The sequence below is a fragment of the Chlorocebus sabaeus genome, chromosome 1 (assembly GCF_047675955.1).
Source record: "Chlorocebus sabaeus isolate Y175 chromosome 1, mChlSab1.0.hap1, whole genome shotgun sequence".
Lineage (NCBI taxonomy): Eukaryota > Metazoa > Chordata > Mammalia > Primates > Cercopithecidae > Chlorocebus > Chlorocebus sabaeus.
Window position 1 is genome coordinate 115,048,027 of NC_132904.1, and position 141,696 is coordinate 115,189,722.

The 141,696-nt window shown below is 50.7% G+C and overlaps 3 protein-coding genes across 4 annotated transcripts; 2 read left to right on the plus strand and 1 right to left on the minus strand.

Moving 5' to 3' along the window:
• The first annotated feature begins 55,299 nt into the window (after positions 1-55,299).
• Positions 55,300-66,763, plus strand: CXCR5 (C-X-C motif chemokine receptor 5). The gene is made up of 2 exons (XM_008021125.3): positions 55,300-55,911; positions 65,696-66,763. The coding sequence occupies exons 1-2, from the start codon at positions 55,861-55,863 to the stop codon at positions 66,761-66,763; spliced, it is 1,119 nt and encodes a 372-aa protein (XP_008019316.1). The 5' UTR covers positions 55,300-55,860.
• Positions 66,764-68,290: 1,527 nt separating this feature from the next.
• BCL9L (BCL9 like) lies at positions 68,291-98,297 on the minus strand. Its single transcript, XM_073021524.1, is given in 11 exon segments — positions 68,291-71,653; positions 72,059-72,340; positions 72,739-74,935; positions 74,937-75,032; positions 75,114-75,198; positions 75,359-75,575; positions 80,290-80,409; positions 81,073-81,458; positions 82,712-82,813; positions 91,905-91,958; positions 98,249-98,297. Coding segments are annotated over 9 exon segments (4,503 nt in total). The 5' UTR covers positions 82,738-82,813; positions 91,905-91,958; positions 98,249-98,297; the 3' UTR covers positions 68,291-70,559.
• Positions 98,298-137,003: 38,706 nt separating this feature from the next.
• UPK2 (uroplakin 2) lies at positions 137,004-139,262 on the plus strand. 2 transcript variants are annotated; one of them, XM_008021625.3, is made up of 5 exons: positions 137,004-137,132; positions 137,593-137,724; positions 137,897-138,035; positions 138,290-138,360; positions 138,799-139,262. In XM_008021625.3, exons 1-5 carry the CDS (start codon positions 137,057-137,059, stop codon positions 138,933-138,935), a joined length of 555 nt encoding a protein of 184 aa, XP_008019816.2. In that variant the 5' UTR covers positions 137,004-137,056; the 3' UTR covers positions 138,936-139,262. The 2 variants fall into 2 exon arrangements, with proteins under 2 accessions (XP_008019816.2, XP_072870734.1); XM_073014633.1 differs by having other exon boundaries at positions 137,057-137,132; positions 138,290-138,364; positions 138,803-139,182.
• Positions 139,263-141,696: the final 2,434 nt, after the last annotated feature.

The window sequence follows — 141,696 nt, forward strand, 5'->3', positions numbered from 1 at the left end:
AATTTACTGTATTAATGCGATAATGATTGTTTCACTGAAGTATTATTTTGTTATTGGGTTTATACTGAGAACACAGACACTTTAAATATAGGAGCTGGGATCTTACCCAAAAGATATACTTATTCACTGGATATAAATACCATAATTCTACCAGTGTTCTGGGGACTGAAAAATCCCTTAGTTGGAAGATAGATATAACTATCTTGGGCCAAGCGTGGAGGCTCACGCCTGTAATTCCAGCACTTTGGGAGGCTGAGGCGGGCGGATCACAAGGTCAGGAGAACAAGACCATCCTGGCTAACATGGTGAAACCCCATCTCTACTAAAAATACAAAAACATTAGCTGGGCATGGTGACACGCGCCGGTAGTCCCAGCTACTCAGGAGGCTGAGGTAGGACAATCGCTTGAACCCAGGAGGCGGAGGTTGCAGTGAACCGAGATCGTGCCATTGCTCTCCAGCCTGGGTGACAGAGCGAGACTCTGTCTCAAAAAAAAAAAAAAAAATCTTGACTTCAAACACCATAGATTAGTTTTGACTATTTTGGAACTTTAAATAAATAGAATTATACAGTGTATTTTCCTTTCTGACTTCTTTTGCTCAACATTATGTTGGTAAGATTCACCCATTTGTTGCATGTAGTTGTAGTTTGTTCATTCTTGTTGTGCTGTTCCATTGAGTGAAATAACCTAGTTTATCCATTCTATTGCATGTGGAGATAGAGATTGTCTCCAATGCCTGGGCGCAGTGGCTCACGCCTGTAATCCCAGCACTTTGGGAGGCCGAGGCGGGTGGATCACTTGAGGCCAGGAGTTCAAGACCAGCCTGGCCAACATGGTGAAATCCCGTCTCCACTAAAAATACAAAAATTAGCTGGGCGCGGTGGTGCATGCTTGTAATCCCAGCTACTCAGGAGCCTGAGGCAGGCGGATGGCTTGAACCCGGGAGGTGGAAGTTGCAGTGAGCCGAGATCGTGCCACTGCACTCCAGCCTGGGTGACAGAGCTAGACTCTGTCTCAAAAAATAAACAAACCAAAAAAGATTGTCTCTAATATTTGACTATTACAAATAGTACATGATTATGGTCAGTTTTAACACTGCCAAACAATTTTCTAAAGTCATACCATTGTTTCATACTGCTTGCAAAAACGTCCCTTTGTTTTCCCTTATATTTAGCCAGAAATTTTGTTGAGGACTTCAACTCATTTCATCTACAAACAAAAGTTTTAAAACCTATGCTTAGACCAAAGGGATGGAAAGAGAACAGCAAAGACAGGAAACCTGAGGGAGGAGGAAACTGGGAGAGATTCAGGACTGTTTGGCCAGCCGGTTCTTCCTGTAAGATATTCTCTTTCAAGAGCCAAGCTTTGGGGATTCTAATTCTGTTTTAATAAAATACAGTGTTCCTTTACATAGTTGAACTGAATTGTTTTCCAACAAATATGAATTAAATTGCCTCATTATTTATTTAGGTTAAACAATTAAACTGAAAACTTAAGAGGAAAGAGAGCTTGTACATTCTTCAACATTATAGCCTCAGACATAACAGATGCTCAATAAATGTTTGGATAAATGAATGAATAAATAAATGAATCAGTTTCCTAAAACTTAGCAATGATCTATCATGACCTGATGTAGCACGGTTGGTTCATTATGCAGATACTAATCCTGTGTTTCAAATTCAATGATCCAGGCCTTTCTCCTGAGTCTACCCCAAGTACCATGAGACTATATTGGAGCTCTCTGGGGATTATACATACAGAATCAATAGGCTGGACAACCTCACTCACTCAGGCAGTCAGCCTGGCACTGCCCTTAAAGAGATCCTGGTCAAAAAGTAGCCATAGGCCAAGCGCGGTGGCTCACGCCTGTAATCCCAGCACTTTGGGAGGCTGAGTTGGGAGGATCACTTGAGGCCAGGAGTTTGAGACCAGCCTGGGCAACATGGCGAGACCTCATCTCCATTAAAAATAAAAAATTTAGCCATGTGTGGTGTCATGCACCTGCACTTCCCAGCTACTCAGGAGGCTGAGGGGGGATGATTTCTTGAGCCTGAGAGGTCAAGGCTGCAGTAAGCTGTGATTAGCCTGGGCGACAGAGCGAGACTCTGTCTCAAAAAAAAAAAAAAAAAAAAAAACAGAGATAATTTATGAAAGAATACGTACACACACTCAGAATGATGCATGTGGCTTAACTGTTTACAAGTGTGAATAAGTGGCTCATTTACATAGAGTATCACATTTAATCGTCTCAAAGCCCTAAGGGGCTTGTTATCATAATCTTCATTTTATAAATGAGGCAGTTCAGAGAAATGAGGTGAGTTGCTAAAGGTCACAACCAGTAATTATTAAAGCCTCAATTTAAACTTAGGTCTGTCTAGAGCCTGAGATTTTAAGAATTATGTGTGCATAAATAATTTAAAAATTAAATTTTCTTTGGCTCTCAAGGACATGTATTTTTGCATCTGATTTCAATTAAGCTAAATACATTTGGTGCCTACTAGGTACCAAGACATTTGTATAACTTAAGATAACATTACAATGTATTTACTTTCTCTAAGCACTCCTTCAGCTTCCCTGATTAGGAGGCAACTGGGTCTTGAAAGAAAACTACTTTTCTGATGTACAGAACAGAGGACTAGGAACCTGCATGAGTAGGTCGTAGGGTGAAGGAAGCCTTTTCAGAAGGGGAGATGAGGGAGAGAGGAAAATGAATTAGCAGGAAAAGGCAAAAAAGGTATTTCAAGAGGGAAGCCTGAAAATTATTTCCATTGGAGCTTTCCGTGACTTGTTTTAATGACAGCCATCCAGGTTTTTCATTTCATTTATGTATTTATGTATTTATGTATTTATTTTGAGATACAGTCTCACTCCATTGCCCAGGCTGGAGTGGAGTGGCACGATCTCAGCTCACTGCAACCTCCGTCTCCTGGGTCAAGCAATTCTCCTGCCTCAGTCTCCTGAGTAGCTGGAACTACAGGCACCCACCACCACACCCAGCTAATGTTTGTGTTTTTTTTAGTAGAGACAGGGTTTCACTATATTGGCCAGGCTGGTCTCAAACTCCTGACCTTGTGATCTGCCCGCCTCGGCCTCCCAAAGTGCTGCAATTATAGGCGTGAGCCACCGCGCCTGGCCAGCCATCCAGTTCTTGAAGGCCAAAGAAAGCATAATAAACCTGAAGATCCTTGGCAGATCCTTGCATTGCTGGACTGCAGGGTGCATAAACACCCTGGGTGACAGATGACGTGGCCGGCCACCTCAGGCCCATCCCTGCACACTGGGTCTGGACAGTGCCAGCTCCTTGGCAACACTGCAGGCTGTTATGACCCTGTGCCGGGGCGGGGGCGGGAGGGCCGAGCACCAGGTGACGTGGCGACACCGCAGTCAAAGGAAAGCCATGCTAAGAGGCCGCTGCCCTGCAGTCCTGTGACAGGCAAGGGGACTGCAGCAATACCGGGGGAGACGGGAGGGATGGAAGGGAAGGATCATTGTTGCACGGCTCTAGCCAGAAAGAAAATCTAAAATTCTGCTTCATGGCTCAGCTCCCAGCACAGCTAATGCTTGGAATGGACCAGTTGCCTGGACAGTTACAATTATTTGTCATAAGCAGCTCAGGCCTTGGTGTTCAGTTTTCCTTTGCCCCTCAGTTTCAGATGGCCCACTGTGGCCCCTGCTCATGATTCAGACTGAAATAGCTGCCTGTTTTGCATGCCAGTTCAGGCTGCATTTCAGTTCTTGTTTCTTTGAAAGGACCTGTCAGGGAAGCAGTATGAAATGTCAGGTTCCGGTTTGGTATTCCCCCTCTAACTTCAACCTTGTAGCTTGACTTTTGCGGGATTCCCACTCATGCTCAGAGTCTCCTCATGCGAATAGGCTTATCACAAATAGCTTGGTGATGTGATGATGCCTGGCCCTGTGAAATCATACTTTTTCACCTTACATCACCTTCCATGGACTGCCTGGAATTCAGATTAGTTAGCCATCCCATTCTTGCTTGGACATGCTTATTAAAGATAGAGGATATTGGCCAGACGCAGTGGCTCATGCCTGTAATCCCAGCACTTTGGGAGGCCAAGTCAGGCAAATCATCTGAGGTCAGGAGTTCAAGACCAGCCTGGCCAACATGGTGAAACTCCGTCTCTACTAAAAATACAAAAACTTAGCTGGGCATGGTGGCACGCACCTGTATTCCCAGCTACTCGGGAGGCTGTGGCAGGAGAATCGCTTGAACCCGGGAGGCAGATGTTGCAGTGAGCGGAGATCGCGCCCCTGCACTTCAGCCTGGGTGACAGAGTGAGACTCCATCTAAAAAAAAAAAAAAAAAAGATAAGGCATTTTCAGTTATCAAGGAATTATCAATTTCTTCCTACAAAATAATCGAAGGTCCTACATAGATGTTTACAATTGTCTGTGTAGATGTTCAAACTCCTGAAAGTTGGCTAGTCCTTGTTCGTATCTACCCCATACCTGTGTTAATACTGTTTACATTTACTCTTCCAGACACAGGGGAACAAGGTCCTGAACAAAGGAGGACTTGGTATGGTGCCGCAATTGCTTCTGGCTTGGTCTCTACAACTTTGGTGGGTGGAGCTTCCAAGAGCTCCATGTGGGGACAGAGCATTAGATGGTTGACAACATCTGTGGTCTGCAGGAGCTACTATGCGGAGGGCCCAGGGAAGAATTTGCCATTTTCAGTGAAAAACACGTGTCGGTTACTAACTATGATGACTTTGTACTTAGGGTCTGGATCTGTGGCAACTTTCTTTAGAGTAAAACACCAACTGCTTAAGATATAAGAATGTTTTAGTTCATCCATTTAACAGACACGAAGAGTGTTTCAAGAGATGCAATCCCTTTGAAAAATGGATCAAACTCTTGAACTCATATAGCATACTAGATATGTTTGTCAATAAACTTATGACATGAAAACTCAATCAGTCAATCAATTTAGCCTTGGACATAAGCAGATACTGGCTTCTCATCCCCCATTTACAGTGGCTCCTCCTTCTCTTGTCTTTTCCAAATACAAGACCATGTAGATCTTTATCATCGTCCTAAGGAGCTGATGTTGAAGGTTATATGTAAGACATGGGGAACTTGAACTCAGAGGGGTGTGTGAGTGTGTGTGTCAAGGTCTCACTGCTGCCCAGACTGAGTGCTGTGGCACAATCACAGCTCACTGTAGCATCAACCTGCCGGACTCAAGCGATCCTCCTACCTCAGCCTCCCGAGTAGCTGGGACCACAGGTATATGCCACTATGCTCAGCTAATTTTTTTATATTTTGTAAAGACAGTGCTTTGCCATGTTGCCCAGGCTGGTCTTGAATTCCTGGACACAAGCAATCTTCCTGTCTTGGCCTCCCAAAGTGCTGGGATTACAGGTGTAAGCCACCATGCCCAGCCAGAATTGCAGATTTTTAAATACGGAAATTCTCAAGTGCTTTGCCCAGGAAGGGATACATTTGCCGACTTTTCTGGCTATTGGAGCAGGTCAGAGAGGGCTGTCAGAGGTGATAGTTTTACTCTGATCCCATTTGTTCATCTCTACACTTTCTGAAGAAAAGTCCCTTTTCAGATGTGTATATGTTTTTGAATATTCTCATTCTTTAGAAAGCTCCTTTCTTTATGTTCTGAGTGAATTACTCCCATGTGTTAAGAGTTGGGAAGTTATAGGAAAGGTAGGGTCCAAGGAAATTAGTCAAAAATCAATCAAGGACCCAGCTGAAAGATAAATGAAGTTGAACAGTTCACAAAAGAGGAAATATATTGGGCTAAAAGACACGTGGGAAAATGTTCAACTTCACTAATAACAAAAGAAATGCAAATTTTAAAAACCAGGTACCATTTCATCTGTAAAATTTGCAAAAGTTAAAAATGTGTGGCCGGGCGCAGTGTCTCACGCCTGTAATCTCAGCAGTTTGGGAGGCCAAGGCGGGTGGATCATGAGGTCAGGAGTTCGAGACCAGCCTGGCCAACATAGTGAAACTCCGTCTTTACTAAAAATACAAAAATTAGCTGGGCATGGTGGCAGACACCTGTAATCCCAGCTACTTGGGAGGCTGAGGCAGAGAATTGCATGAACCTGGGAGGCGGAGGTTGCAGGGAGCCAAGATTGCACCACTGCACTCCAGCCTGGGCGACAGAGCAAGACTCCATCAAAAAAAAAAAAAAAAAGTGTTGGGGGTGGTGGAAAAATACCCAGTACTGGCAAGCACGCAGTATGGTGGCTGTCTTTATGCCCTGCTGGTGGTGGGCTACATTGATACCACTTTTAGGGAAACCATCTGATGAGACACATCAATCATATTCCTGTTAAATTATCCTAAGAAAGTTATCCAAAACATATACAAAAATTTATCACAATGATGCAGTGTCATTTATTTTAAAAAATGGGAATAACTTAGGTATGAAAAAATATGAGACTGGTTAAATAAATGATAATATATTCTCACAGTAGAACACAAATGCAACCATTAGGAAAGATGCTTTGTTTTTTAGTACCATGAGAAAATGCTTTTTTACAATCCAGGCTGGGGTGCCATGGTGCAATCTTGGCCTCCCAGGTTCAAACAATTTTGGTGCCTCAGCCTCCCTACCGGGATTACAGGCGTGTACCAACACACCCAGCTAAATTTTTAATATTTTTAGTAGAGATGGATTTTTGCCATGTTAGCCAAGCTGGTCTTGAACTCCTGGCCTCATGTGATCCGCCCACCTGGGCCTCACAGAGTGTTGTGAGTCACCGGGCTTAGCCTATTACAATGTTAATTAAAAAGTGCAAAATACATAATTATATTTACAGTCATCCCTCAGTATCTGTGGAAGATTGGTTCTAGAACTCCCACTGTCCCCGCAGATACCAAAATCCACAATGCACAAGTTCCTTCTTTTGTTGTTGTTGTTGTTGTTTTGAGACGGAGTTTCACTCTTGTTGCCCAGGCTGGAGTGCAGTGGCACGGTCTCGGCTCACTGCAACCTCCGCCTCCTGGTTCAAGTGATTCTCCTGCCTTAGCCTCCCGAATAGCTGGGATTACAGGCATGTGCCACCACACTCAGTTAATTTTTGTATTTTTGGTAGAGACGGGGTTTCACCATGTTGGCCAGGTTGGTCTCAAACTGCTGACCTCAGGTGATCCGCCCACCTCGGCCTCCCAAAGTGCTGGGATTACAGGTGTGAGCCACCACACCGGGCCACAAGTTCCTAATATAAAATAATGTAGTATTTGCATGCAACCTACTCACATCCTCCCATATACTTTAAATCATCTCTATGTTACTTACAATACCTAATGCAATGTAAATGCTGTGTGAATAGTAGTTTTACTGTATTGTTTAGGAAATAGTGACTGGACAAAAACAACCTGTGCATGTTCAGTACAAATGCAGTCATCTTTTCCCTTTTCAAACATTTTCAGTCTGTAGCTAGTTGAATCCCAGAATGCAGAACTCACAGACACAAAGAGCTGACTGTACATTCTAATATCAGTTATGTTAAAGAATAAAACACAGAAACAAGAAAGGGATAAAATATATTAATTCATTAACAATGGTTGTCTTGAAATAATTTGTAATTTTTTTCTTCTTCCCTTTTCCCCTTATTTTTCTGTAATAATAACATACTGTCTTTAGAATAAAAATTGTATTTAGGCAGGGCACAGTGGCTCATGCCTATAATCTCAGCACTTTAGGAGGTCGAGGCAGGAGGATTGCTTGAGCTCAGGAGTTTGAAACGAGCCTGAGTAGCATAGTGAGACTCTGTCTCTACAAAAAATTTTATTTATGTATGTATGTATGTATGTATGTATTTATTTATGAGACAGAGTCTTGCTTTGTCACCCACGGTGGAGTACAGTGGTGCAATCTCGGCTCACTGCAAACTTTGCCTCCTGGGGCTTAAACAATTCTCCTGCCTCAGCCTCCCTAGTAGCTGCGATTACAGGTGCACACCACTGCACTCAGCTAATTTTTGTATTTTTAGTAGACAGGAGGTTTCACCATGTTGGTCAGGCTGATCTTGAACTCCTGACCTCAAATGATCTGCCCGCCTCAACCTCCCAAACTACTGGGATTATAGGCATGAGCCACCACATGCGGCAAAATTTGAAAAAATGTTTTAAATTTTATTGAAAAATCACAAACAGCTACAGTAATCAAGGCTGTATGGTACTGGCATAAGGATAGACACATAGATCAATGGCAGAAAGTTCAGAAATAAACTGTTAGCTTTATAGTCAATTGATTTTCAAAAAGGGTGCTAAGACAATTCAGTGAGGAAAGAATCATCTTTTCAATAAATTGTGCTGGGACAACTGGATATCTACATGCAAAAGAAGAAAGTTGGACCCCTTCTTTACACCACATACAAAAACTAACTGAACTGGATTATAGACCTAAATGTAAAAGCTAAAACTATAAAATTTTTAGAAAACAAGAATAAATCTTTATGGCCTCAGGTCAGAGAAAGTCTTCTTAGATATGACCAAAAGCCCAAACAACAACAAAAATAGACAAATATGACATCATCAAAATTAAATACTTTTGTACTTCAAAACACAGAATCAAGAAAGTGAAAAAACTCACAGAATGTGAGAAAATATTTGCAAATCATATATCTGATAAGGGACTTGTATCCAAAATAAATAGAGCTCCAACAACTCAACAATAAAAAGACAAATAATCCAATTGAAAAATGGGCAAAAGGCCAGTCTCAATGACTCAGGCCTATAATCCCAGCACTTTGGGAGGCCAAGGCAGGCAGATCACCTGAGGCTGGGAGTTTGAGATCAGCCTGACCAACATGGAGAAACCCCATCTCTACTAAAAATACAAAAGTAGCCGGGCATGGTGGTGCATGCCTGTAATCCCAGCCACTTGGGAGGCTGAGGTAGGAGAATCGTTTGAACCCGGGAGGTAGAGATTGCAGTGATCCGGGATTGCCATTGCACTCCAGCCTGAGCAACAAGAGCAAAACTCTGTCTCAAAAAACATAAAGAACAAAAAAAAAGAAAAAGAAAAAGAAAAGAAAAGAAATAAATAAATTTTAAAAATGGGCAATGAGTTGAATAGAAATTTCTCCAAAGAAGATATATAAATATTGCTGCCATAACAAACATAGTGGCTTAAAACAATACCACTTTATTATCTTACAGTTCTTGAAGTCAGGAGTTCAACATGGGTAGAAATGGAAAGTGACTGCTAATGAGTATAGGGGTGATGAAAATATTCTAAAATTAATTGTAGTGATTTTTTTGGTAGAGACAATGTTTCATCATGTTGCCCAGGCTGGTCTCAAACTTCTGGGCTCAAGTGATCTGCCTGCTTTGCTGGTTGCACAGCTCTGTAAATAAACCAAAAACCGTTTTGTATGTCCCCACCTTGGGTTGTTTGGGGTTTCTTGTTTTTGTTGTTGTTTTGTTTTGTTTTTGTTTTTGTTTGTTTTTTGGTTTTTTGTTTTGTTTTTGTTTTGTTTTTGTGACAGGGTCTCACTTTGTCACCCAGGCACATACAGGCTGGAGTGCAGTGGCACGATCACAACTCACTGAAGCTTCAACCTCCTGGACTCAAGGGATTCTCTCACCTCAGCCTCCCAAGTAGCAGAGACACAGGCATGCGCTGCCATACCTGGCTAATTTTGTTGAGAAATGAGGTCTCTCTGTGTTGCACAGTCTGGTCTCCAACTCCGGGGCTCAAGTGATTGTCCCACTTCTGCCTCTCAGAGTGCTGGGATTATAGGCATGAGCCACCGCACCCACCCATCTCAAAAAAAAAAAAAAAAGATTGAACCGTACACTTGAATATCTGTCTTCTCTTTTTTTTTTTTTTCTTTGAGACGTAGTCTTGCTCTGTCTCCCAGGTTGGAGTGCAATGGCATGATCTCGGCTCACTGCAAGCTCCGCCTCCCAGGTTCATGCCATTCTCCTGCCTCAGCCTTCGAAGTAGCTGGGACTACAGGTGCCCACCACCACACCCGGCTAATTTTTTGTATTTTTAGTAGAGACGGGGTTTCACAATGTTAATCAGGATGGTCTCAATCTCCTGACCTCATGATCCTCTCGCCTCCCAAAGTGCTGGGATTACAGGTGTGAGCCACCAGACCTGGCCGAATATGTGTATTCTTTAAATGATATGTGAATACCAGGCACAGTGTCTCATGCCTGTAATCCCAGCAATTGGGGAGGCTGAGATGGGAGGATCATTTGATCCTAGAAGTTTGAGACCAGCCTAGGCAAAATAGTGAGACTCCATCTCTACTGAAAAAACAAAACTAGCTGGGCATGATAGTGTTTGCAACTGCAGTTCCAGCAACTTGGAAGGAGGCAGGAGGATTGCTTGAGCTCAGGAGGTTGAGGCTTGAGGCTGCAGTGAGTTTTGATGGTACCACTGCACTCCAGCCAGGGAGACGGAATGAGATTCTGTCTCAGGAAAAAAAAAAAAAACACTTAAATAATATGTGAATTATATTTCAATGAAGCTGGATTTCATTGTTTAGAGCAGGTAGATAAGATATTAATCTAGTGCTTGGGCATATGGAGCCAAGAGAAGGGAGTTAAATGTAAATTAAAGCCCAAAATATGGGAAAGATAGTAAGTGAGCCTCTGTGTATTTCAAGGAGTTCAAGACTCTTGGGCCCAGATAAATTACCTCCTAGGGCACTGAAAGAACTTGTAGGTGTAGTAATTATTTAAACTAATTTGTGAGAAATTATGGAGAACTGGGTGAGGGAAGAGAAGTTTTGGACACAAGCACACGTGGATTTTTTTTTCTTTCTTTTCTTTTCGTTTTGAAATGGAGTCTCGCTGTGTCACCAGGCTGGAGTGCAGTGGCATGATCTCGGCTCACTGCAACCTCCGCCTCCTAGCTTCAAGTGATTCTCCTGCCTCAGCCTTCTGAGTAGCTGGGATTACATGCCTGGTCCACCACGCCCAGCTAATTTTTGTATTTTTAGTAGAGACAAGGTTTCACCATGTTGGCCAGGCTGGTCTCAAGCTCCTGGCCTCATGTGATCTACCTGCCTCGGCCTCCCAAAGTGCTGGCCTGAAAGATATTCTGAGCATAGTAAACAGCATGGGCAAAGACCTTGAGTCAGTAAAGTAATGAGTTTGAGGAACTGAGAGCAGGCTGATGTCACTGGAAAGTAGTAGGAGAGTGAGAGTTGGAGCTGGAGGGTGAACAGGTCAAAATTATGCAAGCTTTAAAGGGCACAAAAAGGTTGGCTTTTATCCTGAGGGTGCTAGAAAGTCATCAAAGTAGGCCGGGCGCGGTGGCTCAAGCCTGTAATCCTAGCACTTTGGGAGGCCGAGACGGGCGGATCACGAGGTCAGGAGATCGAGACCATCCTGGCTAACATGGTGAAACCCCGTCTCTACTAAAAAAATACAAAAAACTAGCCGGGTGCGGTGGCGGGCGCCTGTAGTCCCAGCTACTCGGGAGGCTGAGGCAGGAGAATGGCGTGAAACCGGGAGGCGGAGCTTGCAGTGAGCTGAGATCGGCCACTGCACTCCAGCCTGGGCGACAGAGCGAGACTCCGTCTCAAAAAAAAAAAAAAAAAAAAGAAAGTCATCAAAGTAGTTTGTGCAGGAATGTAGCCCAAATGATCCAGTTTTGGTTTGGAAAAATTTAAACATAGGCCAGGCACGGTGGCTCATGCCTGTAATCCCAGCACTTCAGGAGGCCAAGGCGGGCAAATCACTTGAGGTCAGGAGTTCAAAACCAGCTGGCCAACATGGTGAAATCCTGTCTCTACTAAAAACACAAAAATTAGCCGATGTGTCAGCGGGCACCTGTAATCCCAGCTACTCAGGAGGCTGAGGCACGAGAATCACTTGAAGCAGGGAGGCAGAGGTTGCAGTGAGCCGAGATCAAGCCACTGCACTCCAGCCTGGGCAACAGTGAGACTTCGACTCAAAAAAAAAAAACAACTTTTAAACATATACGAGAATAGACACAATTATATTATAGCACCCAAAATTCCCATCAATAGCTTCAAAATTATCATTTTATGGTCAATTTTTAGGATTTGGGAATAAAATAGAAATTCCCAGGAATTCTCAGAAATTCTTGATATTAAAAACTATTCTGTATTTTCATAACACTTGATTTAATGTTTTAAATGTTAGTATGCAAGATCTTCAAAGAAAAAGACTTTTTTTTAATTTTTAAATTTTTTTGAGATATGGTGTCTCTCTCTGTCATCCAGGCTGGAGTGCAGTGGTGCGATCTCAGTTCACTGCAACCTCTGTCTCCTGGGTTCAAGCGATTCTCCCGCCTCAACCTCCCTCCCAGAGTGCTGGGATTACAGGCATAAGTCACTGCGCCCAGCCAAAAAAAGTTAACCTTCTTAAAATATAAAACAAACATGCAGGCCGGGCGCGGTGGTTTACGCCTGTAATCCCAGCACTTTGGGAGGCTGAGGCAGATGGATCACCGGAGGTCGGGAGTTCAAGACCAGCCTGACCAACATGGACAAACCCCATCTCTACCAAAAATACAAAATTAGCCAGGGGTGGTGGTGCATGCCTGTATTCCCAGCTACTCGGGAAGATGAGGTGGGAGAATCGCTTGAACCCGGGAGGCAGAGGTTGCGGTAAGCCGAGATTGTGCCATTGCATCAGCCTGGCAACAAGACTGAAAGTCCATCTCAAAAAAAAAAAAAAGAAAGAAAGAAAGAAAAGAAAAAGAAAAAGAAAAACATAAACACACAAAGCATTAGTTGCCCTGTCTAATAGTCTTGATATTTGTTTCCTGACATAGTCCAGATGTAAGAGAAATCCCTTTCATTTGAATTGACGTCAGTTGAATTGCTAAAAATACATCCAGAAGCGTCTTTAAATTAGGGATTAGAGTACATGATGCTTCATATAAGCTCATTTACTTTTATAATGCTTGCCCTGATTTTAGTTTTACTGTTGAAGTTGATAATATTTTTGCAAATTCAGATTATAGATTAGTTCTGATTTCACTGGTATTTTATAACAGCATTATCTCTTCTTTTGCATTTCTTCTGCTAAAGTATTTACAGATGACTATAACCCACAGCGAATATTCAAACACTAAAAACTGCCAATGAACATTATTGAATAGCATTCAAATAATCAACATTGAGCTTTCCTAACACGATACAGAATCCCAGATTGAAATCTCCAGTTTTAGTATTTACCAAAATTTGTTACTTCTTGGATCACCACTCATTGGATTTATGTAAAGCAAACTGTGCATATAAACTCATTACTATTTATTTTACTTGCAGAAATGCTTATGCTTAGCAGCAGACAGGGCCATGAGCACATACTTGTGACATGGCAGTGAAGACGAATTGACAGGGATGGGTTCATGCTGTGTTTTGGAGTGAGCAACACCATCAGGATATTACAACTCTTTTTTAAAAAAAAGTTTTAATTGTTTAAATAAATTTTTAATCTTAATTTTTGTGGGTACTTAGTGGGTGTATATATTTATAGGATACATGAGATGTTTTGATACAGGCAGGCAATGATTATACAACCCATTTTAATAGTCTCATTGCGCTCCATCATCATTTTGTTGACACAGTACCAGTCTGAGTTAACAGGATGGGTATTAGAAACTAACAAGAAGCCGGACGCAGTGGCTCACGCCTGTAATCCCAGCACTTTGGGAGGCCAAGGCGGGTGGATCGCCTGAGGTCGGGAGTTCAAGACCAGCCTGACTAACATGGAGAAACCCCGTCTCTATTAAAAATACAAAATTAGCCGGGGTGGTAGCTCATGCCTGTAATCCCAGCTACTCAGGAGGCTGAGGCAGGAGAATCGCTTGAACCCGGGAGGCAGAGGTTGCAGTCAGCTGAGATCACGCCATTGCGCTCCAGCCTGGGCAAAAAGAGCGAAACTCCGTGTCGAAAAAGAAAAAGAAACTAAGATAGAAATAAGGCTGGGCGTGGTGGCTCATGCTTGTAATCTCAGCACTTTCAGAGGCCAAGGAGGGTGGATCACTTGAGGCCAGGAATTTGAGACCAGCCTGGCTAACATGGTGAAACTGCATCTCTACCAAAAATACAAAAGTTAGCCAGGTTTGGTGGGACGCGCCTGTAATCCTAACTACTTGGGAGGCTGAGGCAGGAGAACGGCTTCAAACTGGGAGGTGGAGGTTACAGAGACATGAGATCACGCCACTGCATCCCAGCCTGGGTGACAGAGACTCTGTCTGGAAAAAAAAAAAAAAAAGAAGAAGAAAGAAAGAAAAGAAACTAAGAGGGAAATGAGTCTGGATAGTTGGGGTGGGTGAGGACGGTCAGAAAGCAGGGAGGGCTTGCCAGCAGAAGGGCCATGTTTTCGTGTGTAAGAGATGGCTGGGGAAAGCGAAAGCGGTGGGAGCACCCGTGTTGAGACTGGCTAACTCTAGAAACATTACCAGGATTTCGTCCACACTTGCTTGGGTAACTTTCTGTTGTCACTGGGAAGCCAGTGGGACTTTCTCGTCCCAGGTGAACCAGGGCCCATACACTTATCACTTTCACTTGTTCCTGGAGGCTGTGCAGTGTCTTGGCTGCCTGAGGGTGCAGGGACTATGCTCATACAGTGGGACGGTAACTCGGCATACACAAATTAGGTGTTCACAGGTCTCACACTTGTCACTTGGCTCCATTCAGTTTCATACTTGGTTCTTTCTCTTCCATGATCTCTATTTTGTTCCTTGAATAGACCAGGGCTCTGTAAGTTGAGACATTGATAAATTCTTTTCCTTGCCAGTTTACTCGGACTTTGTACCCACAGTTCAAGGCTATATCCCTTTTTGTCCGGGCTACTGGTTGCCAAATCCCTTTTTGTCTGGGGTAGTCGTTTCATGTAGAGACTGCTTCTGTACCTATATGCTTATTCAAATGCGGTAGTGAAATAAAATCAATGCACAGCCATACCATTACTACATAGCCTGTGTAAAGAATGATGCATATCTGTTTATACACAAATATGGTAAGCTCCATAATATATTATTAGACTTTTAAAAAGTCAGTTTCCAGATGACATTTATAGTAGTACACGTGTATGTGTGTGTGTGTGTGTGTTTATAATTGCATAGAAATTGTTTTGGAAGGATACTTGCTAAACTCAACTCTAACAAGTATGTAAATGACAGGAATGAAATTACTTTATTTTTTAGTTTGTTTTTAAATTATTTTAATTTGCAAGCATCACTTCTATAATGTGAAACAAAAATTTAAAACCCCAAACCATTGCTCTTCTTAGAGTCACTTGAATTGGTAGCCCTGAAGAAAATTCCTAAATTAGACTTTCTTCTGTTCTTGACTGAACAAGGATGAATGGATCACCTAATCCTGTGCCAGGTATAGGAATAAATGCTGGACAGTTACAGATGAAAAAGAGCATGTTGCCCTTTAAGGACTTCAAAGTTTACAGAGAGAAGAGGCCAGAAAACAAGAAAATAAAGTACAGTATGATATACGCCTCAGAGCTATACGTTGGAAAGAAAAAGGATGGACAGCACAGACTTTAACGCAGTAACAGGAGGTGGGTGGGAAAGCCTTCCAGCAAAGGTAAGAATCAAGAGAAGTCTTTTATTTTCCCTGTTTCTTTATTATTAAAAAATGTCAAACATAACTGAAAAGTTGAAACATCTGCAGATCTACCACCTAGATTCAATGATTGAACATTTTGTTATATTCACTTAATATGTAATACAAATAAATAAATGCAAAACCATTTGAAGATTCACCCCTAAATGTTTAAACTCCAACTCCTAAGAATGACATTATCTTACATAACTACAATGCCATTATCAAACAAAAATAACTTTAATCCCCCCCACCACCTTTTTTTCTTGAGACTGAGTCTTGCTCTGTCACCCAGGCTGGAGTGCAGTGGCGTGATCTTGGCTCACTGCAACCTCCGCCTCCAAGGTTCAAGTGATTCTCCTGCCTCAGTGTCCCAAGTAGCTGGGATTACAGGCATGCACCACTACGCCTGGCTAATTTTTGTATTTTTAGGAGATACAGGGTTTCACCACATTAGCCAGGCTGGTTCTGAACTCCCTACCTTAAGTGATCTGCCCGCCTCAGCCTCCCAAAGTGCTAGGATTATGGGTGTGAGCCCCTGCACTCAGCCTCCCTTTTAATTATCTAATAGCTGATTCGTAATTTAAAAATCATCCCATTTTCCTCAAAACCTCTTTGATACGTGGTTTTTTTTCTCACAATCCAGGATCCAGCCTAGGTTCAAATATTGCATATTATTGTGTTTTGTATTATGTCAACTTGGTTAAGTTGGAACTGTTTCCCAGAATCCTTTTCCCTGAATGGTTTCAGGTTAGAGCTGGCCAAAAGAGGAATTTGCATGACCTTTAAAAAGCAGAGGCTGGGCACGGTGGCTCACGCCTATAATCCCAGCACTTTGGGAGGCCAAGGCAGTGGATCACGAGGTCAGGAGTTCAAGACCAGCCTGGCCAACATGGTGAAACTCTGTCTCTATTAAAAATACAAAAAAAATTAACCAGGCGTGGTGGCAGGCGCTTATAATCTCAGCTCCTTGGGAGGCTGAAGCAGGAGAATCACTTGAACCTGGGAGGTGGAGGTCGCAGTGAGCCGAGACCATGCCACTGCACTCCAGCCTCGGAGACAGAGTGAGACTTCATCTCAAAAAAAAAAAAAAAAAGGCAGAAATGAAGCCTTCTGAATAGCTGGGACTACAGGCATGCACCACCATACCCGGCTAATTTTTGTGTTTTTAGTAGAGACGAGGTTTCACCATATTGTCCAGGCTGGTCTCAAACTTCTGACCTCGTGATCTGCCCGCCTTGGCCTCCCGAAGTGCTGGGATTACAGGCATGAGCCACTGCGCCCAGCCGCAAGTATTATTCTCTAAATGTCATTGTGGTTAGATATGGTGACAGAAGTGTTAGTGAGCTCTAGCTTGTCCTTGCTTTGCTCTGATCAGTGTCCAGAAATGCTTGCCGATTCCTGACCCTGTTGACCACCAGTGACCACCAGACACTTGGTGATGGATCCACAGAGGTGGCAGCTGCCCAGATGGCTCTCCATGAGCCTTCTCAGCACAGCCCAATGTCAGTGGCCAGATGCACTTCCCTCCCCACATTGGTGACTCCTCTTTTGATTCTCTGACTAACCTCTTGGTCTTTCACTTCCCCAGCTTCTTCTACAATTGTGTAAAGCATAATTCTCATAATAAATTCCTTATCTCATCATTCATAAAGGTTCTGCCTCCCTGACTGATGCACTTACTGGTACTGGCCATGGTTTCAGGGGACAGATAACACTAAGGATAGGAATTGGAAATTGGTTTTCTGATCTGATTAAACTTAAGTGCATTCATGATTGTTGCCAGCAGTAAACTTAAATTCTTAAACTCTACCTGTAATCACTTGTGATAAATGCTTATAGAAGGCAAAGCTTTGGGTAGCCAAATATTTGCTGCTGTAGAAGATTTCAATAGAAATAGGAATGTAATGAGGAATGTTGGTTGCTTCTACATATGGGGGAAGTTTGGAGAAAGAAAACGATGAGCTAAAGGCTTTAAATTTCCATCCCAAGATCTGGAAAATGGACCAAAAAACTTGAAGACTGCCTTTAAAAAAAAAACCTCTTATCTCTGGTAGCCTCAAGATCAAGATTTCTGATCACCAAACCCTAAGTGTCCACTTGCAGCAGACTGAATTTCAATACAAAGTGAATTCATAACCTACCAGGGTGTCTTATGTTCAAAATAAGACATAGATTGGGAAGGAGTCAGACCCTGAATCTTAGGATACAGACATGTGGATGGATTCCTATGAGGCCAAAGACCTTCAACCAACCTGTGACCCTGCAGGCTGCATGTGGCCCAGGATGACTTTGAATGCGGCCCAACACAAATTCATAGACTTCCTTATTTTTGAGACAGAGTCTCCCTCTGTCACCCAGGCTGTAGTGCAGTGTCACCATCTCGGCTCACTGCAACCTCTGCCTCTCAGGTGTGAGTGATTCTCCTGCCTCAGCCTCCTAAGTAGCTGGGGTTGCAGGCACGCACCACCACACCCAGCTAATTTTTTTGTATTTTTAGTAGATATGGGGTTTCACCATGTTGGCCAGGCTGATCTCAAACTCCTGACCTCAGGTGATCCACCCGCCTCAGCCTCCCAAAGTCCTGGGATTACAAGCTTGAGCCACCGTGCCCGATCATAAACTTTCTTAAAACATGAGCTTTGGCCAGGCGTGGTGGCTCACACCTGTAATCATGCACTTTGGGAGGCCGAGGCAGGTGGATCACCTATGGTCAGGAGTTTGAGACCAACCTGGCCAACGTGGCGAAACCTCGTCTCCACTAAAAATACAAAAATTAGCCAGGTGTGGTAGCAGGCACCTGTGATCCCAGCTACTTGGGAGGCTGAGGCAGGAGAATCTCTTGAACCTGAGGTTGCAGTGAGCCGAGACAGCACCACTGCCTTCCAGCCTGGGCAACAAGAGAAAACTGCGTCTCAAAAAAACAAAAACAAAAACAAAACAAAACCAACCAAAAAAACACAACAACAACAATAAAATCATTATGAGATTTTTTGTGACTTTTTTCTTTTTCTTTTTCTTTTTCCTAGCTCATCAGCTATTGTTAGTGTATTTTAAGTGTGGCCCAAGACAATTCTTTCAATGTGGCCCAGGGAAGCCCAAAGATTGGACACCCCTGCCTTAAACCCTAAATTCAGCTGACCCTCCTCAGCCAAAGAAAGTGACCTTCCTCTATATCTGCAGTTAATCTTCCCTTACCTGAAGAACCTGGGATGACCTCCCCAGAGCTAGTGGCCTTTCAGGTGACTGTGATCCTCCTAGGAACCTAACCCTTCCACCTCTTTTAGATCTGTAAGTGCAGAGATTCAAGTCACAGCAGGCCCCAGGGTGACTCATGAGGAAATACCATACAAACCAAAAGAATATTGAGAGTTTGTCAATGTATACATTGCTTCATGTTTTCTTTTGACATAGTTTCATATTTACAGCAAAATTATAAGAATAGTACAAACAATTCCCTTTACCTTTTACCAAGATCCTTAAATGCTGATTTATTTACTGACTGAAACTCAGGGAATATGTAGGGAAACAGATCTTGAAAGAGTTGGGTCAGGATGCAAGAAATATAATTTTGGATTTGGATGAATTTATTTATTTATGTATTATTATTTTTTTAAGACAGAGTTTCTCTCTGTTGCCCAGGTGGAGTGCAGTGGCACAGTCTCGGCTCACTGTAACCTCCGCTTCCTGGGTTCAAGTGATTCTCCTGCCTCAGCCTCCTGAGCAGATGGGATTACAGGCGCCTGCCACTACGCCCGGCTAAATTTTGTATTTTCAGTAGAGATGGGGTTTCACCATTTGGCCTGGCTGCTCTCGAATTCCTGACCTTAGGTGATCCACCCACCTCGGCCTCCCAAAGTGTTGGGATTACAGGGTGAGCCACCATGCCTGGCCTGGATGAATTTATTAGTAAGAATGCACACCCTAAAAAACCTTTATCAGCCAGGTGCAGTGGCTCACGCTTGTGATCCCAACACGTTGGGAGGCTAAGGCAAGAGGATTGCTTGAGGCCAGGAGTTTGAGACCAGCCTGAGCAACATAGCAAGACCCCATCTCTACAAGAAAACAAAATAAAATAAAATAAAATAAACCTTTCTGGCTTCTGGCTGAGGAGAGCCTGCCCCTCCCTGGGCTAGCCAGTTCTTAGAGATAGAGATAGCAAAGGGCTCAGCCAGAAGCATGTATTTGATATGCAAATGAACCAGTCTCAGAGCCACACCCCCTCTATCTGTCCTATACATCCCTAAAGGCAAAATTCCTTTCCTGAGGGCCAGGTCCCAGTCAACTAGGGACAACCTATACCCCAAAGCCACTGAAATTATTCAAACTAGTCAATACTAAAGGTTCATCCCACCCTACCTTGCCTTTCCCACAAAATCCCCCACCCCAAAGAGCAGTAGCCTAAACCTTCCCCATAATTCTGTCTTCTGCCCTTTGACCACCCAGTGTCTTTTCTTCAGGGCCCTGCATGCTTCCTGTCCCCAGGACCCAGGAGTACAATAAACTCTGTTTTCTTGAACCTCTCCTGTCTCCTCTTGCAGCCATACCTGACTGGCCATCTCATAAAAGAATGCAAAGCAGCCAGGCGCACGCCTGGAATCCCAGCACTTTGGGAGGCCAAAGCAGGAGGAACACTTGAGGCCAAGAGTTTAATACCAGCAACATAGTGACACCCTCATCTCTACAACACTATATTGTGGCACACACCTGTAGTCCCAGCTACTCAGGAGGCTGAGGTGGGAGGACTGCCTGAGCCCAGGAGGTCAAGGCTGCAGTGAGGGTTAGGATTATGCCATTCATTGCACTCCAGCCTGAGAAACAGAGAAAAACCCCGTCTCTAAAAATATATATATAAATAAATATAAAAAACAATTTTTAAAGAAGAGCACTAAGCAGAGAGATTCTGAATTTAAGGTATCTGTTCAAGTTGTTTGGGAATGGCTTTAGAAGTTCGCTCTTTTTTTTTTGTTTTTCCTTGGGACAGAGTCTCACTCTGTTGCCCAGGCTGGAAGGCAGTGGCAAGACCCTGGCTCACTGCAACCTCCGTCTCCCAGGTTCAGGCGATTCTCCTGCCTCAGCCTCCCAAGTAGCTGGGATCACAGGCACCTGCCACCACGCCCAGCTAATTTTTGCATTTTTAGTAGAGACAGGGTTTTGCCATATTGACCAGGCTGGTCTTGAACTCCTGACCTCAGGTGATCCACCCGCCTCAGCCTCCCAAAGTGCTGGGATTACAGACACGAGCCACCGCACCCGGCTTTAGTAGTTTGCTCTTAAACCCAAAGATGGCTTGCATGGATGAAGTTAAAATATCAGAACTCCCAATACTTAAGAGGAAGGTATCCAGGGCGCTAGAGTGGATTTATAATGTAAAATCAGCTAATTATATTCCTTGGTAGGATCTCCCAAGGTTTTGTGGACTCCCCTCACCAAGGTTTTGAGAAATGCATTGATGAGAACACTGGCATTCTTGAAGTACTCTGTAGTGGTTACTCTTTGAAGACAAGGCTTGAGAATGGGAAATGCAATTATCAAAATGGGATCCCTGAATTAATGCAATGAGAATGATGGGACATTAGGGTGTCCACAGCCAAGTGGAGGCATTTAGTAACCAAGACAAAGTTAGTGTAGTTACTGTTATGGGCAGCAGAGCCAAGGCAGGCATCAAAGCAGTTTGGCCTGCAGAGCGTTGGCATTGGCTAATGGATCATAGTGTTCCAAGGACAGGAATGGATAGGCAGCCTACTAGGGTCTTACTTGATTTGTGTAAGTGGAAAAGCTCTAGTTGTACTGAAAAAAAAAAAAAAAAAAAAGCCTGACTTTTTTTTTTTTTAGACAGAGTCTTGCTCTGTCACCCAGGCTGGAGTGCAGTGACATGATCTTGGCTCACTGCAACCTCCACTTTCTGAGTTCACACCATTCTCCTGCCTCAGCCTCCCCAGTAGCTGGGATTACATGCATGCACCACCAGGCCCAGCTAACTTTTGTCTTTTTAGTAGAGACTGGGTTTCACCATGTGGGCCAGGCTGGTCTCCAACTCCTGATCTCGTGATCCGCCCCCCTCGGCCTCCCAAAGTGCTCGGATTACAGGCGTGAGCCACCGACTTCTGACAATAAAGAGTAAGAGCCCTTCAATCAATTATTAGATTAGAGACAGTCCCCAAGCCCAGTCCCCTTGAATGAAGGAAAGATCCTTTGAGGAAGGATTTGCTACATTGTCAAAAAGTTACACTGTAAATCTTCTTCTTAGCATTTCCTCAAAGAGATCTGCAGCCATAATGCGGGGTGACTGTGCTTTGAGAAGGAAATGACTAGATACTTAGGAGTTAGTATACCTTGGCTCTGAACTGGTGCTAATCCCTGGAGAAGCAAAATGGCACTGTGTCCCATTGTCAGAGTAGGGGCTCATGGAAGTCAGATGATCTGTGAAGTTTTGGCTTGGCTCCATCTCACAGCAAGCCCAGTGGTTCCCAGAACTCACCCCATCATTATTTCCCCAGTTCCAGAATGCACAGATGGGTATACATTGCAGTTTGGATATATTCAGTAGGTGTCTGAGTAGACATACTCAACAACTGGTAGACTTGTTATATTGGTTCTCTGACCCATGGAATGAAGGCTATCATGATAGAAAAGGCCAGGTGGAATCCACTAGAACTGTGTCTACATACTAAAATAGTAAACAAAAAACAGTATCACATTTCTGGAAGGCTTGATGAGATTAGTGCCACCAACAAGGTCTTGAAAGACACAGAAGTGGTAATTTCTACCATATCCCTGCTCAAATCACCTGTTTGCCTGTCAGCAGACTGAAGGACATAGGAGAATGAAAATGGGTTATCCAAAGCCTGGTGACTCCAATTGCAGCTGCTGTTCCAGGTATAATTTCGATGCTAAAGCAAATCAACACATCCCATGGCACTTAGTTGCTTTTCCTGTTGTGTTTTGTTTTTTGAAATAGCACCTTTCTCTCTCACCCAGACTGGAGTGCGTTAGCACAATAGCTCACTGCAGCCTCCACCTCCCGGGCTCAAGTGATCTTCCCACCTCAGTCTCCCAAGTAGCTGGGACTCCAGGCGCACACTACAAGTTGTTGTTGCTTGTTGGCAGGATGCCTCAGTTCCTCACCACATGTTCCTCTCCTCAGACTACATTATGACAGAGGTTAGAGAGTGAATGGAGCCCTGAGGTAGCGACATGAAGGTGTACTGCAGCCCTGCCAACTACAAGAAAACTATATCTGGTGGTCTTTTCTAAAAGGCATAGAGTAGAAAGCATTTCACAGATCAATTGCAAACCAAGTACCATGCCTATAATCCAGCCTTTTGGAAGGCCAAGCAAGGCAGGAGGATTTCTTGAGCTCAGGACTTCAAGACCAGACTGAGCAACATGGCAAGATCCTGTCTGTACAAACAATTTTTTTTTTTTTTTAAAGACAGAGTTTCACTCTTGTTGCCCAGGCTGGAGTACAGTGACGCGATCTCAGCTCACTGCAACCTCCGCCTCCTGGGTATAAATGATTCTCCTGCCTCAGCCTCCCAAATAGTTGGGATAACAGGTGCCTGCCACCATGCCCAGCTAATTTTTGTATTTTTAGTAAAGACAGGGTTTCACCGTGTTGGTCAGGCTGGTCTGAAACTCCTGACCTCATGATCAGCTCACCTCAGCCTCCCAAAGTGCTGGGATTACAGGTGTGAGCCACTGCACCTGGCCAAAAAAATATACATATATTTTTTAATTAGACAGGTGTGGTGTTACATGACTGTAGTCCCAGCTGCTTGGGAGGCTGAGGTGGGAGAATCACTTGAGCCCAGGAGTTCAAGGTTTTGGTGAGCTGTGATTGCACCACTGTACTCCAACCCATCTCAAAAAAAAAAAGTTTTCACTTAAATGTTTTTAGGAAATAAAAAAATGAGCCAGGCATGGCGGCGGGCACCCGTAGTCCCAGCTACTTGGGAGGCTGAGGCAGGAGAATTGCTTGAAACTGGGAGGTGGAGGTTGCAGTGAGCCGGGATCGTGCCACTGCACTCCAGCCTGGGCAACAGAGTGAGACTCCATCTCAAAAAATAGAATAAAATAATAATAAACTCATTGTGTGTTAACATAAATAACTTACATAAATACCTTTTGCTAGGATCTGAATGTTGGCATACTCCCCAAAATTCATATGTTGAAACCTAATTTCCAAGGTGATGATATTAAGAGTCGGGGCCTTTGGGAGGTGATTAGGTCACGAAGGCTCCACCCTCATCAAGGGATTAGTGCCTTTATTAAAGAGGCTTGAAGGAGCTTCCTTGCTCCCCACACCTTGTGAGGACACAAAGAAGGAGCCATCTATGAGGAACAGGCTTTCACCAGACACCAAAATTGCTGACACCTTGATTGTGGACTTCCCAGCCTCCAGAATTGTGAAAAATAAATTTCCGTTGTTTATATATTTCTCAGTCTATGGTATTTTGTTGTAGTAGCCCAAACATACTCAAACACTTTTATGAAACACAACTATGTTTTCCAAAAGGAAAAAGAAGTTGGTGAGAAAAGAGTGGCTTTGTTTTATATTTTTACAAATCTTGTTCATCTCTGGCTTCATAAAAGACAGCTGGATTCTCATAACTGGTGCTGCATGTACTCTAGTGCGATATCAGTCATCCTATAGCGTCTGGAATACTCCACAGTTTTGTGCGTGTGTGATAGAACAAGAGTGAAAAGGGCATTTAAGCACTATAACAGTTCACAGATAATTTTTAAAAAATTATTTTATTAAGATGGAGTCTCCCTCTGTCACCCAGGCTGGCGGGCAATGGTACGATCTCGGCTCATTGCAGCCTCCACTTCCTGGGTTTAAGCAATTCTCCTGCCTCAGCCTCCCAAGAAGCTGGGATTACAGGTACAAGCCACTGCACCTGGCCTAATTTTTATATTTTTAGTAGAGACGGGGTTTTGCCATGTTGGCCAGGCTGGTCTTGGACTCCTGGCCTCAAGGGATCTGCCTGCCTTGGCCTCCCAAAGTGCTGGGATTACAGGCACGAGCCACTGTGCTCGGTCCAGATTTTTTTTTTTTTTTTTGAGACAGAGTTTCACTATTTTTGCCCAGGCTTGAGCCACAGTGCCCAACCCCTATTTTCTTTTTAAAAAAAAATTTTGGGGCTGGGCGCAGTGGTTCACACCTGTAATCCCAACACTTTGGGAGGCCAAGGCGGGCGGATCACCTCAGGTCGGTAGTTCAAGACCAGCCTGATCCACATGGAGAAACCCCGTCTTTACCGAAAATACAAAAATTAGCCAGGCATGGTGGCAGGCGCCTGTAATCCCAGCTACTCGGTACTCGGGAGGCTGAGGCAGGAGAATCTCTTGAACCTGGGAGGTGGAGGTTGTGTTAAGAGCCGAAATCATGCGATTGCACTCCACTCTGGGCAACAGAACAAAGCTCTGTCCCAATCAATCAATCAACCAACCAATCAACAAATAAAAATAGTTTAGATTTCACAGACCCCCTGAAAGGGTCTCTGGGACCTCTGAGATTCCCAGACCACACTCTGGGGACCCCTGTTGTAGCGTTATGCCAAAGGACTCTGCTTTGTCCTGTTCAGCATTCTCACTGCCTGCTAGGACAGAATAATCAATGTTTACCAGTTTGGTAGATGATACAAACTGGGAAGGGAATTATTACAAAAGAAGACAGAATTAAAACTTTTAATTATTTCAACTGACCAGAATCAAACGGAATTAAATTGTACGTGGAATATCCTGCATTTACGTTTTGCTTTACTTTATTTTATTTTATTTATTTATTTATTTTTTTTTTGAGACGGAGTCTCGCTCAGTCGCCCAGGCTGGAGTGCAGTGGCGCGATCTTGGCTCACTGCAAGCTCCGCCTCCCAGGTTCACGCCATTCTCCTGCCTCAGTCTCCCACATAGCTGGGACTACAGGCGCCCGCCACCACGCCCGGCTAATTTTTTTGCATTTTTAGTAGCAACGGGGTTTCACCGTGTTAGCCAGGATGGTCTCCATCTGCTGATCTCGTGATCCGCCCGCCTCGGCCTCCCAAAGTGCTGGGATTACAGGCGGGAGCAAAAATCAGTTGCACGTGTACTAGAAGCATGGGATGGAAGGAACTCGCCAGATAGCAGTTTGTATGAAAAAGATCTGGCGGTTTAGGTCAACCACAAGCTAAATATGAACCAACAGCTTGTAACATAATGTCAAGAAGTGTAACCATTGAGCTGGGACAGACGGGTTAAGGGTTACTTGGAGGAGGGGCGGGTAGAAGAGGGAGTAGTTACATTTTCTTTGTTCCAGCCATTCTCACATTTGCTCTGACTCTCTGAACATTGCTTGCCCCCAGCAGTTTGCTCTGTCAAGAGACCTGTCCAGGGGTCTGCTTGCTTCTGTAAAACACTTGGGCTTAATCTCAGCATCACCTGCAGTCTTCCTCAACATCACCCTTTGGAACTTGGCACGGCCACCTGGGGCTCAACTCTTCCTGGCCTGGCCCACAGGGAGAAAGGGTCATGGCTTCTCCCTGCTTGTCGCCAAGACAGTGTCTTCGTGCCTTGTTGTGAAATGATTCCATCCCTTCCCTCTTGGGTCAAGAGAGAAGTTCCTCCAAAGATCAGCAGGGATAAGGCCGGGCGCGGCGGCTCAAGCCTGTAATCCCAGCACTTTGGGAGGCCGAGACGGGCGGATCACGAGGTCAGAAGATGGAGACCATCCTGGCGAACACGGTGAAACCCCATCTCTACTAAAAAAAAAAAAACCACACACACACAAAAAACTAACCAGGCGAGGTGGCAGGTGCCTGTAGGCCCAGCTACTCGGGAGGCTGAGGCAGGAGAATGGCGTGAACCCAGGAGGCAGAGCTTGCAGTGAGCCGAGATCGAACCACTGCTGTCCAGGCTGGGCAACAGAGCGAGACTCTGTCTCAAAAAAAAAAAAAAAAAAGGTCAGCAGGGATGGCCCCGACTGGCACACACTTCAAGAAGGTGATGATTTCTCTACTCTGCTCCAGTCTCAGTCAGTCAAGAATGGCATTCTAATCTTGTTACCAGAAAGGGGTCCTGATCCAGACCCCAAGAGAGGGTTCTTGGACCACGTGCAAGAAAGAATTTGAGGCAAGTCCACAAAGCGAAAGCAAGTTTATTAAGAAAGCAAAGGAAGGCCGGGCGCGGTGGCTCAAGCCTGTAATCCCAGCACTTTGGGAGGCCGAGACGGGCGGATCACGAGGTCAGGAGATTGAGACCATCCTGGCGAACACGGTGAAACCCCGTCTCTACTAAAAAATACAAAAAACGGCCGGGCGCGGTGGCTCAAGCCTGTAATCCCAGCACTTTGGGAGGCCGAGGCGGGCAGATCACAAGGTCAGGAGATCGAGACCATCCTGGCTAACACGGTGAAACCCCGTCTCTACTAAAAAATACAAAAAACTAGCTGGGCGAGGTGGCGGGCGCCTGTAGTCCCAGCTACTCGGGAGGCTGAGGCAGGAGAATGACGGGAACCCGGGAGGCGGAGCTTGCAGTGAGCTGAGATCCGGCCACTGCACTCCAGCCTGGGCGACAGAGCGAGACTCCGTCTCAAAAAAAAAAAAAAAAAAAAAAAAAAAAAGAAAGCAAAGGAATAAAAGAATGTCTACTCCATAGGCAGAGCAGTGGCTGGAGCTGCTCGACCAAGGATACTTACTGTTACTTCTTGATTTATGCTAAACAAGGGGTGGATTATTCATGAGTTTGCTGGGAAAGGGGTGGGCAATTCCCAGAACTGAGGGTTCCTCCCCTTTTTAGAGGGTAACTCCCTGACCCTGCCATGGCATTTGTAAACTGTCATGACGCTAATGGGTGTGTCTTTTAGCATGCTAATGTTTTATAATTAGCATATAATGAGCAGTGAGGACAGCCAGAGGTCACTCTTGTCACTATCCTGGTTTTGGTGGGGTTGGCTGGCTTCTTTACTGCAACATGTTTTTTTTGGTTTTAGTTTTTTTTGAGACGGAGTCTCTCCCTGTTGCCCAGGCTGGAGTGCAATGGCATGATCTCAGCTCACTGCAACCTCCGTCTCGGGTTCAAGTGATTCTCCTGCCTCAGCCTCCCAAGTAGCTGCGATTACAGGGGTACGCCACCACGCCCAACTAATTTTTTGTATCTTTAGTAGAGATTTCACCATGTTGGCTAGGTCGAACTCCTGACCTCGTGATCCGCCCGCCTCAGCTTCCCAAAGTCCTGGGATTACAGGGTGAGCCACCGCACCCGGCCAACTGCAACATGTTTTATCAGCAAGGCCTTTATGACCTGTATCTTGTGCTGACCTCCCATCTATTCCTATGACTAGAATGCCTAGCCTCCTAGGAATGTAGTTCAGTAGATCTGAGTCTCATTTTACCCAGTCTCATTTACTCCATTCAAGATGGAGTTGCTCTGGTTCAAACCCTTTTGACAGTCTGGGAAAATCACTCACTCCATTAATGACCTGAAAAAATTCCAGAGGATGACAGAGGCAGAGAATAGGCTCTGGAGTCAGATGTAGGTACAAACCCCTTCTCTGTCACTTGCCAAATGCATGCCCACGGCACAAGTTACTTAAATTCTACGAACCTCAGTTTGCTCATTTCATTTATATAATGAAAGTAATATTGGGTATTATGAAGGCTGGGTGAGATAATTCACATCAAGTGCTTATCATAGTATCTGGCACATAATAATCACTTATTAAATATTAATTGTATAAATTATATTTCATATCTTTTTTTTTTTTTTAAACAGAGTCTCACTGTTTCACCAGGCTGGAGGGCATTGGCATGATCTCAGCTCACTGCAACTTCTGCCTCCCGGGTTCAAGCCATTCTCCTGCCTCAGCCTCCCGAGTAGCTGGGACCACAGGAGTGCGCTACCACGCCCAGCTAATTTTTATATTTTTAGTAGAGACAGGGTTTCACCATGTAGGCCAGGATGATCTTGATCTCTTGACCTCGTGATCCACCTGCCTCGGCCTCCCAAAGTGCAGGGATTACAGGCGTGAGCCACCTCGCCTGGCCAATTTTTTTTTTTTTTTTTTTTAAGACTGAATCTCACTCTTGCCCAGGCTGGAGTGCAATGGCGTGATCTTGGCTCACTGCAACGTCTGCCTCCAAGGTTCAAGCAATTATCCTGCCTCGGCCTCCCAGGTAGCTGGGATTACAGGCACGCACCACCACGCCTGGCTGATTTTTTCTTTTTTTTTTTTTTTTTAGTAGAGACAGGGTTTTGCAATGTTGGCCAGGCTGGTCTCGAACTCCTGACCTCAGGTGATCCACCCACCTCAGCCACCCAAAGTGCTGGGATTACAAGCGTGGGCCACCATTCCTGGACTGTATCAAAATTTTTAAAGGGAAACCTGATCTGAAGAGGCGCCTTTCTGCCTACAACACAGGCCCTTTCATCAGCTGACCAGAGGAGGGAGTGCTCCATGGAGCCTCAGGGCCACAGGCATCTGCATTTCAGAAGAGGAGTTCTGCTCCACATTGACATAACTAAAAGTCCCTTCCAGAGGGTTTTCCTAGAATGAAAAGGGATTAACTTCAGCTTTGAAATGACAGGTTTCATTTCCCCTCCATTCCTATAAAAGCTTCAAAGACTTCAGGGTCAGTTTTCAGTTGGGGCTCAAGATCTCCAAGGGTCTGTGTGTGTGTGTATCCCCTGGATCCCCCAAGAAGGAGAACCTGGCCCAAGACCTCCATCCATTCAGCCAAGCCTGTCTCTACCAAAAGCCAAAGCTTGGGCAAGAATACAGATGGAGGCTCATAGATCATATACCCAATAGTTACAAGTTATAAAGAGACTATTAGACCAAATATGGTTTATCCTCCTGTGATATTCTGAAATACATATTTAGTCTTTATCACCATTTCCCAGCATACAACTCCTAAAATCCTGGAAATCTCCAAAGTGCTGTCTTTTGTTTTTTGTTTTTTTGTTTTGGTTTTTTGTTTTTTGTGAGAAGGAGTCTCCCTCTGTCATCCAGGCTGGAGTGCAGTGGCACAATCTCACTCAAAGTCCACCTCCCGGGTTCAGATGATTCTCCTGCCTCAGCCTCCCGAGTAGCTGAGATTACAGGTGCCCACTTGTCACCAACATGGTGAAACCCCGTCTCTACTAAAAATACAAAAATTAGCTGGGCGTGGTGGCGGGTGACTGTAATCCCAACTACTCGGGAGGCTGAGGCCAGAGAATCCCTTGAACCTGGGAAGCGGAGGTTGCAGTGAGCCGAGATCACGCCACTGCATTCCAGCCTGGGCGACAAGAGCAAAACTCCATCTTGGAAAATAAAAAATAAAAAAAGAACCGGGAAGCCAGCTGGAACTTAGAATTCTTGGACTCCTCAGTTTCTCCTTGGAATGTGGAAGTGCAGAGAGGTCTGGCCTGTCACATTCAAGTCCCGCTGTTCGATTCTGTAACCCCTCAAGGGGTTCACCTTCCCTGCTGCCAATTTATCAGAGCTCTTTTATGTATAAACATCACACACACACACAACACATATAAATACAGACAGACAGAAGATTCAGCACTTGTAAGATTTTTCATTTGCCAGTTTCTTAATTGGATTACTCAGAGTGATGTAATTTATACTTCAAAAAGATTACTCTTGGCTGGGCATGGTAACTCATGGCTGCCATCTCAGCACTCTGGGAGGCCGAGGCAGGAGCATCACTTGAGACCAGGAGTTTGAGACTAGCCTGGCCAACATAGTGAGACCCTGTCTCAAAAAAAAAAAAAAAAAAAGATGACTCTGGCTGCTGTGAGGAGAAAGGATTGTGGGGTGCACAGTGGAAGCAGGGAGACTAGCTGGGAGGCGGGGGCAGCAGTCCCGGAGTGAGAGAACGATGGTCTGGACTAAGATCAGGGCTGTGGCCAGGGAGAAAGTGCACAAATGGAGGCAGCATCTGCAAGACTTGCTGTTGGGTTCCATGTGAGCGAATATGAGGAAGAAAGAGATGTCAAGAATAACTGGCCTCTTCTCTCCAGTGATGACCACATCCTGTCTGTCATAGCTGCCTTTGCCATATGCGGTCCCCGACATATTTAAAATGTTGATGTTCTCAAATTTGTTGATGTTTGCCTCTGTTATTTTTTTTCATTATTTTAAAAATCTCAAGTCATTTCTCATTTCAAAATCTCATATTATTTGGCCAGTGGGTCACGCATGTAATCCCAGCACTTTGGGAGGCCAAGGCGGGCAGATCACTTGAGGTCAGGAGTTCGACACCAGCCTGGCCAACATGGTGACACCACATCTCTACTAAAAATACAAAAATTAGCCAGGTGTGGTGGCACATGCGTGTAATCCAAGCGACTCAGGAGGCTGAGGCAGGAGAATCATTTGAACCTGGGAGGCGGAGGTTGCAGTGAGCCAATGGCGCCACTGCACTCCAGCCTGGGTGACAGAGCAAGACTCTGTCTCAAAAAAAAAAAAATCTCATATTATTTACATATAATTTTTTCTTTTTTTAAATTAAAAACTAATTTTGGTATAAGAAATATTCTTCAAACTGCTGGTAGCTATTCACTAGTGAGTTATTAGATCAATTTACTGGATAGACACTGGAATTTTCTTTTTCTTTTTCTTTTTCTTTTTTTTGAGGCGGAGTCTCACTCTGTCGCCCAGGTTGGAGTGCAGTGGCGCGATCTCGGCTCACTGCAAGCTCTGCCTCCCGGGTTCACACCATTCTCCTACCTCAGCCTCCCGAATAGCTGGGACTACAGGCTCCCACCACCGCACCCGGCTAATTTTTTTTTTGTATTTTTAGTAGAGATGGGGTTTCACCATGTTGGCCAGGATGGTCTCGATCTCCTGACCTCGTGATCCACCCACCTCAGCCTCCCAAAGTGCAGGGATTACAGGCGTGAGCCACCGAACCCGGCCTGGAATTTTCTTTTTAATAATATAGGAATGGAATAGAACAGAATAGAATAGATCAGAGTCCATCTGACATAATAAGGATAAATATTGCTTTATAAACTTTTGTTTTGATTATTAATTTATATTCAGCTGAGATGTTCCACATATTTCTTACTGTGGGTCATGGTCCAAAAAAGTTTAAAAGCCTCTTTATAAAATGAAATAATAAAATCTGGTTATTTTAGTCCAAAACTATAAGCAATTTTCCCAATATTATTAAAAGACTAGTCCTCTCTTTCACCACTGATTTATGAGTCCTTCTTTATCATGTGTTACATTTTGGGGTTTTTTTTTGAGACAGAGTCTCACTTTATAGCCCAAGCTAGAGTGCAGTGGCACAATCTCAGCCCACCGCAGCCTCAACCTCCCAGGCTTAAGCTGGGGCTACAGGCACGTGCCACCATGCCTGGCTAAGTTTTGTATTTTTAGTACAGATGGGGTTTCACGATGTTGCCCAGGTTCGTCTCGGACTTCTGAGCTCACGTCATTCTCCCACCTGGGCCTTCTAAAGTGCTGGGATTACAGGTATAAGCCACCATGCCCAGCCATGTGTATTAAATTCTAATACAATATATACTTTTTAAGCACTTCCTGTATGCCCTACATATGTTAGGCATGGGGAAAATGACACAATGGCAAATACAAACATAGACTTTCTCTGCACTCCTGGAGCTTATGGAAATGCTGAGGTCTGTTTCTGGGTTATCTGTTCTGTTCCATTGGTCTTTCTACAGATTTTTGCCCAGTGCTGCAGTTGTTACCACTGTAATTGCCATTTGTTGAACAAATGTTATGGGCTAGGCATTCTGCTGAGTGTTTGACATATGCTATTTCTTTTGATACTCATAAAGATGCTGTAAATGATACTCTTACTCCCACTCTACAGGAGGAAGAAACAGAGGCCATAAGATGTTAGGAAGCTTTCCCAAGATGGCAGCCTTAGTCTGTTCAGGCTGCCATAACAAAATATTACAGACCGAGTGGTTTGTACAATAGAAATATATTAATATCTTCTCACAGTTCTGGAGGCTGGAATGTCCAAGATCCAGGTTCTGGCAGGGTTCAGCTTTGGGCAAGGCCTTTCTCCCTGGTTTGTAGATGGCCACCTTCTCACTGTGTCTTCAGGAAGTGCCCCTTCCTTTGTGCTGGGCAGGGGCTGGGGAAAGGAGACGGGGAGAAGAAGAGGAGGGCCTCAATATGTGAATCTGAGGGGACACCAAGAAGTCCATAGCAGTGACACGTTCAGGAAGTGGCAAAGTCCGATTCAAACCCAGATTTTCTTTCTCCAGAACCTGAATTCCTCTTAACATCATTTCTTTTCTTTTCTTTTCTTTTCTTTTCTTTTTTTTTTTTTTTTTTGAGATGGAGTCTTGCTCTGTTGCCCAGGCTGGAGTTCAGTGGTGCAATCTCAGCTCACTGCAACCTCCGTCTCCTGGGTTCAAGCAATTCTCCTGCCTCAGCCTCCCGAGTAGTTGGAATTACAGGCATGCGCCACCATGCCTGGCTATTTTTATTTATTTATTTATTTATTTATTTTTTAGTAGAGACGGGGGTTTTATCATATTGTCCAGTCTAGTCTTGAACTCCTGATTTCAGGTGATCTGCCCATCTCGGCCTCCCAAAGTGCTGGGATTATAGGTGTGAGCCACTATACACAGCTTAACATAATTTCTGATAGAGAAAATCCTTCCTTGCTATATTTATTTTCCAAAAGAAAAATAATCCTATTCTTGTCTGTTTATTTTATATATTTTTTTAGAGACAGGGTCTTGCTCTGTCACCTAGGCTGGAGTGCAGTGGCGCTATCATAGCTCACTGCAGCCTCAAACTCCTGGGCTTAAGCAATCCCCCTCACTCAGCCTCCTGAGAAGCTAGGACTATAGGTGTGCACCCATCAAGCCCAGCAAATTTTTAACAATTTTTTGTAGAAATGGAGTCTTGCTATGTTGCCTAGGCTGGTCTTGAACTCCTGGCCTCAAGGGATCCTCTTATCTTGGCTTTCCAAAGTGCTGAGATTATAGATGTGAGCCACCATGCCCAAATTAACTTCAAAAATCACTTTGACCCATACACACCCCACAATATGTACCAATATGTACAACTATGATATATCAATTTCGAAAAATGTAGAGAAAAAGAAAACTGACAGTAGGAAAAAAAATCACTTTGATCCATTCCATGTGAGTGAGAACTGTCGTCTTCCCCCCACTGTGTATTCCTATCCAGAAACACGCTAGCTATGTGCTGTCTCTTGGGGAAATGGTGTGGATTTCCTCTTATAGGTTTCACACACATTTCTTGCCATGGATTTTCTGAGCTCACATTTTTTTAGTTTAGTGTTTTTCAGACCATAATGTGCATACAATCACCTGGGGATCATCTTTAAATGCAGGTTCTGATTCAATAGGACCAGGGTGGAGCCGAGGATTCCCCAGTTTTAACAAGCTCTCATTGACAGATCCAATGCTGATCTATGGGCCACACTGTGAACCACGAGGTTCTAGTTGTGCCATTCTGTGTGGGATAGTTTAGTCTCAGATCTCAGAACTGGCTAGTGGGATTATCTAGAAAAGCTAATAACTTTTATTTGGCCAGTTTTACATACATTTCCCTTTCTGAATCCAGGAAGTTTGTTTGTTGCTGTGGAGACCAGCTGTGGTTAACAAGGGTTGGGGGAGAGTTTGGGGACAGGAGACCATCATGGTGGTACTAAAGGAGGACCAGTGGTGGGTCAGGCATGGAGGCTCATGCCTGTAATCCCAGCACTTTGGGAGACCAAAGTGGGTGGATCACAAGGTCAGGAGTTCAAGACCAGCCTGGCCAACATGGTGAAACCTCGTCACTACTAAAAATACAAAAATTATCCGGGCATGGTGGCAGGCACCTGTAATCCCAGATACTCGGGAGACTGAGGCAGGAGAATCACTTGAACTGGAGGAGGAGGTTGCAGTGAGCCGAGATTGCACCATTGCACTCCAGCCTGGGCAACAAGTGTGAAACTCTGTCTCAAAAATAAAGAAAATAAAAAATAAATGTTGCACAGGTCACACAGCAGAGTAATTAAAAACTCAGAGACCTGGCTGGGCTTGGTGGCTCACGCTTGTAATCCCAGCACTTTGGGAGGCCAAGATGGCGCCATTGCACTCCAGCCTGGGCAACAAGAGTGAAACTCCGTCTCGAAAAAAACAAAATAAAACAAAACAAAAACACAGAGATCTCTCAAAACAAAGAAGCAGTGAGAGAGTTTATATCCCGGCTCTGCCACCAACCACCAATATTAACAAATTATTTAACCTAAGACTCAATTTCTCTACTTGCAAAGTGTGCCATTTAACAGAACCAACCCATTATAGCCTAGAGGTGAAATATACGATGGTTTGAGCCAGACTGGCTGGTTCAGATCCCAGTTCTGCTACTTGTTGGCTGCATGTCTTTGGGCAATTTATTTAACCGCTTTTTGCCTCAACTTCATCACTTTTCTTTTTGAGACAGAGTCTTGCTCTGTTGCTATGCTGGATTGCAGTGGTGCGATCTTGGCTCACAGAAACCTCCACCTCCTGGGTTCAAGCAATTCTCCCGCCTCAGTGGAGTAGCTGGGACTACAGGCCTGCGCCACCATGCCCAGCTAATTTTTATATTTTTAGTAGAGACAGGGTTTCTCCATGTTGGCCAGGCTGGTCTTGAACTCCTGACCTCAGGCGATCTGCCCACCTCGGCCTCCCAAAGTGCTGGGATTACAGCTGTGAGCCACCGCGCCTGGTCCATCACTAATTAAATGATGACACTACAGTAATAGCAATTTCCTCAGAGGATTATTGTGAGGATTAAATGAATTCATATAGTTCCCTAACCTCTGAACCTTGGTGTGCCCAGGGCCACAATCCTTAATCCCTTCTCTGCCTACACTCACTTCCTTGGCTTTAAATGACATTTAGGGCCAAGCACGGTGGCTCACACCTGTAATCCCAGCACTTTGGAAGGCCAAGGCAGGTGGATCACGAGGTCAGGAGTTTAAGACCAGCCTGGCCAAGATGATGAAACCCCATCTCTACTAAAAATACAAAAATTAGCTGGGTGTGGTAGCCTGTAATCCCAGCTACAGGCTGAGGCAGAGAATTGCTTGAACATGGGAGGTGGAGGTTGCAGTGAGCCGAGACTGCGCTACTGCACTCCAGCCTAGGCGACAGAGCGAGACTCCATCTCAAAAATACAATACAACACAACACAATACAACACAATACAATACAATACAATACAATTTGCTTTAAAAAATACTATTTATAATTCAGTCATTTCCAAATTTATATCTTAAGTTCATTCCTCTGCTCTGAACTCTTTATTGGAATATAGCAGCCTGCCTGATGGACAGGTCCACACAGATACCTAGTAGATATCTTTAGACTAACACTCCCAAAACTGAACTTTTCTTGTATTTCTTTTTTTGATACAAGGTCTCTGTCACCCAGGCTGGAGTGCAGTGGCGCAATCATGGCTCTCTGCAGACTCCACTTCCGAGACTCAAGTGATCCTCCCACCTCGGCCTCCCAAGTGACTCGGACTACGGGTGTGTAACACCACTCCAGACTAATTTTTTTATATTTCATAGAGATGGGGGTCTCCCTATGTCCTCCAGGCTGGTCTTGAACGCCTGGGCTCAAGCAATCCTCCCGCCTCGGCCTCTCAAAGTGCTGGGATTACAGGTGTCAGCCACCATGCCCAGCCCAAAACTGAACTCCCTATCCCTGGTGGTCTAGTGGTCAGGAAAAAATTAATTAAAATAAAAAGGTCTCCACCCTTAAAACTGCTCTTTCCAAGGTCTTCCTTATCTCATTAACTATCTCAGTTAATGGCAACTCCCTCCTTTAGTTGCTCAGGCCAAAGTCCTCAGAGTCATCCATCCATCCAAAGGTCTTGGCTTTACCTTCAAAAGATACCTGGAATACCCTTTCTCACCACTGCACTGTAACTGCACTGGTCCAAGTCACCATCACCTCTTAGTTGGCTTAATGAAACAGGTTCTTGGTTTCCCTGCTTCCAAGTATGCTCTCCTATGGTCTCTTCTCAACATAGCATTCATGCAGAGTGAGCCTATTTATACAGAAGTTGCATTATGTTACTCCTGCGTCGAACCCTTCAATACTTCTCAATTTAGAGTAAAAGTCAAAGTCTCTGCCAGAGCCTATAAGGTCTTCCATACTCTGGCCTTAACTTCTCTGCTGTCATCTTTACACAACCCTTTGCCTACTTGCCTCCTTGCAAGTTCCCACCCCTGAGAATCTTTATATTTGCTCATTATTCTGCCTGAAACACTTTTACACTAAGATATCCTCATGTCTCATGTTCTTAACACCTTCAGGTCTTCACTTAAAAGTCCTCCTGGGCCGGGTGCAGTGGTTCATGCTTGTAATCCCAGCATTTTGGGAGGCCAAAGTGGAAGGATCACTTGAGCCCAAGGGTTCGAGACCAGCCTGGACAACATGGTGAAACCCCGTCTCTACAAAAACTACAAAAAGTAACTGGGCATGGTGGTGCATGGCTGTAGTCTCAGCTACTCAGGAGTATGAGGCGGGAGGATCACTTGAGCCTGGTAAGTTGAGGCTGCAGCAAGTTGAGACCGTGCCACTGCACTCCAGCCTGGGCAATGGAGCGAGACCCTGTCTCAAAAAAACCCAAAAAGTCCCCTTGGAAATGTTAGGTCTTTCCTGACAGTTCCAGCCCTCTCTATCCTCTGTTTCTGGGTCACCTTTAAAAAAAAAAAAAAACACACACACATGTGCCCTATCTGTATACTATTTAACCAATGTTTGTTTTCTTTCCTTCATTTCTTCCTTCCTTCCTTCCTTTTCCTTCCTTCCTTCCTTCCCCTTCCTTCCTTCCTTTCTTTCTTTCTCTTTCTCTCTTTCTCTCTCTCTCTTTCTCTTTCTTTCTTTCTCTCTCTCTCTCCTTTCCTTCCTTCCTTCCTTCCTTCTTCCTCCTTCCTTCCTTCTTTCCTTCCTTCCTTCCTTCCTTCCTTCCTTCCTTCCTTCCTTCCTTCCTTTCCTTCCTTCCTTCCTTCCTTCCTTCCTTCCTTCCTTCCTTCCTTCCTTCCTTCCTTCCTTCCTTCCTTCCTTCTGTCTTTCTGTCTTTCTTTCTTTCTTGACAGGGTATCACTCTGTTGCCCAGGCTGCAGTGGAGTGGAGTGACTTTGGCTCACTGCAACCTCCACCTTCTGGGCTCAAGACATCCTCCCACTTCAGCCTCCTGAGTAGCTGGGACTACAGGTGCACGCCACCATGCCTGGCTAAATTTTGTAATTGTTTTTAGTGTTAGGGTCTTGCCATGTTGTCCAGGCTGGTCTTGAATCCTGAGCCCAAGTGATCTGCCCACCTCAGCCTCCCAAAGTGCTGTGATTATAGGCATAAGCCATGGCATCCAGCCAATTTAACTAATATATTATTTAATTTACTTATTTATTTTGTTTATAGTCTGTTTTTCCCCACTAGTAAGTCAGCTCCATGAAGACTTGAAGATAGGAATCCTTTCTGTTTTTTTCACTGCTACGTCCTCAGAGCCTAGACCACAACCTGGCACATAGTAGGTTCTTCATAATAATTGTTGATTAAATATAATAAATACATGTTAACTCTAATTATTATCTTGACATTTTGGAAACAGTAACAGGCAGAAATTTTAAACATTGACATTTCATGCTGAAAACCTCCAAACAATATTTTTAAGAACATGCTAAATGAAAATGTAGCTGTTCTGCCTACTCTGCCTATGAAGTAGCCATTCTTTTATTCCTCACTTTCTTTTGAGACAGAGTCTTGCTCTGTCACCCAGGCTGGATTGCAGTGCTGCAATCTTGGCTCACTGCAACCTCCACCTCCTGCCTCAGCCTCCTAAGTAGCTGGAATTACAGGTCCCTGCCACAATGCCTGGCTAATTTTTGTATTTTTGGTAGAGACAGGGTTTCACCGTGTTGGCCAGGCTGGTCTCAAAATCCTGACCTCAAATGACCCACCAGCCTCAGCCTCCCAAAGTGCTGGGATTACAGGTGTGAGCCTCTGCACTCAGCCTATCCCTTTACTTTCTTAATAAACTTCTTTCACTTTACTCTATGGACTTGCTGTAAATTATTTCTTGTGTGAGGTCCAAGAACCCTCTCTTGAGGTCTGGATTGGGGCCCCTTTCCAGTAACATCTTCTTGGCGAACCATGAAGGGATTATACTGGGGAGACCCCCAACTCAAAGGAAATAGACTTCAGCACAAATTGGCCAACTTTGGAGTCAAGAAAACTTTTTTTTTGAGCTATTGACAGCTTCTAACAATTGAGTAAACTCCTGTGAACAAAATTTGGAGCATATTTGTTTTTCTTTTCCTGATTTTGTCAGAATTTGGACACTATTTGTGAGTATTCTTAACTTATGGCAATATGGTTATTTGCATAAGTGCGATAAGAATGTTTTCTTTTGCAACAGCACACAATTGGAGAAACTGGTTATTTTACCAAGGCTTTGAATGGAATGATGTACTTTCCTTTAAGGAATCAAACTTGACTTATAGAGGCAATAAAAGCCCCTTGGGAAAACTGGCCGTGTGCCTTGTCTGCACAGTCCTTATAGAGGGTTTCTCACCTGTGATAAATAAAAAATGTCACTTTCTGACAAGCCCAGGAGCCCCAAGTTATCTCGGGACCTCAAGAGGAAAGGAATTTACACAACTCCTATAGGTATTTGATTGTACAAACCCATAGCTGGGCTTGGCTTTTAAAAAGGTATTATCTGAGATTCTTTTTATGGAAGAAAGTTCCATCAAAGTCAATTATAAAAACCTATGTGAAAAATAATTATTCTTGCTGCACTTTATACAAATGATCAGACAGAATATAATAAAGCAAGTTGGTCTTACCATGACCAGTCTCCATGGGAGACTGGAGATAGAGGAAAAAAAATATGTTTCGGAAACTATGGCACATCTGTTATTAGATTCTAGTGTTATCAGTTGTTTTTGAGCTTTTTTTCTGCAATTTAAACTCACCTGCTTATTCCTGTGAACCAATCAGTGATCTCTGACTGCAGCTCAGATGAAACAAGAGGAATGGGTAATGTAAAAATCTGGATCAGTATTCTCATTCTAGGCACATATTGGAATCAGCTAGCAACCCCACATCCACTTGGTTTCCAACAATTGTCCAGTTCATGGAAAGCCCAGGCTGGAGGGCAATGGCACGATCTTGGCTCACCACAACCTCTGCCTCCCAGGTTTAAGTGATTCTCCTCCCTCAGCCTCATGCGCCACCATGCCCAGCTAATTTTGTATTTTTAGTAGAGATGGGGTTTCTCCATGTTGGTCAGGCTGGTCTCAAACTCCCGACCTCAGGTGATCCGCCCACCTTGGCCTCCCAAAGTGCTGGGATTACAGGCATGAGCCACCACGCCCGGCCAGAAAGCCTTCTTATTTAGTTTACTTGGGATAATTTTGTAGGAGGATCACTTGGGCTCAGGAGTACAAGGCTACAGTGAGCTATGATCACACCACTTCTCTCCAGCCTGGGTGACAGAGTGAGACCCTGTCTCAAGAGAAAAAAAAAATCTATGTATCTACATATATATATAAAATAAAGAAAAAAGATGATGGACAAAGTTATATTACTTCCCATCACAATATTATGACTGATTTTTCCCACTATTTTCCAATTATATGTAATGTTGATTCTACAATAAAATAAAATATTAACTTACCAAAATATGAATAATGTATCCTTCATATAAGAAGAAAGCAGGCTGGGCACAGTAACTCATGCCTGTAATCCTAGCACTTTGGGAGTTCAAGGTGGGTGGATCACTTGAGGTCAGGAGTTCAAGAATAGCCTGGTTGGCCGGGTGCGGTGGCTCACGCCTGTAATCCCAGCACTTTGGGAGGCCGAGGCAGGTGGATCACAAGGTCAGGAGATGGAGACCATCCTGGCTAACACGGTGAAACCCCGTCTCTACTAAAAAAAAAAAAAAAACACAAAAATTAGCTGGGCGTGGTGACGTGCGCCTGTAGACCTACTTACTCTGGAGGCTGAGGCAGGAGAATTGCTTAAACCTGGGAGGCAGAGGCCACAGTGAGCCGAGACCTCGCCACTGGACTCCAGCCTGGTGACAGAGCAAGACTCTGTCTCAAAAAAAGAAAAAAAGAAAGCAAAACTATACCTTTTCCTTTTTTTTTTTTTTTTCATGCTTCACTCTGTCACGATCAGGGCTCACTGCAATCTTGAACACCTGGGCTCAAGCAATTCTCCCACCTCAGCCTCATGAGTAGCCGCTGGGACTACAGGTGTGCGCCACTATGCCCAGCTAATTTGTTTGTTTGATTGGTTTCTTTTTTTAGTAGAGACAGGTCTTCCTATGTTGCCCAGGCTGGTCTCAAACTCCTAGGCTCAAGTAATCCTCCTGCCTTGTCTTGCCAAAGTGCTGGGATTATAGAAGTGAGCCACCACACCTGGCCAATTTTATCTTTTGTATAGTGCACAGAACAGTCCCCATCAAAGGGCTTTTACTGCGAAGTCATTTACAAAAACAATGGGTAAATATTATTTTTTAATTTAAAAATATTTTAATTTAGCCTGGGCAAGGTGGTTCATGCCTGTATTCCCAGCACTTTAGGAGGCCGAGGCGGGCCAGTCACCTGAGGTCAGGAGTTCAAGACCAGCCTGACCAACATAGAGAAACCCCGTCTCTACTAAAAATACAAGATAAGCCAGGTGTAGTGGCGCATGCCTGTAATCCTAGCTACGGGGGAGGCTGAGGCAGGAGAACTGCTTGAACCAGAGAGGCAGAGGTTGCAGTGAGCCGAGATCGTGCCATTACACTCCAGCCTGGGCAACAAGAGCAAAACTCTATCTCAAAAAAACAAACAAAAAAATTAACAATTATTAAATTTAAAAATATTTTAACTTGAAAATATTGTGTAATTAGATTTTTTTTTTTTATGCTGGAAGAAGCTTTAATTAATAGTTATAAGCCAAGCACGGTGGCTCATGCCTGTATTCCCAGTACTTTAGGAGGCCAAGGCAGGCCAATTACCTGAGGTCAGGAGTTTGAGACCAGCCTGACCAACATGGTGAAACCCTGTCTCTACTAAAAATATAAAAAAATTAGCCAGGCATGGTGGCAGACACCTGTAATCCCAGCTACCTGGGAGGCTGACGCACGAGAATCGCTTGAACCGGGGAGGCGGAGGTTGCAGTGAGTCGAGATCTCACCACTGCACTCCAGTGCACTCCCGCCTGGGCCACAGAGCGAGACTCCATCTCAAAAAAAAAAAAAAGAAAAAGTTACAGATTACATATTGTTTTCTTTAAAGCCTTTAAAGAAAGTGTAATCTGTAGCTATTAATGAAAGCTTCCCAAACAACGAAACTGTTTATTTTCCTGTGCAGGCTCAGGTTGCCTCCAGCTAAACACAAATGTAGGGGCTGGAGAAAGCCTGGAGAGCTCCCAGGGCCCTCTGAGACATGGCTCCAGGTCACACACCCCAAAGCCTTGGCCTGTTTTGTACGTTGATGGGGTTAAGAGAACACCCTCACCGCTTCTCCCTGCCTTTAGCAGGGCTATAGGAAACTCCCACCAGAGATCTCCAGCTTGGAGAGGGAAGAGTGGAACAGCCCTCTGGAAGCGAGTTACCCACAGTTTAGTTTGCCTGGAGAGAAAAAGTCTGGAGAGAGACTGCGGCCTCCCTAGGGTCTTCTGACGGCAAATTCTTCCAGCTCAGTGGCTACTGGGCAGCAGCACAGCCGGTTTCTCTCGAAGGCACACCCCACACACCGCGTCACTGTGCACTAGCCTCAGATGACAGAGACCGGCCTTTCACAAGACTTTTGTGGCACTGTTCATTTCTGGGACTTTCTCTACAATGAGCTCAAACTGCTTACCTCAGAGAAGAAACTGCGTGCACAGAAAGCTGCTGAGGCCAGCTTGGGGCCCCTTCTTTCCTGTCCCTGGGCACTTCCCCAGCTGCTCTCTTTCCCCACTGCCCAGCCCAAGTAGTCCCCTCTGCAGCTGACCAGGGCTCAGCCTCCAGAACAGCGGGTTCCAGGGCCGTGAAGCCTGGCCAGTATCCCTTTTCTGGACACTGGACAGGTTCATAGGGCTCAGTGCCCTGCGGCTTTCTCCTCCCCACCACAGGCCTGGGAGGCGCAAGAAGCACCAGTTTGTTTTCTGGGTCAGCCTGCAGCAAAGAGCGACTGCCCTCACTGACGACAAGCTGAGCCTCCCTCCCAGCGGCACCCCCCACAGCAGCCAGCAGGGGACCCTGGAGGATTGTGGAGCTGGATCACCACCCAGAAGATGCGAATTCCTCTTGTTCAGAGGCAGAACAATAGCAACAGCAGCCGCTTATGCTCCTGTAGTTTCCAGAACACCTTGCTTAATCGGAAATAGGATGTTATAGTCCAGAGACTACTGATTTACGTATCACACCTGTGCTTATCCATCCATTCACCAAACCTGTTGACTGCTCGCTCTGCCCTATGTGCCTGGCGCTGTGCAGGGTTCTCATCTAGTAGGAGAGACTGACAAGGGCACAGATGTCTGTACTGAAAGGAAGAGTAGGGCAGATGGCCACCCCACCCCACCCCAACCTCAAAAAAGAGACTAAAAAATTACTATCACTTGTGTAACTCATCAACAAACTTTATTGAGCACCTATTAGGTACTGAGTGTTTTTGTGTATTGATCGCGCATTGATCCTCACAATAACCTTTGAGATTAAATGGGTTGTGCCATTTACACATGGGGAAGAAGACAGAGACTGGCCACTGTCACACAGCTACTGATATCCAAGCTGAGATCCAGAGTTCCTGTGCTTCTCCTGATGAGCACGAGCACCACAGTCAGGCCACAGAAAAACACCCAGGACAGCCAAACTCAGACCCGCCCGATTTCCCACCCCACCCTCCACTGGCCCCACCCTCACTCCCTCCTCATTCATTCAGCCAGTCTGTCAAAGACAATTATTATACTCCTGTTGGGTGCAAAGCTCTTGAGGAAAGGGGAGGAAGGAAGAATCATAAATGGCTTTGTCACCAAAGGCTCTCATAGCCTACTAGGAAAGTAGAGTACATTAATCACTACAGTGCAAGGTGAAAAATACAGGTAAAGTGCCAGATCAGCTTGGGGGTGGGAGTGGAGGCACATTTACTTTGATTTAGGAGAGCCTTTGTAGAGAAAGGGGCACTGAGATGGGCCTTGAGGATATTTAGGTTTTGGTCATGCAGAGATATGAGGGAAGGGCTGCCCAGATTCCAGAAATGGAAACATCTTTAGCAGAGGGGTGGAGGGTGCAGGAGGAGGGAAGGCTATTGGAGTTCATGTGGCTGGAGGACAGTGCACCGCAAAGGGAGAAGCAGGATATAAGTTTGGAAACACACGGTAGACATTCTATAAATATTTATATCTGAGAAACAAAAGCAGGGAATTGGGGCCAGGTTACAGGGGACATAAACTGTGGCGCCAGGGTTGGCACTTGCTTCTCTGTTCACAGGAGCCGTTGGCGGGATTTCCCATTGTCCCCCTTGGGTAGGTAAGGCCAGGTGGCTGCTCCGTCTCTGCCACCTCCAGCACCGGTCCCACAGTGTCAGCAGCCCTGTCCTCTACTGCTGTGTCATCAGTTACTCTCTTTCAGGTGCCTGGCCCCCACCCAGTGGCCCCCACCTTGCAGCCCTGAAGGCTTCCTTCCTGGGGCAGCAGAGCCGAGTCATTTGGAAACCTCTCTCGGAGGAGCTCCGTGATCAAGGTGCAGATGCGGCAGGTGGGCCGGCCTCAATCGTGTCCCCAATCGTGATGGTGAATGCGGTGAGGAGTTTCGTTGGCCCATCGCCTCTGCCCTGGGCCCGGCTCACTTTCACTGCTGAGTTGGTTCCACGGCCGCCTTTGATGATGCCGCTTCAGCATCTTTATTCTTTGGCGTTTCCTGCTCCTTTGTTTTCAAGGTCACTCTGTCCTGCCTGCCCCCACTCTGGGCCACCCAAGGCCGAGCCTCTAAGCTCTGCATTGCTGACCACAGTTCTTCACACTAGCCTCACTGTGAGGCTCTGTCGAGACTGAACGTGGGGAAGATGAACCTTTCACCATTTGATGTCTTGAGGTTCTCCTCCAGAACAAGCAGGCTAGCTGCCCTGCTCAGGGCTGGCTCATCTCTTGCTCCTTGGAGGACAGAGCTCTGGGCCCTGAGTCAGAACTAGCTGGGGTTCCTCACTAACTGAGTAGACTTATATGACGCATGAGACCTATGGACTCTCACTTAGTTTTCATAGGCCAAGAACGCCTGCTTGTCTATCTCCACAGGCTGGGATGAGGCCCTTACGAGAGCAAGAATGGGAGAGGGCTTCATGAACTGTAAATTAATCTGGGAGTATTATAGTCTTCGTTATTAGTTTACAAAGATTGAGTTCCTGTTGTTATTTGCTCTCCTAGCACCCTGTTCTTTTTCTTCATAGCACTTTCACATTTTCTAACAATATTATAAGTTATTATTATTACTAAGCGCGTAGTTTACGGGTCTCATGCCTCCCTCCTCGCCAGGGTATAAGCTACCGCAGAGCGGAAGCCACGTTCCATTTTGTTTCTCATCACTCTCCCAGCACCCGGTTCAGGGCCTATCATGTTGTGGGGGTTTAAGGAATACTAATGATAAACTGGTGAGTTATTTGAGGACCCACCACCATCCTCGCAAGAGACTTTATGAGGCCAATCTGTCTTGTTCACTGCTGAAGCCTGGCATTTGGTAAGCCATTCATACATGTTTTTTGGAAGTTGAAATAAATACACCTTAGCCGGGTATGGTGTCTCACACCTGTAATTCCAGCACTTTGGGAGGCCGAGGCGGGTGGATCACCTGAGGTCAGGAGTTTGAGACTAGCCTGGCCAACATGGTGAAACCCTGTCTCTACTAAAAATACAAAAATTAGCCAGGCATGGTGGCAGCTGCCTGTGACCCCAGCTACTCAGGAGGCTGAGGCAGGAGAATCCCTTGAACCCAGGAGGCAGAGGTTGCAGTGAGCCAAGATCGTGCCACTGCACTCCAGCCTGGGTGAGGAGAGCGACACTCCATCCAAAAAAGGAAAGATAAAAAAAGAGAGAAAGAAAGGAAGGAAGGGAGGGAGGGAGGGAAGGAGGGGAAGGAAGGAAGGAAGGAAAGCACCTTAAACACCACCAGCTTCTTCATTGTGAAGTTCTGTTGCTGAAGTCCCTGCCATGTGTCTCAGTTGCCCCCTCTGCCATCCAAATGCCCAGACAGGCTCATCTGGGCCTCTCAGTATCCACCCTCCTTGCCTTCTCCCACATCTTCCTCTGCTCTAGTCCAGACAAACTGCTCACCATCCCTTCCCCAAAATGTGCTTTTACCACCTGTGGACCCCCTTCCCTCAAAGTCCTGCTCAAAGTTCCTTCATTTTTGACCTTCCTTTAAAAAGCGTGAGTGGGCCTGATACAGAGGCACACGCCTGACATCCCTGTGCTTTAGGAGGCTGAGGAGGGAGGTTTGCTCCCTCAGGAGCTGAGACCAGCCTGGGCAACATAGCAAGACCTTATCTCTACAAAAAAAAAAAAAATTAAAAGTTAGCCTGGCATGGTAGACATTGTAGTCCCAGCTGCTCAGGAGGCTGAGGTGGGAGTTTCACTTGAGTTCAGGAGTTTGAGACTACAGTGAGCGATAATTATGCCACTGCACTCCAGACTGTGTGACAGAGCAAGACCTTGTCTCAAAAAAAAAAAAAAAAAGCATGAGTGTGTGTGTGTGTGTGTGTGTGTGTATATGAGAGAGAGAGAGATAGCACTTTGAACCTGTGGAGGATTTCTATTTGGAAAGAAAAAGTCTGTTACATACACTATATTATTTAATAGCAAAATTGGCCATGCAGGTATTTTACAATTGTACATATTAGGAAACTAATGCTCAGAGAAGTTATATTTGTAATTTTCTTTCTTTTTTTTTTTTTTGAGATGGAGTCTCGCTTTGTCGCCCAGGCTGGAGTGCAGTGGCACGATCTTGGCTCACTACAACCTCTGCCTCCTGGGTTCACGCCATTCTCCTGCCTCAGCCTCCCGAGTAGCTGGGACAACAGGCACCTGCCACCATGCCCGGCTAATTTTTTGTCTTTTTAGTGGAGTCGGGGTTTCACTGTGTTAGCCAGGATAGTCTCAATCTCCTGATCTCGTGATCCGCCCGTCTGGGCCTCCCAAAGTGCTGGGATTACAGGCGTGAGCCACTATGCCCAGCCATTTGTAATTTTCAAACTGGGGATTGTGACTTATGTGTGGACCCATGAAAGCAGTTTGATTCATTGACCTCTACTAAAAATAGAAAGAAGGCTGGGCATGGTGGCTCACGTCTATAATCTCAACACTTTGGGAGGCCAAGGTGGGAGGATGGCTTAAGCCCAGGAGTTTGAGACCAGCCTGAGCAACACAACAAGACCCCATCTCTACAGTAAATTTAAAAGTTAGTTTGGTGTAGTGGTGCACACCTGTAGTCCCAGCTACTCAGGAGGCTGAGGTGGGAGGATCACTTGAGCCTGGGAGGTAGAGGCTGCAGTAAGCCATGATTGTGCCACTGCGCTGCAGCCTGGGTGACATAGTGAGACCCCATCTCTACAAAAAAGAGAAGAAAGAAAGAATGAGAGAAAGAATGACGGAAGGAAAGGAAGGAGGAAAGGAGGGAGGGAGGAGGAGTAGAAAATATGAGTATGCTACTCATACTAAGCAGTGTTTACGAAACTTGCCGTGTATTTGTGTGTATATGTTCATGCACACATGTCCAACTAGCTTGTGATATAAAATATATTTCTTCCTATGGGTTATGGTCAAAGTGACAGGATTACGTGACGTGCTGAAAGCTAACTAGTAGAGCTCATGCATTACTTATTAGAGTAGAGCTGAGACCGACCAGAGAGGTAGAGGTGCAATCCGTCAGTGCCTGGGAGGCAGCACAGAAATCTCAAAGGTGCCAGAGTGGGGCCCAGGGAGGCCAGTGTTCTGGGAAAACCAACTGTTGTGTTCTGGTTGTATGAAGTGCTGTGTTGTCGTGGGTTGTGTTCTGGTTGTATGAAGTGCTGTGTTGTCGTGGGTTGTGTTCTGGTTGTATGAAGTGCTGTGTTGTCGTGGGTTGTGTTCTGGTTGTATGAAGTGCTGTGTTGTCGTGGGTTGTGTTCTGGTTGTATGAAGTGCTGTGTTGTCGTGGGTTGTGTTCTGGTTGTATGAAGTGCTGTGTTGTCGTGGGTTGTGTTCTGGTTGTATGAAGTGCTGTGTTGTCGTGGGTTGTGTTCTGGTTGTATAGGTGCTGTGTCGTTGTGGGTTGTGTGCTGGTTGTATAGGTGCTGTGTCATTGTCGTTGTGGGTTGTGTGCTGGTTGTATAGGTGCTGTGTTGTTGTGGGTTGTGTGCTTGTGTATGAGGTGTTGTGTTGTTGTGGGTTGTGTGCTGGTTGTATGAGGTGCTGTGTTGTGGGTTGTGTGCTGATTGTATGAGGTGCTGTGTTGTTGTTGTGGGTTGTGTGCTGGTTGTATGAGGTGCTGTGTTGTTGTGGGTTGTGTGCTGGTTGTATGAGGTGTTGTGTCATTGTTGTTGTGGGTTGTGTGCTGGTTGTATGAGGTGCTGTGTTGTTGTGGGTTGTGTGCTGGTTGTATGAGGTGCTGTGTTGTTGTGGGTTGTGTGCTGGTTGTATGAGGTGTTGTGTCATTGTTGTTGGGGGTTGTGTGCTTATTGTATGAGGTGCTGTGTTGTGGGTTGTGTGCTGGTTGTATGAGGTGTTGTGTTGTTGTGGGTTGTGTGCTGGTTGTATGAGGTGCTGTGTTGTTGTTGTGGGTTGTGTGCTGGTTTTATAGGTGCTATGTTGTTGTGGGATGTGTGCTTATTGTATGAGGTGCTGTGTTGTTGTGGGTTGTGTGCTGGTTGTATGAGGTGCTGTGTTGTTGTTGTGGGTTGTGTGCTGGTTGTATAGGTGCTGTGTCGTTGGGGGTTGTGTGCTTGTTGTATGAGGTGCTGTGTTGTTGTGGGTTGTGTGCTGGTTGTATGAGGTGTTGTGTTTTTGTGGGTTGTGTGCTGGTTGTATGAGGTGTTGTGTCATTGTTGTTGTGGGTTGTGTGCTGGTTGTATGAGGTGCTGTGTTGTTGTGGGTTGTGTGCTGGTTGTATAGGTGCTGTGTCGTTGGGGGTTGTGTGCTTGTTGTATGAGGTGCTGTGTTGTTGTGGGTTGTGTGCTGGTTGTATGAGGTGTTGTGTTTTTGTGGGTTGTGTGCTGGTTGTATGAGGTGTTGTGTCATTGTTGTTGTGGGTTGTGTGCTGGTTGTATGAGGTGCTGTGTTGCTCTGGAGAGATGTCAAGTACGGCACCCTTTGTGTGGAGGGACTGAAGGCCCTGCTGGGTGGTTGGGAGCTCCAGGTTGGAATACAAGCTGTGTGGGGGCGAGTGTACCAATTGGTATATGGCTGTGTACCAGTCCTGCGTGGCCTAGAGCAGTGGTTCTAGGAGTATAGTTCTCAGGTCAGCAGCATAGCATCACCTGGACACTTGTCAGATATGCACATTCTCAGGTCCCACCCCAGACCTCCTGAGTCAGACACTCTTGGGGTAGGGCTTGAGATAACAAGCCCTCCTGGTGCCTCTGAGGCATAAAGTGTGAGGAGCACTCCCCTAGGGATGCCTGTTTGGCATTCAGTGTTTGGTATGTCTTTGCACAAGCAGGGAGGGTCTGGTCTCAAAGCGGTCTTGCTGGGAAGCAGAAGTGCTGGGCCTCCAGTGCAGCGTTCCTCCTGTCACCCACTCAGCCTACCCAGCACATGCACCCACAGCACTCATGTGTGAAGGAATGCTGCACGTTTCCCCCGTTCCCTGTGCCTTCCACACTGCTGACTCCACCCACACTACCTTAGCAACATGGGAGAGTTTTGTACACTGCTTTGAAAATGTGCCCGGCTGCATGTGAATACGAGCGTGCCAACTTGCATGATGTGTCTGTTTTACCTCCTCTGTCAGACAAAGTGCTCCTCCAGCAGAATCTTCCCTCTGGCTGCTGCAGTACTCAGTATACAAGCGCCTGATCCAAGCACCAGACTCACTCTAACCCTGGCCACACAACCCGCCCCAGGCTGACGTTCCCAAACTCATTCGTGGCCCCCATAACCTTGTGGTAACCTTGATGTGCCTACCCAGCACCTGCAGCCCATTTCCCCCCTGCAGGACTCTACGTGTTTCCTAACGAGAGAGGAGCTGTGCGTGGGTGCCGGCTGCCGGCAATGACAGCCTTTATCACCCCACTTCCTGTGTTGACTTGTGATGGGGTGTTGGGTCCCTGCTGCCTGAGTGAGCTGTGAACATTCATGCTACTTCCCATTACTGTCTGAAGCTTGGTTTCCGCATCTGCAGTGTGGTAATAAAAATACCCAACACTTGGCAGGGTGCGGTGGCTCAGGCCTGTAATCCCAGCACTTTGGGAGGCCAAGGCGGGCGGATCATGAGGTCAGGAGATGGAGACCATCCTGGTCAACGTGGTGAAACCCCGTCTATACTAAAAATGCAAAAAATTAGCTGGGCGTGGTGGCGCGTGCCTATAATCCCAGCTACTCCCAAAGCTGAGGCAGGAGAATTGCTTGAACCAGGGAGTTGGAGGTTGTAGTGAGCCGAGATGGCGCCACTGCACTCCAGCCTGGCGACAGAGCGAGACTCCATCTCAAAAACAAAACGAAACAAAAAACTCAACACTCAAAGGCTGTTCAGGGGATGAAAAGAAACGACCTGTGAAAACCTATCATAGTTCGTGGCACATCGAAAGTACCTGATGAAGAGCCCGTGCAGGGCTTAGCCATAGTTTTCCCTTTAGCCAGCCAGGTAAGTGCCTGTCCTTTGCAAACAGCACCTCTGAGAGAAGGGCCGTGGGGTCTTGTGGAGGGAGCCCCGGATTTGGTGCCTACTGGGCTGACTTCAGGCTCTGACTCCGCAACGAACCCTCCCTGCAATCACGAGCAAGAAAATGAGACTCGGTTTCCTTATCCCCCCAAAATACGGCCAGGAGTGATGCCAATCCCTCTTGTACAAGCTGCTTCAAGGACTACAAATAATTTTTTTTTTTTTTTTGAGACGGAGTCTGGCTGTGTCCCCCAGGCTGGAGTGCAGTGGCGCGATCTCGGCTCACTGCGAGCTTCGCCTCCCGGGTTCACGCCATTCTCCTGCCTCAGCCTCCTGAGTAGCTGGGACTACAGGCGCCCGCCACCACGCCCGGCTACTTTTTTGTATTTTTAGTAGAGACGGGGTTTCACCATGGTCTCGATCTCCTGACCTTGTGATCCGCCCGCCTCGGCCTCCCAAAGTGCTGGGATTACAGGCGTGAGCCACCGCGCCCAGCCAGGACTACATATAATTAAATGTGAAGATTAAGTGAAATATAAAGATTAAGTAACATCAAATTTAAACTCTCATGGGACTGTGTAGACCGGTGACTGTTATGCAAGTGCTATGGTGAGTTTCCTTCAGTGCTGAAAGGCATACTCTACTCTTCCTGAGGCTGATGAGTTGGGGACCTGAGAGCTCTGTTCTCATCTGTTAGGAAAGACCTAGAGAAAGAAGAGAACAAGGTCTCTGGCAAGGTCAGAAAGGGAGGGAGTCCCAGGTTAATAGAGGGGGAAATCCCAGCCCATTCCCCGCAGCAGCACCCCAAAACTGTGTGGCACAGCTTACTTTTTCTGTGGAATATGGAAAATGAACTCTAAGACAAGTGATTGCATCTAATCTCTGGAACAAATAGAAATTCAACGTAATCCATGGACTGTAAAGTATAATTACTGAGAAAAATCCACCTAGGCTGATGTAAGCAGCCACCCATGCCTAAACCAGACACAAACCCAGTCTTTGGCAGATGCATCAGTAGTCTTTTTGTCTTTTTTTTTTTTTGAGATAGGATCTTGCTTTGTCATCCAGGCTGGAGTGCAGTGGTGCAATCTCAGCTCGCTGCAACCTCGACCTCCCAGGCACAAGCAATCCTCCCACCTCAACCTCCTGAGTAGCTGGAACCACTAGTGTGCAGCTAATATTTTTAGTTTTTGTAGAGATGGGGTATCCTATGTTGCCCAGGCTGGTCTCAAACTCCTGGGCTCAAGTGATCCTCCCCGCTTGGCCTCCCAAAATGCTGGGATTACAGAGGTGAGCTACCAGGCTCAGCCTCCAGTGGTCATTTTGACGAGAAGCCTAGAAAACAATTTAGCCTCAGTCAGACTGCCTATGGGGTAGGGATTGGGATCCTGCATAGGTGAAATATAAACAAGTTGCAAACTGAAATAAAACCTGGGCTGCTTGACCTGGAAGGGTCCTCTCCCATCTGATTGTCACACACAGGTGGAACCTCTGACATCTCCCCTTCAAAGGCAAAGGATCACAGCTTAGACATTGTCCTCTCTATCCTAGGGAGCTAGTCTGGCTTTGTGTGTGAAGACTGTAAGATCGTGGTTTCTAGTAGAGGCAGTAACTCTCTGAGCCTTCTCAAGGCAATATTAGAACTCATGGCTGCTGGGCATGGTGGCTCACGCCTATAATCCCAGCACTTTGGGAGTCTGAGGCAGGCGTATCGGTTGAGCCTAAGAGTTCAAGACCAGCCTGGGCAACGTGGTGAAACTCTGTCTCGACAAAAAACATAAAATTAGCCAGGTGAGGTGGCGTGTGCCTGTAGTCCCAGCGACTTGAGAGGCTGAGGCAGGAAGATGGCTTGAGCTCAGGAGGTAGAGGCTGCAGTGAGCCTTGATTGTACCACTGCACTAAGGCCATAAGAGCAGCTCCTACCTTGTCCAGTACATGCTTCAATCACCTCCTCACTCCTCCCCCTGCCCTGTCATCACCATCATCATCATCACCATTGCCACAGCCACATCACCGCACACAGAATGCCTATGATGTGCCGAGCACAAGGTAGTTCTTTCTGTTTGTGTGTTTTTGAGACAGAGTCTCACTCTGTCACCAGGCTGGAGTGCAGTGGCACCATCTCAGCTCACTACAACCTCCACCTCCCAGGTTCAAGCGATTCTTCTGCCTCAGCCTCCTGAGTAGCTGGGACTACAGTAGCTGCCTCTCTATTTTATTTTATTTATTTATTTATTTTTTGAGATGGAGTCTCGCTCTGTCATCCAGGCTGGAGTGCAGTGGCGCAATCTCGGCTCACTGCAAGCTCCGCCTCCTAGGTTCACGCCATTCTCCTGCCTCAGCCTCCTGAGTAGCTGGGACTACAGGCGCCCGCCACCACGCCCGGCTAATTTTTTGTATATTTAGTAGAGATGGGGTTTCACCATGTTAGCCAGGATGGTCTTGTTCTGACCTCATGATCCACCCGCCTCAGCCTCCCAAAGTGCTGTGATTACAGGCGTGAGCCACAATGCCCGGCCAGGGAATTCTTTCTACACATTTTTTCCAAGCAGTTCTCATCATGTCCCACACTCTCCACCCTGTCCGCCTCTCCAGGCACACCAAGCCTTCGCTCTCTCCAAGCCTCCAGTGGCCAAGACTTCCATGAAGTCTTTCCTGACCTTTGGGTATAGTGGGTCTCTAATGACATGAAGCAGAGTCCTGATTTTGGCTTCATCCTGTCAATATTTGCCATCAGAACTTGGATAGACCCAAGGATGACTTATCTATGTCCCAGAAATCATTCAGAGGTAAAAAAAAACAGGGTGTCAAAGGACCCAGAAACCAAGTCTTCGAATAATGACTGAAGACACTATGGAAGTGTGTTTTGGAGACAAGAAGACTCTCGGGATGTGCTGGCTGTCTTCAGAGGATGCTTATTGGAAGAAGAGTTAGACAGTCCAGACAGAAGGGACAGCCAGGACCTCTGGGGTGGAGTTACAGGAAGACATATTTTGACTCATCATGAGGAATAAGTTTCTAATCATGAAACCATTCTCCATTGAAACATGATCTATTGAAAGGAGCAAATGTCTCACCTTCATTGATGTTTGTATTCATTGATGCTGGGTGATCATCTGATAAGGATGCAGTGACAGGAATCTTGCATTTGCTGGGGGTGGGGGTGTGGTTGAGGATAGTCTGGTTTATCTTTCAAAGTTCCTTTCAATTCCTCTGTGATTCTATAGGCTGTACTCCTTCCTGATCAATGTCCCTAGCCGGGGTGGCCAAGGCTAAGTCGAGTATGCTGAGGGATTGGAGGGGCAGGGATGTTGAGAATAGGGTGAATGGAAGGATGAGGAGTTCCCAGCAAGCCTGGGACACAGGAAACCTTGGGGCAGCTTCCTCCCGGAGGTATCAGGACTGAAAGTGCTGGAGAAGAAGTGTGTTGCCTTGTCCTGAAAGCCTTCCTCCTTGAAAGCAGCTTCTAAAGGCAGTGAATGGAGAAGAGCAAGGAAACGACCCCAATACCACCAACAGAGGCTGGAAACGCTTCAGGCTGTTTAAACCTAAGAATGATGCATCTGTTGGCTCACGTCTGTAATCCTAGCACTTTGGGAGGTCAAGGTGGGCGGATCACCTGAGGTCAGGAGTTCAAGACCAGCCTGATCAACATGGAGAAACTCCGTCTCTACTAAAAATACAAAATTAGCCGGGGTGTAATCCCAGCTACTTGGGAGGCTGAGGCAGGAGAATTGCTTGAACCCGGGAGGTGGAGGTTGTGGTGAGCTGAGATCGCGCCATTTCACTCCAGCCTGGGCAACAAGAGCAAAATTCTGTCTCAAAATAAATAAATAAATAAACAAACAAAATTAGCCGGGTGTGGTGGGGCATGCCTGTAATCCCAGATGCTCAGGAGGCTGAGGCAGGATAATTGCTTGAACCTGGGAGGCAGAGGTTGCGGTGAGCCAAGATCATGCCATTGCACTCCAGCCTGGGCAAGAAGAGCAAAACTCTGTCTCAAAAAAAAAACCAAAAAACGAATGGTACCTCTGTTGGGGATGCAGTGAGGTAAGCATCTTCAGTAAGCAAGGTGTGAAGAGGGGAAAGAGGAAAGGTGAATATGGAGGAGAGGGTGAAGGAGAGCACTGGAAAGGGTAGGATCCCAGCGAAGGGCGATTTGGTTGAAAGGGAGCATGATACAAAGGTGGGGGTGAGGCCAAGAAACAGCCACCATGTGTGGGTGCCGCTATGCGTGCAGACATTGTTTTCATAACATTGTGGACCAAGAGAGGAAATGCCCACTTCTGGAAGAAAAAGCCACAAATGAGACTTGGAAGGGAAATTGATCAACATCTACAAAAGGGCTTCTTAAAGGAAACGGCCCTCAGACAGGGCAGAGTTGAGGGAAAGGACAGAGGTTATGAGCGCCTGCAAGAGTGGCAGCTTGGAGTAGAGAAAACACTAAAGGTGGAGTCAGAAGACCTGAGTTCAAGTCCCAGCTCTGCCACTGGTTAGCAGTGGGATCTTGGGTAAGTTGCTCTCCCTCTCAGCCTCATGGACCTCCTGCATAAAAATTGGGGGTTAGACTGGATGATCTCTGAAGTCCTCTCTAGCCTGGTAGTCTATAAGATTAATAATTTATCAGCAAACCAAGTTAATTTATAGATAGAACATCATTATTTTTGAGTCAAAAAATGACTCTGTAACTGTATGCTTTTCTTGGTGATTTCACTTTTTTTTTTTTTCTTTTAGAGACAGGGTCTTGCTATGTTGCCCAGGCTGGTATCCAACTCCTGGCTTCAAGCAGTCCTCCTGCCTCGGCCTTCCAGAGTTGATTTCATTTTTGTCTTCCAGTGTTGTTTTACTGTTGTTCCCTTTGAAAAATTCTAACCTATCTTTTCTGAACTTGAGCTGAGAAGGGAAGGGGTTTTGTCCCTGTTGGGCAAAAGGATGGTAGCAAGTAGTTTGACCAAGTGCCCTGATTTGCCAGGACTTAGGGGTTTCCCAAGTCAAGGGACTTTTCAGTCCTGGGCAGACTGGAATGGTTGATCGCCCTAGTGGTGAGGAAGATGAAGGTCTGGAGGTGGCTTGGAGGAGAGGTTGCTGGGAGCGCTCTTCTCCTGTTCTCTGTTGATCAGGAGTTTCCCTCATCAGTCTGCTGACTTTGTGTGGTGGTTTCATTACAAGTTGTGAGCCCCTTATTGGGGGTATAGGGAGGAGAAGTGAGGGCAGCCTTTAAACTAGTCATAGGCCCCAGTTGAGACAATTGTTGCCGGGAAAGAAGCTGAAATGCTTGACTAGCACTGATGCTGTGGGGGATTTTCCCTCTTTCTTCAAAAAAACAGAAAAGACCCAGTGGAAAAAAAAAAAAAAAAGTGATGAGTTGTGAGGCAGGTCGCGGCCCTACAGCCCCAGGAGACGATGCGCAGCTCATTTGCTTAAATTTGCAGCTGACGGCTGCCACCTCTCTAGAGGCACCTGGCGGGGAGCCTCTCAACATCAGACAGTGACCAGTCTGGTGACTCACAGCCGGCACAGCCATGAACTACCCGCTAATGCTGGAAATGGACCTCGAGAACCTGGAGGACCTGGTGAGTAGACACGGGTAGCTTCCTGTCGCCGAGGCCCTGCCTGGAATTCTAATATCCTCTGCCAGAGTCTGAGAGAGAGGGGACAGCGTGGGAATCTTCTCCCGCTGTGGATCTGTAAAATCTAGACAGGTCAGTCAGCTCCTGCCCTTTAAGAGTTTATTTTCCATTCTGTGGAAGAAGCAGATAAGGAGAGCTGCTGTCCTTAGTAGACATCCTTTAGAGGAAGCTGGAAGACGTGGGTTCAGGCTCTGCATCCTCCTCTGAGTTGCTATGTGACCGGGAACAGGATACTTCACTTCCCCATTCTTTCTCTCCTTTTCTCTTAGGGTGGGAATATGGAACTAGACAGGAAAGTACCTTTGGAGGTTTTCTTACCATAAGGAGGCTGGCATTGCTCATCAGTCAATCAATGCATAGCTGTTCATCTCTTGCCATATGATTATATCATCAGGGCACTACATTCTGTGTTGGGTGGAGAAGTTGAGGATCTGGTCTTTGCCCTCAAATAGCTTCTGCTCTGGCCAGAGAAAAAAAATCACTCACTGGAAGCTATTAGACAACAATTATGTGCTAAACTGAGAAGTATGAGAACAGATGGTAGCAAGGAAGAGGATCCCAGCAGGTTGGAGTCGGGGAGCGGGGTGAGAAAACTGTTAATCTGAAAAAACGTCTTGGAACCTGTTGTAGAATCTCTAGAGATAAGGTATTCTTGGAAAGGTTTCTTGGGTGGGCTAAGAAAATGGTCCCCAGCACTACACTGCCAGCACTCATGTCTCTGCAGTGAAGCGTAGAGGTGCAGTTGACCTGGTCGTCACTGGGCTCCCAAAAGGTGTACGTGTGGAGCAGCTCAACCGGAGAAACACAGGGTTCCTTGTGAGCCGACGGCAGAGGCTGGTTGTAAGGGTTTCTTGGAAACTTCTTCACGGTCTTTTCTCCCCCTGGGGAGAGGACTTGTCTTGGGACTGCATTCTGGGTTAGATCATGAAGGAGCCAAACCCTGGCTCCTACCAACTCTCCTGGCCCAAACTTACCCTGAGATATTGTCTGACTCCCTCCTGCTCCCCCAGCTGGAGTGGACTTTGTAGTTCCGCCAACCGTGTTCCCAGACCTGCTGGGAGAAGCCTGCCTCCCGCTTGCCCAGATCTCAAGGCTGGGAAGTGTAAGTAGGACACGGGGAGAAAGTGAGCAGAAGGGCTAACTACCCAAAGCCTGGCCTCTCGGCTCCAAACTGCAAGCAGAATCAGAGCCGGACCATTCATCTAATCAAGACCTGCTTCATAATTTGTGGGATCTAGTGCAAAATGAAAACATGGGGCCCCTTATTGAAAAATTATTAAAAATATCAAGAAGGCAACAGCAGAGCACTAAACCAAGTCAGGGGTCCTGCTGGGTGCAGGCCCCGTGTGACTGCACCAATTGCATGCCTATGAAGCTGCCCTGAGTCTAATCACAGAGTCTGGGCAATATCCCAAATCAGACTAAAAACCTGCAGCCCCAAAGGGGCAATGCGCTCCCACCCTGGTCCCCAGTCACGGCCGCTGGCCTTGCCTGATTTAGTTACTGGGCGTCTTCCTCTGCCTGCAGCTTCAAACTGACCACGAGCCCTGACCCAGTTGGATTTCTTAGTAACCGACTGGAGACCTGGCGGGTCCCAGCTTCTGAGAAACCTTGAGTTTCCCTTAACTGTGCATCTCACCTCACTGAGTGACCTACTAGAGACAGGTGGTGGCAGGGGCCAGGGGCAGCAGGGTATGTCCCAAGAAAACTTACATCTGGGGGAAAGGGACCTAGTGACTTGCTTCATGTCACACCTCAAATGAGTGATCCTCAGCCAGGCATTCAAATATCTGGATCCCTTACTCAGGGTCTAGCCAGGAGTCCGGAGTCCTGGACCATCTGGGCTCTGGAGTTCTTCAGCCAGCCACCAGTGCGTCGTTCTCCCTTCACGAATCTCCTACATACCCTGTCTCCAGGGCCAATGTCTCCTCAGAACACAGACCCTCTCCTCTACCCCCACCTACTCACTGAAGGGCTGTGAGCAGCTTGGCAGACTGTCCCTCAGTGTCACAGTACAAAAACCCCGGGCATAGTGGTACAGGCAGGAGAATCTTGCATGTAGCAGCTTCTCAATAAGTATTTATTGATTACTTATTGTAATGTGATGCAGTAAAGCTCTTAGCTCACCATTTTTCCTCTGGAATTAGTCCAGGTTCTTCTACTCCTTCTGCTTCCTAGTCTCCTCCTTGTCCTTGCCCATACCAAGTATTGGTTCATATTCCTTGAACACTGGGTTTTACACTCTAATGTTGGGCTAAGAACTGGGGACTTTTAGCTACACAAACTTGCCAGGAAAAAAAAAAGGAACTGGGGGCTCCTGGCCATAAGCCAGGTTGGTCATTCTGTATTCCATTTGTCCTGTTGAACTCGAAGACCAACTTTAGCCGCTTAAAATGTCCACTTCTTTAAGGCAGGGGCCGGGAGGTGTCGAGGGGCTGCTAATTCTCAAGAATGAATGGTCCAAATAGAAAAAAAAATTAGATGACTGAGAGCCAGGAACCAGAAGATTCCAGGTCCTGGGGTGGGCATGCCAGGGACCCATTCTGCTGGAAAGGCAGATCCAGGCAGACCTAGAGCAGCCCCTGTCTATGCGAACCTTGATCTGAGAGCCTCCTTCCAATAGAACCAGGGCCTGGGCTGGGGCACCCACAGAGGCTGGTCATAAACTATACCTCCAGCCCCACCCTGCACACCAACCAGGAAGGGAAGCTGCTATAGCACAGGGTGAAGCTGGCCCAAGCCCCAGAGCCTGGCTTTCTATGACCCCTCTCCATAGATAATTACCACACATCATGACTTCAGTGTGACTAGAGCATCACAGGCTACACAGCCCGTCCACGTGGACCATCTCATTTCATCACGGAGGTGTGAAGAAGAGGAACCAAAACTAGCTCAGGCTGTTTCTTGGGGGAAGGGAGGTTCTCCACCCGCCCCCCCCCCCAATCAGATGAAAAGTCCCAGAGCAACCCCAGCAGAGCAGGCCCAACTGGGGGTGTGGTTGGAGGGGTCAGACATGAGGGAGAGCCCCAAGGCCAGGCTGAGGATGGGTCAGGGTCAAAGTGAATCTGGGTTCAGGCATACAGACTGCAGAGTCTGGTCAGGAACTCTTGCCTTCCCCAGGGATGCAGTCTGCAGCTGATCCCACTCCTCTAGCAGAATGGCATCAACAGTGGCCGTGTATGTGGACCTGAGAATCAGGACACAAGAATGAGCCTTCTTTCAAGAGTGGTGGGGCAAAATATTTCCAGCCCAGGAGATGGTTTCAAGAGGCTGCCACACATACCTGGGAGGCCTGTCTATCTGCACCTTGGATTGTGTGACCCTGTATCCAAAGGGCAAAGAGATGCTGGGGTGCCAGGTGGGGCCCCTTTAAGCCTCAAGACTTGCTGCAGAGGCTTGGAGTAGCTTAAACTCTCCCCCTAAAACCACATCCAGCGCAGTACCTGCTTCTAATGACCAAAACCCGTGGGAAGAGATGGAAGAGGAGTCTCACAGGCTTGTCCCTGAAGGCTATGGGTGTAGCAAGGGAGATGTGACAAATGGCAAGCCAGAGTCTCAGATGGTCTTTAAGGGCTGTGGGCCTCCTGAAGAAAGACAGGCTAAGGGATACAGACCTACACCCTCACCCATAGCCCAGTCTCATTCCTCCAGACCCCTGCACCCCTTAAGCCACCGAAGGCTGGAATGACAGATACCCTGGCCGGCTCCACTCACAGCTCCTGACTCTCAGCTGGGAATATCCACACAGGGACATAAAAGGAGATGGAGCTTGCATGCTCCCCGTGGCCAGAGCAATGACTGGCATCTGTGTGCAGACACCTCCCGTGGCCAGCATGACTCAGGCCTTGGAGTCCTGGGGTTCGGCCTGAGTGAGCCACGCACGCAGGCAGCCCTGCCCCCTCCTTGGGGCTGAGAAGTAAGGTCAGGCTGGGGCATTCACTGGTGGCAGAATGGACTAGAAAAGCAAAGTCTCCAGCTACTGAGCTAGACAGAGATCACGCTGAGAACCAGCTCAGCCCCAGGCAGGGCAGGACAGACAGAAAATCTGGGAGTGAGAGTGAGGGGCATCTGAAGGCAGAGTCCAGCCTCCTTCTTCCCAGGGCAGGAATCTCTTCCCGCACACTTGGGCTCAAACGTTCCTCTCCTTCCCAAGGGTCCCATCTCATTGCTGGACAGTTCTGCCTGTTAGAAAGTTCTCCCGCCTTTGACTGAAACTCTACCCCCTCAGCTTCTGCCCAGTCCTTCTGGACTGCCCCTGGAAGCCCACAGCAAGGGTCCATTGCTGCCCTCTTGCCCATGGAGCTTCTTTCCAATCCGTGACATCAGCCCTCATGGACTCAAGTCTTTTCTGTCCCAGACACTACACCCCTGGTACCTGAAAACTTCCTCCACGGGCAGGGTTCTCCAAGCCCCTCAACAAAGTGGTCATCCTTGTCCAGACCAACCAAACTGGGCTGGTGTCAGCTGCCCACTTCATCTGTTCTAGATGAACAGATGAAGGTAACAGTGGCCCTTCTGCTGGCCACGTCACTCCCATGACTCATCTTAAGCTTGTAGGCAACAAACTCCCAAGTGTTTCTCACGAACTGTTGTTACCTGGTCTTCCCTAACTTATCCCTGGATGGGTAAAGTTTTAAACCTGAGTCCTGGCTTGTATATTTTTCCCCACGCAATTTCATCTCGTTAGGTTGGGCCCATGGTTCCAGCTTGTAAAGAACTCTGTGTTGCCTGAGAGTGCCCCCAAAGCTGGGTTGAGAGTGCTGAAGAGGAGGGGACCCAGGATAGATCCCTGAGGCATGCTAGACACCCCTGCCCAATGTACCTGCTGACATAGAATCCCCATTAGCAAATGTGAGCTGAGCTTCATGCTGGTCAGTGCTGGGCAGTGGGGCAGCTTCTTTATTTGGAGAAGTGAGTTGGGGCTTGGAAACTTAATTATCCAGGGAGGAGCCTGCATCCTACAGTGGAGGGAAGGAGAAGAGTAACGTTTTGGGCCCTACCACAGGCCAAGTACTTTGCATCTCTTTATACCCCGCACCTTCCCCTAAGCCCCTCAATACTGGACACTGTTACAGCCCCTGCTCCTCCCCAGTGCTCACAGCAATTTTCTAACTAGATTCTAGCTCCACTCAGCCTCATTCTGGTCATTGTGTTTCTTGCCGCCTTTGGGGCATGTGGCCCTGGCCTATGACCAGGCTGTTGTCTGCTGGGTGCCTGTCTATGCCACACGCTGGTGTGGCCCATCTTGGGACCTGTGTCTATGCAAGGTGGGTGTTGCTGTCAGAGTACGTGTGTGCATGAGGGCCTTGGGTTTCTGCAGCTTTTCATGTCAAAGAATGGGTACACCGCTCACACAAACAGGCCGCCCTATGCTCCCTCTGGGCATGGGATTGGAGGGCTTCCTTCAGCACCACATGCCCCACAGTATTCAGGATTCCTGACTCCTCAACTTCCCATGAGGACAGAGCCAACCTTGCTTTATTGCCTCTCTCCATAGTTTGGGGGAGATTGGGGGAGCTAGAACTCCTATGTGTGGGAAGTGGCTTTAACATGTGCCACTCCTGAACCCCCAAAACGTCTGTTTGACACCTCCTGCTGAGATGTGCCGTCAGTTCCCAGCACCCCTCAAACCAGCTTCCTCCCATCTTCCTCTCTCTGACGCTGCCAAACAAATACCTCTTGGCAAGGAGGAAGAGACAGGCCCCTCCCAACCCCCTCTACATCTGGTTCTCAGGAGATGGGAGCCCTAGGGACAGAAACCCAGGGCTTTCTGGGTCAGATAGGCTGGTTGGACCTAAGCCCTCACCCAGGCACAGCCAAGGTAGGTGGAGTTCAGCCCTGCTGACCGCCCCGGGCCCTGCTGCTCTCCTCCCTCTGCATGAATGGCTTGGCTCTGCGTGAAGACTGCTGAATTCCAGTATTAGTCAAGTGGGTGTGCTCAATGACAATACTGGAAATAGCTCCCAATAGAGAGAGAGCAGTCAAGATAGGATCTAGGATCCAGGAGGTCAAGGTTATTGGGAGAAGGCAGAATGCAGAAGGTGATGGAGTGAGTCCCTGCTGACACACTAGCCTAAGTCTCAGATTATCAGGGCTCCTGGCCTTCTCTGGGAAACTGCTTTCAGAGCAGGTCAGCACACATCTGTCCTATGTAAAACACATGACCTTGGGAGGGGGACACAGAAGGCCTGCTTCTAAGACCTTTGCCATCTGGTTAGAAAGTGGTCATCCCAACCCTGGGTGCTATAATAAATGCACATGCATCATAAGGAGAAGAGAGAATTCCAAGAGGGGAGCCGGCAAGGATGTGGGAAGATGGGATTGAATTTGGCTTTGGAGGAAGGGTAGAAATTAGATAGGCCAATTTGGAAAGAAAGACCTGCTAGGCAGAAGGAAAAGGTCAAGCAGAGGTTTGGAGACAGGAATGTGTTGGGCTGGTAGGGAAAGGCCAAGGGGTGACCTAGAGCGATAATATATTAATAGAAGACAAAGGCTGGGCGCGGTGGCTCACGCCTGTAATCCCAGCACTTTGGGAGGCCGAGGCGGGCGGATCACAAGGTCAGGAGATCAAGACCACGGTGAAACCCCATCTCTACTAAAAATACAAAAAATTAGCCGGGCGCGGTAGTGGGCACCTGTAGTCCCAGCTACTCAGGAGGCTGAGGCAGGAGAATGGCGTGAACCCGGGAGGTGAAGCTTGCAGTGAGCCGAGGTCGCACCACTGCACTCCAGCCTGGGGGACACAGTGAGACTCCGTCTCCAAAAAAAAAAAAAAAAAAATAGAAGACAAAGTTTGAAAGGTCAGAGGAATATACATTTGGGAGGAACACAAAGGCTCTGTTGGGGAGGTTAGACTTCATCCCACAGGTCCATGGTTTTCAAATGAAAGTAGAACCATTTTCTTCAACAAAAGCTTATGTGTGAAGCACTACACAAGTCAAAAGTGGAGGGTTATAGTTTAAAGTCAAGGAGGGGAGCCTGGAGCCACACCACCACTCCCCACCCCAGGGGAACCCTGTGACACACACACACAGTCATGGGTACTCTAAAGAAAGTCCTTGGAGCTGGGCGCTGTTGTCACATACCTGCAGTCCCAGCTACACAGGAGGCTGAGGCAGGAGGAGGATCACTTGGGCCCAGGAGGTCGAGGTGTAGTGTGCTATGATCACACCTATTAATAGCCACTGCACTCCAGCCTGGGCAACATAGCAAGACACTATCTATCAAAAAACAAAAACAAAGGTGTGTGTTTGGGAGAGAAATTCCATGGAATCCTACTGCATGGGATGTTCTGCAATTAGTTCTAAACTTTATTTTTTAAAAAAAGTGTTTTGTAGAGTTGAGGTCTCGTTATGTTGTGCAGGCTGGTCTTGAACTCCTGGTTTCAAGCAATCCTCCCACCTAAGCCTCCCAAAGTGCTGGGAGCCACTGTGCCCAGCAGTTCTGAAATTTAGCAATGTGTGAATGGCACTAAGTTTGGCTTACTCTACTCTTTTTTTTGAGACTAGGTCTTGGTCTGTTACCCAGGCTGGAGTGTAGTGGCATGATCATAGTTCACTGCAGTCCGAAATTCCTTGGCTCAAGTGATCCTTCTGCCTTGTCCTCCCAAAGTGATGGAATTACAGGCCTGAGCCACCATGCCCAGACTCCAGTCAATCTTCTACTGACGAACATTATCACAAATATGACTTTTTCTTATAGTTGACTTTGTTATTAAATGTGACATTGAGACCTGGTACGGTAGCTCATACCTGTAATCCCAGCACTTTGGGAGGCCGAGGTGAGTGGATCACTTGAGGTCAGGAATTCGAGACCAGCCTGGCCAACATGGTGAAACCCTGTCTCCACTAAAAATACAAAAAAATTACCTGGGTGTGGTGGCAGATGCCTGGAATCCCAACTACTCGGGAGGCTGAGGCAGGAGAATTGCTTGAACCCAGGAGGCAGAGGTTGCAGTGAGCCAAGATCGTGCCACTGCACTCCAGCCTGGGCAACAAGAGCAAAAATCCACCTCAAAAAAAAAAAAAAAAAAAAAAAAAAACAGTGAAATAGAAAAAAAAAAAAAAAGACAAAAAACAAAAGAAAACCACTGCTTATAGTTGATGGGGAACCGGTAAAGGACTTTAAGCAGAACAATGAGGCAGTGGGATTTGTGTTTTAGAAAACGCACCCCGTCCTCTGTGCAGGACGTGGACAGGAGTAGAGAAGCTGGTGGAGACGGGACCCATGGAGAGATGGTCTCCTGAGCGTTAGCGTGAAGAGAAGGAAGACTAGACTGAGGCAATGGCACAGGGATGCTGTGGGAAGAGTTGGCAGATGGCTCTGCCCTTGCACTGATGTATCTCCCACACCTGCTTCTCACAGAGCCCCATTCCCCCCGAGCCAGAAGGAAAGACCCAGGTTGGGGAATGGGTCTGCTCAGCATTAGGAGTGAGTGTATGACCCACAACTGTGGCTCCTGAGAGGCAAGAAAGCCCTGTGGCGCCCAGTGTGACCACCCCCTCCTTGTCGGGGGGCCTTGCTCTCCTAAAATGGGAGCAGCATTAAGCCACCCAGAGCCTGGTGGACAGGGTACCCCATCCTATCCTCTGCCTCCCTGGGGCTCATCATTTATAGTATTGCCTTTTTGAACCCACATAGGTTGGTTGTAATTGATTTTGAATTGCCTGGGGAGGGGCTTGGGTAGGGAGGGTGGGAAGAACAGAGCTGGGAGGTGAGGAGGAACAGGTGCAGGGGACAGCTGTGAGTGAAAGGTGTGAAAACAGGCACATGTCTTCCTTTGTGGTTAGCTGGGTAAACAACCTGAGTGCTGGGGTGATGGAGGTGGGGTGATGGGGAGAGGAAGAGGAGGATGGGGAGGAGGGAACTTCCGGAGACATCACGGGCACGCCCCCTGCACTTGGAGTAGGCTCTCTCCTTCTCTCCTGCCAGTCTCCCCGTGTCACCCTCACTTTCTCCTGCCTCTCTCTGCCTCTGGGCTTTCTGCTTCTGAGTGCTCCTAGCTGCAGGGAGGTTGCCAGTGATGGGAAGTAGCAGGGAACCTGCATCTGCTTTCCCTAGAAGGAAGCCCAGGCAGGGTTGTTCAGTGGAAAGTATTGGCTTTGGAAGTAGATAAATGTCAGTTCACACAAACCTGATCTTTAGCAAGACACATCTGTGAAATAGGAATACTATTACATACCTTGAGCGGGTTGTGCATATTGAACCAGATGGGAGGCTATTACTGCCATTTCAGTGATAACGGAGACGGTCAGGAACAGTGAGACCCATGAGGAGGGAGCCGCAGGCCACGTCAGCACCCGCCCGCCCCCAGCCCCCAGCACGATGCTAAGTTGCAGTGCCCGACTGTTCTGCTCGGAACTGAAACAGACGGGTCCTTGTACCAACCAGGTCCATTCCCCAAATTGACTCCAGCCCCCAAGGCTGCAGGCTTCTGTACATGAGGACCCCAAAACACAAGCTGACTTATGGGGCCCAGCCCCTCAGCACTTACAAAGCATGGCCGCCTGCACACCTCCCTTCATCTGCACCACCACTCTAAGGAATGCGATCCCTTTGACAGGCAAAAAACTGAAGTTGGAAAACACAAAGTGATTTGTTCAAAATTGAAATTTGAAACTTGACATTTGGTCAGTGGAGCCTATGTAGGAAAAACCTCCAAGAGAGCTAGGGTTCCTCTCGGAGAGGAAAGACAGGTCCTCACCCTCCCGTCTCCTTGCCCTTGCAGTTCTTGGAATTTGACAAATTCGACAACTATAACGACACCTCCCTGGTGGAAAATCACCTCTGCCCTGCCACAGAGGGGCCCCTCATGGCCTCCTTCAAGGCTGTGTTCGTGCCCGTGGCCTACAGCCTCATCTTCCTCCTGGGCGTGATCGGCAACGTCCTGGTGCTGGTGATCCTGGAGCGGCACCGGCAGACACGCAGCTCCACGGAGACCTTCCTGTTCCACCTGGCCGTGGCCGACCTCCTGCTGGTCTTCATCTTGCCCTTTGCCGTGGCCGAGGGCTCTGTGGGCTGGGTCCTGGGGACCTTCCTCTGCAAAACTGTGATTGCCTTGCACAAAGTCAACTTCTACTGCAGCAGCCTGCTCCTGGCCTGCATCGCCGTGGACCGCTACCTGGCCATTGTCCATGCCGTCCACGCCTACCGCCACCGCCGCCTCCTCTCCATCCACATCACCTGCGGGACCATCTGGCTGGTGGGCTTCCTCTTTGCCTTGCCAGAGATTCTCTTCGCCAAAGTCAGCCAAGCCCATCCCAACAACTCCCTGCCACGTTGCACCTTCTCCCAAGAGAACCAAGCCGAAACGCATGCCTGGTTCACCTCCCGATTCCTCTACCACGTGGCGGGATTCCTGCTGCCCATGCTGGTGATGGGCTGGTGCTACGTGGGGGTAGTGCACAGGTTGCGCCAGGCCCAGCGGCGCCCTCAGCGGCAGAAGGCAGTCAGGGTGGCCATCCTAGTGACGAGCATCTTTTTCCTCTGCTGGTCACCCTACCACATCGTCATCTTCCTGGACACCCTGGTGAGGCTGAAGGCTGTGGACAATACCTGCGAGCTAAATGGCTCTCTCCCCGTGGCCATCACCATGTGTGAGTTCCTGGGCCTGGCCCACTGCTGCCTCAACCCCATGCTCTACACTTTCGCCGGCGTGAAGTTCCGCAGTGACCTCTCGCGGCTCCTGACCAAGCTGGGCTGTACCGGCCCTGCCTCCCTGTGCCAGCTCTTCCCTAGCTGGCGCAAGAGCAGTCTCTCTGAGTCAGAGAATGCCACCTCTCTCACCACGTTCTAGGTCCCAGTGTCCCCCTTTATTGCTGCTTTTCCTTGGGGCACGCAGTGATGCTGGATGCTCCCTCCAACAGGAGCTGGGATCCTAAGGGCTCACGGTGGCTTAGAGTGTCCTAGCTGGGGTAGCTAGAGGAACCAACCCCCATTTCTAGGACATCCCTGCCAGCTCTTCTGCCAGCCCTGGGACTCAACTGGAGCCCAGGGAGCGGAAAGCAGCTCGAAGGCACAGTGAAGCCTGTCTCTACCCATCTGCACCCTCTTGGGCTGAGAGAACCTCAGGTACCTCCCATCCTAATCATCCAACGCTCCGGAAACAACTTCTACTTCTGCCCTTGCCGACGGAGAGCGCCTGTCCCTCCCAGAACACACTCCATCAGCTTAGGGCTGCTGACCTCCACAGTTCCCCCTCTCCCCTCCTACCCACCTGTCCGCAAGGCCAGGAGAAGCCAATCCCCTCTCCCCTCCTACCCACCTGTCCACAAGGCCAGGAGAAGCTGAGCACCAGGGGATGAGTGGAGGTTAAGGCTGAGGAAAGGCCAGCTGGCAGCAGAGTGTGGCCTTCGGACAACTCAGTTCCTAAAAACACAGACATTCCACCAAGCCCCCAAGCCTGCAGCCATTTTGACCAAGCAGGAAGCTTGGACTGGTTGAATTCAGGTAGCTGCCACTGGCTCGGACTGAAACAGTGCTTGGTCCTCCCCATGTCACTGGGTCCTGGGTGGTTTGCAGGCAGGGCCGTCTCTAGGTGCCCTTGGAGAGCAGCCAGTGACCTGAGAAAGTGCAAAGACTAAGAAGCAAGAGAGAAACCCGACAGAGGAAAGAAAAGAGCTTTCTTCCCCAACCCCAAGGAGGGACATGGATCAGTGAAACTCGGTGGTCCCCTCCACTAGGTGAGATGGAGTGCGGTGGAGAACTCCTAGGGTGGCCGGGTCCAGGGGATGGGAGGTTGTGGGCACTGATGGGGAAGGAGCCTGGCTTGTCCCCTCCTCACTCCCTTCCCACAAACTACAGACCTGAGGAAACTCAGAGTCCGAATGGAGAAAGGTGGACTGGAAGGGGCCTGTGGGAGTCATCTCAACCATCCCCTCCGTGGCATCACCTTAGGCAGGGAAGTGTAAGAAACACACTGGGGCAGGGAAGTCCCCAGGCCCCAGGAAGCCGTGCCCTGCCCCTGTGAGGATGTCACTCAGATGGAACCGCAGGAAGCTGCTCCGTGCTTGTTTGCTCACCTGGGGTGTGGGAGGCACTCCCTCCCACCTCCCTCCCACAGTTCTGGGCACTCCCTCCCACCTCCCCAGCCTTTGATCGGGTAGGGAGTCAGGGACCCCTGCACTTGTCCCACCAAGTCAAGCAGCCAAGCTCCTTGGGAGGCCCCATTGGGGAAATAACAGCTGTGGCTGAGGGGAGAGTGTCTTCACGGGGGAACAACAAGGAAGACCTGGGACGGGCCTTTTTTCTCTGACTATCTCCTAGCAAGCTGGGTAATCTAATTGACAGAGGAGTCTGAAGCAGAGGCAAAGAGGCAAGAGGCTGGATTTTGAATTTTCTTTTTAATAAAAAGGCACCTATAAAACAGGTCAATACAGTACAGGCAGCACAGAGACCCCCGGAACAAGCCTAAAAATTGTTTCAAAATAAAAACCAAGAAGATGTCTTCACATATTGTATTTATATATTTATATTTATATATATATTTATATAATGGTACAAAATGGCTAGGGGTATGGCCATGGATGGAGGGAAGAGTAGGCTGGCCTGTGGCACGGGTGGGAGGAGAGGGGACGGAGAGGGCACTCGGCCCGCTGCGATCTGACCCCTCTCTCCTCAGGGCAGGAAACACAGAGTCAGACAGTTTTGGGGGTCTTGGGTCAGGGGTGGAGGGCTCAAGGGCACAGGGCCCAGGCTGAGGCAGGGCGGGCAAAGCGCCTGGCAGGATGAAGGGCAAGTGACCTCCCCAAACACAGAGGCCCTGGCCATGGCCTCTGGGAGGTGGCCGGGGGGAGTCAGGGGCCTGTTGTCAGCCCCAGAGGAAGCGCTGGACCTGGCCGATGGTGGGCCGAGAGGACAGCACCAGGCTGGGAGAAGTGGGGCAAGTTCCCTTTGTATTACAGCTGCCAGTGCGAGACCAGGCCCTCCAGGCCAGGAAGGCTAGGGACTGGTCCTGGTAGAAGACACCCTGTCTAGAATGGCCCTTGGCCCTGGAGGCGGGGCGCAAAAGGCCTCAGCCAGGGAACTGCCCTGCCACCTCCCGAGGCAGGAAAGGAAGTGAGAAAAGGAGAAGTTTACTCCTGGGGCCAAAGTAGGGGACAAACACCCAGTCGTATATGGCTTCAGCTCTGACCAAAGGCGGATGGGGAGCTCTCCTGGGGAGGAGCAGGGAGCCTAGGGGGAGGCAGTGGCTGTGCCTGGGTGGGCACAGACAGATCTGGTACGTGGCCCTGAGCCCTGGGCAGAGGGACAACCTTGCCGGTGAGTGGGCAGGCAGAAAGGAGGCGGCAGGATGCTGTTTCCCCGATTCCATCCTCAGGGGGTGGAGACTGGAGGGGAGGTGCACTGACTCACATAACTGTTCTCCCCCTTCTTTGATAAGAAGTAGGTGGCAGCAGCCTCTGGAAGTCAGGGCCCTGGAGGTTACCTGGCCCATGGCTACTGCAGCCACAGGCCCCAATGGCACCATGCTACACCTTCCATGGCTCCACTCAAGGGAGCCACACAGCCACCGCCTCTTCCTCCTTTCCTTCATCCCAAACTGGGACAAAAGACTTCAAGTTCTGGCTAAGATGTAGCAGCGGGGGACACCCAGGCATCGAAAGTGGGAAGCCAGGGCCCCTTGTTACCGGTGTGGGCAAACATGTGTGCGTGTGCACACGTGTTCTCCCCGAATCACTCAGCAGCAGACAGGCTGCCGCCCTGGGGGTCTCAGCCCTGCTAGGGCTCACCAGGTGGAAGCCTAGGTGGTCTGACCTCAGTTTAGGAGTGGGGCATTTACGTCATTTTACCATTTGGGAAGGGGACAGGAATGGTATCCCTTAGGGACTCAGAGACACTGCAAACAGTGGGTGGCCATGTAGGGCCGCACGTCCTGGGTCCAGGGGAATGGAGAGGGCAATAACTTGAAGAAGGGGGAAGGGTTTCTTTTATCCTTTTTTTTTTGTGTGACTTCTATCAAAACACAGAAATACAGCACACGCACAAACCAGCACAAAAGCGCAGCGCTCTATTTACAGCTCCGGCTGGCACCTGCCCACCTGGCCAGCCGCCTGCAGGGAGGGGTGGGAGAGGGGTCAGCCACATCAGCAGGGAAAGGATACGAAGCAGGTAAAGACAGAAGGAAAATGGGCGGGTGCAGGGAAACGAAGAGGGAGGTGGAGCTCCAGCAATGTGGACATGAGGAGACAAGAGCAGAAGGGGCTGGGGGAGACCTGACCTGTCCTTCCTCTCTGCCCCCAGATCCTATCCAGGACTCCAAAAGCATAGCTGAAGGGGGTGTGGCGGGTGTAGGGATGCAGGGAAAGAGGTAAAATAGTGAGGCTCTATAGGAATTGGGAGGAGTGGGGGAGGGGCAGTCCTGGTGGCCAAAATGGAACCAACCCCAATCCAAAATCCCCCCACCCCACTCTGCCACATCCCCCTAAGCTGCCAGCACATCTGGTTTCCACAAATGCCACTCCCTACGCAAGCTCCCCCCCACCCCCTCCACCCCACCCCTCGACCCAGGCCATCCCAACATTGAGGGGAAGAACTTTGTTAAGGTTATCATATTTGCAACATTGCCCCGGCTCCAGCCCCAGCAGCGACTTCTAGAAGGGCAGGTTGGCCATGCCGCCTGGCGCCGGGAGGTAGCCCATCTGGCTGTCCAGGGACACACTGCGCTGCCGAAGCGGGTGGGACACCATGAGGTTCTGCTGGGGCGGGGGGCCCATGAGGGAGCCCTGCGGGGAGAGCATGTGGGGCGGCTGGCTGTAGACCTCGCCCCCCACGCCCCGCTGCTTCATCAGCATGAAATTCTGCTGGGTCATGAGGCCTTGTGGAGGGGACATGACCCCCTGGTGCAGGGCATGGGGCACCATCCCCTGCTGTGGGGGCACGCCTGTCCTGCCCAGCAAGGACATCTGTCCGGGGTGGCACATGGACATGTTGAGCCCCCGCTGGACACCCTGCTGGCCTGGGAGGTTGGGAGGCCGAGAGGGAGTCTGCTCCGCCATCATGTTCTGCAGGTTCATGAGATGCAGATTGGGGGGCTGAGCCTTGGGGGGCTGGTTCTCGCTCTTGGGGAAGTACTGGAGGGTGCTGCTTGGCTTCTCAGAGGGGATGATCCTCGACAAGTCGAACTCGGGGATCCCCGTTGGGGTGGGCCGGATCACCTCGCTCAGCTCGGGGTCGTTCAGCACTGATGCCACCCCAGGGAGCACACCCGGTGGGTATGTGTCGCCCATGCGCCCAGCCATGGCTTTGCCCATCAAGTGCTGCTGGGGAGGCATGGGGCCTGGCGGCTGGTTGGGCAGGTCCTCGGGAGGCAGGGGCATGCCTGACGGGTAGTGCTGCTGCAGGCCAGGCCCCCCGCCCCCACCCCCAGTGGGGGCCATGGCACCATGTGGCTGCTGCAGTCGAGGGGGGAAGGGCATCATCTGGGAGGAGCTGGGCACCGGGCCACATGGGGCATTCAGGGAGTCGGGGCCCCCTGGGGCCATCATCATGGAGTTTTGAGGGGGCCCTCCTGTCCCCTGTGGGTTGGGATGCAGTGGAATGTTGGAGCCCAGAGGGGTGGGGGAGGGCAGCATGGCGGGCGGGGGCTCATGGGACAGGGGCTGCTGGCCTGGCAGGTTCATGCCCATGGGGCTCTGGGCAGCGGCTGAGTTCAGGTGCATCTGGCTGGGCTGGCTGTTGCTGATCCCTGTAGGGAATAAAGACAGGGGGTCAGGCACGGTGCGCCCAGCTCAGGGAGGGTGCAGGGCTCAGGCCTTCCCCACTCCCAAGCCAGGTGGTGCCAGGGGTCGGAGTTTTCACCACTGGCTTCCCCTGGCTGGGAGGGAAGGGACTGGAGGCACTGAAGCTAGAAGCCAAGAGACCAAGTTCTGGCTCAGGTCGCCAGACACCACCAGGTGTTGGAAAGACCACTCAAGTGCTCTGGGCTGCATTTCACTAATGACTCCAGTGAGTGGGAACAGCATCCCGGAGCCTCCACCCCCAAGCCCAGGGCCTTCAGAAGCACAAAAAAGTCAGCACAACCACAGCTGTGCTACCTGATCCCAGTGCCCACACCAGCTGGCCTCCCTGGGGCCCCGGCCTGTCCTCGCACCTGGCCCAGAGCCCTGTGGTGGTGGTGGGGGGGGCAGCAGGGGCCGGTCGGGCAGCAGCTCGTCGTCTGAGGTGGCGATGGTCTTGATGGCATTGTGGTAGAGCGGGGTGGAGCTGGGCATGGCGTACTTGGACATCTGGGTCATCATCAATGACAGGGGGTTCTGGGAAGGCGTGGGGTCTGGGGAGGAAGTGAATGGTAGGCTGGGGTTCATGAGGCCGCTGGGAGGGTTGGCGGGAGGTGCTGAGGAGCTGCTCCGGGGGCCGCTAGGCGGGAGGGCACCTACAGAAACGGGGAGACAAAGAGAGCAGGGGTGACTGGGGAGGGGCAGATGAGTTCGGCTGTGGATATTGGGGGGGTTTAGGAAGAGGTCAGTTCCCCAAATCACCTGGTCCTTCAGACACACCCACAGGCCCCCACTATCTCCAGAGCCCACCAGTCTTCAAGCAATCCCTGCAGCCTCAGGGCCCCGAGCAAGGGGACGATCCTGGGCACCAAGTACAATCCCTCAAAATGCCTGAGACTCACGTAATGCCCTCTGAGAAAGCCCACAGCTGTCATCATCTGCCCCTCGAGCAGAGTCATCCACCTCTGGGCCCCAGTACAGAGGCCTCGACTCACTGCCCAGCCCCAGCATGGGCACACTGCTCAGAGCCTGCCTGCCTGCGCAATTGACTCACCCTGTTCCATGTTGCTCAGGGTGGTGGAAGAGTTCATGTTGAGAGGCGGCTGCTTGTTCTGGGAGACCCCAGGACTGGGCATGGCCGTCTTGGGTGAGGCAACCCAGCCTGGAGAAGGCACCGCCATGGAAGGAGACTTGAGCCTGCTGGGCGAGCCAGTGGGTGAACGGACGCTGAGGGAGGAGCCGAGGACCTGGGGCGACTTGAGAGGTCCTGGCGGGTTGGCAGAAGGCAAGGGCACCATCTGTGAGGGAGTCTGGGGTGACTTGAGGTTGGCAGAGGGCGAGGTGACCAGGGGTGAGTGCACCTGGCTAAGGGTGGGTGACTTCAAGTGACCCATGCCCGGTGAGCCCATCTGATTAATACTGATGGTGAGGTCCGAAGGCCGCCTGCCTAGCCCCCGGTTTGGGGCTGAATGCACGGTCCCAGGAGGATTGGAGGCAGAGGGCAGAGGCATGTGGCTGAGCCGGGTGGTGCCCACGTTGCTCATGGGCACTGAGCTCTGATCAGGGCTGAACATGTCTTGGGTATTGCCCATGTCCTGGGACATGGCTTGGTAGGGTCCCTGGCCCCCAGAGAATCCCTGCTGGCCCTGGTTGGGAAACTGTGAAGGCATCAGCATCTTTTGCGGGCCGCCCATCACGCCACTGCTGTTCTGGGCCCGAACCCGGGCCATCTCCTCAGGACTGAGGCCCTGGGGCCCCATCATGTCCCCAGGGCCCCGCATCTTCTGCGACATCAGCATCTGCTGCTGCGGGGTCATCTGCACGTTCAGGTTCATGTTCATGTTCATGTTCACATTCATGTTCATGTTGAGGTTGCCTGGCCCCATGGGCGGGTCCACCTCCCTCAGCCCAGACTGTCCCATGGGAGGGCTCAGGAGGCCCCGGCCTCCACCAAACTCCATGCCCATGGGAGTGCCCGCCAGGCCCTCACCGCCAGCCATCTGCCCGGGGAACATGGCAGGATCCATCTGCCGGTGCGCCTGCATCATCCGCTCCATCTCCATGCTCTGTCCCATGCCACTGCCTGCCATGCCCAGGGGGCGCTGCATGCCCATCGACCGCTTCTCCAGCAGCTGGTGCCGCAGCAGCTCCTCACGGACTCGGGGGGTCATGAATCGCTCCGCCTCACCCTGCCCACCTGGGTAGGGCATGGTGTTCTGGGCAAAATTGCTGGGTCCCCCCATAGGGGGCAAGTCTTCAGTCCAGCCCATGCCTGGTCTTACGGGCCTCTGCATGGCATTCATGGGCACCTCCATGGGCATACTCTGCATGCCCCCAAACCCAGGCACCCGTTGTATCTGGTTGCCTGGGAAACGGGGGCCAGGAAAGGGAGGTCCGCCCCGGAGCTGCATGGGATCTTGAACATCCATGGGTCCCCGCAGCTGCGCACCCATTCCAGGCGGCCACTGATCCCCAGGCTTGCTGTGGTAAGGAGGCGGGGGCCCCCTCACCATCATGCCCCCCATGCCCATCATGTCCTGCAGAGGGCGGCCCCCGTGCAGCCCAATCTGTTCCTCTTTCCGCCGTTTCTCCTCGTAGTACTCCTCCTGCAGCTTGCGCCAGGCCACCTGCTCGGGCGTGAGGCTGTCCTGGCCCAGCCTCTGTATCATCATGTTCATCTGCTGCCCCATGTCCCCACCCGGGGGGTGCCCAGGCACTTCGTGCTCCAGAGGGGGGCCCCCTAGGCTCTGTGTCTGCGAAATCATGGACTGCAAGGGTTCCTCATACTTCTTCAGCCCGCTGGGAGGGGCCGTGGGTGGCTGCTGGGCGGGGGGAGGGGGTGCTTGTGCTGGTGGGCCCCCCTCACCCGCTCCTCCTGGGGGCCCCTTGAGGAAGGGCTCAGTCTCTCCGCTGCGGAGCAGCAGTCGCTCAATGTCTCGCAGCGTCTGGAGGGACCGTTCCCGATGCTCCAGCTGCTCTTTGGACAGGCCCTCTGAGCCCACCAGGCTGCGCTGCCCGTTTCCAGTGGGGGCTGCCTCCCCCAGCAGGGCAGGGCCGGGGGCACTGCTGGGGTCTCCTCCAGGAGGCAGAGGGTTGTTGGCGGTGGTAGCCGTCGGGGTGTTAGGGTGGGTGCCCCCAGTCCCACCACCTGTGCTGGCAGCTCCCACTGAGTTGGGGGCCAGGTCCTGACTGCTGTCCTCAGGAGGCCCCTCTGGGGGCAGAGCAGGCGGGGCACTGCCAGGGGCCGGGGGGTGGCGGCGGCGGCAGTGGAGGTGGCTGGGACTGTGGGGTGCCCGCTGTCGGCGTGCTCAGGGGTAGCGGTTCTGGGGTGGGGGGTACTTTAGGGGCCTGCAGAAGGACAAAGAGAGCATGAGACAGGTAAGGGGACGTTCCGCCCCGTCCTGCTGCTCACAGAGGCACCACGCTCACCTGGTCAAGCTTGGCCCGGGGCACGTTCTGCTGGTGGTAGGCGAGGATGGAGTCTGCCCGGCCCTGCAGCACTGCCTCTGCAGCCCTGCACAGAGTGAGGGCACCCACAGCTCAGAGGGGTGAGCAGGAGGGAGCCCCACCCTCACCCACCCCACCCGCCCCTGCACATGGCTCCCTCAGAACCCCAGGCTGAGAGGTGCTGGGCAGAGAGAGAGAGAGACGTGGCCTGCCTACCAGGCACTTACGTGTTGGCCAGGTGGGTGGTGAAGACGTATACGAACTGCGAGGGAGGCTTTCCGGGGACACCCCCGCCCCCGCCCCCGCCCCCAGGGGCATCAGGCCGAAGGCCAGGAGGAGGGCCGTGCGGGGCGCCTGGCACGCTGCTCTCGCTGAGGGGCAGTTGGGTGGTTTGGCCGGGACCCAGCTGTGGGGCCGCCATGGCTGGGTCTGCTACATTACAATCTGCAGGAGGAGAGAGGAGAGGGAAAGGGGCTAAGTGGGACGTCCAGATGCAGGAAGGACCAGCTGATACCCCTCCCACTGATGCTCACAGCCTTACAGCTCGTGCCCACAGGAACATATGATGTCACTATCTGGTGTTCTCATCAGGCTGGTTTCCATCATGGCAAGAGTGGTGACCATGTGGAGAGCAGGGACAGAGAAAATGTGTCCTTTCCATAGGCTCCCATGGGCCTGGCATTCTGCTGGGGACTTAACACGTGTGATTTCATCTCATCAACACACCCTGGGAGGAACCTGTCACACACTCCATTTAACAAAGGAGGAGGCCGAGCGTGGTGGCTCACGACTGTAATCCCAGCACTTTGGGAGGCCAAGGCAGGCAGATCACGAGGTCAGGAGATCGAGACCATCCTGGCTAACACGGTGAAACTCCGTCTCTACTAAAAATACAAAAAAATGAGCCGGGTGTTATGGCAGGAGCCTGTAGTTCCAGCTACTCAGGAGGCTGAGGCAGGAGAACGGCGTGAACCCTGGAGGCGGAGCTTGCAGTGAGCCAAGATCGCGCCACTGCGCTCCAGCCTAGGCGACAGAGCGAGACTCCATCTCAAAAAAACCCAAAAAACAAAACAAGAAAAAAAAGAGTTACATAGCCAGTTAGTACAGAGCCAGAACTGAACCCAGGGCAGGGACTCTGAAGCTCTGCTCTGAGCTCTGCTGCTGCCCCTCAAACTGGGTAAGTGTATGTGCACACAGTCTAGTCACCCAGTTAGGGAGAAGGCAGAGAGGGTGCACGAGCTGATGATTCAAACGATGGATGGTTTTTCACTCTAGCCCCACCACTAACTGACTTTGTGATTTTATGAACCAGACATCCCTCTAAGCCTCGGTTTCTTCATCTATAAAATGTAAAATACTAACCTCCTCCTTGCACAGTGGGCAGGTCAAAGAAATATATTTTTTAACAGTAAGTTTAAATCAATGTCACAGAGTAAAAAAATCCATTTGAAAAACAGAGAGCCAGGAGCGGTGTCTCATGCCTGTAATCCCAGCACTTTGGGAGGTAGAGGTGGCAGGATCACCTGAGGTCAGGAGTTCAAGACCAGACTGGCCAACACGGTGAAACCCTGTCTACTAAAAATACAAAAATTAACTGGGCGTGGTGCCACATGCCTGTCATCCCAGCTACTCGGGAGGCTGAGACAAGAGAATTGCTTGAACTTAGGAGGTGGAAGTTGCAGAGAGCTGAGATCGTGCCACTGCACTCTAGCCAGGGCGACAGAGGGAGACTGTCTCAAAAAAATAAAAAAAAAAGAAAAGAAAGAAAGAAAAAAGAAACACAAAAAGCTGACATACTGGAAACACTCTCAAGACAGACCAGCTACCCTCAGCACCAAGGGAAGTTTTGTTCCATGGTTATACACTTGACTGTAAGTCTTAGCGTAGAAAAAAATCTCCAATGGGTCTAGGTGAGTGGGTAGGCCCATTCCCATGCCAAGAAAAGCAAGTCACGGTGCCTGGCCCGCAGACAGTAAGTCCCAGCATTCTCAGTTAATGGGAGACAAACTGCCTAAAGTTGTCTCCATTGAGCTAGGACAGTGACCACCGGGCCATGGGCCCAGTGTCAGGCTGCCCTCTTTGGAAAACGTTTCTTTTCCACCTTCTTCTCTGACGGACCCACACCAAAATGGCCCTGCTCTAGACCCTATCTCTCCAATTTTACATAGAAGAGCAGAGCCAGAAATTTGTGGGGGAGCTTAAGAGCTGACCTCAGGTCGGGCGCGGTGGCTCACGCCTGTAATCCCAGCACTTTGGGAGGCTGAGACGGGCGGATCACGAGGTCAGGAGATCGAGACCATCCTGGCTAATACGGTGAAACCCCGTCTCTACTAAAAATACAAAAAACTAGCCAGGCGAGGTGGCGGGTGCCTGTAGTCCCAGCTACTCGGGAGGCTGAGGCAGGAGAATGGCGTGAACCCGGGAGGCGGAGCTTGCAGTGAGCTGAGATCCGGCCACTGCACTCCAGCCTGGGCGACAGAGCGAGACTCTGCCTCAAAAAAAAAAAAAAAAAAAAAAAAAGAGCTGACCTCGATGTGTGAGGGTTGCTGAGGGGCTCTTGGATACAAGCTATGGGGAGAGAGGCAGGGCTTAGTCCAACAAGGAACTTTCTAGTACAATAACAACGATAAAAGCTAACATGTTATATGTATAACCTCATTTACTCCTTGTACGAACCCTATGAGATAAATAATATTTTTATAGATGAGGAAACGGAGGCCCTTTCCCAAATTAACAGAAATAACCTGGGTTGCAAACCAAGGCAGCCTGATGGCAGAACTAGTTCTGTCAATGTCTACGTTCTATCGCCCCTCCAATAAGAACTCTTTAAGAATCTAAGGGCAGTGGCCAGGCGTGGTGGCTCACACCTGCAATCCCAGCACTTTGGGAGGCCGAGGTGGGTGGATCACCTGAGGTTGGGAGTTCAAGATCAGCCTGACCAACACGGAGAAACCCCATCTCTACTAAAAATACAAAATTAGCCGGTCATGGTGGCGCGTTGCTATAATCCCAGCTACTCAGGAAAGCTGAGGCAGGAGAATCACTTGAACCTGGGAGGCGGAACCTGTGGTGAGCCAAGATTGCGCCATTGCACTCCAGCCTGGGCAACAAGAGCGAGATCACATCATTGTACTCCACCCTGGGCAACAAGAGCGAAACTCTGTTTCAAAAAAAAAAAAAAGAATCTAAGGGCAGGCCGGGCACGGTGGCTTATGCCTATAATCCCAATAATTTGGGAGGCTGAGGAGGGTGGATCACTCGAGGTCAGGAGTTCGAGACCAACCTGGCCATCATGGTGAAACCCCATCTCTACTAAAAACACAAAAATTAGCCAGGTGTGGTGACGCATGCCTGTAATCCCAGCTACTCGGGAGGCTGAGGCAGGAGAATCTCTTGAACTCAGGAGGCAGAGGTTGCAGTGAGCCAAGATTGCGCCATTGTACTCCAGTCTGGGCAACAAGAGTGAAACTCCAACTCAAAAATAAATAAATAAATAAATTAAAGACTCCAGGGGCAGTACGACTAAATTAGTCACAATAGTCGCCTTGAGTATGGGATGTCAGCAATTTCTACTTTGTATTTCCCTATGTTTGACAGGCACAGTGGCTCACTCCTGTAATTCCAGCACTTTGGGAGGCCAAGGCATGAGGATCACTTGAGACCAGGAGTTCAAGGTCAGCCTGGGCAACATGGCAAGACTGTCTCTACAAAAAATACAAAAATTAGCCAGGTGTGATACATGCCTGAGCCCCAACTACTTGGGAGTCTGAGGTGGGACTCCCACCTCAGACTCTTGAGCTCAGGAGTTTGAGGTTGCAGTGAGCTGTGATCACACCACTGCACTCCAGCCTGGGTGTCAGAGAGAGACCCTGTCTCTAAACAATAAATAAATAAAACTCACAAAGTTTCTACAATGGTGCAGTCTGATGTGACATAAGTGAACTGGAGGTGTTGGCTATGGGGGGAGGTGTCTGGCCTGGGAGGCAGTAAAGGGTTCTATCATCAAAGGGTTCAGCCAGAGGCTTGGCGATCACCAGGTTAGTCCCACAGGGGAGAAAGAACTGATACAGGATGGTCTGTGAGGTTCCAGTTAGCTGTAGAGGTTTGGTATTTGACCCTCTGCACCCCTGCCACAGACATAGTCTGCTCACTCCATCACATTTGCTGACTCTCTTTCCTCCTCTGTAATTGACATTATGATAACACTGACCTCACAAGGCTATTGTAAGGATTAAATAAAATAGAGTAGCAAAGTAGTCAACGTACTCTTTTCTTTCTTATTTCTACCGTCCCTGCCTTCAAGAAATTCACAATTTAATAGTCTCTAGCTAGTTTCTTTTTCTTCTTTCTTTACTTCTTTCCTTTCTCTCTCTCTCTCTCTCTCTCTCTTTAGAGATGGGGTCTCCCTATGTTGGCCAGGCTGTTCTTGAACTCCTGGACTCAAGCAATCCTCCGGCTTCAGCCCCGCAAATTCTGGGGATTACAGGTGAGAGCCACCGCAGCTAGCCTCTCTGGCTAGTTTCTTATGTCTCTCCCATCAAAAAGATGTAAACTTTGAGGGGGAAAAAAATGTGTACAAGCTTCCCAGGGGTAGGGGTTACCTCTGGCTCTCCCCCTTCACTCATGGAAGGCCAAAATACAGGCGGATTCATAAAAGAATCGGAGGAGTGGACATCCCTCCACACCCACTTCTTGTCCTGGTGACACACCCTGGGTACTTGCCAGGAGTCAATTAGAGGTTAGGGAAGGGCACCAGAGATACAGCCAAGTGGCACCTCACACCCAGGCTTAGCAGGGCTTTGCACAGCAGAGCCAACTGTCCCACTCCCAGGGACACTGGACCTTCACTGCCCTGCCTCCACTAACCAGAAGGTGGCAGCATAGGCCAGGAATTCACAAGTAGAGGTGTGGGTGATGTGACCAATAAGGGGGCCATTCCACTCTGCCTCACCAAGGGTCCTTAGGGAGAGGGGGCCACTGAGCACCTGGAAGGCAGAGGCAAGGCTGTTGCAGCGCAGGGAGGGACAGAGTCTGAGGTGGGATGGGAGAGAGAAATCCAGGGATCCCAGTCCTCATTTCTTTCCCAGGCTCAGTCCTCTCAAGTCCATCCCCCTGGAACATCACTGGCTACAGCACCCTGGCATCAACAGGCACTCACTGTGGGTGGCCCCAATGGGCTTGTCGTCCTCCTCACTGTCCGGTCCAGAGCACCATTCGTCCCCACTGTATGGCTGCTTCCGCTCCAGCACACAGCGCCGCTTACTCCGGGGCGCCACCTCTGCCCAGGCAGGATGGAGGAAAGAGTTAGTGCCCAGAGGCCCCATCCTCCCACACCCAGGGTCCCTCCCAGACCCATTCTCTAAGATGCCCCACCCTAGAGGGCACTGCCCAGGCCATGGTGGGCACTTCGCCAGCCCGTGGTCCCTACCACACCATTTGTTTCTGATTTCTCTCTATAGCCCCATGCCTGTCTCCCCTCCCCCCCCCAACACCAAGTACAGCATAATCCCCAACCACAACTGGTTCTAATTAGGGCTGGCGGGGAGGGGGAGCTGCTGCTACTCTTCCAGGCCCCAGTGCCTACTCCCAGAGGGCTCCCACCAGCCGGGATACGGAGGCTCCTGGGAAGTGTGTGGGTCTGGGGTCTGCTCCTCACTCCACAGCACCTCCCTGTCCCTCTCTGGAGCTCTAGTGGGTAAGCAGGAGGGGAAGGAATCCATAGTCTGACCACTCTGTGTGGCCCCTCCATGGGTGGCACCATAGCCAGCCCCAATCCCGAATGATCTGGTTGGTGGGTGTTGAAAGGTACCCATGCAGAAACACTGGAGAATAATGTGGGGTGAGGACTGGACAAGCAGGGGGCAGAGAGGTGATCTCCCAGAACATCTGAGCCTTGGACTATAGGAGATGCTAGGGTCTTGGGGATAAGGAAATGGGGTACCTTTGGCCTCCGAATCCAGGGATGGGGTCCCAGCCTCTCGCTGCTCTCCAGAGTCCACAGACACACTCCGTTCCCTCTTCACCTTGCCCTTGAGCGAGCTGAAAGGGGGCACCCCTGTCTGGGGGTTCTTCAGACTTGAGTTGCTAGGCGAGATCTGGTTGGCCTTGGCCCCATGGTTCCCCGCCCCCACGCCCTTCGAGCCCAGGTTGCAGGTGGGTCCTTGGTTCACATTCTGGTGCTGAGATTGGGCCCCGCCATTCCCTGTTTTGCCATGATTGGTCAATTTATTTTCTGGGTGCATTGGCTTGGCTGGGGCAGGGGGGCAATGGCCGCGGGGGGACAGCGGCGGGCTCCCTGGAGCTTCTCTCCTCCTGGGGTGGGGTAACCTGGGAGAAGGTAGGAGAGATGTGAAAAGTTAACCTTGCTAGGGGCTAGGCATGCCTGGAACTTAATTGCCCCATCCTGCCTCCTCTAATAATGGGGAATGGTAGGGGGAAGTGGTGGCATCTCAAGACCACCACCAGCTTATTCCCTACTTCCCTACATGGCTTCCTCAGACAAGGGCTAAGGCCCTCATCCACCTTGGGGAGTGGAGACGGAGAAACCCTCCACCCTCCAGCCGCCACAATTCAAATGGAAACCAGGGCCCAGAGTTGGCAGAATTCGCCCACCTCAGCCCCAACACCCATCAGTCTGCAAGCTTCTGTGGCAACCCTGTCCTCTGTATCAGACTTAAGCATCCTCTCTTCTAAGATCTGCTGTCTTCAGACTCCTTCCAAGGTCTCAAACCTCAACTCCCATATGTCCCAACACCAGCAGAGAAGGGCCGCAGGACCTGGAGTCACTGCACATGCCCCGGTCTCATTCCCCAGGGACAGTGGGGAAACGCACACTGGGGAGTGGTACCCACTGGTCCAGACAGCTGGAGGGGAAGGCCCGAGGAGGGGGGCCTGGCAGGCCAGGCCGGCAGGCAGAAGCAGGAGGAAAGGGGGAGGGGAGCGGTGTGTCAAGCAGATGGGGAGTGCAGCTTGAAGCCAAGGATTCCTGCAGCCTAGGCTGCGGGCCCTTTAAGCTCCAGCCCGCTCCCCCCGCCGCCTCCCCCTCCCCGGAGACCTATTAATAGCCGCTGGAAAGATCACATCACGGGAGAGGATATTTATCCCCCCTCATTCCACACCAGCTCAGATTTATTTCAGCTCTGCTGTCCTGCTGCTGCCGCCTGGCCCTGTCTGCCGGCTTCTCCGGGGTGGGGGGAGGGAGGCAGGCACCGCCCCCTACTCCCGCTCCCACCTCCAGCTAGACTGAGGCCAGAGGCGGCCTTCGGACCCCACAGTAGGGTGGGAGGGGGTCTGCTGAAACCATTTTAAGGAGGGAAGAACTAGAAGGGACCAGAAGCCGCAAGCATAGCAGGCTGCCAGTCCCCTTTGCCCCCCGGGCCCAGGTACTAAGGCTGGCTGCGCCTCCTGCTTCGGGCCAGGCCTTCCCATGCTAACCCCGCTTTAGCCCACTGGTGGCCTGGGAGCCAGGTGCCCAGGGCGGCTCCTCTCTTGGCCAGCACAGCTTGGGCCCCATCACCACTGGGCCCTTCCCTTCCCACACTCCACACACACACATCCCGCCCGCCACGACACCCACACACCTTGTCTTGTTAGCCAGGATCCTCATGGCTCCCACACACAGTGGGGCTACGGCCCCTGTGCGTGCCCAGGGCCCAGCCAGGTACTCGGTACTGGAGCACGGACTGCAGCAACAAGCCCCAAAGAGAAAACTCGTGACTTGGGGAGGGGGTGTGAGAGGGGGAGGGGAGAAGGGAAGCCCCAACAGCCCTGGGACTAGGGAGCTGGGTAGGGTGGGGTGGCACTGGAAAAAGAGGATTACGAGATGGGGTCTCGATCCTGGAGGCCAGCCCTGTCCCCATCCCTCCCGCACCTTGCCCTCAGGGGGCTTGCAGTCTCCAGCAGGCCCCCGCCCTGACGGGCGGCAGAGACAGAATTCACTAAAAGGCTAGGTAGCAAAGGTACCGCGTGTGGCGGCCGTTGAGGTCTGCCCTGGCCCCTTGAGGGATTCCTGCTCCCAGACGCGCCCCTCATCCAGGGTGGGGTACCCCTCACGCCCCACCCCCAGAGCGCTCCAGCCGTGGAGGGGGCCCGGGGTAGGGGCCACGCCCCGCCCCGTCCCCAGCTCGAGGCCTAGCCCGTGCCCATCCCAGCAGGCCCAGGCGGGCAGCGAGAGGCCTGGCGGGGCCCCGGGGCTGCAGCTGGGCTCTTCTGGAGACCAGTAACGCTGGCTCGGATTCCTCCCCGACCGCAAGAATGCAGGAGCCTCCCCTCCCCCCGCCCTGCACCCCCACCCCGCCCCCTTCGGCAGAGCCCGGGTGGAGAGGCAGAGCGAGAGCGACAGCCAGCGAGGCAGCGAGCGGGAGGCGGACAGGACTGCAGCGTGCTTCTCCAGGCCCCGCGCGCGGACAGACACACGGACTAGTCCCGCCAGGAGCTGGGGCGCGCGCCAGCCGGCAAAAGCTTGGCGAGCACCGGGTGCTGCCGGCAGAGGCTCGGAGACCCACAGACACCCGAACTCTGACTCACACACACTCAACAGCTCACACGTGGACAGGGAGACAAAGACACGCACGGAGCCCAGGAAGCTAGAGGCGCGCTGGAGGCCAGGGAAGCGCCGGCCGGAGCGGGAGCCGCGGAGATAGCCTGGGGCACGCGCAGACACCGGGGCTGCCCGAGGGCTGAGTGCGAGCACCGGACTCATTGAACAGATGAAACGACTGAGGCCGGCCACAAGAGAGCCGAAGAAAGTTGAGCCTGGTAGTTACAAAGAAACACGCACAGGGCCATAGATACAGCAACAGACTTACACAAACACAGAGGCCTCACCCAGTTGCCCCCAGCCCTGGCTTCCCCCTTGCCTCCCCTACCCGCCCTCCAGCAGTCGATCCCGGTCAAAGGGGAGGAGTCTTGGGCCCATGAGCCTCGTCCCGTCACCCGACCAGACACCGGTGCACACTCCTGATGCTCCCTGCGGGGCTGCTGGAGGCTGGGCGGGGACCTCGGGGTGAGGGGGCCCCACCTGCCACCCTGCGGGAGTGTAACCCCAACTTAACCCTAGGGCACATTGGCCTTCGCCACTCCAGCCCTGTCTCTGGGGAGGAAGGCTCCTGGGGGAAGGTTCCAAAGTCCAGGACCTGCCTGGGAAACAGCCCGCCACCCCCAGCTTCTCCATCACAACCAGGGAAGAGCAGAGGCAGAGGTTGGAGTCACTGGAGACAGCAGGGCTCTGAGCAGGCTCCTGGCTGGCATGCATCTCAGGCTCTCCCTTCACCAACTCGCAGATTCTCAAAAGGATCGACCCCATTTCAACGAGGAAACTGAGGTCTGGGAAGAGGAAGTGATGTGACCTTGAGTCACAGATCCAGTACGTGGCAGTGTGGGGACCCTCATTCCAGACACTGCAGTGGCCCCACCTCGCCACCCCAGCCAGGACTGCTCCTCTGAGCCTGCATCAGATAGGTAGGCTTCCCACATTCCAGCCACAGTGCCCAGGCCCCCCATAAGGGGGGAGGGGCAGGGCAAGGGTCATTCACTACCTATGTTCACAGCCTCAAAAATTGAGAACCTGTAAGAATTTGGGATGGGGCTATTAGAAAATCAGTCCTCCCCGGTGGCCTTTCAGGCCTAGGCTCCTCCCCAGAAGACTCTTTCAGTCACCCTCCCCTCTGGGACTCCACCCCCTCTCTCCCACCCCGCCGCAGGGCGAGCTGAGTCAAGCGTGGATGAGTCAGGACTTTCCCATCTCACACCTCCCCACTTTGCCCCTCAAGAGTCTGCCCCAGCTCCCAAAGACCCCTCCTCCTCCACACACTCAGTCTCTGAAGACACCTGGAAGGCCTGGTGATGGGAAGCAAGAGGGCTGATCTCAGTCCAATGCAATTTTGAAGTACCAAGTGAAGGGGGCTTCCTAGTACCAGGCCAGGGGCCCTTGAGGTGCAAGAAAGCAAAGGAGGCCGGGCGCGGTGGCTCAAGCCTGTAATCCCAGCACTTTGGGAGGCCGAGGCGGGCGGATCACGAGGTCAGGAGATCGAGACCATCCTGGCTAACACGGTGAAACCCCGTCTCTACTAAAAAATACAAAAAACTAGCCGGGCGTGGTGGCGGCGCCTGTAGTCCCAGCTACTCGGGAGGCTGAGGCAGGAGAATGGCGTAAACCCGGGAGGCAGAGCTTGCAGTGAGCTGAGATCCGGCCACTGCACTCCAGCCTGGGCGACAGAGCCAGACTCCGTCTCAAAAAAAAAAAAAAAGAAAGCAAAGGAATGGGGCTCTGGGAACACATCACCGTGCCTCCCTCTTAGGGGGTTAGGTGGGGAGGGGTAGCAAGCTCACAAACAGGGAGCAGGTACAAGTCACCTGAGTGGAAGGCCAGGCGCATACCAGGAGAATGAATGTGCCCGGAGGAGAGGAGGAGGCGGCTTGACAAAGGGCCTGAGATATCCATCCGTTTCCCCACCCGCCACCCCACCCTGAGTGACTTCGAGGGTAGGAGCCAGCAGCCTAAGGGTTGCTAAGGGTTAAAGTGGACCTGATCCTGGCTGGGAGAGGCAGCTGAGGAAGGCTTAGATGCCCAGAGCCTCCAGGTGTGACACACCAGCTCTGCTCCACACACAACTACCACAGGTAGGGCAGGCGTTCACACATCCAGTGGCAACCTGCCTGCTTTCAGCTGCCCCCACGTTGGGAGCCTCTGCTTGGCTCACCAGCTGGCCCACCAGTGCCATTGCCTAGCTCAAAACCACCCCAAAGAGGCAGTAAGAAAATGTTTTGGAGGGTCCATGCTTCTGTCTGCCAGGGCCCTCTGTGATGACACGAGGGCTCAGGACCCTGCTGGGGACAACAGAGCAAACGAGATCCTTGGCCTCTGGCTCAGGGAGATACAGCGCCGGAGATGACAGGGTCCCAAATCCCCTTTCTCCTGGGTGTCAGGACCCCTCAGACCTCAGAAACTCTCTCCACCACTCAGGTCACTTCCTCTTCCTGAAGTGGTGACTCAGCGGGTGGGGAGGTCAAGGATTCGTAGCCCAGCAGGAAATCTGCTCAAGGACCAAGGTGCTGCTCTGGGACCCTCGATGTGGGGACTTCCAGGCTTAGGGGGCCTTCCCATGGCCCTGGTTCCTAGTAGCTCTCCCCACTTCCCCCCACCCTGTGCCAAAGGAGACCATGCAAATCAGCCATTTTTGCTTGGGAGGTTTTCCCTGGGAGTTTCCAGCCCCACCCCACCTGCAGCCCTAGGGTAATGTCAGACAACCCCAGCTCCACAGGGCCATGGAAACTCCTGGTCCCAGACCTTTCTGGTCTGGGATCGTTGAACAGGGTACTGGGGGGCGATCGGTGGTTTTGCCCATTCTGGCCCACTGTCCCTTCTGGAACTCGCAGGGACAAGTGGCATTGCTTGGACACGCCTGAGGTCACCTCACTTCTCTTGGCTCCTACAGTCATTGTCAGTGTGGTTGGGCCTTGGGCAGCAATCATGGCCTGGCAGTGGGGTGCCCCCAAAGACAGCTACCCAGTCCCCAGCTGCTCCCTCCCACAGGGGGAGGGGTGGAGAGGGGGTGGGGGGCACAAGGAAACAAGACAGGGCAGGAAGCCCAGGCAGGCGGCGGGCACTCTGGGCCAGGCACAAACAACCAACACAGGAAACCACAGCCCACCCCCGCCCACCCCACCCGCCCAAGGCTCTGGGAGAGAGGAGTGCCAAAAGCCTGGTACCCCAACAGAGGCAAGGGCCAGGGGTTAGCCCAGGGCGAGGGAGGAGCAAGAAGCTCTCCAGTCCTCTCTCTGCCCCAGACCCTACCTGGGCAGGGGAGAGGGAGCCAGGCTGGCAGGGATGGTGCTGCCTCTTTAAATCCACCGAAATCCTGAGCTAGGCCCAACCTAGCTCTGGTTTCACAGGAAGGAAAGGAGCTCAGGAGCCAGTAAGGCAGGCAGTGGTGGCTGGAATTAGCCCCACCGGCCCAAATATATCTGGTCTCTGCCCGCCGCCCCACTGGTACTTCCTGTCCCCTGGCACCTGTACCAGGGTGGGGGTAGGAGATGATCCAGGTGCCACTCTCTACCCTATGGAGGCTCCCATCTCAGGAGGTGGTCTGGTGCTGGGTTCATGTGGGTAGAAGGTAACTTCCCAAGCCTGGGTTCCCAGAACAGGCAGACATGGGCAAGGCAGCTCCCTGTGGGCCCTCACCTGGCCTCAGTCCTCCAAGGGGTTAATCTAGTCCCTATTTAGGGGGGTAGGGGTGGCCCGAGGAACCTCCTCCAAACTGCCTGGCTGCTGGGAACAATGAGGCCATTGTGGGAGGATGGAGTGCAGCAGACTGCTGGCACAGCCAAGCGCACCACGGTGGGACCTCACCCAGCGCCCGCCCGCCTGCCTGCCTGCTCTACTCTCTCCCCAGGTACAGCCAGAGGCAGAGGCATCCTCCTGGCCCCTCACCTCGCCTGCTGGCCCACACTCTTGGCACCAGCAGCACCTGGGGGCTCCATGAGCTCTGCCCACATTGACATCCAGACTGTCATGACCCTCCAGGATGCAGGGGCACGTGGGCCAGGCCGGGAGGGGTGGGGGTGATGAGACAGGATGTATGCCTGTGATCCTCTGCAGGGGAGACAGGAAGGCCACACGGGGTTTCTGGTGTCAGTCCTGGCACCCTCAGGCAAAAAGGGCTTAGGGGATTGTGAGAGCGGTGACAGGCAGGGTCCCCTGTCCCCAGGCCTCCTCTCCCACACCCATTCAGTAAAGCTGCTCCCAGAGGAGGTCTGGTGCCTGGCGGCCTCGCCCTCTGGGGCTGGGGCCCTGGCGTGCAGTAGGATGCAGTGGAATAAGAACTGAGTTTGAGGGCCGGGGCGCAGTGGCTCACGCCTGTAATCCCAACACTTTGGGAGGCCAAGGCAGGTGGATCACGAGGTCAGGAGTTCAAGATGAGCCTGGTCATGATGGTGAAACCCTGTCTGTACTAAAATCACAAAAATTAGCCGGGCATGGTGGTGGGCACCTGTAATCCCAGCTATTCGGGAGGCTGAAGCAGACACTTGCTTGAACCCGGGAGGCGGAGGTTGCAGTGAGCTGAGATGCACCACTGCACTCCAGCCTGGGCGACAGAGCAAGACTCCATCTCAAAAAAAAAAAAACAAAAAACTGAGTCTGTAGTCAGACAGTGTCAATCACACCCTGCCCCTTCTCATCTATGGGGCCTTGTCCTTCCCTTTATCCCTCTGAGCCTCAGTTTCCTCATCTGCAAAATGAGAATAATTTTATACAGTGAGGTAACAGTGTGAAACTAACAGAATGCCTAAGACACACCAGCCCTCAACAAACCACTTCTGGCCTTAATGTCCTCATTTTTACCTTCTGCCATGGCACCCAAATATGTGGGCATTTGGTAAAGGAAGGCACTGTCCAGATATTTTCCCTGTGAGTGTCCAAGAGAACAGGGCCCGTGGACATCATATTAGCGGCACCAAGTACCAAGACCTGGCTCCTTCCCTGCCTTCCTCTCAGAGGCCAGCTCCCTCCACTGGCACAGTCCTGGGCATCCTGGGCTCACCGACACACTCAAACCCACAGCATGAAAACAGAGAGGGGCTGGGCGGCTGTCCACTCTCTTAGCCTCAGGACCATGTCTCAAAAGTCCAGGAGGCAAGTAAAGGGGAATTTCCCTTCAAGAGAGCCAGCCTCCCCTCTGCCAGGTGCCCTTCTCCCTGCCTGTCCCTTGGCTGTCACCCTGTAGTACTTGGGCTGGGAGAAAGCTTAAGCCTACTCTCTAGCCATGGATCTCAAAGGAACAATTGACAAGCAGTTCTGGAAAGTAGGGGCCCAGGGAGAAAACCTGTTCTCTTCTCAACTAGAGAGGGCTATATCTCTCCGGGTGGCCCCACAAGCCCCCAAAGGGTTAACAAGGTCCTAAAAATAACCTGCACCCAGCAGTACCCACTGATCGGAACCCTCCAGCCATCTGTTCCCATTTTCTCCCGTTCACATTGGAACATCTGAAACCAGCCCCAGAGCCCCAGCCCGATCCCAAAAATAGCCCCAGCCTGCCCAAGGAACAGGCCCCAGGGGCTGGGCACAGGAGGCATGGCCAGCCCAGCAATGAGGCATGGCCCAGGCAGACCCTGAGCCCTCATTCCCCCGGCCCATGGAAGGGAGGTGTCCTCTCTGGATCCAGAGGAACATGGTAAGCAGGGCCAGGGGCTCCAGCCCACCCCTCTTGGTACCACGCCAGAGAGACACCTGCTAGCTCAGTCCAGGCCTCAGACCCAGGGGCCCTGGGATCCTAGGCACTTCTACCACATCTTAGTCCCCAGAAGATTTTACCCACCTGTCTGCATAGCTTCCACACCTCATTGTGGGCACCCCATCCCTGCCGCCCACTCCTGGGCTCCTCATCCAGAAGCTCCCAAGCCTCAGCCCCTCCACCATCCCACTCTCACCCCAGGGCCTGTAGGAGCCCTGGCCGCCTGGCCCCACTCAGCATTCTCCCTTGCCAGCACACAGGTTTAAGGCAGAACTTTTCCTAGCCTGTCCACACTCCCCCCTGCAGCTCAGGGAGGGACTCTGGAGGTGTCCCTTGGACGCTGTGGATGCTGATATTACTCCACTCCCCTTCTGGGCTTCAGCATGCCCCCTCCCTGACCATCTGTGTCCAGCAGGTGCCAAACATGCCCCTCAGGGCTCCCCCACATTATCATAGGCCTGGGCACTGCACCTCAGGGAAATGCCCCGGCAGGGCACAGGGAATCCGGGGGCCCAGGGCCCTGAGGCGTTCCTAACAGCGGCCATCCAGGTCACAGCTCCACACTGACACTTCGCTCCCCAAGCCAGGTCCCTGACCCCTAGGCCAGGAAGGAGAGGAGGCGGCCATTTAAGCCATTTAAGGACGGAATGTCTTGTTTGCCTGGTGAGAGCAGAGCAGCAGGGGATGGGGCAGTGGGAGGAGTGCTGGAGCAGAACTGAGCAAACAGCCTCAGGGAGGAGGGCTGGCCCTGAGAAGCCTGAAGATAGCGAGGGAGACGTGTCCTAAGCTCCCTGGGCCTTCTCCAGGCCCCTGGCTATTTGGCAAACTTGCAATCAAGAAGTCAGCAAGCACCAACGATGGGGAAACAGAGGTAGCAAACAGTGGGTCTGGAGGGGTATTAGAATCCAGGAATCTGGAGTGTGGAAAGGCTGTCTCTTCCCCACCCCCACACTCCCTCTTCTCACTATCAATTCTTTCCGTGCTAAAACCCTGGGAGGGTCAAAAGTTCCTGTGAAGAGCTCTGACTAATAAAATAAGAAGGATCACCAACATTTATTGAGCATTTACTTTGTAACTTCACAGTCCTAAATGCTTCAAGTGCATCATCTAATTTAATCCACAGAACAGTCTGGTAAGAAAGTATTCTTATTATGCCCACTTTCCCACTAAGAAAAGGGAAGTGCCAAGAAGTGAAATAACTCGCCTAAGGCCCATAATTTTAGAAGAAGCAGGATTTGAATTCAGACTCCCTGGCATCTGGGTTCTGGGCCATTTCACAATACTCCAGATGCACCACAGTATCAGTCCTCTGAACGATGATGAACGAGGTGCCCAGGCCCCACCCTCTCGCTCCTCACATCCTCCCTCCATGCCTGATGTGCCCAGGGCTTGCCCAGGGAAGATGAGAGAGAGAGCACCACTCCCCACTCCCTCACCCGCCTGGCCTGGCCTGTGCTGCCAGGACACAGCAAAGTTCTCCAGCCTCCCCCAGCCCCGCCCAACTCCAGTCCGTTACCTCCTCACCCATCCTTGTCCCTGCTGGTCAGAGGAGGGCACAAGGCCAGTCATTGAGACAACAGCACAGAGCCCCTGCCAAGAGTTACCATGGGCTTGTGAGAGGCCCCAGGTGGGGGTCAAAGGTCAAGTGGGACTCACCAGTGAGGGTGGAGTCCCAGCCCTGCTCCCCACCCACCTGCTCAGCCACACCTGGCCAATGCTCCCCATTTCTTTCATTCCTCAGTAGAGAGCAGGACCACTTCCTCAGTGTCCCTTGGGGGGTGGCTTCAATGGGGAGGGTGTGGGCTGAGGTGGGGGGATGAGAAGCCCCTCCCTCCTGGGGATGGTCTAGGAGAAGCGCCTCCTCCCAGTCCCCAGCTTCCTCCAGCTTTCCCTAGTCGGACCAGGAGCCCTCAGGAGTGTTTGTTGTGAATTCAGGGAGTTGTTGCTAAGTAAGGAAGGGGGGCTGACGGAGGGAAAGAGGCTGGCGCGCGCGCACGTGTGTGTGTGTGTGTGTGTGTGTGTGTACACGCACACATGTGTACACTAGGGGACCAGGGGGCCGGGGCAGAAACCACGCTACTGTGGCTGGCAGCCACTCTGGCTTTGACTGAGCCAGAAGAGGCCAAGCCAGCGAGGAGGAGCAAGGACTTGGGATAACCAGGAAATCGTACCTTGCCCTCCAGGGCGATTGGGCGGAATCTCCTCGCCTCCCGCAGGGTGGGGCGGGTGGGGGGTGAGATCGGCTGAGATAGAGAAGGGCTGGACTCTCACTGGAGCCTGGCTCTAACCCCTCCCGGCCCGGCCCCACTCCCCACCCGACTGGGTCTAGGGTTCTGGTCAGGCTGTTTGCCCATCAGGAGCCAGAGGAGACCTCCCTCCTCTGGAGGGAGGGGAATGAAAAGAGAGATGGGGGCAGAAAGCCAAGAGGAGGGAGCCCAAAAGACAAAAAGCCAAGCAAGAGGCTAAGCCAGGATGACGCGGCCGCCGCGGACAGAAATCAGGGAGGCTGAGAGGGACACACAGGGGCACACAGACCTCTCACCTCAGGAATAATGTCGGGCTCAGGCTCAAGGGTGTGGTCTGGGATGGGGGCTCCCTGTGGAGAGAGGGTCAAAGCTAGAAGCCCCCTTCCAGCAATCTATGCCCCTGCTCCTCCCATCACCCCAGCACCCCCCACCAACACACCACATAAACATGTACACACAGTCCACACAGCCTGCAGCTCCAGGAAGTCTCTGAGCTACTCATTTGCCACCCCCCACCCCCGCTAGGACTTCTGTGGATTGGCTGGGAGCCAAGCCTGACCCAGCTGCACCGCCCCCCCGCACCCCCCACCCACCACGCCATCCCCTCCCTAGCCTGGAAGAGAGGAGAAAGCACTGGAAGACCTTAGCGCTCCCTTAGAGCTTGGCCCCATGGGGAGGAGGAGAGGCAGAGGACTCCCACGACCTGGCCTGAGGACCTGGGGGAGGCGAGGCATGGGGAGGCTGGAGGACCCCAGATTCTAGTGCCAGCCACCTCCAGGTTATCCTATGTTAGCGAAAAGAATGGCTGTGTATTCTGTGTCCCTGTGTGGTCTCCCTGGCTATAGCCCTGGTACCCTGAAGACACCAAGTCCTGAGGACCTGGTCTGGTTGGGAGGGCCTGGAGCGAGGGAATAGGTTTAGCAATTCAGTAGGAGGGGGCTGGGCGAAGCTCCCACAGCAGGCGGGAGGGAGGCTGGTGGCTGGGCTCAGTTTGTACTGGGGGGTCAAAGGGGAGTTCTTTTCCGAAGAATTCTGGGAGAGACGCCAACTAGAGCAAGCTGCTAACCACCCCTCCCTCTCTCTCACTGCACTGGGCGGGGGGTGTCCCTGCCAACCAGACTTAACCCTCTCCAGCCTGTGTTCCTCCCAGACCTGAGATGGGGGCTGCTGGGGAAAAGACCTTTGGCTGGGCTCAACTTTCCATTCTAAGGCTCATACAGAGCAGGGCATCTACCAGCAAAAGGCTGGTTCCACATGGCCCCGTCTGGCACTGCCCTGCCCTGCCGCCACCTAGGTGACTTTTCTGAGCTCATCTCCTAAAGGTGTCTGCAGTGACGTGTGTGCGTGTCTCAGAGACAGAGATTGAGAAACAAACTGAAAATTCCTTGCCAAGGCCCTCCCCCTGCTGGGTCACTGAGCACGGTACCAACCTGTACCCCTCCCTTCCTCCCACTGTGCTCTGGGACCAGAGGCCACTGGGGGTGGGGACGTAAAAGGGACAGCTTATCCTTGTGTCCACCTCCTGCTGCTGTCTCCATAGGTCTCTGACTCACACAATCAGCCCCAGCCCCAGCACTCTGCTTCCTCACTGATTTGTCACAAGTGCTTCTGGAGGAATGCATTCCATTCTAGCCTGAGATCCCAGGATGGAAAACTGAGATACAGAAAGGTTATGGGGGTTCTAGCGCCTGCATCCCATGCCGATACAACTCTGCTATCACCGTCCTCTCTTTGGCCCCAAATCAGAAAACCCTAGGAACCTCCTCTTATGTAGAATACTGGGAATGAGATTAAACATCAAGAAGGACTTCCCACAATCGATCAAGGCTACAAGGGCAGCTGGCCCCACCCCAGATGCCTGGATTCCAGACCCCTCTGTCTTCTGCTCAGGCTGGAAATATGAGTGTCTTCTCTTGTTTAGCTATTTGGCCCTCACTGGAGAAGTCAACTTTTTCTGAACCTTAAATTTGCCACCAAGCTCCCAGGTCTGATGTGATTGGCTGTTCCTTGCCCTCAATGAAGCAAGTGACCCCAGCGTGTGGGGTTAGCTCCCTTTCCCCACCGCTTTGCCTTTAGAGCACCAGGCCTCCCTGTAACAACCACCACTGTATAATCAGGACCAGAAGAGGGTGGACAGGTGGTATGGGGACCTTACAAGGTGCTAGGTGCCCGTGAGAGGTAGAGGGAGAGAACCCAGTTCCCAGGGAGGGTTCATCGCAAAGTCCCCACTGCACCACTCTCTCTCCAAGGACCACAGATCTGCCAGAAGCCTTGGCCCCACTCCAGGAAACTTCCCTATCAAAGGGCAGAGGACTCCATGTCCCAGGGAGCTGTGGGGAGACCTGTGAGTACACACCCCAGACATGTTCCCAGGGAGGAGAGAGGAGGGAAGAGAAGTGAAGCGCATGTGTGTGCACGCACATGCACGTGCACGTGGACGAGACACGCCCCTAGCACACACACTCTCCAGAGGTACCCCGACACTGACAACACAGACGCAACTCCCAAAGATGCACATCCAAAGACGTTTCCTAAAAAGCACTCCAAATTCTCCAAGAGTGGCCCCTTAAGACCCATAGAGGCTACCGTATTCATACAGACAGCCTAGGGGAGCTCAGGAAACACACATGACATCGGCCAATCACACAGAACTGCCAAACAGAACCGCCGACAGAAGATACACCCACACTGAGACACACACACACACACAAACTTACACACACAAAGTAGTACGCAGCCATGTGCTAGCACACAAACTCAAACACACAAACTTGCAGCAGTGTGTGAAGTCGGATTAGAAGGCAGTGCTCTGGGGAGGAGGGGAGCCTGCAGGGGGTGGAGAACCACTCAGGGATTTCAAAACAATCCTGGTTTCGAAATGCTGGAATTGCTGGATTCAGGGCCATTCCCAGTTGAGGCTGGGGGTGGGGAAGTGCAGAGTGAGGAGGAGGGGAAGACAGGCCAGCCCAGGGCTACCAGTCCATTGGAGAAGGATCAGGAATGGACAGAGGGAGTCCCAGCCCTGGCGGAAGGGGGCCTAGAATAAAACACCAAGGTTAGGAGGGGGGCCGGTCCAGGGTCAAGCAGGGAGGGCCTGGGCTGCAAAGGAGAGGCCTCTGCTTTTGCCACTGACAGAAAAAGTGAGAAGGCAGGGGAGGCCGCCCCTCCCCCTCAGCATGGAGAATCAGAGGGAAACTGTCTGTGTCCTTTCCCCTACTCCTGGGCAGTGACCACCTTCTGCTCTCCAGAGTGGCACCCTGGCTCCCCTTCCCCACCAGCTAGCACAGCCCCAAAGTGGGTGGAAAGCTAAGAGGTCACAGGGGATAGGGAGATGGCAAGGGCCTGCAGGAGTCAGGGGTCTTCTACAGGTTCCAGGACCCCCCACACTCAGAGTAGGCTGTGGGCATCCCCCTGGGAACCCAGTGCTTTCTTGCTCTCCACAGGGATGCGGAACCCTCGGGGAGACTGAGGCAGTGCAACACATGCCCACACCCAGGAAGTCACCCCTCCCACAGCAGCCAGAATGCCCTTACTGCCCCTCCCCCAGCCTCCAGGGAAAGTCAGGCTGAGCTCTCCCCCAGGAGGGGAGGGAGGGGAGGTCAGTCCAGGCTGGGGGTGGGGCTCGGAGGCCTGGCCCTGGCACCAGGCAGAGGAAATTCCAGGCTGTAAGTCCAGGCAGCCTTCAGGGCCGCCGAGCCAAGTGACATGCACCAGCTCAGGAGCTGCAGTGCTCTGGCCTTCCCCTCCTAGCCCTGGCCTTCCAGCCCTCCAACTGGCTTTAGCCCCAGCTCTGGGACTCAGATGGGCTCCTCAGCCCTGGGAGGAGCTCCCACCGGCCCCATCCCGGGCCCTCTGGCCAGTTAGAGCCTCCTTCCCTCAGTTCCGAGGGCAGCCCCCACGGTGTGGCTATGGGTGGGCAGCTGGCAGGGCTGGCAGGCAGGGGCACACACGCCGAGCTAGAGCAGCCAGGCGCTCAACAGGTTGAGCCAGTCCATGGAACAGCCGCCCCACCCCAGGGAGAGCGGGCCTGGCAGAGGCTCCCTGCCCGCGGCACCCAGCCTGTGCCCGCTTGGCTCCCACAGCTGCCCACTTTCCCACGGTGCCATCCCCCTTCTGCCCCCTCCCCCCATCAGAGGTCAGCACCCGGGCAGTGCCCAGGGCTCTGGCACAAGGAAGCAAGGGATGCCATTCCCCTGTCACCCCTGGGTGCCCAGACTCTTGAGATACCTTACTCTCAGCACCCAAAGAGCCCCAGAAACAGCCAGCATGGCAGCAGGACCATGAGAATCCCAAAGGAGCCCCCATACACCTCCTTGTGGGCCTCTTCTGATGAGGGGAAGACTGCACACTTGAACACCCCAGCTCTCCAGAGCTGCCCCAGCTCCTGGGACAGAACTTCAGCGTGTGGTGCTAGGGGCAGTGTGGGGGTGCCCCCAGCTCCTCCTATTGGACTCCCTGGAGGAGGGCTGCAGAGCTGGGTGACAGTGGCTCTCAGACTCCCTGGAGGAGGGCTGCAGAGCTGGGTGACAGTGGCTCCCTCCACTCCCGCCTGGGCTGCTGCTGCTGCAACCCTGGTCCTTTCCTCCCACTCCACTCCTGGGCTCCATGGAGCTCCATCCCAGCCACTCCCCTGACAGGCAGGCAGCTCTCCTTTGCTCGGCATCTCCTTTAATCTAAAGCAGGTGCCAGGCATTCCAGCCCTTGCTGAGCCGACACTGCCACCCCCGAGGCCTCTGCCTAGAGGCTACTGTCCTGCCTAGTGTGGAAGTTGAGATCCCAGCCTAGGGCTCCCGCTTAACCCAGGTACCAGGACCCCAAAGGCAGGAACTAGCTAAGCAGGGTCATGGATACCCAACACAGATTCAACAAGCAAGATCAATAGGTCCCAAACTGCCACTGAGGCGCTAGATTTCTGTGGACTGCCAATCCCTCTCTAGGACCCTGTAGTATCTCTCCAATCCTATGACTCCCCATCCTAGTAGAAACTCATTCTGAACCTCCATATGGGCCTCCAGTCATGGGACCCCTTCTACTCCAGGCACAAGAGTCACTCTGGATCCAAGACTTTAGGTATTCCATCTGCCCCTCAGCACCCTTCCTGCTGTGAACTATTACCCCACACCACTCAGGAGCAACATGGGCAAGCAGGGAACCCCTAGAGGGAGGTGGCCAGAAGGCTGGCCTTCCAGACCTGGCTCTCCAAGGCCAAGAAGGCAAATCACCTGGGGGAGGTGGCACCTTCCTTCCTGGCACCAGCCTCCCAGTCTCTCTCCCTGCTCTTCACCTTCTTCACTCATTCTCTCCCGGTCCTGTCCTGAGGCCTCTATCAGCAGGGCCTCAGAGCTGACACCAGGAAGACAGAGGCTGAGCATGCTCTTCCTCTGGGGTCATGAAACTGTGGTTCTGACCCGGAGAAGGTAGCCAGGCCCATACTGAGAGGCAGCAAAGGAGCAAGGCAGCCCCTGCCCGGAAGTGGCTGCACCCTGGAGAGGCTGAGAAGAGAGGGAGAAGACAGTGGAAGCCCACTCACTGTGGCGGTCTCATCCAGAGAGCTGCTCAGAGGCAGCAGCAGAGTTAAAGCAGACACAGTGCACAGACAGCTTTCACACTAAACCAAGGCTGGGAGTGAGGGCAAAAGATCCAGGGAGCCTTGGAGCCCCTTTCTGAAGGCTCAAACACATGCCCAGGTCACCTCTCTCAGAGCAACACTTTTTCTCCTCTCAGCAGAGGTCCCCCCAGACACAGACACAGACACCCACCCCAAGCAGCAGACAGACAGAAAGAGGAGGGAGGGAGGGGGTGTCAGAAAAACCCGGAAGGAAGGAAGCTGGACAGACAGACAGAAGCTGATCCTAGCCTCATTGCTCCACAGAGACACCCTCCAGACTCCTAGACTTCAAGGGACTCTCTCCTTAGTAGTCCTCTGTCTCTTCTGAAACCAAATTCCAGCAGCTCTGGAATAGGACCGACCCTAGCGGAACAAGAAGCCTAAGCTCACTTCTCTTCCTGCATTCTTCCCCGAGGGTTCCTTTGGATCAAGGCAGGGGCCACCTCCCCTTAGCAGCGCAGGGACACCTCCAAGGAACTGTATGACTGCCCCACCCCCCAGCCAAGCCCACATCACTCAGAAGCCTTGAAAGAAGAGACTCCTCAGTCACAGCCCCCGCTACTCGCAGGCAGTGCCTGGGAAAAAGGGTGACTGACCCCCAGCTCTCCCTAGTCCTAACCCATCTCCTTCTGGAGGCTCCCATCAGTCAGGGAAGGAGAGCTGGGGTGCGAAGACCCACGGGGTTGGTGAGCCTGGGAGGGGGACTACATCTCCCAGAAGCCCCCAGGGCAAGGTTCGCTGCTCCAGCTGGCCCAAGGCCGGCCTTGTTCTCTGCGCTAGGGTGGCAGGGTCCCCTGGCTGCCCCTAAACCCTCCCCACGGTGTTCTGGAGCTGCCAACCTGATTGGGGGCTTAAGAGTAGCCTCCACCGACCCTGGGGGCGTCCCCCACACCTTAAACAGCCTGGGGGTACGTGCCAGAGAGCAAGAGACAATCCGACTGTGTTTCCCCTCCCCGATTCAAACTGGATCTCCCTCCTCGCGCCTCTGCTGGCCTGGCATGACTTTCGCCTTGCCCCCAGCCCACCCCTCACCTCACGCGGATTGGGGGGTCCTCACGCCAGGCCGGAGCTGGAAGCCATAACCAGGTCAGGGTCGGTGTGTGGATGGGGGTCCTCCTGCTCGCCAGTTGGAGATGCAGAGAGGGCGGGCAGGCGGTGATCTTTTGATCCTGGACGCCTTGATCTCAATACCAGCCCGGCCCGGGGGAGGCTATCCGGGGATCGCTGGGTGCCTGGGTTCCTGCCTCCCAACCGCGGAGCATGGTCGTGGGCGCCGGGCAGCGGCGGGAGAGCGCGCACACCCGCCGGGGCCGGGGCGCGGGGCTGGGGTCTCGGCCCCGAACCTCAGGACTCTGGCTCCTGCTCCCGCTCCTCCTCCCTTGCTTGCTTCCTTCCTTCCTTCCTTCGCCTCCTCCTTTCACTTTCCCCAAAGCCCGCGGGGATGGCGGGCGCTGGGTGGGGAGGGGGCTGTCTGGGCGCTTATTGTTGGTCGGACGCCGAGGGTCCGGGTCGCAGCCCCCAGGCTGCGCGGCGCCGGGGGACCCAGGCGTGCGGGCGTCCGGCCGTCTGGCTCCGGGCGGCGGCAGTGGTGCAGCGGCCCCGGGTCCGGGGCATGTCCAGCCACTGGCTCCGCCGCGCGCCGCCGCCTCCCCGGGCTCTCCTGCGCTGCCGGAGCCTCGCTTGCCCCTCCACTCGGCTCCACTCCCCAGCCTGAATAAGCATCGGGGCTCTCTGGCTGCCTCCTTCTGCCTTCATACCAGAGCCCGGAGAGGCCCCTGTCAAAATAAGAGCTCCCCCATCTCGCTTGCCTCCTCGCCCAACCCGGCTCCCCCAGCCTCCCAGTGGTCTGACTCGGTAAGGCGCCCGGCCGGCTAGCCGGAGGCAGGTTGGCCCGGGGGCGGGGAGGGGGGTTTCTTCTCCCCACTCCTGAGGATCGAGGAGGAGACGCGCCAACAACATCCCAGGCTAGCGAAAGGTTTGACAAACCTACCTTCCTGTCTGCACTGATTGGAAGGAGTGGAAGTTGGCCCGAGACACACACACACACACACACACACACACACACACACACACACACAGCACTGGGTCCCCTCTTCATTGTACCCACCCACATCCATAAAGCACTGAGCATCTCTTTATTCATGTCTCTCCCCTAGTAGACCATGAGGTCCTTGAGGACACAGACTTGAGTTTTTTCATCTTAATCCTCAGCAGCACAAAGTAGATGCTAAGAAAATGTTTGTGGAAGTGAAACCTTTGTCTTCTCAAAAGAGCGCTCCTAACCTAACCTCAAAGTGCTTCTCTCTCTCTCTCTCACACACACACACACTCACACCCACTCTCACCACCCTATAGGATTATCGATGCAATGAAAAAGAAATTGTAAAGCACTTTCTTTTTTTTTTTTTTTTTTTTTTTTTTTGAGACGGAGTTTCGCTCTTGTTGCCCAGGCTAGAGTATAATGGCGCGGTCTCAGCTCACTGCAACCTCCGCCTCCTGGGTTCAAGCGATTGTCCTGCCTCAGCCTCCCAAGTAGCTGGGAGTACAGGCACCTGCCACCATGCCTGGCTGATTTTGTATTTTTAGTAGAGACAGCGTTTCATCATGTTGGCCAGGCTAGTCTCGAACTGCTGACCTCAAGTAATTGGCCTGCCTTGGCCTCCCAAAGTGCTGGGATTACAGGCATAAGCCACTGCGCCTGGCCCAAAGAACTTTTTAAAAACATTTCACATGTTTCTATGTTCACCACAAACCTTCAAGAAAGATGTTATTGTCCCATTACAGAGTTGAGGAAATTGAGGTTTACATTACCTAAGGACTTACCCAGAGCTACCCAGCTAGAAAGTGGTAAGCCCAGGACTAGAATTTGGGTCTCCTTATCCCAGGGCACTTTGGCTGTTTCCTACTGTCCCCACCCACCCAGAATTAATACCAACTGACAAGCATTGACTGTCTGATAGGAAGAACACTAGCCAGCCTGCTTGCTCCTGCTGTTTCCTCAACCCTGTCCCCTGCCCATCCTCACGGATGGTCCCCAGATAACTCTAGCCTCACTGACCTCCCTCTCTTCTGACCATCTATCCTGTCATAGCACCTGAGTACTTCCTCATGTGTTTTATCTTGTTTGTCACATACACGTGTGTGTGTGTGTATATATATACATCCCTATACATATATAGGTGTACACACACACACACATACATACATACATATATATATATATGTCTGATTTCCCCCAAAAGATTCCTAAGGGCTCAAACCATGCCTCCTAGCCTCTACATTCCCCACAATACTCAAGTGCTGGCTGGGTTCATAGTTGGACTTCAGTAAATACTGATTTGATGGGTTGGTGGTGCCAACAGCTGGGCACTGGACAAGGTTTAGGGAGGCACAGGTGGAAGGGGCCAAAAACCTGAAAGAAGATAAAATGTAGCCCCCCCCGCCGTGTGTCCCGTCACCGCTTACAAAGCATTTTCATGCATGTTGTCTCATGATGATGATTTGATCTAATCACCAAAATTTTTCCAAGTGCCAATCTGCTGTGCCAAGCACTGTCCTGGGTTAGGTGGTTGAATCACCCCAGTCCTGAGAAGTCGATTTTATCCCCACTTAAAAGAAAAGAAAACCGGGCCGGGCGCGGTGGCTCAAGCCTGTAATCCCAGCACTTTGGGAGGCCGAGACGGGCGGATCACGAGGTCAGGAGATCGAGACCACCCTGGCTAACACGGTGAAACCCCGTCTCTACTAAAAACACAAAAAACTAGCCGGGCGAGGTGGCGGGCGCCTGTAGTCCCAGCTACTTGGGAGGCTGAGGCAGGAGAATGGCGTGAACCTGGGAGGCGGAGCTTGCAGTGAGCTGAGATCCGGCCACTGCACTCCAACCCGGGCGACAGAGCAAGACTCCGTCTCAAAAAAAAAAAAAAAAAAGAAAAGAAAACCAAAAGCCAGAGAGGCTTCTAGTGTGAAAGATCCCAGCACTGGCCGGGCGCGGTGGCTCAAGCCTGTAATCCTAGCACTTTGGGAGGCTGAGACGGGCGGATCACGAGGTCAGGAGATCGAGACCATCCTGGCTAACATGGTGAAACCCCGTCTCTACTAAAAAATACAAAAAACTAGCCGGGCGCGGTGGCGGGCGCCTGTAGTCCCAGCTACTCGGGAGGCTGAGGCAGGAGAATGGCGTGAACCCGGGAGGCGGAGCTTGCAGTGAGCTGAGATCGGCCACTGCACTCCAGCCTGGGCGACAGAGCGAGACTCCGTCTCAAAAAAAAAAAAAGAAAAAAAAAAAAAAGAAAGATCCCAGCACCTAGACTAGTACCTGACCCATGGAAATAAGGTTTAATTTCTTATCTTCTCTCCAGAAGGACATAATATGGGCCCCCACTTCTCGAACAGGGTGCTTGTTAGAGGGGACCACGGCATTTATGTGGATCAATTTTCCCTTACATATGTGACAAACCAAAGGGGCTTGTTATGATCCCTTTGGCACAATTCCTGGTTCATAGCAGGTCCAGAACAGAGTTTGCAGGGGCGAGTGAGTCTGTGTTGCCAGGGGTCTCTTAAATGGTGCACAATACATGTCCCATGGAGCAGCCATGCAGAGCGCTCCCCTGGGTGGGGCTGTGACTCATTCCCCCAGCGGAGGTTCCAGGTTGGGATTCGGAGCTGAGCTCTGGGCAGCCACAAGTTCTGGGTGGAACCCTGGAGAGAGCCAGGAGGAAAGCAGAGGCAGGGGGCCCTTGCTGGAATCGAGCGGCTCCCTCTACTGGCCAACTCGGGGAACCTCTGTGTTTCCGTGTATCTGTGTGTCACTGTGTCACGAGGGGTGTCACAGGTGTGTCAGCCTTGGCGTTCGTCGGTGGAAGTGCCCGCATGGGTATGGGTGCGTGAGGGTGCCCGTTTGTGACGCAGTGTGGGCGTGCCAGCGCCACGAGGGGCTGTTTCTGGAAGCACAGTGTGTACACACAACTGTTATATTGTAATGCAATTTACTTTGGGGCTGCTGGGGGTCGGCGGGAGGGCTGCTGATGATCTGAGATTAGGCATCCCGTTGCCGGGGTTACTAGGACAAAAGGATTCTCCAGCTGGTACTCCTCACCGGCTGGAGCACTAGCCCAAGACGGTGAGAGGAGTCCAGACCAAACAGTTCCTGGAAAGGACTCTATCCCCTAAAGCAAATAGGGACCCAAGAAAGAGTTAACGCAGAGTCCCACAGTGACTTCAATCATTGGTTCAGGGCACTGTCAGTCAGAGGTCTGGGGGCGGGGTTTGTGTGGCCGCCGTCTGACTGCCCAGCGCCCCTCACTTGCCCCTCGACCCCCACATCATCTCACTGCCGGGGTGCGCCCGCACCCCCATCTTGGTGGCGACACCGTCCTGGGCCCTGGAGGAAGAGCTGATCCGGGCATCCTGGCTTCCCCACTCACTCCAGCTGCCTGGCTTCCTGATAGATGGTGATTATTATATAATAGACTTGCTGGACAGAACCGTGCCAGCGCTCGGAACATTGCCCCCTCCTCGAAGCTTGCCCCAGGGCCTGGCACCTGCCACACAGAGCCTGCTGCCTGGTTCTGCCGGCGCCCCCCAGGAACGCCTCCGTTTCGGAGTGGGAGACCCCAGGACCAGGTCCTGGGATGGGGCGGGCGCCAAGCGGAGAGAAGCAGAGCCGGTGCCCCGCGGGTCTCAGGGTCGGCCTGAGGAGTGTGGCTTCATAAGCTCCTTTCAGGATAGTGGGACCGCCTGGCCCCTTCCAACCTGAGCTTGCAACTTGGGAGCCAATAGAGGAGGTGCTAGGGGGCGCAGGGGCCAGGGTGGGAATGGGAAGGAGTTTGGAAAAGGTGCGGGGGCAGGAAAGGGAGGCTGAGAGAGGGGGCCGGCTGGGGCAAGGGGGAGGGACTCTTATCCTGACAGGGCTCCCGCCTTCCCCGACTGGAGGGTTTGGAAAAACTGAGCAGGCAGCCAAGGCTTGGCTGGAAATCCTGCAGCCCACCCTCCTGGGGACACAAAGCTGGAGGGCGGGGGCAGGGCGGGGGGAGAGAGAACGACCCCGGGGAGGACAGGGCCTCTTTTGGGGCTGGGGGCCCAGGGGCCAGGACCCTGGGGAGGGGGTTCCTGACGCTGTCTCCCTGCAGTCTGCTTCCCCCTTCTTCTCTACCCCCTCAGCTTCCCCCTCCTCCCCCTCCGCGGCTCCAGTCTTGCAGATTGCGGGCAGACTTAACTCCTTGAGTGCCAGCCTGGTGGACTCTGTGGTGATGACGCTGTGAGGGAGGGAAGGAGGAGGGACTCCGGACCCCACTCCCACCCACAGTTTAACACCTTGTGCCCCGGAACGCAATCCCGGAACTGGTCGGGTTCCAGGGCCCAGAAAGGCTGCTTGGTTCTGGAGTCGCCACACGCAAAACAAGGCACCCTAGAGTTGCGGAATCGCCCGCTCTCTTACCTAATCGTCCCGGCCTCCCATCCCCACCGCCGCCCTCTGGGTCTCTCCCTCCACTCTTTGGCTACCCTCCCCCCACCCCACCCCCATCTCCAAGTTGCAGTCGAGAGCCGAGGTCCTTGCCAGATTGAAGCAGGGGAGCCCGGAAGTCTGGGTTCTGTAGCTGCCTCAGCGCTCTCCTCTACATGCCACCACTGAGGCCCAGCGCAGGTGACCGCAGCCCATGCCTCTCTTGCCCCCAGAGGGGCTGCTTCACCCATCTGGGGGGCTAACTACCCTACGGAGGCAGGGAACGCTAGCCTCCCCCAGCTCCAGCGAGGACTAAGGACCTGAGTAGCTGGAAACCTGACTTCGCCTCTACCCTAGCCCTTCCCCTAGCGAACAGCCCCTCCCCCGTCCTCTGGGCCCCTCAGCTCTGCTGTGAATGACTCTGCCGAGAGAATACCGCAGACTAGGCAGGAAGGGGTTAACGCAGCTACCGCGCTCGACTGAAGCGCCAGGTGAGGCACCGCCCATCTTGGCCTTCAGGTGTGTGGGTGGGGAAAGAGGAGGGTATACTGACCTTAAGGGCTGCTTTTTTGCCCCCTGGTGGCTAAATCTGGCTTAGCAGCCGCTGGCAAAAATAGGCTCACATGGGGATTCGCGGAAGAAGAGCATTGGCGACGACAGTAGAGTGTTCCTCTTGCGGGAACAGCACCTTCCCAGGGAAGGAGATCCTTCTGGGAAGGCTGATGGAAGGAGGGAGCTCCCACAGTCCCTGCCACACCATCTCTTTCAGCAGGCTGCCTCAGCCACTTCCAGATCCTTGCCCTAGGGGCTCTATTTGCGCGTCCCAAACACCTGAAGGAGGGTAGAAAAAAAACCGGAAGATATAGGCCCTGTCCTCCCAGGGTCTCCATCTAATAGAGAGGGTCTGTAGGAGGAAGTTGCTCGCTCCTACCTTTTCTTTCTGTACCTCAGGCCTTCCCAGAGCACCCATTCCCTCCAGACCCCAGCATCAAATACAAATCAGCCAGGCTTCAAAGCTCCTACCAGCCACCCCAACCCCCTTCAGCTTCCCTCCCCTCTAGCCAAGCTGCTTTCTAGGTCTCTCCCTGTAAAAAGACTCCACTTGAGGGATTCCAGGTGTTCTTATCCCCAGCATGGCTGAGACCCTTCCTCCCATCTACCCAAAGCCCTCCCTGGTTAGCAAAGCCAATCATCTTGAAGGGCTCCTTCCCCTCCCCCTTTCAATTGCCTTACTTTTCCGCCTCTCCTTATTTCCCACTACTTTCCTTTCAAGACTTATTTTTGCATGGGCAGTTCACCCAATTGGAGACAATTCTGTCCTCCTTGTACCCTGTGATACCTCAATATTTGCCTTTTCTCCCAGCTCAGTGGCAAGCCCTGTAGCCCCAGCTAGCAGGCAGGAGGATCGCTTGACCACAGGAGTTCTGGGCTGTAATGCATTATGCTGATGGGTGTCCACACCAAGTTCAGCATCGATATGGTGACCTCCTAGGAGTGGGAGACCACCAGGTTGACTAAGGAACGGTGAACTGGCCCAGGTCAGAATGGAATAGATTGAAACTCTGGTGCGGATCATGGTGGGATTGGGCACACAAGCCTGGACAACACAAAGACACGCTTTCTCTTTTTTTTTTTTTCAAACACCAGCTCAAACCAGATGAGACTTTGTCTCTTAAAAAAAAAAAAAAAAAAAAAAAAGTATTTTCCTTCAGGAATCCTTCTCTGACCAGCCCCACCTACTTATTCATCCAACAGATATTTATTGAGGAGCTGCTATGTGCCTGGCACTTGACTAGACACTAGGTTGGTATATGTTGGTGACATAGATGTTTGTCCTTGTCCTCACACAGCCTGCAGCCTAGTGGGGGTCAGAAAACAAGTGAACGGGTGATTTCAATTCAGTGTGGGCACACTTAGGGAAAGTGGACACCAATCCCAGACTTGAGAGTTTGAGGAAGCTGCCTGCAGGGACCGACTGTCTGAGCTGGAACTTCCAGCATCAGGTATGGTTCTGTCCAGGCAAACAGTACATCTCACTAGAGCTCTAAAGATAGAATAGGAGGCTGGGTGTGGAGGCTCACGCCTGTAATCCCAGCACTTTGAGAGGCTGAGTTGGGTGGATTGCTTGAGTCCAGGAGTTCAAAATCAGCCTGGGCAACATGGCAAAACTCTGTCTCTACTGAAAGTACAAAAAAAAAAAAAAAAAAAAAAAAATTAGCCAGGCATGGTGGTGCATTCCTGTAGTCCCAACTACTCGGGAGGCTGAGGTGGGAGAATCACCTGAGTCTGAGGTGGTCGAGGCTGCAGTGAGCCGAGATCATGCCACTGCACTCCAGCCTGGGCAACTGGAGTTAGACCCTGTCTCAAAAAAAAAAAATAGCATCCCACCAAAGCGTCTCCACCAGTTGTTATGAGAGGCCTCTAAGGCAACATTCCCAAACAATGTTTCTTTTTGTTTGTTTTTTTCCCAGACAGTCTTGCTCTATTGCCCAGGCTGGAGTGCAGTGGTGTGATCTCTGCTCACTGCAACCCCCGCCTCCCAGGTTCAAGCAATTCTCCTGGCTTAGCCTCCTGAGTAGCTGGGACTATACGTGCCTGCCACCACACCCAGCTAATTTTTTGTGTGTGTTTTTAGTAGAGATGGGATTTCACTGTTTTAGGCAGGATGGTCTCGAACTCCTGACCTTGTGATCCACCCACCTCGGTCTCCCAAAGTGCTGGGATTACAGGCGTGAGCCACCATGCCCAGCCCCAAACAACCCATTTCTGATTCTCCAAGTCCCAAAAGAACTTTGGTCTGAGAGTCCAAATTACAAGACCTTGGCCTAGTCACTCCCTGTCTCTGGGTTGCAGCTTCTTCAAATGTAAAACAAGAGGCTTAGGTGCCTTTATCTTCATGCTCTTCTTTATCCTATAGATAACGATTAAATAGTTGGCTTGTTGAGGGAAAAACACTCACTTGGCTCTGATCTGCGTGGGGCTACCAGAGCTCATAAACCCAGGAGAAGCTGCCAGAGGCAGGGTCTCAGAGAAAGCTAGTTGGTCAGTCACCCGTGTCTCGCCCACTGCCTCCTTGGTCTGGCAGTTCTGCGTCCTGGAAACATTTCATTCTTGCTACTAATGGAAGGCAAGAGGCTTTCTGAGATTGTGCTGGAGGGGAGAGCATGCCCATAATATATTTAGTTACTGCATTAATCTGCTCCAATATGTAGCACTATAGGACTGTTATTTTTGAGAGATGGAATGTTCTCAGGTGAGGAAACTGCTTGGTGAAGGTCCAGAGTGGTGAAAGGACTTCCCTAAAAGCATAAGGCTGGTACTGATAGCTGGAAGAGGTACCCAGGCCTCCATGTCCAGACTCTTTCCACTACACCACGGCAGCACTTGATCCAACTTTCCACTGGACTTCTTCCTGTGTCTGGCTCATTTCCCTCTGAGGCCATACGATCTGGGAAGGCAGACTCGGCCTCCTTATCTGGACATCCCCCAGAGCCTGGAGGGGTGCTCAGAACCTGTCTTCTCCCAGGCCCCCCTTTTCTCTCTCATCATGACCCTGTTTATATTTATGTAGCTCTCTTACTCGTTCTAAAACGGCTTCCCTGGATTATGGACAAAGCCCTGGGCCAGGCATCGTCCCAATCCCAGCCAGACCTAAAACCTGCTCTGTGACTTAAAACAAACTGATTCACTTCCCTGGGCCTTGTGTTCTCCATCTGTCAAGACCTATAAGCTGGTGGGGCACCGTGGCTCACGCCTGTACTCCCAACACTTTGGGAGGCCGAAGTGGGTGGATCACTTGAAATCAGGAGTTTGAGACCAGCCTGGCCAACATGGTGAAACCCTTCTCTACTAAAAATACAAAAATTAGGCCAGGCGTGGTGGCTCATGCCTGTAATCCCAGCACTTTGGGAGGCCGAGACAGGCAGATCATGAGGTCAGGAGATTGAGACCATTCTGGCCAACATGGTGAAACCCTGTTTCTACTAAAAATACCAAAAAAATTTAGCTGGGTGTGGTGGTGCACGCCTATAGTCCCAGCTACTCAGGAGGCTGAGGCAGGAGAATCACTTGAACCCAGGAGGCGGAGGTTGCAGTGAACCAAGATCGTGCCACTGCACTCCAACCTGGGTGACAGAATGAGGCTCCATCTCAAAAAAAAAAAAAAAAAAAAAAAAAGACCTATAACCTATTCTAACTCTTAAGGCATTTGTAATCTCACCTCTGAGATCCCAAATCAGGGAAGTGTTTTTAAAAGACATAGCTCTGCTGGGCGTGGTGGCTCACGCCTGTAATCCCAGTACTTTGGGGGGCCTAGGCCGGTAGACCACAAGGTCAGGAGTTTTGAGACCAGCCTGGCCAATATGGTGAAACCCCGTCTCTACAAAAATACAAAAATTAGCCAGACATGGTGGCACGCACCTGGGAGACTGAGGCAGGAGAATCACTTGCACCCGAGAGGCGGAGTTTGCAGTGGGCAGAGATCGCACCATTGCACTCCAGCCTGAGTTACAGAGCGAGACTGTCTCAAAAAAAAAAAAAAAAAAAAGACGTAGCTCTGAGGTAAGGGAATAAGCCTAGTGCTTCTGTGTTCCTGCGGGGTCTCACAGCCTCAGGACCGCATCTGCTTTATCTACAGGGACTAGGATGCTGCTTTTTTTTTTTTTTCCCCCCAGAGGTGGTTGTCTATATTGCCCAGCCCCAAGTTCTTGTCCTTACTAGTCATTGTACAAATAATACAGGTACCTGCCTTCAAGGGGCTTATAAGATGGGGACAGTGAGAAAACAATAAAAGATGCTGAATAGGCCAGGCGCAGTGGCTCACACCTGTAATCCCAGCACTCTGGGAGGCCCAGGCAGGCAAATCACCTGAGGTCAGGAGTTCGAGGCCAGCCTGGCCAACATGGTGAAACCCCATCTCTACTTAAAATACAAAAAAATTAGCCTGAAGTGGTGATGCATGTCTGTAATCCCAGCTACTTGCGAGGCTGAGGCAGGATAATCACTTGAACCCGGGAGGCGAAGATTGCACTGAGCCGAAATCATACCACTGCACTCCAGCCTGGGAAACAGAGCAAGACTCCATCTCAAAAAAAAAAAAAAGATGCTGATTAATTAAATGATATGAAGTTTATGCAGTCAGTGCAAATTGCATCCTCAGGTAGACCTGGTGGAGAAAGAGAAAACTGACCTGGGCCTGGAAAGACAGGCCAGGGACAGAGGCACATAGAGGGCTTGGTGAGGGGCAGGGAAAGAGCAAAAGCAGGATGAATGTCAATGGGAAAGGAGTGAATCTCAAAGACCAACCACCTAGTTCAAGTTCTCTCTCTATTTTTTTTTTTTTTTTTTTCTGAAATGGGGTCTCATTTTGTTGCCCAGGCTGGAGTGCAGTGGCGTGATCACGGCTCACTGCAGCCTCAGCCTCCCTGGGCTTGAGTGGTCCTCTCACCTCAGCCTCCCATGTAGCTGGGACTACAGGCACGTACCACGACACCTGGCTAATTTTTGTATTTTTTGTAGAGCTGGGGTTTTACCATGTTGCATAGGCTTGTTTCTAACTCCTGGGCTCAAGCAACTGTCCCTCCTCAGCCTCCCAAAGTGCTGGGTTTATAGGTGTGAGCCACTGTACCCAGCCTTCAAACTCTTTCTGATGGTTACCTCCCTGCCAACATCTCTGGCCAGCAGTGTATTAGCATCTTCTTTTTTTTTTTTTTTTTTTTTTTTTGAGACAGAGTCTCGCTCTGTCGCCCAGGCTGGAATGCAGCGGCCTGATCTCGGCTCACTGCAAGCTCCGCCCCCGGGTTCACGCCATTCTCCTGCCTCAGCCTCCTGAGTAGCTGGGACTACAGGCGCCCGCCACCATGCCCGGCTAGTTTTTTGTATCTTTTTAGTAGAGATGGGGTTTCACGGTGTTAGCCAGGATGGTCTCGATCTCCTGACCTCGTGATCCGCCCGCCTCGGCCTCCCAAAGTGCTGGGATTACAGGCTTGAGCCACCGCGCCCGGCCTTTTTTTTTTTCTTGAGATGCAGTTTTGCTCTGTCGCCAGACTGGAGTGCAGTGGGGCGGTCTCAGCTCATTGTAACTTCCACCTCCCAGGTTCAAGCGATTCTCTTGCCTCAGCTTCCCTAGTAGCTGGAACTACAGGCATGTGTCACCACTCCCAGCTAATTTTTGTATTTTTAGTAGAGACAAAGTTTAACCATGTTGACCAGGATTTCTTTTTTTTTTTTGAGACGGAGTCTTGCTCTGTCGCCCGGGCTGGAGTGCAGTGGCCGGATCTCAGCTCACTGCAAGCTCCGCCTCCCGGGTTTACGCCATTCTCCTGCCTCAGCCTCCCGAGTAGCGGGGACTACAGGCGCCCGCCACCTCGCCCGGCTAGTTTTTTGTGTTTTTAGTAGAGACGGGGTTTCACTGTGTTAGCCAGGATGGTCTCGATCTCCTGACCTCGTGATCCACCCGTCTCGGCCTCCCAAAGTGCTGGGATTACAGGCTTGAGCCACCGCGCCCGGCCGACCAGGATTTCTTGATCTCTTGACCTCATGATCCACCCACCTGGGCCTCCAAAGTGCTGAGATTATAGGCGTGAGCCACAGCGCCTGGCCATCAGCATCTTCTTGAACACCTTCAGTAACAGGGAGCTTACTGCCTCCCAAGACAGCTCACTCCATTTATGGACATCTGTTTTCCTTCCTCAAAGCTGAACTTCATCTCCCAGTGGTCCCCACAAAACTGAACTTCATTTTGAGCTGATCTTTTATCTCCTGGTGGTCTGTGTACCACTTTGTGGGGGTGCACACTGTAAGTCTAATTCTTCTTCCCCATGATAGTCCTTCAGGTATTTGAGCTTTAGTGGTCCCTACTCTTTCTCTCTCTTCTTTTTTTTTTGTTTTGAGACAGAGTCTTGCTCTTGTCGCCCAGGCTGGAGTGCTGTGGTGCAATCTCAGCTCACTGCAATCTCCACTCCTGGGTTCAAGGGATTCTTCTGCCTCATCCTCCCAAGTAGCTGGGATTACAGGCGCCTGCAACCACGCCCAGCTAATTTTTATATTTATAGTAGAGACAGGGTTTCGGCATGTTGGCCAGGTTGGTCTCAAACTCCTGACCTCGTGATCCACTCTTTTCTTTTGCCTAAACATTCCCAAGTCACAAACAATGGCTCCCATTATAACACCTGGCCAACTTACAGTAAAGCAAGATTATCTATCTTCTCCTTTATTCCAAATACTGTATCTCCAGTAACATGACTTAACATTGGATTTGCTCCTGGCAGTCACGTTATGCCGATGCCCCTTTTTCTTTCTTTCTTTCTTTTTTTTTTTTTTGAGACACAGTTTTGCTCTTGTTCCCCAAGCTGGAGTGCAATGGCACGACCTTGGCTCCACTGCAACCTCCGCCTCCCACGTTCAAGCGGGGTTTTGTATTTTTTGTAGAAATGGGGTTTCACCATGTTAGCCAGGCTGGTTTTGAACTCCTGATCTCAGGTGATCCACCCGCCTCAGCCTCCCAAAATGCTGAGATTACAGGCATGAGACACCACTCCCAGCCTGATGTCCCTTTTTCTTTTCTTTTTTTGAGATGGAGTTTCACTCTTGTTGCCCAGGCTGGAGTGCAATGGCGCAGTCGGTCTCAGCTCACCACAACCTCCACCTCCCGGGTTCAAGCGATTCTCTTGCCTCAGCCTCCCAAGTAGTTGGGATTACAGGTGCCTGCCACCACGCTCAGCTAATTTTTATATTTTTAGTAGAGATGGGGTTTCACTATGTTGGTCAGGCTGGTCTGGAACTCCTGGAATTCCTCACCTCAAGTGATCCGCCCACCTCAGCTTCCCAAAGGGATTACAGGCATGAGCCACCACACCCGGCTTGATGTCCCTTTTTCTTTCTCCCGATCCCCTCTCCCCCACCAATGCTGATGTCTCAGACTGAACTTACTAAAACCCCTGATTCTTTTCCACCTGAACTTCTTCTAAGCCATGTCTGGTCCACTGTGTATTGCTGAGGTCTTAGATATTTGATCACTTTATTCTGTTAGGTTTACCTAACCATTCTATACATAGAGGTGATTCTTGGATTTTTTAATTTTTTAATTTTTATTGATTTATTTTTTTTGAGATGGAGTTTCACTCTTGTTGCCCAGGCTGGAGTGCACTGGCATGATCTCGGCTCACTGCACCCTCTGCCTCCCAGGTTCAAGCGATTCTCCTGCCTCAGCCTCCCGAGTAGCTGGGATTACAGGGTTGTGCCACCATGCTCAGCTAATTTTTGTATTTTTAGTAGAGACGGGGTTTTGCCATGAGGTCAGGCTAGCCTTGAACTCCTGACCTCAGGCTATCCACCCACCTCGGCCTCCCAAAGTGCTAGGATTACAGGCGTGAGCCACCAGGCTGGCATTCTTGGATCCTTATCTTTCAATGTTTACTATCCCTCAAGGGTTTTATCTATGAAATGTGATACTATATTTTCATATAAGCTGTTAATAAAAATAATTTAACAGGAAAGAGATGGAGACAAAACCCTAAAGTACGCAAATGTTCTTCCGGTTGGTACCAATCCACGTCACACTGAGAAGTAGCAAGAATAAATGATTTTGTAGGTGGGATCGAGTCAGATCAAAATGAGCCTCAAAAGAAGAAAATAGAAAGGCTCAGAGATTTTTGAGTAGAAGAGTGATACAAGGAACAATCTGGCATAGCAAAAAAAACAAAACACTAACCTTGGAACTCAACAGATCTGGATCTGATCTACAATTCCAGCTCTATTGCTTATTAGCTGTAGAACTTTGGGCAAATTGACTGCTCTGAGCATCAGTTTCTTCTGTAAAATAGGATAACAATTACCTTAGGATTTATTGTGAAGATTAAATGAGATAGCATGTATGAACAGCCTAGTACATAACAGGTACTCAATAAATGAAGAAGAAAAACGAGAGGGTGAGGAGGAGGAGAAGAAAGTGGTGCTCAGGACAGGCCCAGGTCTAGTAGTGTCTCACCGTATTGCCCAGGCTAGAGTGCAGTGGCATGATCTTGGCTCACTGCAACCTCCACCTCCTGGGTTCAGGTGTTTCTCCTGCCTCAGCCTCCTGAATAGCAGGGATCACAGGCATGTGCCACCATATCCAGGTAATTTTGTATTTTTAGTGGGGTTTCACCATGTTGGCCAGGCTGGTCTTGAACTCCTGACCTCAGGTGATCCACCCGCCTCGGCCTCCCAAAGTGCTAGGATTACAGGCATGAGCCACGGCACCTGGCCAGGTCTGGTTTCTGAAGAGGGACTGCATTTGTAGTAAACCCAAGTGGGAAGTCCACCTCTGAGGCTTCTATTAGGGCCTCAAATGACTCGCTGGGGCTGGGGCTTGGTCTAGGATAATATGTATGGAATGGCAAAGGGAAGGAAGCAGATCCAAATGACATTTCCAAAGGAGAATTGGTCTACCTTGGACTCAAGTGAGGTGTGGAGGATGACAGAGAGAGGAGTCACAGGTAGCACTAAGGTTTTTACTCTGGGTAGTGACAGGGAAGTATGAAGGGGGTGATGGTTTGGGGAAGATTGTTCATGTTTTGTCACTGCATTAGGCATGGCAGTAGGATACCAAGTGGACATGACCAGTGAGGAGGTGAAAAGATTTGATTAGAACTTCAGAGAAAGAGAAGTCAGAGCCAAAGTTAAGTTCCTGGGAAGCATCGCATGCCAGTGGTAGCTGCAGGCAGTGGTGAGGTCTCTGAGGGTGAGCTGGGAAGCGAACCAAGGACAAGACCCTGTAGAACACATCCAGAGCCATGACTTAGGGCTGGAGAAGAAACTGCCCAACACTGCTTTCCTTCCCCACCATTCTCTGCCTCCTGGTCAGAGTTGAAAAGATCAACCCAAGCTGACACCCACCCACCCACTGCATCACGGCAGACAGAAATCTGCGCAGAGCCCACTGGAATCGAAACCCTCCAGGACTCTGCTTTTCTGTCCTGATATCAGAAAGGACACAAGTTCTTGTCTGATCAGCAGACCCCAGTTTGTTGCTGCAATCGTGCACTTGAAGAGGGAGAGGCAGGAGGGATGCCATAGAGAGAGAGGTGGACAGAGGCAGGCAGAGACACCTTCGTGAAGAGCAGGAGAGAAACAGAAACTGAGGGACAAAGGGGAGGGGAGCGCTGTGAGTACCTCGAAAGGCCGACTGATAGAGTAGGAGAAAAAGAGACTTAAGGAGGGGGCAGGAGAAAAGATTCACTGAGAAGCTGATGAAGTGCAACTGAGAAAACTGTTGCCATGGTGATGGGTCCAGAGGAGGGAGCAGGAATATAAATCAGATTATGAGTTGGGGGAGTCTGTGTGTGCCAGGGGTGTTCAAAACCCAGATGCTGTCCCCCCCACACCACGCCCTCCCCACGAGACCTCCCACTGCAAGGAGCCCTTCCCAGAGGTCCTCCCCAGGCCAGGCCAAGGAATGCAGTGAGCAGAGGCACTGGAGTGGCCCAGGGCTCAGCATTCCTCCCCTTCTCCCCGAAAGGCCCCTCAGTGAAACAGAATAGCCCTGCACCCCCACACCGGGTGCCCCCTGCCTCTTGGAGAGCCCTCTGCACGGACCCTCTTCATCAGCGCCCCGAGGAGAAGAGGAGGGCATTGTTTTAAGCACCTACTTACTCTGTGGCAAGCAGTGTGTTGGGCACTTCATTCCTTGTTCATTTGGTCCCCACCAGGGCTCTGTGGGACAGTATTACCACCTCCATTCATAGACAGGAAGCGGGTCCAGGACACAAGCTGGAAGGCTGCAGACAGAGGGCGTGTAGTCCTGGCCCATCTGCTCCAAAGCCCATTCTTTCTCTCCTAGACCTTGCTTGCCTCGCATGGCCTGCTTCCCATCCCCTGCTTCCCAACCCCCGCTGCCATCTCCTGCACCCTTAGGGCACGGTGGGCATCTTGGGAGCTGCTCAGGGGTAGACTAGGGTGAGGCTCTAACTCCATTCTTGGAGATGAAGGGAACTGGGGAGGCTTGAGGCAAATATGTCACAGCCAGCGAGACTCCAGGTTGGGGAGGAGGTGCCGGGCAGCACTGAGCTCAGGGCTGGGGAAATGGGGAGGAAGGGCTGAGGTTGAGAGGCCCCAGCGGGTGGGGGGAAGCTCCAAGGCCCAGCCATTTCCGGCAGAGCAGCAACTCCCAGCATGGGCCACGTGGGGAGCTGGGGAAGCTGCAAGTCTCAGGAGTGGTGAGGGAGAGTGCTGGGGGTGGGCATTTTCCTGCAGGTCCCTGCAAGTGGAAGTGGCTGGAGGGAGGAAAGAGGGGGAGCAGCTTCCCTCCTTCGTCTTCCCTCAGGTTTCTGTACAAATAACAGTTTTGCAAAGGGCACCGGTATCTGATGTGCATACCAAACAGGGCCTGGGGAGGTGGGAGAAGGCCAAGTTCAGGGCTGTGGCCTGGGCAGCTGTGCCAAGACCACCCCCAAACCAAGGAGGATGGGATAGGATTCCAAAGCATTCCCACCCCTTCCCATCATACCTGGCTGTTCCTCCTGGTGACTATGAAACATCCCCCACTGTTCTCTCAGGGAACCAGCCTGAGACACTTGGAAGTCCCTGTTGGGGTGGGTGGGGTGTCTGAAATGCCTGGACTCCAAGAGGGGTTAAAGGTCACAATTCTGTTGGGTCCCTTGGCCACTGGGCTGGAGAGTCCAGGTCTCTGCCCCACCTCGCCAAAGGAGGATAGGGCTCCTTCCTCCACAGGCCTGGAGGGAAGGGCATTCCAAGATCAGCTTGCTTTGGTGCTTCATTCATACCTTCTCCTCCACCCTCCACCAGCATCCCAGGGAGGCCTTCCTGACCCTACTTCCCTGTGCCCATCAGAGGTTCTTTTTCAGACAACTCAGAAGGGGGCCCAGCAAGAGCCAAAAAGATCTAAAGAAGTGCATGGGGTGGTGGGGCGGGGCAGCGGGGAGGATCCTTCCCTTTCCTTCTCCTGCCCTCTGGAGGCCCTCTGGTCTCTTAGCATTTCACTGAGTCCTAGACCCTCCACACAGACATTTAGTCCTTCAGCATCCTCTTGCCCAGCTTAGTCCCTCTCATTCTCACACCCTCCAGTTTGAAGAGGTTTCCAATGACTCCTCTGACTTGCCAAATCCAAGGAGCACATTTCAGCACATCTCTTCAGTTCCCTGTGGTCCCGCTGCTGCTCGATGTGCCTCCCACAGGAATCTTCCTTGGGCACCTGGGATACTGCTCCCTCCTGGCTATTCTTTTTTCTTTTAGGGAAGCTTCTTGGTTTCCTTTGCAGTCTCCTCTTTTCCTTTGCCCATAAATGTTGGGGCGCCCTGGGCTCTGTCCTTGACCTTGTCTTCTCAATCAGCATCCACTTGCTCCTCTCCAAGGCTTCAGCTGTCGCGCCTGCACTGACAACCTTTCCTGTGCTCCAGACCACACATCTAACCACCTTCCACGTACCTCCATCTGGGTGTCCTTCAGGCACCTCAACTGGCAAGTTCAAGACCCAAATATCTCCACCCAGCCCCTTGCCACAACCTGCCCCTCCCACCCCCCACTGTGTTCTCTAGCCCCTGACAGTTCTGTCATCCACCCTGCTGCCCAAACCAGGACCTGGGAGCATCCTCCTTAACTCTGCTCCCCAAACTGCACACAACTGTCCCTATCACCAGACCCTGTCAGTTTTTCCCTCTGCCTAGAGCAGTAGCCTATGCCTATAATCTCAGCACTTTGGAAGGCTGAGGCAGAAGGATCTCTTGAGTTCAGGAGTTTAAGACCAGCCTGGGAAACATAACGAGACCCTGTCTCTACAAATAAAAAGTTTTAAAAAATAGCTGGGCGCGGTGGCTCACGCCTGTAATCTCAGCACTTTGGGAGGCAAATGCGGGTGGATCACGAGGTCAGGAGTTCAAGACCAGCCTGGCCAACATGGTGAAACCCCGTCTCTACTGAAAGAAAGAAAGAAAGAAAAGAAAGAAAAGAAAGAAAGAAGGAAAGAAGGAAAGAAGGAAAGAAGGAAAGAAGGAAAGAAGGAAAGAAGGAAAGAAGGAAAGAAAGAAGGAAAGAAGGAAAGAAGGAAAGAAGGAAAGAAAGAAAGAAAAAAGAAATTAGCTGGGCTTGGTGGTATATGTCTGTAGTCCCAGCTACTCGAGAGGCTGAGGCAGGAGAATTGCTTGAACCTGGGAGGTGGAGGTTGCAGTGAGTCGAGATCATGCCACTGCACTCTAGCCTGGGTGACAAAGCAAGACCCCGTCTCAAAAAAAAAAAAAGTTTAAAAAATCAGCCAGGCATGATGGTGCACACCTATAGTCCCAGCTAACCTGGGAGGCTGAGACAGGAGGGTCACTTGAGCCTAGGCTTGAGCTGCAGTGAGCTATGATCATGTCACTAAACTCCATTGTGGGCAACAGTAGAAGACCCTGTCTCAAAAAAAAAAAAAAAAAAAAGGCCCTCTCCCCAATCTGATTTTTTTTTTTTTTTTTTTTTTTGGAGACGGAGTCTCACTCTGTCACCCCGGCTACAGGGATATGATCTCAGCTCACTGCAGCGTCCGCCTCCCAGGTTCAAGCGATTCTCCTGCCTCAGCTTCCTGAGTAGCTGGGATTACAGGCCTGTGCCACCATGCCTGGCTAACATTCGTTATTTTTAGTAGAGACGGGGTTTTGCCATATTGGCCAGGCTGGTCTCAAACTCTTGACCTCAAGGGATCCGCCCAAAGTGCTGGGATTATGCGTGAGCCACCACGCTGACCTAGAATCTGATTTTTTTTTTTTTTTTTAGACAGAGTCTTGCACTGTTGCCCAGGCTGGAGTGCAATGGCGCGGTCTCTGCTCACTGCAACCTCCGCCTCCCAGGTTCAAGCAATTCTCCTGCCTAAGCCTCCCCAGTAGCCGGGATTACAGGCGCCTGCCACCATGCCTGGCTAATTTTTTATATTTTTTAGTAGAGACGGGGTTTCACTATGTTGGTCAGGCTGATCTCCAACTCCTGACCTCGTGATCCACCCGCCTCAGCCTCCCAAAGTGCTGGGATTACAGGCGTGAGTCACCGTGCCTGCCCTTAGAATCTGATTTTAACAGCCTCTAAAATGTCTGCCAGCTATCTATCCAACACAATCTCTACATTGCAGCAAGAGCCATCTATATTCAATACAATGTGATCAGCACACTCTCCAGTTTAAAACCTTTCAAGGGCTTTCTTTTATCCTTAGGATCAAAATTAAAATTCTTTAAAGGGACTGCAAAAGCCTTCCATCTTTTCCCAGCTACTTCTCCAGTGACTTCCTCAAATTCTACTGACCCTCCAGTGGACCCATTCTCTGACCTTGTGCCTTTGCAGGTCTCTCAGCCTAGAATAATCTTCCCTCTTCCTCCCGTCTCTCCACCTTCACCTTGCTAACTCGGACTTAAAATTTTAGGTCTCCACTTAGTTACTACTTCCTCCAGGTAGCTCTTCCACACTACACAAGTTCATGTAAGTTGCCCTTTGGTGAGAAGCCTCTTTAGCAAGTTATTTAACTTATTGTGCCTTAACTTCCTCAATAAAATGAGGATAATAGTATTGCCTGCCTCACAGAGGTTGTTATAAGGTTTAAGCAATAAAATATATGTAAAGGGGCCGGGCGCAGTGGCTCGCGCCTGTAATCTCAGCACCTTGAGAGGCCGAGGTGGGCGGATCACGAGGTCAGGAGTTCAAGACCAGCCTGCCCAATACGGTGAAACCCTGTCTCTACTAAAAATACACAAATCAGCTGGTGCACACCTGTAGTCCCAGCTACTCAGGAGGCTGAGGCAGAAGAATCTCTTGAACCTGGGAGGTGGAGGTTGCAGTGAGCTGAGATCATGCCACCGCACTCCAGCCTGGTCCAGCCTAGGCGACAGAACAAGACTCTGTCTTGAAAAAAAAAAAAAAAAAAAAAGGCTGGGCACGGTGGCTTACGCCTGTAATTCCAGCACTTTGGGAGGCCGAGACAGGCAGATCACCTGAGGTCCGGAATTCGAGACCAGCCTGACCAACATGGAGAAACCCCGTTTCAACTAAAAATACAAAATTAGCCAGGCATGGTGGCGCATGCCTATAATCCCAGCTACTCCGGAGGCTGAGGTAGTAGAACGGCTGGAACCCAGGAGGCAGAGGTTGCTGTGAGCCGAGATTGCGCCATTGCACTCCAGCCTGGGCAACAAGAGCAAAACTCCGTCTCAGGAAAAAAAAAAAAAAAGACGGCGTGGTGGCTCATGCCTGTAATCCCAGCACTTTGGGAGGCCAAGGTGGGTGGATCACCTGAGGTCAGGAGTTCGAGACCAGCCTGGCCAACATGGTGAAACACCCTCCCTACTAAAAATACAAAAAATTAGCCTGGCATGGTGGTAGGTGCCAGTAATCCCAGCTACTCGGGAGGCTGAGGCAGGAGAATTGCTTGAACCCAGGAGGCAGAGGTTGCAGTGAGCTGAGATCACACCACTGCACTCCAGCCTGGGTGGCTGAGTGAAACTCCATCTCAGAAAAAAAAAAAGAAACAAAGAAAGAAAATATATGTAAAGGAATTAATGGAAAATATACATACAAAGGAGTTAACATGCCTGGCATGTGGTAAACACATTATTCTTATTCTTATTAATTTTGAGAAAAGGTCTTGCTGTGTTGCCTAGGCTGGAGTGTAGTGACACAACCTCAGCTCACTGCAACCTCTGCCTTCTGGACTCAAGCAATTCTCCCACCTCAGCCTCCTGATTACAGGTGGGTTTACAGGCTGGGTTTACAGGTGGGATTACAGGCCGGGATTAAAGGTGTACACCACCATGCCCAGCTAATTTTTGTATTTTCTGTAGAGTCTCATTATGCTGTCGAGGCTGGTCTCTATCTCTTGGGCTCAAGCAATCCTCCCGTCTCAGCCTCCCAAAGTGCTGAGATTACAGGCATGAGCCACCACACCCTGCCATGGGAAACACTTAGTGAGCAATAGCTGTTATTATATCTTCCACTAAAATCCTGATGCAGTGTAGTAGTGAACTCTTCTCAGTACCTCTCACTAGACCTTATTTCAGTGTAGTAGTGAACTCTTCTCAGTACCTCTCACTAGACCTTATTTCAGTAAGAGCAGTGTCTTATTTACCCCTCAATGTCCATAGCTCAGCATAGTGACTGACACTAAAGCATTTATTTATTTATTTGAGATGGAGTTTCACTCTTGTTGCCCAGGTTGGAGCGTAATGGCGTGATCTCAGCTCACTGCAACCTTCACCTCCTAAGTTCAAGTGATTCTCCTTCAGCCTCTCGAGTAGCTGGAATTACAGGTGCCCACCATCACACCCAGCTAATTTTTGTATTTTTAGTAGAGACGGGGTTTCACCATGTTGGCCAGGCTGGTCTTAAACTCCTGACCTCAGGTGATCCACCTGCCTCGGCCTCCCAAAGTGCTGGGATTACAGGCGTGAGCCACCATGTCCTGCCGACACAAAAGCATTTAATAAGACATTTATTGAATAAACTAATTCATGTCAATTTAGTTCATCATTATGTCTTGTGTGTGGATGAGCTCTCCTTCGGGCCTGAGGAAAGGATTGATTACCCGACAGTGAAACCTCCACCTACTCTTAATCTTTCTATAACCAAACTTAATTATATCCCTTTCCTGCTTAACCCCTGTGAGAGACTCCTCATGTCTACAGAATACTTGTGGACCTGGTCTTTCCCAGGGCAATTGCTCCGCCACCTCCTCCACTGCCACCCCATGCCACTGCAATTCCTCCTTCCCAGGGCTCTGCTTGCTGGCTGCCCTGAGCACATTGCTGCTTCTAGAATCCTCGTCAATTTCCCACCAACTCCAAATATTCCTCCTTCTTGCTCACCTAACAACCTATTCTCCTCCCAATACCCTGTCCCAAATGGCACAATGTTGGGGGCCCTAATGACAAGGCTGACCTTGAAGAAGTATATGATTTGGCTCACAAAATGCATTTTCATAATGTGTATTTATTCATCGCAAATTTTAAAATAAGGTTGTTTTGCCTGAAAATCCAGATTTCTGACTCTGTCACCAGGCTGGAGTGCAGTGGCACGATCTCGGCTCACTGCAACCTCTGCCTTCCGGGTTCAAGCGATTCTCCTGCCTCAGTCTCCTTAGTAGCTGGGACTACAGGCCCCACCACCACATCCAGCTAAGTTTTGTAATTTTTAGTAGAGACAGGGTCTCACCATGTTGCCCAGGCTGGTCTTGATCTCTTGACTTGTGATCTGCCTGCCTTGGCCTCCCAAAGTGCTGGGATTTCAAGCGTGACCCACCACACCTGGCCGAGACCTGATGGTTTTATAAGGGGCTTCTCCCTTCGCTCAGCACTCATTCTCTCTCCTGCTGCCCTGTGAAGAGGTGCCTTCCACCATAATGGCCTTTCCAAGCCATGCAGAACCGTGAGTCAATTAAACCTCTTTCCTTTATAAATTACCCAGTCTCGGGCAGTTCTTTATAGCAGTGTGAAAATGAACTAATACAGTCCCTCTTTCTGCAAGGCAACTCTCACAGAGCTGAGTGAGGCAACCCCTTTAGACAGACCTCATGCTGCTACACTCTCTTCAGTTGGCCGCTCCTTGTACTATTTTTGTTATCTGCTTGGCCCCTGGAGGCAACTGGGTCTGCGACCCCTGTCCTGGCCTCACAATATTTTGATCCACCCAACTGCAGTGAGGACCTCGGCTTCCTCTCCCCTGCAGCCACCTAACTAGCTGCCACTCTATGTCCTGTCCCCATCTACACTCTCCCGCTCTTTCGCGTCTCTCATGCCTTCCTTCTGCCCTGAGTTCACTGAAAATCCCCATCCCTCAGTGTTTTTCCCTCTATCGCTCTTGTCCATCACTAGCCTGGACCTTCTTCTCCATTTCTTCACTTCTGCCAATACCTCCACATTTCCCTGCCTTGAAAACCCCAACCCTAAGCCAATACGACCTGCTGGCTTTGTGATTTCTTCACTCAGCTGTTGGGTAATTTGAAAAACTCTGAATATGTCAAGGTAGATGCGATGGTTAATTTTATATGGCAATTTAGGTGGACCATGGTGCCAGGGATTGAGTCAAACATTATTACAGATCTTTCTGTGATGGCATATTTTTGGATAAGATCAACATTTAAAATGATGGATTTTAAAATTTTTATTAAATTTGGCCAGGTGCGGTGGCTCACACCTGTAATCCCAGCACTTTGGTAGGTCAAGGCCAGAGGATCACTTTAGCTTTGGAGTTTGAGACCAGCCTAGCCAACATGGTGACACCCTGTCTCCACCAAAAAATATAAAAATAAGCGGGACATGGTGGCACATGCCTGTAATCCCAGCTACTCTGGAGGTTGAGGCAGTAGAATCACTTGAACCAGGAAGGCAGAGGTTGCAGTGAACCGAGATCACATCACTGCACTCCAGCCTGGGTAATGGAGTGAGACTGTCTCAAAAAACAAAAATGAATAAGTAAATAAATTTAGAGAGTTGTGCTCTGTCACCTATGGTGAAGTGCAGTGATGCAATCTTGGCTCACTGCAACTTCTGCTTCCAGGGTTCAAGCGATTCTTGTGCCTTAGCCTCCTCAGTAGCTGGGATTACAGGCACGCGCCACCACACCCAGCTAATTTTTTTGTATTTTTAGTAGAGATAGGGTTTCGCCTTGTTGGCCAGGCTAATCTCAAACTCCTAGCCTCAAGTGATCCATAATTTTAATTTATAATATTTATTTAGCGCCGGGCACAGTGGATCACGCCTGTAATCCCAACACTTTGGGAGGCCAAGGCGGGGAGATCACGAGGTCAAGAATTCAAGACCAGCCTGGACAACATGGTGAAACCCTGTCTCTTCTAAAAATATAAAAATTAGCTGGGCATGGTGGCGCATGCCTGTAATCCCAGCTGCTCGGGAGGTTGAGGCAGGAGAACTGCTTGAACTTGGGAGGCGGAGGTTGCAGTGAGCCAAGATCGCACCACTGTACTCCAGCCTAGGTGACAGAGCAAGACTCCATCTCGAAGAATATACATATGTATATATTTTTGGGGGGGATCTCACTCTGTCACCTAGGTTGGAGTGCAGTAGTGTGATCACAGCTTACTGCAAGCTTGACCTCCTGGGCTCCAGGAATCCTCCCGCCTCAGCCTTCCAAGTAGCTGGGACTATAGACGCATGCCGACTAATTTTTTTCCTTTTTTTCTTTTTTGAGACAGAGTCTTGCTCTGTCACCCAGGCTGGAGTGCAGTGGCGTGATCTCCACTCACTGCAACCTCTGCCTCCTGGGTTCAAGCAATTCTCCTGCCTCAGCCTCCTGAGTAGCTGAGATTACAGGTGCCCACCACCACGCCTGGCTAATTGTTATATTTTTAGTAGAGACAGGGTTTCTACTACTACTGTTTTGTTTTTTTGTTTTTTGTTTTTTTGAGATGGAGTCTCGCTCTGTCGCCCAGGCTGGAGTGCAGTGGCCGGATCTCAGCTCACTGCAAGCTCCGCCTCCCGGGTTTACACCATTCTCCTGTCTCAGCCTCCCAAGTAGCTGGGACTACAGGCGCCCGCCACCTCTCCCGGCTAGTTTTTTGTATTTTTTAGTAGAGACGGGGTTTCACCGTATTAGCCAGGATGGTCTCGATCTCCTGACCTCGTGATCCGCCCGTCTTGGCCTCCCAAAGTGCTGGGATTACAGGCTTGAGCCACCGCGCCTGGCCTACTGTTTTGTTTTTTTTAGAGGGAATCTCATTCTGTCGCCAGGCTGGAGTGTAGTGGCGTGATCTCAGCTCACTGCAACCTCTGCCTCCCAGGTTCAAGAGATCCTCCTGCCTCAGCCTCCCAAGTAACTGGGACTACAAGCGCATGCCACCACGCCCAGCTAATTTTTTTGTATAGAGATGGAGTTTCACCATGTTAGCCAGGATGGTCTCAATCTTTTGACCTTGTGATCTGCCTGCCTCGGCCTCCCAAAGTGCTGGGATTACAGGCGTGAGCCACCGCGCCTGGCCAGGATTTTTTTTTTTTTTTTTCCTGAGTCTTTGCTCTGTCACCTAGGCTGGAGTGCAGTGGCCCGATCTCAGCTCACTGCAACCTCCGCCTCCCAGGTTCAAGCGATTCTTGTGTCTCAGTCTCCCAAGTAGCTGGGATTACAGGCACATGCCGCTATACCCAGCTAATTTTTGTATTTTTAGTAGAGACAGGTTTTCATCATGTTGGCCATGGCTGGTCTTGAACTCCTGATCTCAGGTGATCCGCCTGCCTTGGCCTCCCAAAGTGCTGGGATTACATGCGTGAGCCACTGCACCTGTCTGAAACAAGGAGTTTTGCCAGCGGACTACCTTTGGACTTGAACTGCAACTCTTTCCTGAGTCTGTAGCCTGCTGCCCCCCAACATCACCATTTTGGGACTTGCCAAGCCTCCACAATCACATGAGCTAATTCTTTAAAATCTCTTTCTCTCCCTCTCTCTCTCCATATATATATATGTATACACACACACACACACACACACACACACACACATCCTGTTGGCTCTGTTTCTCCAGAGAACCCTAATACAGTTGGTTCCCCAGTAGTCCCCAAGCTCAGCTGGGCCATCACCACCAAATACAGCCTTCCTTGAGGCTCTTTGTAGCTGCACCCACTCCTGACAACAGCTATTTCAAGCTCTTGCTCCTCTCTGGCCTCCAAACCCTTATCCCCACTGAGTTTCCTATTTTGCAGAAAAAGCAAAGGCCTCTAGAAGGGAGCTCCCTTATTTCTCCCATCTTCCTGCCTTTCCCACCTCACCCCCCCCAAAAAGCATAGCATTTTTCTGCATCATCGCCCCCATTCTTCTCTCTGCTTGGAAATGTCACCCTTTTGGCCAAAGGCTAACCTGAACCCCAATTTCTTCCTCTTTCAGAAGTCTCTCAATCACTTCTCTCTCCTGCATCTTTAACTTTTCTTTTTTCTTTTGAGATGGAGTCTCTCTCTGTGACCCAGGCTGGAGTGCAGTGGTGCAATCTCGGCTCACTGCAAGCTCCACCTCCCAGGTTCACGCCATTCTCCTGCCTCAGCCTCCTGAGTAGCTGGGACTACAGGCGCCCGCCACCTCGCCTGGCTAATTTTTTTTTGTATTTTTAGTAGAGATGGGGTTTCACCGTGGTCTCGATCTCCTGATCTCATGATCCGCCCGCCTCGGCCTCCAAAGTGCTGGGATTACAGGCATGAGCCACCGCGCTCGGCTGCATCTTTAACTTTAAAAATAAAACACGCAGTGGTGTGCCAGTAGTCCCAGACATTTGGAAAGCTAGGGCAGGAGGATCACTTGAGCCTAGGAGTTCGAGTCCAGCCTAGGCAACACAGTGAGACTCCCATCTCTAAAAAACAGAACAAAAACCAGGAAATCAATAGAGAAAACAAATGAAAATAAAATCTGTAAAAGAGTTATAAAATACATGTTTTTTTTTTTTTTTTTTTGAGACGGAGTCTTGCTCTGTCACCCGGGCTGGAGTGCAGTGGCCGGATCTCAGCTCACTGCAAGCTCCGCCTCCCGGGTTTACGCCATTCTCCTGCCTCAGCCTCCCGAGTAGCGGGGACTACAGGCGCCCGCCACCTCGCCCGGCTAGTTTTTTTTGTGTTTTTAGTAGAGACGGGGTTTCACTGTGTTAGCCAGGATGGTCTCGATCTCCTGACCTCGTGATCCGCCCGTCTCGGCCTCCCAAAGTGCTGGGATTACAGGCTTGAGCCACCGCGCCCGGCCTAAAATACATGTTTTTTAAAATACAAGCCTTTCCTGCATTCCAAATTCCCCTCAAGTTATCTCTTTCCTTTGCTAGCCAAGCTTCTTCAAAGAACTGTCTACACTAACTCTAGTGCCTCAACTCCCAGTTACTACTGCACTTTTACAGGGAGCTTCTGCCTCCTCACCCATAGGCAGCTGCTCTATATGCATAACCCCCAAGATACTAGGCCCCGTGGACATTTTAATAGTCCTTACCTTCAATCCTCACCTTTGTACTATTTGACACCTCTTTTTTGAAACTCTCCATCCACTCCCTCCTGATTTTCCTCTTATCTTTGTCTTTTTCTTTTTTGGAGACAGGGTCTCTTTCTGTCACCCAGGCTGGAGTGTGATGGCATGATCAGAGCTCACTGTAGCCTTGAATTCCTGGGCTCAAGTGCTCCTCCTGCCTCAGTCTCCTGAGAAGCTGGGAGTACAGACCTGTGCCACCACATCTGGCTACCTCATAATTTTCATTCCTCCTTCATCAGCCCCTCTTGCTGTATCTGTCCTTTAAATGCTTTATTTCCCAGAATTCTGTCCTTGGCTGCCTTCTCCCACTCTCCTTCCACTGCTCCCCTCAAGGACTCTCTTCCACAGGCATGATTTTAACCAGTGCCACCTACCCTGTCTGCATCCCACACCTCTCCTCCATGTTCCAGAATCCTATGCTCAATGTTGAGTTGCCCAAAATATTTGTATGCATTATTTTTTACCGCACAGCAAATTATCCCCCAAATCTAGTGGCTTACAAAAATAAACATTTGGCCAGGTGTGGTTGCTCATTCCTGTAATCCCAGCACTTTGGGAGGCTGAGGCAGGCAGATCACCTGCGGTCAGGAGTTTGAGACCAGCCTGACCAATATGGTGAAACCCTGTCTCTATGAAAAACACAAAAATTAGCCAGGTGTGTTGGTGGGTGCCTGTAATCCCAGCTACTCAGGAGGCTGAGGCAGGAGAATCACTTGAACTCAGGAGGTGGAGGTTGCAGTGAGCCAAGACTATACCACTGCACTCCAGCCTAGGCAACAGAGCAAGACTCTGTCTAAGCAAAAAGAAAAAAGAAAAAAACAAGAAAAAATTCATCCTGAGAGTCAGGAGTTTGGGAGAGACCTACCTGGGAGACCTACCTGGGTGGTTTGGGCTCAGAGTGTCTTGGGAAGCTGCAGTGAAGATATCTACCTGGGCCACAGTCATCTGAAGGCTTGACTGGGGCTGGAGGATCTGTTTCCAATCTTGCTCATTCCCATACCTACTGCCTGGAAGTCTCACAACCTCACAGGTCACTGGCAGGAGGTCTCAGTCCCTTGCCACACAGACCTCTCCACAGAGGAGCTCCAACATCCTCGAGAGTAGAGTGAGCAACCCAAGAGAAAATAAGGAGGAAGCCACCCTACCTAGCCTCAGAAGGGACGTGTCATCACTTCTGTTGTATTTATTGGCCACATAAACCAATCCTGATGTGATGTGGGAGAGGACCATATGAGGACACAAATGGGAGGAAGCAGGGATCATTCGGAGCCATGCTGGGGGCTAGCAGCCCCAACACCTCAGACTCAACAGATCCACAAGTGAACTTTCTTTCTTTTCTTTCTTTTTTCTTTTTGAGATGGAGTCTTACTTCTTTGCCCAGGGCTGAAGTGCAATGGTGCAATCTCTGCTCACTGCAACCTCCTCTTCCTGGGTTCAAGCAATTCTCCTGCCTCAGCCTCCCAAGCAGCTGGGATTACAGGCATGTGCCAGCATGCCCAGCTAATTTTTGTTATTTTTAGTATAGACGAGGTTTCACCATGTTGGTCAGGCTGGTCTAGAACTCCTGACCTCAAATGATCCGCCTGCCTCTGCCTCCCAAAGTGCTGGGATTATAGGCGTTAGCCACTGCATTCAGCCCACAAGTGAACTCTTCTCCTCAGTCCTCCCTCCAAATCTGCTCCAAGCCATATATCTGGAAATTGTTCTTGATTCTTCCTTCCTAAAATTACTCTGCAGTCAGTCACTGATTCCAGTCAATCTTTCCCTAACATCACTGCAGTCTGTCTGCTTCTCTCCACTGCCATGCTCATTGCTAGGCCATGAACTTTTTCACCTGGATCATTTTGCTTCTCACTTAGTTTCCCTGCTTTATGTCTCACCTGCTGCCAATCCATTCTCCACACTGTGCCAGAATGATCTTTACACATTTTAAACTCCTCTAAGGCTTGCTAAGAAACACGATCCTTAGCGTGGGATACAAAGCCAGTGGCTGTAGCTCCCACCATGCCCATCTTTGAATACTTCTCTCCAGCCAAGATGTATCATTTGCAGTTCCCAGAAGGTGTCAGCATAATTCATATCCCTGAGGCTTTTCATAGGCTGCTCCCTCTTTTTGGAATATGCCCTTCCACTTATCTCAACCAGGCTAACTCTGATTCATTCTTCAAAGCCCAGCAAGTTTGGAGAGCAGGAACTATGTCTTGTCCTCTCTGTATCTCAGCCCTTAATACAGTACCCACTATAGAGGAATTGCTCAACAAATGTGTGATGAGTTAACAAATGACCGGGAAGTTCCTGTGTGCCTGGTACCCTTGTGGCATGCTTGGCACACAGGAACAGCAGGTCCACAACTCAGTCACTTTCCCCCTTGGACTATCTTTCCCCGTCCAAATAGCTCCCTCTGCATCAGTGACAAAGCTGGAAAAACAAATTGTAAATCATATCCAACCTCATTCCCTGTGACCTTGGGAAAGTCATTTATTGTCTCTAGTCTTCTTCTGCAATGAAGGTTAATAAAAAGATAAAATGAATTACTTACATTAATATTTATTGAGCCAGATACTGTGCTAGGCACTCAAATAAATTCACTTGAGGGGCCGGGCACATTGGCTCATGCCTGTAATCGCAGTACTTTGGGAGGCTGAGGCAGGCAGATCACTTGAGGCCAGGAGTTCAAAACCAGCCTGGCCAACATGGTGAAACCCCATCTCTAATAAAAATACAAAAAACTAGCTGGGTGTGGTGGCATGTGCCTGTAATCCCAGCTACTCAGGAGGCTGAGGCAGGAGAATTGCTTGAACCTGGGAGGCGGAGGCTGCAGTGAGCCGAGATCATGCCAGCGCATTCCAGCCTGGGTGTCAGAGCAAAACTCTGCCTGAAAAAAAAAAAAAAAAAGAAAGAAAAAAAAATTGCCTTAGGGTTAGTCAATATCGAAGTGAGATAGGTTTCTAAATTTTATTTATTTTATTATTATACTTCAAGTTCTAGGGTAGTTGTGCACAACGTGCAGGTTTATTACTAGGTATACATGTGCCATGCTCATCTGCTGCACCAGTTACCTCGTCATTAACATTAGGTATTTCTTCTAATGCTATCCCTCCCCCTGCCCCCCACCCCATGACAGGCCCCTATGTGTGATGTTCCCCACCCTGTGTCCAAGTGTTCTCATTGTTCAATTCCCACCTATGAGTGAGAACATGCAGTGTTCGGTTTTCTGTCCTTGTGATAGTTTGCTCAGAATGATGGTTTCCAGCTTCATCCATATCCCTGCAAAGGACATGAACTCATCCTTTTTTATGGTTGCATAGTATTCCACAGTGTATATGTGCCATATTTTCTTAATCCAGTCGATCACTGATGGACATTTGGGTTGGTTCCAAGTTTTTGCTATTATGAATAGTGCCACAATAAACATATGTGTGCATGTGTCTTTACAGTAGCATGATTTATAATCCTTTCAGTATATACCCAGTAATGGGATTGCTGGGTCAAATGGTATTTCTAGTTCTAGATCCATGAGGAATTGCCACATTGTCTTCCACAATGGTTGAACTAGTTTACACTCTGTCTGCTACCAACAGTGTAAAAGCTTTCCTATTTCTCCACATACCCTCCAGCATCTGTTGTTTCCTGACCTTTTAATGACCACCATTCTAACTAGCGTGAGATGGTATCTCATTGTAGCTTTGATTTGCATTTCACCGATGACCAGTGATGAGGATTTTCTCATGTATCTGTTGGCTGCAGAAATGTCTTTTTTTTTTTTTTTTTTTTTTTGAGACGGAGTCTCGCTCTGTCTCCCAGGCTGGAGTGCAGTGACCGGATCTCGGCTCACTGCAAGCTCCGCCTCCCGGGTCCACGCCATTCTCCTGCCTCAGCCTCCCGTGTGGCTGGGACTACAGGTGCCCGCCACCGTGCCCGGCTAATTTTTGTATTTTTAGTAGAGACGGGGTTTCACCGTGTTAGTCAGGATGGTCTCGATCTCCTGACCTCGTGATCCGCCCATCTTGGCCTTCCAAAGTGCTGGGATTACAGGCGTGAGCCACCGCGCCCGGCCCTTTTTTTTTTTTTTTGAGACGGAGTCTCGCTCTGTAGCAGGGGCTAGAGTGCAGTGGCCGGATCTCAGCTCACTGCAAGCTCCGCCTCCCGGGTTCACGCCATTCTCCTGCCTCAGCCTCCCAAGTAGCTAGAACTACAGGCGCCCGCCACCTCGCCTGACTAGTTTTTTGTATTTTTTAGTAGAGACGGGGTTTCACTGTGTTAGCCAGGATGGTCTCGATCTCCTGACCTCGTGATCCGCCCGTCCCAGCCTCCCAAAGTCCTGGGATTACAGGCTTGAGCCACCGTGCCCGGCCTAGAAATGTCTTCTTTTGAGAAGTGTCTGTTCATATCCTTTGCCCACTTTTTGATGGGGTTGTTTTTTTCTTGTAAATTTAAGTTCTTTGTAGATTCTGGATATTAACCCTTTGTCAGATGGGTAGATTGCAAAAATTTTCTCCCATTCTGTAGGTTGCCTGTTCACTCTGATGGTAGTTTCTTTTGCTGTGCAGAAGCTCTTTAATTAAACCCCATTTGTCTATTTCGGCTTTTGTTGCCATTGCTTTTGGTGTTTTAGTCATGAAGTCCTTGCCCACAGTTATGTCCTGAATGGTATTGCCTACATTTTCTTCTACAGTTTTTAGAGTTTTAGGTCTAACATTTAAGTCTTTAATCCACCTTGAATTAATTTTTGTACAAGTGTAAGGAAGGGATCCAGTTTCAGCTTTCTACATATGACTAGCCATTTTCCCAGCACCATTTATTAAATAGGGAATCCTTTTCCCATTTCTTGTTTTTGTCAGGTTTCTCAAAGATCAAATGGTTATGAGACTGATTTTATACCATTTTTTTTTTAAGACGGAATCTGGCTCTGTTGCCCAGGCTGAAGTGCAGTGGCGTGGTCTCGGCTCACTGCAAACACCACCTCCCGGGTTCAAGTTATTCTCCTGCCTCAGCCTCCCGAGAAGATGGGATAACAGGAACCTGCCACCACGCCCAGCTAGTTTTTTGTATTTTTAGTAGAGATGGCATTTCACCATGTTGGCCAGGCTTGTCTGGAACTCCTGACCTTGTGATCTGCCCCCCTCAGCCTCCCAAAGTGCTGGGGTTACAGGCATGAGCCACCACGCCCGGCCTGGTTTTATACCCTTTCTACAGCAGAGGAAGCTGAAGCTCAGAGCAGTTAGTGAGGTATGTAACTTGGCAAAAGTCACAAAGCTGGAAGATGATTTGGGGTAAGTGGTTGTATCATAGGCTACATTTTTTTTTTTTTTTTTGAGACCGAGTTTCACTCTTGTTGCCCAGATTGGAGTGCAATGGTGCGATCTCGGCTCACTGTAACCTCCACCTCCTGGGTTCAAGCAAGTCTCCTGCTTCAGCTTCCGAGTAGCTGGGATTACAGGCATGTGCCACCACGCCTGGCTAATTTTGTATTTTTAGTAGAGATGGGGTTTCTCCATGTTTGGTCAGGCTGGTCTCGAACTCCCGACCTCAGATGATCCACCTGCCTTGGCCTCCCAAAGTGTTGGGGTTACAAGTGTGAGCCACCATGCAAGGTGACTACATTTTTTAAAATGGAGCACCCAGGTCTCCTCCAACCCTGAATGACTGGTATTTTCTCATTCTCACAGCATTTTCCAGCCTCAGCTCTCAAGGACAGAGGTGCCACCACTTCCCAATGGGCCAACATTTGGTGAGCACCACATCTTACCTCCAAGTCCAGTCCTCCAGGACTCCCCCATCGCTGGCTGCTCCTAGGATTATGAAAATGATCTCCAACATTTCTTCCACACCTTTATTTTAAACCATTTTTATACCTGTCACATAGTTCGATCTCCTGTATTTCAGACAGGGTCTTGCTCTGTCATGCAGGCTGGAGTGCAGTGGTGCAATCATAGCTCACCAAAGCCTCAGACTCCTGGGCTCAAGCCATCTTCCCGCCATAGCCTCCCAAGTAGCTGGGACTGGAGGCATGTGCCACCATGCTCAGCTCATTTTTTTTTTGAGATGGAGTTTTACTCTTGCTGCCCAGGCTGGAGTGCAAGGCGTGATCTCCGCTCACTGCAACCTCCATCTCCCGGGTTCAAGTGATTCTCCTGCCTTACCCTCCCAAGTAGCTGGAATTACAGGCATGTGCCACCACGTCTGCCTAATTTTTTGTATTTAGTAGAGAGGGGGTTTCACCATGTTGATCAGGCTGGTCTTGAACTCCTGACCTCAGGTGATCCACCCAACTCGGCCTCCCAAGGTGCTAGGATTACAGGTGTGAGCCACTGTGCCCGGCCTGTTTTTTTGTTGTTGTTTTTGTTTTTGAGATGGAGTCTTGCACTGTCACCCACGCTGGAGTGCAATGGTGCAACTTCGGCTCACTGCAACCTCTGCCTCCCAGGTTCACACAATTTCCCTGCCTCAGCCTCCCAAATAGCTGGGATTACAAGTGCACACCACCACACCTGCTAATTTTTTGTATTTTTAGTAGAGACGGGGTTTCACTATGTTGGCCAGACTGGTCTCGAACTCTTGACCTTGTGATCTGCTCGCCTCAGCCTCCCAAAGTGCTGGAATTACAGCCGTGAGCCACCGTGCCCCAGGCCTTTTTTTTTTTTTTTTTTTTTTTAAGAGACAAGATGTCACTATATCACGCAGGCTGGTCTTGAACTCCTGGGCTCAAGCAATCTTCCCATCTTCGCTTCCCAAAGTGCTGGGATTACAGGCTGTGAGCCACAGCACCTGGTCATAACCTTTTTTTATTTTTTTAATTTTGTAGAGATGGAGTCTTGCTATGTCACTCAGGCTGCTCTCAAACTCCAGGCCCCAAGTGATCCTCCTACTTCAGTCTCTCAAAGTGCTGAGATGACAGGCATGTGTCACTGTGCCTGGTGAGTTTTCCATTTTTTATTTTATTTTTTTTTTTGAGATAGAGTCTCGCTCTGTTGCCCAGACTGGAGTGCAGTGGCATGATTTCAGCTCACTGCAACCTCCACCTCCTGGATTCAAGCAATTCTCCTGCCTCGGCCTCCCAAGTAGCTGGGATTACAGGTGTGCACCACCACACCCAGCTAATTTTCATATTTTTAATAGAGACAGGGTTTCACCATGTTGGCCAGGCTGGTCTCGAACTCCTGACCTCAGGTGATCCAACCGCCTCGGCCTCTCAAACTGCTGGGATTACAGGTGTGAGCCACCGCGCTTGGCCAAGTCTTCCATTTTAAATGTGAGAACATTGAGGTCCACCTAAAGTTATATGGTATCTCATCAACAAGAGAACAGTAGCAGCCATCAGAGGCTGACATCCCCGTGCAGCCATGTATACATGTTTTTCTAATTGACTGGGAGGCAGAGAGTGGCACTCTGGAAGGAGAACCCTGGCCATGTCAAACAGACCTGGGTTCTGATCCCAACTCTCCTGGTTGAAGAACTGCCATAGTTCAAGAAAAAAAAAAAAAGGTACCACAGTCCAGAAAGAAGTGTGTTTTAGGAGATAGTCTTCTAGGCTGAGCAGAGTAGAGCTATTAAGAGCTCCCCGAGGGCAGAAACTTATCTTACCTTTATAACCCTGGTGGCTAGTGCAGTTCCAAGGACATAGTTGGTACTCAATAGGAGTACTTGAATGGCAGATTTGGAAGAAAGGAGGCAGGGGAGGGAACTCAAGAGAGTTTAGAATCAAGAATCCAAGGAGGAGACAGCCTAGAAAGAGAGTGGGTCCAAGACAGAGACTTCAGGCATGTGGGTCCCTGGTTCCCTTCTCCAAGCCATTGGGAAATCCTCTAGAGGAACATGGTGCTGTGGCTTTAAATGACTTCAGCATTGTCAATGAATCTGCTCTGCTAAAAGAGTTATCCTCTTGCTCCTGTGCTTGGCCTCCCCCTCCTCTCAGCTCCCCAAACCCTTCTCGGCCGCTGTGATGGGATAATTAGATGCGAGAGCTCAGCACAGATGATGCTCCAGTTGCTTAGCAACTAATGGTTTCCATGGAGACTGCAAAGCACAGCCTTCAGAGCAGCCAGTGAGCAGCTCGGCAGGGCAGGGAGAAGACGCAACTCCCCGCTCCTCCAGAAACCTGGGGAGGGCTGGGGTGGGGAAGGTTGGGGTGGGGGATTGGAGGGAGAAGGGAGAGCTTAAAGGCACAGGGCCCTCTTATCCTTTTAAAATCTGGTCAGAGATCTGCCCTCCCCTACCCCACTCTGTCCCACTCATAATTTTAGATGGGGATGGGGGCTTAAGAGTGGACCCAACACAACCCACCCTGCAATAAACCCAACCTCTTCTTTCTGCTTCTTGGTTGTGAATGAGCAGAAAGACCTCCCAAGTTCAAGTGTAAACAACTTACTGGTGGGTGACAGGTTTTAAGGAGTACCAGGAAGATCCCCTCACCCTGGGTCCCCTCTCTCCCAAGTTCTCCTTAATGTGCAAGAGATCCTCTTTCAGTTTGTGCAGTGGTGGTGGAATCAAAAGCCAAGGTGCAGGAAAACCAGAACCAAATTCTTCACCCAAAAGTAGCCTGTTCGGGCAGATTGGGAAGGAACACCTGCCCTGATCCCTGATGTCCGTGGAAGAGGATCCAGTTGGGGGTGGGGATGGTGTTTACCAATATAGAGTAGCTGGCAACTCCAAGTGTAGGCCTTTCAGACCAGCATCATCAGTGTTACCGGGAAGTCACTAGAAATGCAGAATTGACTGGGAACGGTAGCTCACGCCTGTAATCCCAACACTCTGGGAGGCCAAGGTGGGTGGATCACTTGTGGTCAGGAGTTTGAGACCAGCCTGGCCAACATGGTGAAACCTTATCTCTACTAAAAATACAAAAATTAGCTGGGTGTGGCTGGGCACAGTGGCTCATGCCTATAATCCCATCACTTTGGGAGGCCAAAGCTGGCGGATCACCTGAAGTCAGGAGTTCGAGACCAGCCTGACCAACATGGAGAAACCCCATCTCTACTAAAAATACAAAATTAGCTGGGCGTGGTGGCGCAAGCCTGTAATCCCAGCTACTCGGGAGGCTGAGGCAGGAGAATCGTTTGAACTTGGGAGGCGGAGGTCACAGTGAGCCAAGATTGCACCATTGCACTCTAGCCTAGGCAACAAGAGTAAAATTCGTCTAAAAAAAAAATTAGCCAGGTGTGGTGGCAGGCGCCTGTAATCCCAGCTACTCCAGAGGATGAGGTTGTAGTGAGCTGAGATCGCACCACTGCACTCTAGCTTGGATGACAGAGATACTGTCTCCAAAAAAAAAAAAAAAAAAAAAAGGAAAGAAAGAAAAGAAAAGAAATGTAGCCAGGCGTGGTGGCTCACACCTGTAATCCCAGCACTTGGCCAAGGCGGGCGGATCATCTGAGGTCAAGAGTTTGAGATCAGCCTGACCAACATGGAGAAACCCCGTCTCTACTAAAAATTCAAAATTAGCCGGGAGTGGTGGTGCATGCCTATAATCCCAGTTACTCGGAAGGCTAAGGCAGAAGAACCGTTTGAACCCTGAAGGCGGAGGTTGCAGTGAGCCAAGATCACACCACTGCACTCCAGCCTGGACGACACAGTGAGACTCTGTCTCAAAAAAAAAAAAAAAAAAAAAAAATGCAGAATTTCAGGCTTCACCCCAGACCCACCACATGACTGCATGAGAAGCTGCATCCTAACAAGATCCCTGGTAATTCATATACACATTAAATTTGGAGAAGCCGTGGCTTAAGACCCTCCTACTCTCTGCTTAGGCCCATGAGTTCTTCCTTTACTGTCATTCTCCACTCACCCCAAACTTTGAGCCTACCCTTCCCACCTTGGCGGTAAGGACACAACCTCCCTCACATTCCTACCAGGACCCCAACCTTCCCTGGGACTGAGGAAGATAGAATAGTTCATAGAGCAAACGGTTATACAGCAACAGTCTCTGTACAGCTCTCAGGCTTCTGGAAGTTCTACAGCCTCTCCCGACAAGGTATTCCACTTTCCACAAGTAACTCTATGTGTCTGAGTCTCAGTTTCCACTTCTCTCTCTCTCTCAATTGTCTGAGACAGAGTTTCACTCAGTTGCCCAGACTGGAGTGCAGTGGCACAATCTCAGCTCACTGCAACCTCCACCTCCCAGGTTCAAGAGATTCTCCTGCCTCAGCCTCCTGAGTAGCTGGGATTACAGGCGCACGCCACCATGCCAGGCTAGTTTTTGTATTTTTAGTAGAGATGAGGTTTCGCCATATTGGCCAGGCTGATCTCAAACTCCTGACCTCAGGTGATCCGCCCACCTCAGCCTCCCAAACTGCTGGGATTACAGGCGTAAGCCACCATGCCTGGCCGATCTCTTTTTTATTTTAATAGAGATCAGTCTCTCTGTGTTGCCTAGGCTGGTCTTGAGCTCCTGGCCTCGAGTCATCCTCCCACCTTGGCCTCCCAAAGTGTTGGGATTACAGGCATGAGCCACCGTGCCTGGCCTCAGTTCTACTTCTACAAAAGGAAGTCAATACCATCTACCACCCAGGATGGCTGTAGGCCTACAACGGAGCACACAGAACCCCTGCCCAGGGCCCAGAAGAAGTCCTGACTCCTCTTCTCTCCCTCTGCTCAGAACTCCTCTGCTTCTCTCTGACGTAGCCCAGGGCTGGAGGAGGCAGTCAGAAAGTTCTCTCTCTTTTTCCTGTTCTCTTATGAGGTCTCTTTCCTTCATTCTCAGTTCAACAAATGGTTGCTGCCCAAGGCTGACTGTGCACACCCCCTACCCCTGCTGGCCGGGTCAATATCTGTCTCTCTGGTCTCTCCAGAAGTCTTCTATGGCCACCTTCGTCCCCACCCTCCAGAGGAATCTGAAACTGCATGTGCTCCCTGGCCCCCACAGCCCCTGCCTCTCCCAGAGCAGCAGTACCTGAGCCTCAGTGCACTCCAATAATTAAAACCCTTGGTCTGCTGCCCCTCCCCACCAGAATGTTTCTCTCCCATTTTTACCCACTCAAGGCCCTTTCAGTAGCCCCTTGGAGTATTCTCTTCCTACATACTGGGGCAACTTCCAAACTCATCACCCTTCTGAGGGGTGGGGAAAGACACCCACCACATTGGGGGAGCAGTCCCCCAGGGACAGGACAGGCTCCAGATGCCCGTGCACACAGGAACACTGCCTTACGCACGGGAGTCCCAGAAGAAGGGGTGATTTCTTTCCCCACCTTAGTTACCCAGCTCTCGGCAGCTGGCTACGCCACCAGGATCCAGCCAGGGCGTCCCCCTTCCTGGCCTGAGGGCCAGCTCCCCATCCTGAAAAACCTGTCTGCTCCCCCTACCCCTTTGAGGCCATAGGGCCCAAGGGGCAGGTTGGACTGGATTCCCCTCCAGCCCCTCCCACCCCCAGGACAAAATCAGCCATCCCAGGGGCAGGGCCTCACTTGCCTCAGGAACCCCAGCCTGCCAGCACCTGTTCTACCTCCCAGCCCAGCATGGCACCCCTGCTGCCCATCCAGACCTTGCCCTTGATCCTGATTCTGCTGGCTGTGCTGTCCCCAGGGACTGCAGGTCTCTTCCATCTCTGGCAGGGGTGGGAAGGGGGCTGGGGGCCTGGACAGGGAACACTGTACCTTCCAGGGCTCTCAAAGAGAGGTCTGGAGAGTTGGGAGTCAGAGCTGGTGATGGCAGTGACTGGGTATCAGACACTGGGCTCAGGGTACACTCTTGATCCTCCTCCAGACCTAGGAGGCAGAGACGTGTGGGCAAGGATCCCCCAAGGCTGCAGGTAGGGGTGAGGTTGGGCGCTGCCCAGCTCCTGGCATCCAGGATCTGGCTCTGGGGACCACTTGGTGGAGGGTGCAGCTTCTGCAGCCCAAGCCTGCCACCTGGTGGTCATACCGGCACAGGCCTGGCTGTTCTGCCCAGGGTTCACAGAGTGGAAAGGGAGATGACTCCAATGGGACAGGGCCAGATCTGCTGGCCAGGAGGGGGCCAATCCCCATTGGAGCTCCCTCCTGCCTCCCATCAGACTTCAATATCTCAAGCCTCTCTGGTCTGCTGTCCCCGGCGCTAACGGAGAGCCTGCTGGTTGCCTTGCCCCCCTGTCACCTCACAGGAGGCAATGCCACACTGACGGTCCGGAGAGCCAATGACAGCAAAGGTCTGCTACCCCTTCCTGCCACCCCTTCCTGCGACATCCCCTGTGCCCCTTTCCCCATTCATGCCTTCCTGTCCACCCCTCTCCTGGGGCACCCACACTCTAAAAGCTGCCCCTTCTCCTTGGGGCCTCCAGAGCCTTGACCCAGCCTTCTCCTCCCCCCACTTCTGCCCAGTGGTAAAGTCCAGTTTTGTGGTGCCTCCATGCCGTGGGCGCAGGGAACTGGTGAGTGTGGTGGACAGTGGTGCTGGCTTCACAGTCACTCGGCTCAGTGCATACCAGGTGACAAACCTCGTGCCAGGAACAAAATACTAGTAGGTACCGGGTCCAGCCTGGGGCGCCTAGGGAAGGGGGTGCAGGAAGAGAAGCTAGTGTGGGGGAGATCTGGTGGGCATGGGGAAACAGTGAGGGCACAGCAAAAGGGGGTGAAAGCTGGGCCTCTAGTGGAGGAATGCAAACTGGGGAGACACAGCTGTGAGGGCAGATGGCCCAGGCTGGAGTCCCTCTTCCTGTAAGTCCCAGATACTCACTGAGGGTTCTCCACTCTCTCCCAAACCCACCACAAAAGCATTTCCTACCTAGTGAAGAAGGGAACAGCCACTGAGTCTAGCAGAGAGATCCCAATGTCCACACTCCCTCGTAAGTAACACTCCTACCTTCCTTTCCCATCTCAGCAGCCACAAAAGCTTCCCTGGCCATTTCTGCCTCATCCCCAGTCTGGGTTGCCTGTGCCTCCCCGTGCGCCCTGAGGGCCCCTGCTTACCTCTATCCTAGCACAGAGCCTTCGGCATGGCTACTGCACACTCAGCTAAAAGTTCCTTGTGGGCAGGGACTGTGTTCTTAACCCTTCCTCAGCGGCTGACGTAGGAGATGCTTCATAAATGTCTATGTGATGGGTGTTTGGATCCATCAGCTGGTTGGTTGGTTGGTTGATTGGTTGGCTGGTTGGTTGGTTGGCTGTCTGGCTGGCTGGTTGGTTGGGCAGTCTGTTGGCTGGATGAGTGCGAGGCTGTGAGACTCAGGCAGGCTAGGGGCCTCTCCCACCCACAGTGGCCTCCCCTCTCCCTCTTTTGACAGGAAGCAACATGGAATCCATTGGGCTGGGCATGGCCCACACAGGGGGCATGGTGGTCATCACAGTGCTGCTCTCCGTCACCATGTTCCTGCTGGTGCTAGGCTTCATCATTGCCCTGGCACTGGGTGCCCACAAGTGAGGAGGTCTGCCCGGAGCAGCAGCTTCTCCAGGAAGCCCAGGGCACCATCCAGCTCCCTAGCCCACCTGCTCCTAGGCCCCAGGCCTGTGGCTCCCTTGGTGCCCTTGCCTCCTCCTCCTGCCCTCCTCTTCCCCAGAACCCTCTCCTCCCTCTGTCCCTCTCCTTGCCCCCAGTGCCTCACCTTCCAACACTCTGTTATTCCTTTCACCCCACTCCTGTCAGAGTTGACTTTCCTCCCATTTTACCACTGAAAACACCCCCATTAATAATTCCCCCATCCTTCAGTGAACTAAGTCCCTATAATAAAGGCTGAGGCTGCATCTGCCACGTGTGTTTCCCTTTAGTGGGCTTTACCTTGGCTCAAACCTGCAGGTGCTCCCGGTGTCCTCCCTGTCCCACAGCCTGGAGTTGCTTTTCCCGTGAGGCAGGCAGGGGTCAGATGAGATAAGAACCCAGGAGTCAGAGTTCTCAGAGACACACCAGGGCTGTCCATCCACAGCACACAGTGGGCCACACCATCCACAGCACACAGTGGGCCACCCAACCAGGGGTGTGGGTCAGGGCAGAAGCTGGGACTGGTGCCATATGTTGAGGCCTGGAGGCCTGGGGGTGGGGGCAGGGGGCAGGACAAGCAAGGGAAGTGCTGGGGAAAAGAGGAGAGGATCTGTCTGGGAAAAGACAGGCCAGGTGCAGTGTCTCGTCTGTAATGCCACCACTTTGGGAGGCCAAGGCGGTTGGATGACTTGAAGTCAGGAGTTTGAGACCAGCCTGGCCAACATGATGAAACCCTGTCTCTACTCAATATCAAAAAAAAAAAAAAAAAGAAAAAAAAAAAAAAGCCAGGTATTCTGGCAGGTGCACATCCCAGCTCTCATCCCAGTAGCTGAGGCATGAGAATCACTTGAACCTGGGAGACAGAGGTTGCAGTGAGCCAAGATCACACCACTGCACTCCAGCCAGGGTGACAGAGTGAGACCCTGTCTCAAAAAATAAAAAGACAAAGACGACGCCACCAGGCTGAGACCTAAGAACATCGGGTCATGGGGAGGGAAGAACAGGCTAAAAGGAACCCTGGTTGGAGGGGAAGCAGAGGAACCCTGGTTGGAGTGGGCCAAGAGTGGAACAGCCTAGTACTGAGGGAAAAGGGCAGGAGTGGCCACCTTCCTTCACTTTTGTCCTCTGCAGTATATAATGTATTCTTTTTAAGGATCAATGATCTTTGCATTGTACTTAGGGTAAAGACCTTCAAGGCCAGGCCTGATCCAACTGTTCCTCAGCTAACAGGTTCCCTCCAATTTCCCAGGCTCCCTCTTGCCTCAGGGCCTTTACACAACTATTCCATATGCCCACACTGATCTTGACACTACCCCCCCCCACGGCCACACCTCCATTCCAGTTTGCATAGTTAGCTTACTGTTCATTCTCTAGGGAAGCCTTTTCTGACATTTTCTGCTATTTGGTTGGGTTCCATTCTCTGTCTTTCACAGCATTACTATGGTTTATAACCATGTGTTTGTGTGATTATTTGGTTGTCTCTCCCATCAGACTGTAAGCAGTTGCTTTGCTCCCAAGGACCTTGCTCCACAGTGCCTGGGACACAGTAGGTACTCAATAAATGCTTGCTGAATAACTGAACAAACAAATGCACAAATGAATGAACCAGTCTCTGAAGAGAAGGACAGAGCTGGGAAAGTGCATGAAAGAGGAAGGAAAGGGAGGGGGGGGGAGAGAGAGAGAGAGAGAGAGAGAGAGAGGAAAGAAAGGAAAGAAAAGAGAGAGAGAGAAAGAAAGGAAGGAGGGAAGGAGGGAGGGGAGGCAGGCAGGCAGGCAGGCAGGCAAAGAAAGCAAGCTGGGCACGGTGGTTCATGCCTGTAATCCTAGTACTTTGGGAGGCAGAGGCAGGAGGGTTGCTTGAGACCAGGAGACCAGCCTAGGCAACAAGGTGAAACCCTGTGTTGCTCTGTCACTCTGACATCCAGGTTGGAGTGCAGCGTCTCAATTTTAGCTCACTGCAGCCTCAAAATCCTGGGCTCAAGCGTTCCTCCTGCCTCAGGTCTCTGCATAGCTAGAGATACAGGTGTGTACCACCATACCCAGCTAACTTTTAAAATTTTTTGTAGAGATGGCATCTCACTATGTTGCCTTGGCTGGTCTCAAACTCCTGGGCTCAAGTGACACTCTCGCCTCAGCCTCTCAAAGTACTGGTATAACAGGATCTCTGGGGTGTCAACTTTACTGGTTGGAAACTTCTGTGGCCATGATGTCTTTGCCTGAGTTCTTGTCCTGCATCCAGGAAGAATGAAGTATGCAGACAAGTGAAGGATGAAGAAGAGGGTTTTTTGTTTGTTTGTTTGTTTGAGACAGTTTTGCTCTTGTTGCCCAGGCTGGAGTGCAATGTCGCCATCTTGGCTCACCACAACCTCTGCCTCCCAGGTTCAAGCGATTCTCCTGCCTCAGCCTCCTAAGTAGCTGGGATTACAGGCATGTGCCACCAAGCCCGGTGAATTTTGTATTTTTAGTAGACAGGGTTTCTCCATGTTGGTCAGGCTGGTCTCTCTCCATGTTGGTCAGGCCGGTCTCGAACTCCCGACCTCAGGTGCTCCACCCACCTTGGCCTCCCAAAGTGCTGGGATTCAGGTGTGAACCACTGCATCAGGCGGAAGAGTTTTATTTAGAGTTAGAACAGTTTGGAGGGCTGTTCAGCTCCTAGCAGAGAGAAGGCCCTGGAGAGGGTGGCTCTCTCTGCAGGCAAGTCATTCCA

What these genes read in the sequence shown, in the direction of transcription:
- CXCR5 (XM_008021125.3), top strand. Translation starts at nt 55,861, where the DNA reads ATGAACTACCCGCTAATGCTGGAAATGGACCTCGAGAACCTGGAGGAC. An exon ending in TCGAGAACCTGGAGGACCTG is followed by an intron (nt 55,912 to 65,695) that starts GTGAGTAGACAC and finishes TTGCCCTTGCAG; the next exon opens with TTCTTGGAATTTGACAAATT.
- UPK2 (XM_008021625.3), top strand. Translation starts at nt 137,057, where the DNA reads ATGGCACCCCTGCTGCCCATCCAGACCTTGCCCTTGATCCTGATTCTG. An exon ending in GTGCCAGGAACAAAATACTA is followed by an intron (nt 138,036 to 138,289) that starts GTAGGTACCGGG and finishes CCACCACAAAAG; the next exon opens with CATTTCCTACCTAGTGAAGA. An exon ending in CCCAATGTCCACACTCCCTC is followed by an intron (nt 138,361 to 138,798) that starts GTAAGTAACACT and finishes CTCTTTTGACAG; the next exon opens with GAAGCAACATGGAATCCATT.